General features: G+C 51.8%; 10 protein-coding genes and 1 long non-coding RNA gene across 22 annotated transcripts; 7 read left to right on the forward strand and 4 right to left on the reverse strand.

The window, feature by feature from the left end:
• Positions 1 to 646: 646 nt before the first annotated feature.
• On the reverse strand, positions 647 to 17590 carry LOC138224566 (uncharacterized). 5 transcript variants are annotated; one of them, XM_069182461.1, is made up of 23 exons: positions 17122 to 17590; positions 16449 to 16491; positions 16309 to 16367; positions 15685 to 15777; positions 15104 to 15231; positions 14539 to 14703; positions 13741 to 13779; positions 12918 to 13097; positions 12002 to 12101; positions 11230 to 11447; positions 10878 to 11016; positions 9810 to 10012; positions 9284 to 9404; positions 8219 to 8424; positions 8002 to 8119; positions 7494 to 7663; positions 7331 to 7416; positions 6535 to 6665; positions 5367 to 5559; positions 4536 to 4683; positions 4081 to 4177; positions 2980 to 3075; positions 647 to 771 (listed from the first exon to the last, which is right to left on the reverse strand). In XM_069182461.1, exons 2-23 carry the CDS (start codon positions 16466 to 16468, stop codon positions 653 to 655), a joined length of 2829 nt encoding a protein of 942 aa, XP_069038562.1. In that variant the 5' UTR covers positions 16469 to 16491; positions 17122 to 17590; the 3' UTR covers positions 647 to 652. The 5 variants fall into 5 exon arrangements, with proteins under 5 accessions (XP_069038562.1, XP_069038560.1, XP_069038561.1 ...); XM_069182459.1 differs by lacking the exon at positions 17122 to 17590 and adding an exon at positions 16686 to 16826; XM_069182460.1 differs by lacking the exon at positions 17122 to 17590 and adding an exon at positions 16627 to 16684.
• Positions 17591 to 18716: 1126 nt separating this feature from the next.
• Positions 18717 to 38922, forward strand: LOC102691974 (otoancorin-like). Its single transcript, XM_069183076.1, has 21 exons — positions 18717 to 18752; positions 19854 to 19905; positions 25723 to 25798; positions 26150 to 26175; positions 27515 to 27675; positions 28037 to 28149; positions 28683 to 28801; positions 29669 to 29805; positions 29914 to 30022; positions 30435 to 30647; positions 31924 to 32091; positions 32908 to 33048; positions 33344 to 33399; positions 34016 to 34121; positions 34624 to 34727; positions 34881 to 35022; positions 35243 to 35439; positions 35840 to 35933; positions 37136 to 37466; positions 38232 to 38416; positions 38905 to 38922. Exons 3-21 carry the CDS (start codon positions 25738 to 25740, stop codon positions 38920 to 38922), a joined length of 2481 nt encoding a protein of 826 aa, XP_069039177.1. The 5' UTR covers positions 18717 to 18752; positions 19854 to 19905; positions 25723 to 25737.
• On the forward strand, positions 37333 to 44317 carry LOC138224567 (otoancorin-like). The gene is made up of 7 exons (XM_069182465.1): positions 37333 to 38416; positions 38941 to 39087; positions 39381 to 39526; positions 40445 to 40581; positions 41697 to 41794; positions 42440 to 42578; positions 43193 to 44317. Exons 2-7 carry the CDS (start codon positions 39031 to 39033, stop codon positions 43273 to 43275), a joined length of 660 nt encoding a protein of 219 aa, XP_069038566.1. The 5' UTR covers positions 37333 to 38416; positions 38941 to 39030; the 3' UTR covers positions 43276 to 44317.
• Positions 44318 to 44818: 501 nt separating this feature from the next.
• On the reverse strand, positions 44819 to 62607 carry bco2a (beta-carotene oxygenase 2a). 2 transcript variants are annotated; one of them, XM_069182463.1, is made up of 12 exons: positions 62470 to 62607; positions 56889 to 57093; positions 56378 to 56589; positions 55533 to 55648; positions 54395 to 54497; positions 52344 to 52472; positions 51955 to 52115; positions 49253 to 49420; positions 48789 to 48926; positions 48111 to 48293; positions 47803 to 47913; positions 44819 to 46029 (listed from the first exon to the last, which is right to left on the reverse strand). In XM_069182463.1, exons 1-12 carry the CDS (start codon positions 62504 to 62506, stop codon positions 45892 to 45894), a joined length of 1701 nt encoding a protein of 566 aa, XP_069038564.1. In that variant the 5' UTR covers positions 62507 to 62607; the 3' UTR covers positions 44819 to 45891. The 2 variants fall into 2 exon arrangements, with proteins under 2 accessions (XP_069038564.1, XP_069038565.1); XM_069182464.1 differs by lacking the exon at positions 62470 to 62607 and adding an exon at positions 58278 to 58609.
• On the forward strand, positions 58542 to 60414 carry LOC138224569 (uncharacterized). Its single transcript, XR_011183054.1, has 2 exons — positions 58542 to 58629; positions 58946 to 60414. It is a non-coding gene; the product is annotated as an uncharacterized lncRNA (long non-coding RNA).
• Positions 62608 to 63894: 1287 nt separating the features above from the next.
• On the forward strand, positions 63895 to 72915 carry LOC138224568 (interleukin-18-like). Its single transcript, XM_069182466.1, has 7 exons — positions 63895 to 64005; positions 67515 to 67666; positions 69796 to 69896; positions 70911 to 70922; positions 71395 to 71526; positions 71869 to 72008; positions 72335 to 72915. Exons 2-7 carry the CDS (start codon positions 67656 to 67658, stop codon positions 72548 to 72550), a joined length of 612 nt encoding a protein of 203 aa, XP_069038567.1. The 5' UTR covers positions 63895 to 64005; positions 67515 to 67655; the 3' UTR covers positions 72551 to 72915.
• A 2145-nt stretch (positions 72916 to 75060) lies between these two features.
• Positions 75061 to 85460, forward strand: LOC107075709 (interleukin-18-like). Of its 5 annotated transcripts, none has more exons than XM_015337814.2 (6): positions 75061 to 75524; positions 78406 to 78487; positions 78914 to 78925; positions 80353 to 80490; positions 84217 to 84350; positions 84606 to 85460. In XM_015337814.2, the coding sequence occupies exons 2-6, from the start codon at positions 78415 to 78417 to the stop codon at positions 84831 to 84833; spliced, it is 585 nt and encodes a 194-aa protein (XP_015193300.2). In that variant the 5' UTR covers positions 75061 to 75524; positions 78406 to 78414; the 3' UTR covers positions 84834 to 85460. The 5 variants fall into 5 exon arrangements, with proteins under 5 accessions (XP_015193300.2, XP_069038571.1, XP_069038568.1 ...); XM_069182470.1 differs by lacking the exon at positions 75061 to 75524 and adding an exon at positions 75760 to 76666; XM_069182467.1 differs by lacking the exon at positions 75061 to 75524 and adding an exon at positions 76680 to 77248.
• Positions 85461 to 87791: 2331 nt separating this feature from the next.
• On the reverse strand, positions 87792 to 95180 carry sdhdb (succinate dehydrogenase complex, subunit D, integral membrane protein b). Of its 2 annotated transcripts, none has more exons than XM_015337815.2 (4): positions 95077 to 95180; positions 94267 to 94377; positions 93143 to 93287; positions 87792 to 89276 (listed from the first exon to the last, which is right to left on the reverse strand). In XM_015337815.2, exons 1-4 carry the CDS (start codon positions 95123 to 95125, stop codon positions 89111 to 89113), a joined length of 471 nt encoding a protein of 156 aa, XP_015193301.2. In that variant the 5' UTR covers positions 95126 to 95180; the 3' UTR covers positions 87792 to 89110. The 2 variants fall into 2 exon arrangements, with proteins under 2 accessions (XP_015193301.2, XP_006642385.2); XM_006642322.3 differs by having other exon boundaries at positions 93143 to 93290.
• Positions 95181 to 95681: 501 nt separating this feature from the next.
• Positions 95682 to 97897, forward strand: timm8b (translocase of inner mitochondrial membrane 8 homolog B (yeast)). The gene is made up of 2 exons (XM_006642278.3): positions 95682 to 95905; positions 96796 to 97897. Exons 1-2 carry the CDS (start codon positions 95786 to 95788, stop codon positions 96961 to 96963), a joined length of 288 nt encoding a protein of 95 aa, XP_006642341.1. The 5' UTR covers positions 95682 to 95785; the 3' UTR covers positions 96964 to 97897.
• A 92-nt stretch (positions 97898 to 97989) lies between these two features.
• Positions 97990 to 102873, forward strand: LOC102691376 (uncharacterized). Of its 2 annotated transcripts, none has more exons than XM_015337738.2 (2): positions 97990 to 98820; positions 101309 to 102873. In XM_015337738.2, the coding sequence occupies exon 2, from the start codon at positions 101316 to 101318 to the stop codon at positions 101961 to 101963; it is 648 nt and encodes a 215-aa protein (XP_015193224.2). In that variant the 5' UTR covers positions 97990 to 98820; positions 101309 to 101315; the 3' UTR covers positions 101964 to 102873. The 2 variants fall into 2 exon arrangements, with proteins under 2 accessions (XP_015193224.2, XP_069039195.1); XM_069183094.1 differs by lacking the exon at positions 97990 to 98820 and adding an exon at positions 98828 to 99042.
• A 1478-nt stretch (positions 102874 to 104351) lies between these two features.
• On the reverse strand, positions 104352 to 113551 carry il4i1 (interleukin 4 induced 1). Its single transcript, XM_069183090.1, has 7 exons — positions 113446 to 113551; positions 110624 to 110838; positions 109794 to 109903; positions 109036 to 109237; positions 108407 to 108481; positions 107295 to 107431; positions 104352 to 106274 (listed from the first exon to the last, which is right to left on the reverse strand). The coding sequence occupies exons 1-7, from the start codon at positions 113519 to 113521 to the stop codon at positions 105512 to 105514; spliced, it is 1578 nt and encodes a 525-aa protein (XP_069039191.1). The 5' UTR covers positions 113522 to 113551; the 3' UTR covers positions 104352 to 105511.
• Between the last annotated feature and the right edge of the window lie 1013 nt (positions 113552 to 114564).

Genomic DNA, 114564 nt, shown 5'->3' on the forward strand with positions numbered 1-114564 from the left:
CCGGATCTTCCAGCTCCCAACAGTCAGCAGTCTCCACCGGGCCCAGCATCGGCAGCATGAAGACCCACAGACAGGATCTTCCAGCTCCCAGCAGTCAGCAGTCTCCACCGGGCCCAGCATCGGCAGCATGAAGACCCGGAGACAGGATCTTCCAGCTCCCAGCAGTCAGCAGTCTCCACCGGGCCCAGCATCGGCAGCATGAAGACCCACAGACAGGATCTTCCAGCTCCCAGCGGTCTGCAGTCTCCACCGGGCCCACCATGAAGACCCGGAGACTGGATGCTCCTGCTCACAGCATTCCACAGCCTCCACCGGGCAGCACAAAGACCCAGAGACGGGATCTTCCAGCTCCCAGCAGTCCACAGTCTCCAACAGGTCCAGCATGGGTATCATGAAGACCAGGAGACTGGATTCTCCTGCCCCATCAGTCTGCAGTCTCCACAAGGCTCAACTTGGGAGTTCTCAGTGAGAGAGAATTTTACTCTCCCACAAACTGCTGCCTTGGTCTAAACCTATAGGCAGGAAATCAGCAAGTGAAGCAGACCACCTGACTACAGGCAGACCTTGCTGCTGGGCAATGCACCGAGGAGAAAGACTCCACATGGTAGTGTAGTGAATTTCAAAACAGGCTAGGCAGAACTGTGGGTGACAATTACGTAGCTTTATTTGCGTTTTTTAATTTTAGAGTCCAGCACATATAGACCAGGAAGGCCAGTGAGAACAGGGCAGCAGCCATGGGCATCACAAGCCACCAGGGGGAGCTCCAGGGATCTGCAGGGAGAACAGACAACTGTCAGGACAGGCTGATTAGTCCAAGCATGTAAGAAGATGGAAAAAAAATAACCAAGCCCTGTATTGTTACCTGGAAACCAACAATAACGCAATTAATCTCCAACACTGACTACATGTGAACCCGATTCAGAATCCTCAAAAGGTACTGCCCACATCAACCCTGCGGACTTCAGAATCAACAGAACCTCTGAACAGGAAACTACAGAGAAACGCATTTACGCACATCTTTAGGAAAAGGTTTGTAAAGGGGCCAAGCCAGCTATGTTGCTGAAGCCAATCCTCGGGTTTCTTTGAAGAAATGGCTGCAAGAGATCCTCGGATCAGTTAGCTACTAATGCATTGGAGGTTTTTAGATGACCAAAATGGCCTCCGGTCATCTGCAACTTGTGAATTGTTTGTTCTTGAGTCTTTGCCACACCTCCTCCCTCTCCCGTGTGCGGCCGCAGGGTTTACAGTTGAGAGCCAGGAAGTAAAAAAAAAAAACACAATTGCCAACTCGAATAAGAATCCTTTAAAAAAGAAACAAAAAATAAGACTCTTAAATGAAGGTATAATTTGGTTTCCCGCAGCAACCTTCATCTACTTTCAAAAAGTTAAGGAAGCAAATACGTGATGCACTTGCTTGACAGTGCATTCAGAATTACGTCATGCAAGAGGCACAATTTTTAGACCCCAATACAGACTAATCTAATGAAAGGTATTAAAACACAACAAATGCTATGCTACATCTAGAACTGTTCTCATTTGTTGTATTTTTAATTCCTCTTGATATAAAAGTATTCATTAGATGGAGGGTGCGTGCTAGATCTGAACTGAAGCCAGGCTGGGAGCCCTCGAGCTACAAGGCCTCCTTTCCTGTCTGCTGGCAGTGATCCTGAGGGGCTGATGTAGTGTCTTTACCAGTGGCCTGCAGCAGCAATTTCACACTCCCCTGAAGCACAGACGTCTCCATTATTAATTATAGTCACAATGATTACGATGCAGAATGTCTGAAGACGTGCACATTCTGGGAAGAATAAGTGAAGAAGAAATATTTAAGAACAAGGAGCTATTGAGGCCAAATCCAAAAGATTCTATATGTTCGAGAAAGAAAGGCTCTTGTATCCTCATTGATCTCCCTGCGCAAATGCAAGTGTCCCATTAAACAAGGCAAAGAAAATCCATTTACACAAACTTTTTTACTTCGCAACCAAGAAAGTCACTGTGCCAAAGATTAATAACACAAAGCAGGCCACATCCTTCACTGCGGTCTTAGGAAGTTACAGATTTTGCCCCCCATGGGGAACAGATTTCTTTTTTTTTTACAATTCTATTTCTAAAAAGCACTGAAGGAGGTGGAGATTAAAGTCGAACGCTAAACTTCTGAAATTAGCTTCTTTAATGGAATTGGAGATGTCGAGTGTTTCACTGCCCCAGGGAAGCAATTTGACTGTAGTGCAGCGTTTTATAAAGAAATGGCTTCATAAACAGGGAAACATTAGAAATCCCCAGAAGGGATATCAAGCCATCTATAAAACTCGAGAGGAGCTTTCCTGAAGAAGGCACATGATCTACAAGCTTGTGTTCCTTCTCCAGAACTCCCACAGAATTATTGGGTCGAATTATTTCCTTTAAACGGAGACATTAAACACTCCTATCCACGCCTGCAGAAATGCTAGAGCTTTTGGGATTTTGAATCAGCCATCAACTTTAGAAGACCTTAGAAAAACATGTCCCAGTGATAAATTTTGTGGATTAAGTCAACAGCCGCAGCAGGGAAGGCAAGCCAAAATCCGCCGCAGTCTTTCTGGGAGTGACACACTTCTGGTTTGGAACTACTGTACGCTTTCCTCTTCCTCCTTTCTGAGCAAAACAAGTCTTTAGATCACCAACTCTTGCATAACCCGATGAGCAGAAGTACCATTATATTCACTGGCTGCATCCACCGAAATCTCATTGCCAGGAAATGTGCTGGGGAGCCTTATTTAGAGTTGCGCCATACCCAGAAATGGCCATCCACCAGTTCACCCATGTCACCTCCTGTAACAGATAGACTGGAGTTGAACTGGGTTGAACTGGGTGACACTTTCCCCATGCAGCCTGGAGGGTCTGGCAATTAGGATGGAGTACAGTCGACAGACTTTTTATCAGGAAAATTAGGGATCTTGAGCAATCCCAAGCCCCCCCTAGCTGAGAATAGTGCTTTACCTAGAACGCTGCTGGCCAGGGTGACCTGGGGGAGCAGCAGAATGGATCCCGATGACACCAGCGTTTCTCGTGTAGCCCCTGACCCGGAACTCCTCCCTGGAACACACAGTATGCCCAATCACATATCTACCTCTCCATCAGCAAGGGTACTCTGCCTTCCCAGCGATTTTAAAAGGCCAAATTATTCTCGAAAAACAAAAGACTTCAAACACTGATGTCCCACTCGTTCTTTCATACGAACGCATTCCATCTTCCCTTGAAAGAAAAGGGAAGGGCACAGAATCCAGTGGAGAACAGAAAAAAAAACCATGAGAACGAAAAAGACTTGAGAAGAAGGGGCTCAAAACCTGGTGCCGGAGAGCCTCAGTTTGACAGGCGTTTCTTTAACCATTGCAAGAGCACAGCCCTGTCAGGACCGCTCCCCCCCCCCATCCCTGAACTGGCTTCATCACTCTGCTCTCCTCCCCACTGAGAGCTGATGTGTGGGGAGAGGACTGGCACACTATGGCTGCCGTTGCATCATCCAGGTGGGGCTGCACACTGGTGGGGGTGGAGGGGATCCCCATGACCTGTAAAGAGCTTTGAGTGGAGTGTCCAGAAAAGCGCTATATAAGTGTAAGCAATTATTAATTATTTCCCAGAAATCTCTGGGGGAAACGAGCCTCTGCTTCCAGCTTTTTTTAAGCTGACCAATAGTCTTTGCGCAGCTGTTCAGGTGATGGAGAGCTTTCTGGGGAATGCAGTCCTGTCAGGGCTGTGCTCTCAAATTCATTAAAATTATCCCCTTACCAAAGGCTTGGGAAAACCTACCTGTGATCACGTCAACAGGTTGTTTGTTCAAATAAAATCAGGTCATCAGGCACAGAACTCAGAAAGACCTTCGGATTTTAACGTCTAGGCTTCCCTTGAAGGAATTATTCCTTAATTGATCAACAACTAAGAAGTGATATAATCTTTAAAAAAAAAAACAGGGGACTAGGGTGACCTTTCAGACTAACCGGATTCGAAGCTTGTTTACCCAGAAATCTCAAGAGATGCCGTTATGGAAAGAAGCGATCGAGGATCCTGCCACACGGACACAGCCCCTGCCGGATCGCTCACCTTTCCTCTGTTTGTGCGGGATGCAGTCCCCCCGGCAGGCGTCATCAGTCCTCAGTGCCGTGGTGTCGCAGATGATCACGGAGCAATGGAAACTGATCTGAAATTGAGCAGGAGAGCGGACAAGGACACCGAGTCAGGCCTGCAATGGCATATTCGGCCGCAGGCTGGGGTCGGGGGAGAAAGCCTCCCAATTCTCATTGCAGAGCGCTCTAAACGAACAAGTGAAAAGATTTATTAGCAGCTGGAAAATGTTCCCACGGAACCCCTCCTCAAGAGAGGGCGAGAAAATGCACATACTGTAGGACCGGTACCAGGATGATCCGGCACTCGAAACCCGCAGCACGCAGGATACCCTCCCTGCTCAAATACGAGAGGCGCCCGGGGGGGGTGTGCAGCCCCAGGGCCTCGGCCCCCTGCCTGTCCGGGCCCGTCTGGGCCCGTCCCGCGCCGCTCACCTGCTGCTTCAGCAGCTGCCTGGAGCTGGGCCCCACGAAGGCGAAGGTCTTCACCTCGAGGCGCTTGTGGTGCCTGGGGAAGCGCACCCTGCCGCTGCGCCGCACCCTGTGGAACACGGTCTGATACTCGTCCCCCTTCAGCTCGCAGCTGGAACGACACCACGGGCCCGGGTCACCACTGAGCACTGACGGAGGAAACCACGGCCTCTAGTGAAGAGTGCAGGTTACAGGCTGCATGTTGCATCTAGAGGATACATGATGCTCTAATGCATGCAAAATGCATAATGCTGTAATGGTGTAGAGCATCAGGAAGATGCAAAGAGAGTACAGGAGTTTACTGCCATACTTACATGTACATTGGAGTTCTTATTCGCATTGATCTGTCACCACATACACAGTACAACAGCACACAATGTGGACAGTACATTACATACAGGAACTATAGAACTGCCAGAAGAGTGTATCGAGTCTCAGGCATTGCAGTGAGCGGTTGATGATATGTAGTGCAGTAGGGTAGACGCCGTTCTTAACCTTTGTGGCCTATGCTTTAATGATTTGACTTCCTGGAACGCGGGGGGGAGGACAGGTTGTGGCCGGGAGGGTTGGGATCCTGAATGATGGATGGGGCTTTATTGCGGCAGCAGATGGCGACAATCTCCCCGATTGATGGAAAATCACATCCTATAACGCCCTGCTGCTGCCACATCCCTTTGTAGTGCGAAGCTTCAGGCTCGGCAATAGGTAACGTAAGCAGCTGCAGAGGTGCTTATAGCAAACTAGGGCCAAGTCCGCACTTACAGGCATCACCCAGCTTCTGCGCTAACAGGTTACCTGTCCTTGACCACGGGCCAGGTGAGAGGGGGCTTGGGCTCGAGCTGGGGATCAGGGCTCCCCCAGCAGTCCCGGAGGAAGAGCTCCAGCTCGGGGTCCTCGCTCTCCATCTGCACCTCCAGGAACAGGGGTTCCCGGAGCCTCCGCACCACTGGGAACTCTTCCGGCAGGAACGCCGAGGAGAAGGTGGCATCTGCAGAGATGGGGGGGGAGACAATAAAAAGTAGCACACGAGACTTCTTTTCGTGGATAAAAGGGGGGCAAAACGTTTCGTTTTTGTAGTGAAACAGAGGTTTATATTTTACTGGTACTTCTATCTGGGACAGGGCTGAGCAGAAAAGCCCAGCGGGTCCCAGCCCTGGTCAGTCCAACAAACGGGCAGCACCACCAGGGAGGGTCTGGGGCTCGTCGGGGCTCCTAGCTCATGCCGACCTCCGCGAGGGACACACGTCCCTGCCCCTCCCATCGGAGGGACCGGCGATTCCAGACTGGGTCGGCGTGTTAAAAATAATGTATTGGCAGGTCTAAAAGTTTAAAAAAAAAGGTTTTTAATAATTCCTGCTCAAAGCAGTGAAAGGGGAAGGGAAAACCTCAAGATCCGTGAAAAGCATTTGTACAGGTGGGCTAAGTTCACCTCTCTGTATCCTACCACCATGGCATGTTTCAACAGCTCACACTGGCTTCATGATCCGGCGGCGGACTGCGGCAGAACATCTCCGCAGGCGCCGGAGGTGGGGCGGAGATGACAGAGTGTGAAGTCAGTCATCGACACCTGAAGAATGTGCAGCTTAGGACTCCTGCGGCCAAATCACCCGCGGTCTGACCAATTGGCCACGACGCTTCCCCACGGACCCCGGCTCATCGGGACTGGATTCACGACCGCGACTAGGGAACAACCCTTTCGATGCGTTACAAAGTGCTGCCATTTTGGAGTGATCGTCAAGACAGAGGCGTGGAGTTAAAATAACAAAACTGCCTTCCTGATACAGCCCTCAAGTTGAGACCCGAGTGTGGCGGATCCTGTGAAACTGAGCACAGGTCTCCTCTGCGCTCAGATCACACTGCCAGCGATCGGATTGAGTGCCACCCTGTAGAAGCGCTTCAGCCGGCAGCGCCGCGTTTTTACCACGCTGTGGCGCAGCGGGCTTCTCCACGAGCCCTCCCTCACCTCTCATGATGTCCATGCGCAGGGTGAGGTTGCCGTGGCCGCGGGCCGGCTGGGCGGGGCCGGGGGGCGGGGCTGCTGATGGACCCACAGGCAGGGTGTTCTCCTCGCTGTAGCGGCACACCAGCGTGGATCTGCACAGGAAGCACAGCAGACTGCAGCTCCAAATCAAGACAACGGGACAATCTTCAGACCAACTAGACACCACATACCGATACTGACGAGCCTCCTGAAACAAAATCCTCCTTCTCATACCGATCTGTTATCCCTAGGACCAGGTCCAGCTAAGGACCATCAATCTTACACAGAAGTTTGACTCATTCCAGGTTTTTATGAGACAACCCACTCGGGTGTGAACAGGACCGCTGTCACAGGAAGGCAACATTATTTCAACTCCACACCTGTGTCTTGACATTTACCCCAAAATGATACACAGACTAGAATGTTAGGTAGCTGAAAGTGCTTTGTACTAGAAAGAAATGTCTTGCAGTAAAACCTGAAAGGGATCAAGCTTCTGTGAAATAGTTTTTCATTCCAATTACTACTGATCACGCCGAGCTTGGAGCTCGTCCGGGCAGCAACAATCTGTAAGGCCTGCAGTCTCCAGCACTGTTCTCAGCAGCACCGTTTAGCCTCTTCCCTCAGTGAAGATGCAGATCAGTGGAGGTCCGATTTCAACTCGGGCTTCGTTGCAAGAATGCTGGCATGTGGGGGGGTTTATTTTCAGGATTAAAACAGGACAGACAAGCTCTCAGCTTCAGGCTCGGTGCCAAGGAGAAAACTGCCGCCGGGTACTCACTGAAACTTGAGGTATTCGGGCGCATCTTTCGGCAGAGCGTTTTCGTTGGAGATCCTGTTCTCGTACTCCACATGAGTCCCGTGGACCTGGGGCACAAAGAGCGCAATGCAAAACCAAGACCAAGCGGCGCGAAGAGACTCCGAGCGCGGCCCGTGCCGCCCACCTTCCGGAGGGTACCGCAGGCGTAGACCGGGAAGCTGAAAGACACCTTCCCATCGGAGATCTCGGAGGGGCTGCAGCTGGGGTCGCGCAGGGTCAGCCGGTCCAGGCTGGCCAGGGGGGACGCCGCCAGCCGCAGGCCCGTAGCCTTTAACAGCCCGTCCGCGGTGCACTCTGCAGGGAGTCCAGAGCCAGACAGCAGACGGGGAAAATGAGGACCAACAGCGGGGCAGGAGAGGAGGGTGGGTGGTAAAAACAGCAGAGGGAGATACAGGAGACTCAAGAGGGGACAGAGGGAGAGTGCAAGCCAGAAATGAACAGAAAACGCAGTCTTGCCACCTTGTTTGCTTTGCCCCAACAATGAGTTGTTCCCCCCCCAACACACACACACACACACAACACCTCGAGGTACAAGAAGCCACAGCTAGGTCAGGGACAGCAGGTTGCATGCTAAAATCGAAGAGCTGCCTGGAGGAGAAGCTTCCGACTGCACCGGAGCCCAGCTGCCCTACCCAGCTCCCCGGCAGGGCGGAATGGGCAGGCCTGCCGCGCCGTCGCCATCACGCCTCCCTTCGCCCGGTCCCGAAACGAGACGGCCAGCAGCAGCAGGCGGCGATCCTGGCTCACGCCCTGGAGGCACGAGAGAGCGCAGGTGAGGGCCGGCCGGCCAGCCCGCCGCGCCAACGGCTCCCTTCCCAGCAGCCCCCGGCCCGCCGCCGCCCTGGTTACCTGGTGCAGCAGGTCGGGAGAGCGGACGTCGACGCAGAAGGTCAGGTGCGCCCTGTAGCTGGCGTAGGACTGCCCGCGCTCGGCCGCCCGCTTCGCCTGGAAGGGGGTGTCCCAGATGTAAAAGCTCCAGAAGAGGTCGGCGTTCCCTCGGGTCACGTTGAAGCACACGCTGCTGTTCCTGCAGAAGCCCTCCAACACGGGAAGCACTGCGAAACCACAGCGGGCTCAGCAACCACTCCTCCTCAGCCCCAGACAGTCCAACATGCGCCCCACCACCCCTGTTTCTGCTCAGGCCCAGCAAGAGGCACAGGAGTATTCACCAGCTAGGCTCCCCGGCACCTCACGCTCACGGGCGTATAAGCAACAACCTCCTAGCTTTCATCCCAATGAACGTAACCCATCTCGACTTGCCTCAGTCAACGCTTCCTCCTCATTCTTCTAAAAATGATTATCTATAGTGAGCGGCTACATCACCCTGCAGCTCAGCAGTGTGAGCCTGGCCAGTACCTGGTTGGGAGACTCCTGGGAAAGCTAAGGCTGCTGCTGGAAGAGGTGTTAGTGGGGCCAGTAGGGGGCGCTCACCCTGCAGTTTGTGTGGGTCCTGATGCCACAGTATAGTGATGGGAACACTACACTAAAAAAAGCGCCATCCTTCGGATGGGATGTAAAACCGAGGTCTTAACTCTCAGTGGTCATTAAAAATCCCAGGGTGTTTCTCCAAAAAAGTAGGGGTGCTACCCCAGTGTCCTGGCCAAATATCCCCCTGGCCTTTACCCGTCATGGCCTCCTAATAATCCCCATCTCTGAACTGGCTTCATCACTCTGCTCTCCTCCCCACTGAGAGCTGGTGTGTGGGGAGAGGACTGGAGCATCATCCAGGTGGGGCAGCACACTGGTGGGGGTGGAGGGGATCCCCACAACCTGTAAAGAGCTTTGACTGGAGTGTCCAGAAAAGAGCTATGTAAGGAACTATTATTAACAGGGTTCTTCACATTGCCGTGCTGTTCCAGAGCTCAGGTGAAATAAGATTGGCGCTAGATGAGGGAATCTGGAAGCTGGGCTCACCGATGTCCTCACGAAGGTGAGTGTAGGTCTCCTTCTCCTCTGCGATCACCTCTCGGAGATCGGGGGACTTGAACAGGAGTGCTGGACTCGTAGAATACAGGGAAGTGAAGCCTCCGGCATACTGCAAGGGAGAAAAACACTCTGCTGGCTCATCCAGAGCAAACTTCTCCAAATACGGAAGCACACAGAGAACCTTCCAAAGTTGCTTATTCAACAGGTGGCCCTTCATCGAGCAGTGTTGCTCTGGACCTTCTGCATTTTCAAAACTGAACAGAACACGGCATTTTATGGAGACGTTGCACAGTACATGAAAATAATTGAGTCATTAAAGTGAACGAAGGAATGGCATTCATACGTTTTTGAGGCCGACGAGGAGACATTTAGGCGATTCTGAAAATATTTGACCGGGAAACCAAATGAAATAGCACAACCTACACTACAAGGTACCTGGGCATTCTGGAACGCAACTCATTTCTATCCGCGTTTCCTTTGGAAAATGTCCAAAAGGAGACCGAACCGCACTCACTTTACGAGGAAGCAAGCGGCTTCCGAAGCGAACGGTGACAAAGACGAAGAGCAGGCGGTCTCTTCTGACCAGCCGGACGCCCACACCCCTGGGTAGGTCCTGGACGGACTGGAACAGGACACCGTCGAGAGAGATGCTGGTCAGAACGTAGTCTCCGGGGACCGGGCCGTAGGTGATGTTGAAGCCCTCCGTCCTAATCGTCACTGCAGAAAGCCGTCAACACAGAGGAGGAAGAGGAGATGGTACTCCTGATAAACTTGTTTTGGGGAAAAAGGACCTATGCTGTTCAACCTTGGAAGACAACATGCGGTTAATATCTTTAGCTGTTATTTTCCTCTTTTATTTTATTTTTTTTCAAGGTTGAGGTTGGTCCCTTGCCAGACTAACCCCGTTACAGTCAAAGAAGCTCCTGAAGCCAAAAAACGGTGGTGAGGGAAATAAGTCGGCATCTCGCGATGCCCTGATCCCAAAACAATCCCTTCAACACAAACTATCAGAAAAAGAGCACGCATCTTTTTGAGGGTCAAGATGTGGACAGCAGGATATAATCTGCTTCAGTACCATTTCTATTCCCTGCGCCGATTAAGAAACTCGACTCCTACGATAATCCCAACATTTCCTTCCCTGTGCACACAAAACCAATTTCTGCAGCTCTCGGGAGGCGAGAGATGATTAAAGCAATTCTTCTTGTGCTCCACTTATCCTGTCTGAAGCTCTTACAAATAAAAGGCGGTCGAGACTCGGACAGGAAAGGCTGCACGTTGCAAGAACAAGCTGCTAACCCTGGGCATGTTTTCCCCAAAGCCTTGTACTAACAGTTACAGCTGTGAAAAGCAAGCATTTGCCCATTTTCAGCCTTAAAGCTCCGAAGCTAGCTGCTTCTAAAGCCAACAGATGACGCACTGTGCCCCAAAGAATAAAGGCAGTACTCTTCTTGCGTCCAGAAATGAACAAGGTAGATCTGTCCCGTCTGAAGGGGATTCACAAAAATGCTCGGAGCAGCAGATCCGAGGCGGGATGGAGCACACACTGAACGTGCTGGTCTACCCGTCCTGCCATCGTACCTACCCGAGAACGCCGGCTGGGCGGGGGGACTGGGACACGTGTGCCCGGGGACGTGGATGACCACTTTGTTGTTGCGCTGGTCAGCTCCATCTCTCCACATGTGGACCAGGGACAGCTGGTGTCTGTTCATCACGCTGGGGCCCTGAAACCGGCAACAGCAACAACAGCTTTTTTTTACCCCCCCGAACAAAAAGAGGTTCAGGATAAATGGATTTATTTTGCTGCCAAGATTTAGTAACCAGTCTGGGAAAACCAGGACTGCGGTTCCCCTTTAAAGCCCAGCATACGAGAGTGTGCCAGGCGGCCCACGGGCCTTCTGTCGAGCGGACGGCTGTCTCTTCCTCCTTGCACTCACCCCTGGCACGAGGGGGTTGTCCCGCACAGCGAAGGAGGCCCGGATCTCCGAGTCCCCCAGCTGGAGGGCGTACCCCCGAGACGCCGCGTCCTGTGGGGAGAGGGACACCCCGTCCAGCTGCAGCAGGAGGCCCAGGTCCTCAGTCGGCGCCCCTCGGGCGGGCAGCCGCAGGTTGGCGGCGGACACGGACACGTTGCTGCCCTCGCAGCGCACCTGGACTGCAAGAAGACACGGCGGACTTTCAGGCTGGGACTTCCCGTCCTCAATCCCAGTCCCAACCCGCACCGGACTCGCACCCCCACTCCCCGGCCCCTTCGCGGTCCGAATTCACCGATCTGGGGAACCGACTGTTAATCACCGACCCCAGCCGGCTCTCCTCTCCCCTTTCTGTGCAGGACTCTGCCTTGAACCTCCTTTCCTTGCTCATCAGAGCGATACGTGGCTGAACAGAACAGATCTGGACCAGACAATAATACAAAAAAATTGCCCATTCTGCTGTGCAAACAAATCCTCTTCAGAACTGCCTGTTGATTAATGTTTTAGCTTGACTGTCTCTTCTAAAACAGAAGAGAAGCTCTGAATTGAACTAACCATTATTAATCACAGGATTTCCTGACGAGACAAGTTTTGTCTTTTGGAGCTTTTACACGCTGTTTTGTAATGTTTTTTTTAATGCTTTGATGTAAAAAAACATTAACGCCTTACCGCAGTACTCCAGTATTCAATGACTCAGTGACCGATGATTACAAACGAGACGTCGTGCTCGACCTACCGACGGGACACACGGCGCTCAGGTCGTAGCGCAGCCCGATGAGCAGCTCCTCATGCTTGGCCACCACCTTGAACCCCAAGGATTGGTAGCCCTGGTGATCCTGCAACACAGACGCATTTGGGCTGACCCCACCGAACCTCGGACGATACAGCTCATGCCTGCTCTGGAGGGAGCCCCCCCCCGCGCCAGTCCCAATCCAAATGCACTGGAGCTACCGGGTCAAAGGCCTTTCTTAAACCCTTCTGAACAAGATCAATTAAAGTAACTAACAGATCCTGGCTAAAACCCAGAGGGCCTTGGAACTCCTAAGAGGAGACAGTCCGAGACCTCCACTTCAGAAGAAAGAGCTGCGTGAAAAATTAAAATATAAAAGAGCTGGCAGAGGTGCATTTTTAAAATGCACAGTCAAACCAGCGAAGCCGCTTTTAAGTACGGAATCTGTACAGTTTCTAATGCACTGAGTGATGGTGCTGAGAAGCATGAGAGAATGCACAATTAAGACAGCAAGGTGCAGGCTGGGTTTTATTAAGGCTGGGGAGGGGGGGGCGCTGTGTAGGTTTTCCAGGAGCCCATTGAAATCAGTTTGATTGCGTCCGCAGGAGCTGAAGTGAACACAATGGTGGAGAAGAGTCCACAACCAGGCTTTCAACGGTCAACACCGACTTCCAGGAGCACCCTGGACACACAGCTGCATTCCTGCATTAGCTGGGACTCCCCACGGCCTCCTTTCTAGTTTTACATACCAGGTAAGAGTACACCAGAAAAACAATCGTCACTTTACTTTTCGTTACGTGCATTGTAAAGAGTCTACATGGTGATCTTTCCCCGAGACCTGACAGTGTCCATTACAAGTACAAGGGGCACGTTTGTGGAGTTTGAGAGAAACGCACGCACGCACGCCCGCCCGCCCCCTCACCTCTCGGATGATCAGGGGGCTGCTCTGAGGGACGCGGAAGGCGATCCAGCCGTCGAAGTGCTCAACGTTCAGCCCGATGCCCTGATTCCAGATCCAGGCCTGGTCCCGGGTCACGATGCTGCCATCCGGGTACTGCACCGTGAAGTACCAGGGGCTCTCCTGGCTCCGGGCCTGCTTGTCCTACCCCCCCCAGACACAGACAACACAATGAGGACCCACTCCTGGTGGGCAGGCCGCCTTCATCTCAGGCTCTGAGCCACAGGGGTCCACCTGAGCGAAGGGTCCCACTGAACAAACTTCTCTACGAACTGCACCAAGAGCTGGCCTGGAGTCTTCACGGGGAACGGTGAATACAGAACGCCCAAGACAAACAGAGAATTTCAACACTGGATCAGGGCAATGCAGAGAACACACATTCTTCTTAGAATCTGCCAGTTCTGCCATCTGCAGATTCAGAGACATGGGTTACATCCTGAACCCGTGCTGAAAAGCGTCACTAATTGGTGCTGGCAGAACACCAGTCTTGAACAGGCCCTGCAGTGCAGCCACACTGCGCCACCTCGTTACAAACCTGCCATCACCAGCATGGACTCCCACCTACAGGAGGTTAAAGTAACAGGATGAGCCGCATCATAACATTAGACCACCTTTTTTACTGCTGTGGCTGGGTCCCTAGAGTCACCGAAGGGCCACAGAAACCTAGAAGCTAGCACTGCTGTTAATATCTCCCGCAAACTCTTTAAGACCATGTTTCTTCACCCTGTCTTGTGAAGAATACAATTTCAAAGGTGGGGGATTTGTGTAAAATGCTCCTGTGCCTTACCATTGAATGGTGAAAGGGAACATCGATGTTGAGGGACACCTGTCCAGTAAAAAAAATACACAGTATTAGTCACAACCAACCGAAAAAACATTTTACACCGCATGTTCATTCGCCTATACTGCCATCTTCTGGTACCCTTAACTCCTGTCAAGTCTCCAGTGGTTTATCGCTATGCTGGCAGCAAGGAAATAAGGTTTACATTTAATAAGTCATACTTTAAGTTGGAAACATTTTATTGAAAATCTACTAATTCAGTTATTACATTTTTCTTCTTTCTAGGATTCTTTTAGGACTGGAGGGCCGTGCAATTTTGTCCCTATATGCCATAACACGATTAATGTCATTTATTTCCTTTTGTATTAGCGGACGATGATTCGATTTTATTTTGAATGATGGGTGTGCTGTAAACCGACTACTTATTATGAGTTACTGTTAAAAGCATAATCACCAAAATTTTAACAAGTGAGAAATGTCTTTTCCAGTAGACCACACAAACGGGCATTAAGTAAACCTCTTTACACGGCACAGAAAAATACAATTTCAAAGCGCCTTTCAAGAAACTCAAACGTTAAATTAGTGAAACACAGAACGGTAACTGCTAGAGATGGCTACAGGCCGCGGACTCGTGGACACCCCGAAGCAGATTTAGACAATCAGCCGACACCCCAGGAAGGAGAACGCTGCAGGAGTCCAGAGCTGATGAAATAAGTATCTCATGGCGGCAGACTTATCACAGCGCGTACAGGCAGAGCCGCCCGAGAAGGAACAGGGGGCGCGAGAGAAAAGAGGGGGGGTTACCTCGATATAGTCCTCCTCGCACAGCACCCTCCTGCGGGCGCGGCCGGGCCTGCGGGGGCAGGAGAAGGAGAAGGACTCGGTGGCGCCGGGGCCGGAGCCGTCGCGGGGCGCGTAGCTCACCCCCACCGTGAACACCAGGCGGGCCTCCTGCTGCTGCCGCTGCTGCTGCAGGAGACACAGCACAGACACGGCCATGACCGCACCGGCCGGGCCCCCAGGAAGGTGCGGCACAAACTTCAGGTTTTGTGAATTGGTTTAATAATCATCCGTACGCTTACAGAGCTCTTTTCTGGACACTCCACTCAAAGCTCTTTACAGGGCCTGACTCTTAGGGCTTGAGGACCCACACAGACTGCAGGGTGAGCGCCCCCTACTGGTCCCACTAACACCTCTTCCTGCAGCAGCCTCAGCTTTCCCAGGAGTCTCCCCATCCAGGTACTGGCCAGGCTCACACCTGCTGAGCTCCAGTGGGGGCTGCCAGCTGGGAGCTGCAGGGCGATACAGCTGCTGTGCCACTTCCACTCCTGCCAGTTGCTGGAGCCCTTCTGAACCCCATCCGGCCTACCTTCAAATACACGTGACAGGCCATGAGCGACGCAGACACTTCCAGGCCTCCTCTGGAGTTCCTCCGCTGCTTGTAACCACATTTGGCGTCCAGAGAAGAGCCCAGCGAATGGGCAACACCGTTTTTGTCTGCAAGAAGAAGACACACACACACACTAGAACACACCATAAATTAAAAAAGAACACGTTTCTGAATAGACAAGAGCAACATTATATTCTTTACGCCCAAAACTAGACACTGTTTAACCAGCAAAGACACACGACAGGCATGGAAAGGGCTTGTCAGCCAAAACACACAATCCTTTTGAATTCTGGCCACGGTCGGCTTTATTATTATACTTGACAGAGCAGGAAAATAAAACGCAACCGTTTTAGCAATACGAAGCTGAGGGCACACAGACGAATCGTACTGCAGTGAAAGCTGGCTCTTCCCCTTGGGCAGATCCACTCAAAACAAGGTGACATGCGTGAGATACCCACCAGGTGGTGGTGTCTGACAAAATGAGCCCACAGCTTCATAGAAAAAGCTACCAGGAGCAGGGCCATTTCCCACACCGCGCAAGTCTTCCCTGGGATACCCACCTTTGGCTGACAGCGTGATGTTGTGAGCCTCAAGAAACTCGGGGGCAATTTTGATTTTAAGCGTGTCAGTCAAGCACTGCCCTTGGATACGGTCTACAAAAAGCAGCACAAACATTACAGCGTCATCACAGCAGTCAGCTAGTAGACAATACAGCCCTGGACAAAGTTTACATAGAAACTTTTGAACCTTTCTGGGGGGGGAGCAGGCATGTTAGGAGACTCTTAACCAAAGGTGAAGCTCGTTTATAATGAACAGGAAACAGGTATTGCTACTGAAATGGTTCACACGAAATGGAAAATTTGGAGGTTTCAAACAGGGCTGGAAACTAGACGTGTGTTTTAACCGCGGAAACAAAATGCTCTCCCTCGTCGAGAACTTCGGACTCCAAAAAGACACAGCAAAAGACTAGACAAACCATATCGTGGTCATGCTGAGGAAAACGCACTTCCGCTTAACCGTGAACAATTCCTGTTCACAATGGGGGCACAAATTATGGTGACTGTAAAAAACAAAACAACACCACACCACACCACAGGAAACGGATGTTGCTATGAATCAAACAAGATTACCTGAGATACTGTATTTTAACTGTGCCTAAAAGGTTTTTAAAGAGGATATCCCACCTGCAAGGCGAAGAGTCGTACCCGCATGGAGGGTCAAACAGCTCGCTAGGAAAGCAAACCTGCAAGAAAGTTAGGGCGTCGTTGAAGTTGCAAAGACATGCTGCACATCTCATCTCCTTGAACCAAACCGCGTTTGTTACCTGAGGAAAAGGTATTCCATGTCAAATGTTAGAACGCTGAACACTGCAAAACACAAGTTTGGGACAGAATTAGCCGTGGTCTCGCAGGTCAACTTAAAGCAATCTGCTCCAGCTCAGCTGACTCCGATCGACTGGGGTTGGCTGGGCAGAGCCGAGGAACTTTTGTTTTTTCACTGACCTAGATGACATCAACCCAACGACCATGCTAAGAAAAACGTCATAGCGCCGTAACGTTACCTGGTATATGTTAACTTAACCACGGGGGTCTTTTATTTGGGATATTCAAACGAGCTTTTACGTAAATTGGCACTTAGAAGCGTTCGCGCCTGATTATGCACCTTGGCCTCGTCAAGGAACTGCGCATGCTCCGGATCCTGCCCTTTTCACCGGTCTTACATCTTATTATTATTATTATTATTATTATTATTATTATTATTATTATTATTATTGTTGTTGTTGTTAATTCTGAAGAAAATAGGCAGAAACCCAATACAATTTAAAATAAAAAAGGTTTTTTTGAGTTTGACGCGGGTAGGCTCGAGGGCAGCTCGCGCGGTTTACCGAAGGGCCGGAGTAAGTGAGCGGTTTATTTTATATTGTCCCGGAAAAGCGTAAAATATGTTAAGAACCTCGTATTTCAATTAAGTTTAAAATTAATTCTTCATTTACTTACCTCGGGCTGTCGAGGCATTCAAAGTGCTCCTGTTACCTGTTACGATTTCTGCGGAGTTGATTCCGGTCTGAATCTTCCGAGGTAAAGGGATACCGGCCCGCCTCCAGAAAATTGACAATTTGTTCTCCCCCAAAACGCACCTCCCAAATTACTCAGAGCCACAAAATTAGCCGACACTCAGCAAATTGAAACTAGCATCTGGTTTAAACTGCTTCCCAGTTCACTTCAACCGGTAAACTAATGGTGTGAACTGGTGCGTCTGAGCCAGTGTGAACCGATTGAACTGTTCACCCTTTCACTTCCACTTCCAACTTTTTCGAGTTATTGTTGGATTCAAGGGAGGCCCAGTGGCCTTACTTCACTGCTGCAGGGCCCTGGGTTCGATCCAGACTGGACACCGTCTCTGTGGAGTTTGCGTGTTAGTTGCTCCACGTTCTCTGCAGGTGCTGCAGTTTCCTCCTCCCATAATCCCAAAACCAGTCGTGCGGGTTAGCTGGTGTCTCTTAGATGCCGCACTCCAGCTTCCATCACCCTACAAAAATAAAGCTTTTGATGGAAATTAGTAGATAAGTAGAGAATTAAAAAAAAACAGTGTTCAGACCCATGAAGCTCAAGTTTCACTGAAGTCAAAGTGAACCCTCTTTCAACAGCCTGTGCCTCTTCTCAGCTCACTATAGGTACCCCTGTTGGGGCGGAGAGGTGGCTCTGTGGCTCAGGATCTGCGCCTGTGACTGGAAGGTTGTCGATTCAAATCCTGCGGCGGGCAGAGGAATCCTACTCCATTGGGCCCCTGAGCAAGGCCCTGAACCCCAACTGCTCCAGGGGCGCCGTACAATGGCAGACCCTGCGCTCTGACCCCCAGCTTCTCTCCCTGTCTGTGTCTCCATGGAGAAAAGCTGGGGTAGGCGAAAAGACGAATTCCTAATGCAAGAAATTGTATAGGGCTAATAAAGAAACATTAACATTAAGGTAAATTCACAAGAGCTGCATTCTGCATCCTGTTTCAATAGTCATTCAATACCGATCTTTTAAACTTGTTCACCAGTGCCCCAGAATTGAACCCAGGGCCCCAGCACTGCAAGGCAGTAATGCTAATCACTGTACCACCCATGTTTCATTCAATGACAAAAAAAAAACACAATGTGATGCTGTTGGTTTTCTTCACTCATAGGTTATAGACAGTTAGCTATAGCAGGAAAGGAGATGGACAGCAAAGAGCCTAAGTTGAAGTCTGCGAAAGAGGTCAGTCAGCAAGCTAAAAGAAAGTGTTTGACTGTTATCAAATATGGCCTATGGATTATAAACATGGCAAATGTTTATTTGCCCTGGATTATAAACATGGCAAATGATTGCATACTCTTTTCCCACTGTGGAGTATCTCTTATCTTATATTCTGATAAAAATATAAGAAAGTCTTTAAGTGAGAAGTGGACATTCAGCCGCTGTCGGTGTTATCTGCGGACAGTGATCGCGGGCACGTGAAGTTTGCAATGCAAACAGCCTTTTTCTATTCAAATAGGTGGAACAAGTGGCAGCTGCCTGTGACAATACGCCTTCCAAAAAGAAAAAGGTGGCTTCAGACCGTTCATCAGCTGCAAACATGTCGCAGTCCTGTCAGGCTTTGCTTACAGGTAATTCTGGGTAACCATTTACAGGATAATGCAGGCATGATAAGACATGATGGAGTCTGCTGGCAGAATCTGTATGTTACTCTGTACCCATATAGTGGTAGGAGCTGTGAACTCTATGAATTGGCTTCATTACTCTGCTCTCCTGCCCACTGATAGCTGATGTGTGGGGAGCGTTCTGGCGCACTATGGCTGCCGTCGCATCATCCAGGTGGGGCTGCACATTGGTGGTGGTGGAGGGGAGTCCCCATTACCTGTAAAGTGCTTTGAGTGGAGTTTCCAGAAAAAGCGGTATACTGTATAAGTGTAAGCAATTATAATTATTATTATAACTCCTGCTGAATCCACATGCTAAACTCTAACCTTCACGCATGCTGTAGCACAGATGCTTCTCTCTCTCTGTGTACTAAACTTATATCTTCTGTACCAGACTCCCTGATAAGGAAGGAATGTTTTTATTGCTCTCTGAGTCCTTGAGTCCGAGGGGGGATATATCCCCTTTGAACTACAACAATAATCCTCATTGTATTGTTCCTTGTATGCATACAATAAAGCTTGGCTTGACAAACTGGACACCTCAGACTCGAATCTCTTGGTTTCTACAGACAGAATTCACCTATTACAAAAAAAAACATCCAGACTCATTGTTAACTCCATAATTAAGTTAGTAAAATGTAATCTCCTAAGACTCCTAAGGAAATCATTTATTAACACAACCCAATAATTTTGTATTGTTTTACAAACATCCAGTGGTTTTGGAACAAACTGTTCAATTAGTTGCGTCAAGAATGACATTTGTTTCCTTTTAAAAAAGGACCTTTTACACATTTTACAGGTAAATGTGTTGTGGTTTTAACAGCAATTGGGAGCTAGCTTTGAAGATCAGCGTATGATCTTTTCTGCGGTAACACATCAGGTCATAATCTATAGAAGCAGACAGTAAATGTTGTTGAAGCAAGTAAATAAAAAAACTACAGTCTATTTAAAAAAAACAAATTTTAACGTTGTAAAAGATTATTTCCAATTAAATACCTTACTTGATTAAACAATTATTAGAAGGTATTTTAATTTTAACTACTTAAAATCCAATGTTTTCTATTACAGGTGCAAATGAGGAAATCAACCTGTTATTTTCCATGTTCGCCCAGGTTATGAGGTAGGTGGGTGGCAAGCTGACGGCCGGCAGATACATTCAGAATATTCAAAAACAGGGCTTTGAGGGCTTTTTTCTTTTATTTCCATTGGATCACACATGGATTCAATGGAATAAATTTGAATTTTCTTAGTTAAACTTCTTGCAGCCCGATGAGTCCAAACAAGAATGCCAGCGCGCAGAAACATACAAAACTCTTTTGAAAACCCTCGCAAAGATTTTGCATACTCAAAGGTATTGAAGGGTATTACTCTAAAAGCACTTGAGATTGTGTGTATTAGCAGAAATATCTTTTTAAGACCTGCTGCAATTTGCCCTAGTATTCCCTTCTCCGGTTTGTGGCAGGCTGGGTTTGGTTTTGTGGGATTAGCATTAGTCACGCTGACTAACTGCTTTGGCAAACCCATCCGCTGAAGACACTCATTACTGAGATCAGTCTGGAGGGGGGGCTGGCCGGTTCCCTCAGCAATCACAGAAGTTCTTTCTCTGTACTAAATTGCTTGCTGAGGGTTTGTCCTTGTTGTCAGGATTGACAGGGTTTTCAAAAGCTGTTGTGTCATTATGCTGCACTAAATGAGCTCTAAGTGACTTAAGGAGAAACAATTCACCCAGAACAAACACAGAATTCTGTCTAACCACTCTGAATTGCCCTGGGATTTGTTCCCAGCGTGCTGCCATAAAGTCACACTTCCCTCGACTGTACCAATGGGTTGGACAGACCTGGTTCCTGGCAGCCACAGTCCAAGGGGTTTTCTTTGTCTCCCTCGACTTCACCAGTTTTTACAGTTGCGCTTTGACACGTGAAACCCACAGCTTTGATCAGTCTAGCAGCTCAGAGATCATCTGCAGTGAAGAGGAAAAACACCGTCCGGTGGACCACCACTGGGGCTTCCTGACTCACTGCAGCCGAGCCCCCGAACTAAACTAAAGAGCGACGAAAAGACAAAGTGCACACACGAGGGTGACCTTTAAGACCCCGTCTGGATGTATGGGCACTCCCCTGGTTGGGGGGGACAGTTTCGCCCCGGCCTCTGCTAGGCAACTCACGCCGACCCCACCTTTGTCGCCTCGCAGCAAGAAGGCGGCGGTGGACGAGACCCTGGTCGTGGAGCTGGAAGACATCCTGAAGGAAGCCGGAGCACTGGAGTCCCACCTGAGGCAGAGGAAGGAGCGCCTGAGACACTCCCTCGCGGCCATTTCAAACCAGCTGCAGGGCTAGGCCCTCCGGACACTGCTAGGGAAGCCCCCCAGATGTTCATGTGGAGCTTAGGCAGCATGGACCGCTTTCGTATTTGGTTCAACCTTGACGGCGGTATTTATGAGTTAATTACAAATATCAACCCGTCATTTCAGCTGTGTGGAGCTTTCTGTTAACGCATTTCAGAATGGTTTTTGCCTTTCTTTTGAATCTTGTTCAGTTTTGAATGGGTACTATTACCATTTGGACCCTTCAAAACCTTTAGGAAGTATGACATTAGAAAAAAGTCATTTGTTTAATGATAAAATAACTTTTCAAAGCAAAGAGACCTACCAACATTCTGGATTTAGACTTAATTTAATTACCTCTAAATAATACAGTTCATGATCCTTATGAAAGCTGACAGTGCATTTTGCATGGTGGTTTTAAGCATTTAAGTGGTTTTGTTGTGCTTTACTAAACTAGTCCATATGAACACCACAAAATGCCATAAGTGGTTCACTGTTCACATAATGTTCACTGTAATACTAAACAGTGGTGTACTGGAGCACCATGATAAATACCATACTACTTTTTTTCCCTTGTTCTTAAGGGAAGAGTAACCAAGTATTAGCTTTCATGAAAACAAATGCGATGTACCACATGCATATTTGCATATGAAAAAGACTTCACAGAGAACTGTGAAGGGCAACAAGATCTCTGCTGCTTTTAATGCCAGTGTGACATTTTCAAAAAAGATTCAATAACAGAATTGGAATGACAACCGAGGACTTGCTCTTATTAACAGCACTAACACTTCTATTAGGGAAACCTAATACGTCCATATAAGTCCTTAAGGATAAGGTAATCAGATTAGTTTAAAATTAAAAAAGTCACTGGTCAGGAAGGCAAACAGTTTCAAATCACACTTAAAAGCATCTGAGCCCCCATGTACTGTATATGCAGTGGAATGCTCTAGGAAGTTTCTTAAATAAACTGTGTTCCCTACAATGGATGTGAGCCATGCTCATCTGCTTTATCATTTAATTTTGAGTTTTTCTAAGCTTTTCTGACCTACAAACAAAGATATACTGTGTGTTATTGTGTTTTCTTACAGTCGGTTCACACAAAATCTTTTTGAATTGTGTACAAACACACCTGTAACAAGTTAAACGTAAAAAATTCAGTGGAAATCCGTGAGACAGGAGATTAACATTACAGCCTAAAGTGAAATATGTTTAGAATATTTTTGGTTTACGTCTTAACCTTCACTGTAGTTCAGTTACCCCAGGTGTTTCTGTATCGCAGAATATTTGGATAAGTGTCCCATCAGTCCCCTAACCCTGGCCTCTCTTGGCTGAAGGCACCTCTGTGCCCACACAGCAGATCTCCCTTCTGAGCTGACGGAGCATAATGTTTCTTTGTAGTAGCAGAAGCACTCAAAATTTGCTGCCCATACCAAGTGTCGACTGCCAGTCCAAAAAGCAAAAAGCAATCCAGACTAAATCCTGGTGAGGAGTATTTTTCATCTCACCGGTTTTCCAGATGTTCACTGAAAACACAAATTCACCTGGCCACAGTGGATACCTGAGTACTGGCTGTTGGATCCTGTGTCACTTGTACAGTATATCATCTGTCCCAACCTCCCAGTATTGCCTTCAGCCGCCAGCCTCCGCCTTGCTTATGAACAAGCTGGGTTTGATCAGTATTTCTTGAGCTTTATTAAAAATGAATATTGCAGAACTAAAACAGCTAAATCCATCTAGAGGGATGTGTTCTACGTTTCCAAAAAATGTCGAACCAGACAATTGCTCATCAGTGCACTGTGGCAAGAGAGCAAATATATCTGTTCTAAGCTTTTAAAGAATGATGTGCAGCAGTTTATATTTATATGCAAAAAATACCTTTTTCATGAGCTACGGAAACTGAGGATTCTGTGTGTAGTTGGTGAATTACTGCAGGCTGTTCCTGTCATCACAGATTATCTCGGTAGTAAATGACTCGTAATTATGCGGGTCAGCACCTGACAGGCTTAAGAATGGTTTCGGAACTGAGTGTATTGCAGGGTGATAAATGTGATTAATAAATGGCAGTAGCTGCTTACTGTATGTCAGTGGCAATCCAACATAGTGAGGATGGCTGGGCTTTGATTGTATGTGATATTGCAGCCCTTCTTGCTTATCGACATGAGCTACATTCTCATCTGTAACAGGAGCCCTAGTGTCTATAATGGGCATGTGGAGGAAGACGCTCCCACAGCACGCCTCCCCTAGCCTTCCTCCTCCCTCTTTTGGCTTTAAATTGAGAGGCAGTGCGCAGGTGATAAATTGAGACCTTTCTCTGCTGTTCCTAGAAAGCTCACAAAGACAGGTAAGAATCCACCCAGCTCCATGTCTTTAGGCAGTATTCTGTATTCTGTAAGTATTCTGGTAAGAATGTAATAATGTGTAATTATTCATAATGTGGTAGTAATACAGGAATAATGTGGGGCGGAGTAGTGTCACTGTGGCTAAGGATCTGTGCCTGTGGCTGGAAGTTGCCGGTTCAAATCCCATGGCCAGCAGAGGAATCCTACTCCGTTGGGCCCCTGAGTGAGGCCCTGAACCCCAGCTGCTCCAGGGGTGCCGTATGAATGGCTGACCCTGCGCTCTGCCCCCAGGCTTTTCTCCCTGTCAGTGTGTCTCATGGAGAGCAAGCTGGGGTCTGTGAAAAGACAAATTCCTAATGCAAGAAATTGTATAGGGCCAATAAAGTGATCTTAGTAATGTGCAAAGTCTGTGAAGTATTGTACTAAAGATTTAGATATAAATCATACAGCGTCTATATATAAACACAGTTGTTTACGTTTATGCTTGTGTTTTTATAAGTCATGCATTCAAGATAACAATCAGCTTCCCATACCCATATTTTTATCATCATCGCAAGGAGTGTTACTAAAGGGTTCAGAATAAGAAAAGGAAAACTGGCGGCCATTGAGTCCAACAATAGTGCTCGGCTTTGTGAAGCTCCTGTAGCAAAGAGCCTACGTGAGCGTTTTAGACCTGACAGCTGTTGGATTTGTGGTGCAATTCCAGCATGGCTTACCTTGTGTGTGGAGAGTGCATGTTCTCCCCCGTGTGTGCGTGGGGTTTCGTCTTGTGTTGCAACCACCTATTAAAAACTAAGTTTAGAGCTAAACTAATGCACTCTTAGTACTTTGGGACTGGAGTGCTGAGGAAAAGTGGGCATCCCACAATACCACAGATTATTCTGTTGCCTTTCCCTTGATTGACAGCAGCTCTAGCCAGGAACGTCGCGAAAGGCTCACCTCAGACTGGCCTTAGGCGGTCTTCTTTAGCAAAAAAAGTTTGGGAAACTTCTGCTTTTCCGTCCTCAAACACAGGAGTTCGGAACAAAGCACATTTCAAGAAATGACTGGATAAAATACGGCACGAAATCAGTTATTGGAAAAGATGGGCTGAATGGCCACCTGGCGTTTGTAGATTTGCTTATTCAATTGCTTGGTTTTCTTCCAGGTCTTCCTTAATTATCCACATCAGTGCTGGGGGGCTTCAAATCACATTCCTGCAGATTTTATAGGTGTCTTTTCATCAGTGATTAAGGCATGGAGGAGACGGGTGACTTTGTATTCATGCAAAGTTCACAAGTTCCATTATATAACCAAGATCTGACCCCAGGTGAAAACCAGAACAGCTTGTTGCAACAGCCACCTTTGGCTGCACCTGAACCAGACACAAGTCATGGCGGAAAGGCATAAGGTTCCTCATTGTCAAAGCCCATGCAAACTCATCAGAGTACTTTATGTAGCTGACTTTCCCTGTATGCAAAACCCGTTCCATTGAAGTGGCCATTTGAAATGGAAAGCACCAAGGCCAGCTTTTCATGAGCTTGCTTTTGGCAGCTTGCAAAGTAAACTCCGAGTGAACTTCGGTTCAACTTGTTTTCGGATCTGAGAGCTGCAGCGGGTCCCTGACATTAGTCGCTGAAGAAACCTCAGAAGAGCCCAACTAGGCTCAAGCTGTCTCTTTCCAAGACTCGTTCGATTTAGTCCGAGCTTCACCGTGCCCTGACTGAACTGGTGTAGTGAGACTCATGTTGGGGCAGTCCTGCCCTGTTCCTGAGATGGACAGAGCGAAGGTGTGTGGGGCTACTTTACCCTTCGGGGAAGTATACTTAACACTCTGCTATCTTGTCTCAACTCTCTCTTTCTAGCAGGTGACCAGACGGCCCCATAACCCCCAGCACCTCACACAAAGCACGGATTTAACATGGCCTCAAGCCTGAATGACACGAATGTGCAAACCGAGCCCTAAACATTTTCTAAACTAACATTAGCATTATCTCACATCTGATTTGTTCCATTTAAGACACTGGTGAATACATTGCAGCAAGTGATTCCTAGATTTTTTTCACTTTGGAATCCAGCTTCCGTTCATTTCCTTTTCCCTAATTTACACGGACTCTCCCCAAGCTGCTGCCGACTCTTCAAGAAACTCTTTGTCAGTCCACTGTGGGGTGATCTTACCGCAAAGACAAGGAAAGCAAGCAAGAAGCAGACTGATTCAGCAGAATGGACTTGAGGCAGATGAGAAGCACCTGGGTCACACCAGTGTTTTCAGTATCCTCTGTTCTAATTATTCCAGGCCTGAGCTCCAGTTATGAACCGGCTCTACTCATCTGGGATTCTCCTTGTCGTGTGTCTTCTAGGCTCAGTCTCAGGTAAGCACAAAGCAATCTAACTTAAACAGAGATTGACCATATAGACAATGTAATGACGTATGAATGTATGTAAAATCTGGAGTGCTGCCAGAAAAAGCTCATTCTTTAAGAGAGAAGGGGCGCACCTGTGTATGAATCTCTTCAGAACCGGCAATAAGTCTCGGGGCTCCTCTGATCGCAGGCCGACCCTGAATACTGTATACCGGTCAAACCGCAGGGTGAGAGCTGTTACCCTGACACTGCACTGCCCGGGGTCGAGTGCTCAGGAACACTGAAAGAGTTTATCCAGCTCCAGACACCCAGCTGTGCAATCCAGGGCCTTTACTAATTCTCGTTCTTTCGGATTTTCAGGAGCAGACGCAGAGAACCAGAAAGAGGTAAGAAAAAAACCTTTGTCCATCACCTTCAGGTCAATAATCTCCACAGAGTCAAGACGGCCTTTCTTTCATCCATGTCTGGTCATTGTGGACCAAATACTGGACCAGAAGCAGCGACACTTGTGTAGACAGCTCTTTTCCCAGATGACAACAAGCGGGTCTGGATCTCTCAACCACCAGACCTGACCAGCCCACATAACTGGGCCAGATGTTACACTCCAATGGCTATTGTTTGTAGTGATTCAGAGAGCAATTTTGTTGGAAATGTGTTAGAATTGGAATGTTATGTCATGCTGTTTGCATATGTTTTACATGCAAAAAATGTGAACCTCAGGTTTTCTATCAAGCACTGTGTGGTGCTTATGCCACAAGACGTACAGAAACATAGAAGCACAGATTTAAGCAGGCAGCAGGGCTCATTGTCACTCAAGCAGGGATAGGGACCACATTTAAATAAGTAACATATGGTAAATTGTACATGGGCAAAGGCAGTTATTTTACTGAAATGCAATCCATCTCTATGACATAGTAAGAGCAGAGCTTTGCTTTACAGATGCCCTTTTTGATCTTTAACGAACAGAGAAGGCTGTTAGAGGACTTTATACGAGTATCAGATCCTCATGACACGAACAAAGCTAACCCAGCAGACATCTTCACAACAAACAGTGAAACACAAATGACAGGTCTACATGGAACTACATTTGAAAGTGAGAACAGCTGACACCTCCTTACACAAAGGGTTGTGGGAGTATGGAGCAAGTAGTGGCTAACTGGTGTGAGGGCTGTTTTCTGAAAGGTCCCAAGGTATCTGCTTCAGTCACTCACCACTCTTTGTGTAAAGAATTCCTTCTATCCTACGTCCTAAATAACCTGAGTCTTTCTTACACTGCTGAGCATAAAACAGCCCTTTAGGTTCAATTTTCAGGACTGTGTTCATTCGGGTTTTCAGATCGTGCATCAAGGGCCTCTTGCAGTCTGGGCGTGACAGTCTCTGTACATTTTTCTTGTCAGCTTTGTTATTTGACCCCAGAAAGGAACAAACCGATTCTAGTGCTTGTTTTCCAAATTACTTCTCACAGGAAGGCCTAGTGAGAGTTAATGAAAGCAGATCTAAGACGGATACAAGGAATCACTCTTTTTCATAAAGAGATTCACAGCTGAGTGAAGCCAAGTGTATCAAGACCACCTCACTGCATGTCATACAATAGGATCTTATGTTATGCAAGTGGTTACGTTTCAATCACTGTGGCGCTTGGCCAGACATTTCTCTTCATGATCCTGAAGTAGGTCACCTGTTTCTTAAGGCACACTCAAGCACAGTTTTATCTTTTCTTCGCAGGGAAACTGCACAGGATGGGAGATCGAGCTCTACAACAAACTATCAAGTCAAGATGACGTTTTCTTATTCTTTAAAATAATTGAGAAAAACCTGACCATATTGAGTGACGTCTGCATCCAGACATTCAACAAGTCTGTCAACATCAGCCATGCCAGGATGCTGTGAGTACCTTTAGCTATTGCACACCGAGGCAACGCTATGTTGTGATCACAGCTACCACTCTCTTTTAACATCATGTCTGGAGGTTTCCCACGAGCACCTGGCTTTCTGATGTCACAGTCTGGAGGTTTCCCATGAGCACCTGGCTTTCTGATGTGACAGTGTCACGTGAAATCAAACCTTTGTGACACGCATCGGCTATATCAGCTATAGCCTCTGCCTACACAAAGATGGCCAGGAACTTTACGTGCTCCCCCCAAAAACTTACAACTGGTATCCGTTTGGCTGTAAGCAAGAGAAAAAAGAGGAGCACGCTGAATCGAGGCGAGTTTAACCAGATCTTAATGCTCCCTCTCCTTCCAGGGTGAAAATGCTGAACAACACATATGACAACCTCACCTCCACGGTCAAAAAGGCCGTGTATGAGTGGATAGTGAGACTTTACATCAACACGACAGCTGATCCCAAGGTCACCGGTAAGAAACAAAGTTTGTATGTCCGGTGTTAAAAAACCCACAAATGATCTCCAGCGGTTTCCGTCTGTTGGCGTTTGTCGACCGCCTGGGCATGGCGTGATGCCAGAGAGCTGTGTCCTGGTGATGTAACTGACCATTCCAAATTATTCATAACACAATAAAACTCTGCCTTTGCACAGTAAATCCAAGTCCGGCTGGAAGCTGAGTGCAACAGCCAAGTCTACTTTAGGGCACGATTCTCTCTTTCATAGGCAGTAAAAGCTTACCTGCAGCGAGAGGTTCGTGCAGACTTCCACTCGGCACCGGTACCCGTTGTTCGGAGCTGGACGAGACACTTTTACAGAACAGCAGAAACAGAAAAGGCAGAGCGAGCGAGCTTTTTTAAAAAACCTGCGAGCAGGCTGGTAGTACCCTGTGAAAGATGGGTCACTGCTGCCCACCGGAAGAGGGAGAGAGAGAGTTAGCAAGGGGGCCTGGAAGGATTAGCCGATCAGCTCAGCCACCGAAGAGTGTCCTCTCATTGTCGTCCGAAGGGCAGGCAAACACGTACCGCTTCTGGATCACCGCCGACGTCCTGAGGCTGATGGACCGTTTCCTGCTGCAGGCTCCGCTGTCCACGCTGAGCGGCATGGTCACCCAGAACCCCACGCCCGTGAGTCCCTCCCCTCCCCCGCCAGTCACCTTCAACCCAATGCACTTCAATTTATCTTTTGTATAGCGCCTCTCACAACAAGGTTGCCCTTAACAAGGCACTTAACAAAAGCTGTGTGACAGTACATGACGGTACAATCCAGAAAGAGGAAAATGCCAGGAGACCACGGAGGAGAGAAACCAAAAACCCCTCTGTAAGGAGAAAAGAAACCCCTAGGGGTCCAAGGTCAACTGGCTGCCCTAACATTATACAATTCTAAAAAGTACTAAAAAAGTACCTTAAATGGCCAGCTGAGGAGGAAGCTCACTCACAGGTGGCTCAGACAATACCTTCTGCTCAGTTCTAAAGTACAGGTGGCTTTGGGCAGTCGCTGAGTAGGCTGAGATAGGCACACTGAGTCTTGCTGAGGGAGGAGCTTATTTGTCCCACCGAGCCCATTGGCACTACAGCTGGGATGCAGGAGGCAGTGTGGAGGCACATGCAGCCCAGAGGCATGAGACCTGTATATAGGAAAGACAAGACAAGACAAGGGTTAAAAACCGGAACGGGATCCGTTGCAGGGATGGGGAATTAAAACGGGATGACGAGGCCAGGCGCTCCGAGCCCCGGATTCAGCTGGGTCAGGACGCCGATAGGAGGCCTGTGCCCTCAAGCCGCCGCCGTAGGGCGACTTGGTGGTAGGTGGGCCTCCGGGCGTCCGTCTTCCAATGCATAGCCTGGAATAGAGTGAGCGTCTGGCTTTTAAGGAGGGGCTGGATTGGAGGCAGGTGCACAAGATCAACTTAAGCGCCCTTAAGAGGAGGGATTACAAGCATGACAGACGCACCACCCAAATGGGTCTTGAACCGGCTCTGGGCTTTCCAACAGCTGTACGACGTCTTCAGCAGCGCCGACAACCACTTCAGCTTCTTCTACGATCTGAAGCAGGCTCAGGCGGACGTCCTGTACGCCGGGCTCAGGAACGCCTGCCGGTGTGACTTCACCTCACCGGGCAACATCAGCAGGTGAGCAGGCAGTCTGTGTGCACGGCCTGTTGATCGCGATTGGCTCCCTTAAAGGCTTCCTGCATTTTTTTTTGTCCAACTCAACTTTGTAATTGATTTATATTCCAGGCTGGGTCAGCTGGCCTGTTTCTACCCTGAGAACAGCAGCCCCCTGCAGGCCCCGGCCATGGACGCCCTGTTCAAGCTGCTGAATAACTGTAGGAGCAATGTCAGGCATGTAAGTGTCAAAGAGCTCCTGGCCCTGCAAGTGACAGAGGGCTCTTTTCCTATCCACAGTGCTCTAGCACGTCTGCCTGCTGCTGCAGCTGCACAGGATCAGTGTTATCTTCCCATTGGGCCCCATCATCCAGTTAAACACCCACCCTCTTACCAAAGGAGATTTCCCAGTGTCCTCCGGGCTGGCTTGACATCACAGCTAAGAGGCGCCACTGACAGGGTGGTATGCAAGGGTGTTGCGGTACACCAGGGTAACATCACAGTGAAATCGCGGTCATCTATGAAGGGAATTATGGTGAAAAACCATAAGTGGGGAAAACCATGGTAAAGAATGTCGCAGTCTGGGTAAAACCGGCTGCAAGGGCTGTCTCTGGCGGTTTCTGCGCTCTGAGAGCGAGAGTGTTCTCGTGCAGATCTACGAGGACGTGCTGAGCAAGGTGAACGTGGCCGGCTACAACGCCACGCAGCTCAGCAGGCTGTCGGCCGCGGTGGTGGGCCTGTCCGAGGCCCAGCTGACCTCCCTGAATGCCAGCGCCGTCAAAGGAGCCCTGGACACATTCGCACAGAACGCCGACTTGTCCGGGTCCCAGAAGGAAGCTCTCCTTTCCTCCGTCAGCGAGGGAATTGTGAGTACAAGGACGTATCTCACCTGGTGCCGTGTTCCCTCATCCACTCTGCAGGGTATAAAGCAGGGGTTCCCAATCCTGGATTGGCGACCCCCACACCTGCTGGCTTTCCTTCCAGCCCACCTTCATTAGAGAACTGGACCTGCAACGCTGTTTTTACATTTCGAGGTTAGAAACAATCAGCACTGATGAGGGCATTTTAAACCACAAGAAAAGTAAAATGTACACTGTTAAAAGTTGTAAAACCTCCAAATTACATCACAAGATAGAAGAAATTTCCAGGTATTCACAGCGCCATAATCAGAACGAGGTAACAAAACTTCTGGTGAGGTGAAGCAGTCCAGCGACACTGTTAACAAGCAGGCTAGTGAATCCATCTCTTTTAAATATTACTTTCGATTTGGAGACAGTCTCGCCGACCAATACCACTTACTCATTAACTCTGCATACAGATCATGTTGGAACATTCCTGCTGTGAAATGTCTGCGGCGCAACCTGTACTTATTCACTCTCGTCCATCCCAGTACATCAGTCAGTGTGGGAACTGGTGAGCAGGAAGGGCCGCTTCACGACACAGTTCTCACAAACTCTCGCTCTCGTGGTGAGACCAGGGGTTTGCGACAACACGGCGACTTCCAGTGCTTTCCCAAAGTTCACGACTTTGTCCTTAATTCGAAATTGGTCACAATTTTCGACACTGTTAATGTATCTAGTTTGCTACCGAGTTTTAGTAGCCGGTTTGAGAAATTGGGACGGCAGTTCCCCATCAATTGATCTGAGAAGCTGCTTCATTTGGATGTTCGTATTTTTCAAGTCACAAGTTTGGTATTTCACTTTACTTACTAAATAAAATTCCCAGAGAGCTGGGAACCAACAGTTCATATTCATATTATTATTATTATTATTATTATTATTATTATTATTATTATTAAGTTGGTGAAGGGTTTGATTGGGGCAACTGAGGGCTCAGGTATGTGGGTCACCACAACTGGGAACCACTGGTATAAAGGAACATCAGAAAGGTCACAAAGAGAGGCAGCTGTTTTGTCTTATGTGTTTGGTTAATAGTAGCTCATCCCATCCTTAAAGAGAGCCAGTAAAGCAACTTCCATTTCATGCCTGCGCAGCTTGGTCCCACAACTCCCACAACCCCTTGCAGGGAAACGCAGCTCCTCTGTCCCCCCACTTGGTCTGTCGGACGCCAACGCGCGGCGGCTGTCTGTTTTCTCACCGCGCCGTGTCTGGGTGCGTCTGGTGTGGTGTGTTTGCTCTGCAGATCCAAGAGGGAAACCTGGGATCACTGGGCCTCCTCGCCAGCCACCTCAGTTCGGACACCCTGATGGGGATCAACGCGTCTGAGTTTCGCAAGGCGTTTCAGAGCCCCTGCTTCGCGCGCTCCATCGAGGGCATGGAGCCGGTGCAGAAGAAGGCCATTCTCCTCTCCGTGAGTCGACAAACAAGCCAAGCTCTGCCCGGCTTCTAACTGGGGGCTGCTGATCTCTCTAACGCCATCTGTAGTGGTCCATCCAAAGACAAGAGCCAGCAGCTACTGTATACCACCCTGCAGCTCCCAGCTGGCAGCCCCCCTGGAGCTCAGCAGGTGTGAGCCTGGCCAGTACCTGGATGGGAGACTCCTGGGAAAGCTGAGGCTGCTGCTGGAAGAGGTGTTAGTGGGGCCAGTAGGGGGCGCTCACCCTGCAGTCTGTGTGGGTCCTGATGCCGCAGTATACTGACAGGGACACTACACTGTAAACAGGCGCCGTCCTGCAGATGAGACGTAAAACTGAGGTCCTGACTCTTTGTGGTCATTAAATATTCCAGGGTATTTCCTGAAAAGAGTAGGGGTGTTACCCCAGTGTTCTGCCCAAATTCCCCCCTGGTCTTTACCAATCATGGCTTCAAGTAAAGCGCTTCAAGTGGAGTGTGCAGAAAAGCGTGATATAATTATTAATTAATATTATTATTATCATTAAGGCTGAAGCCCTTACCCTCCAGGAACAGACAAAAAGCGTGTTTTTCAGATACACACTTCCCTGCTGTGCGAATGCATTTACCTTCACCGATGCCCCAGATTCTGCTCCTGCAGACCCATTCTGCTGCTGATGTCTGGCATCTTCCAGCAGCGCTTCAGACTTCACGTCAAGTCAAATGTCTGGTCTCCCCAAACCTTAATGCCCGGACCTGAGTGAAGTGTTGCAGCGCACTAGGCACAGGCAGCGGGCGGCGTGTGAGGGACGTGTGCTGGCTCTCTGTTTTGCAGATCTTGAAAAGCACCAACCTCAGTGAAGCTCTGTCCTTCATCCCGCCCTCGCTGATCTCCGTAGTGCCCTGCACGGACCTCAGGGCTCTGGGGAATTTCAGCTCCAACTGGACCAACGCATTTCCCTGGAACAAAGCACAGGTAGAAAGGAGAACATCACTGACGTCCCCAGGTCTCCCTGGCAGGGCAAAGTGTTAAGACATGAGGTAGTCTGCTCGCTACGGTTTCGGGTAGGAATCGGGTTCGACAGGGATAAACCCATCAGCTGCACTGCACTGCAGGTCAAATGAAATAAGGATCCAATTCACTGCCCATTTTCAGACTGTACCCACGTTAAATTCTGCTTTCTCAAAGGCAAACGTACTAAACTGAAGTGTGGAATAACAGGGAAAAAAATACAGCTTTGAGACATTTCGCTGGTTATTTTCACATACAGGCTATCGTGGTCATGGAGAAGGTTTTCTCTTCCCTGAAGACTACAAATGACTTCAGGTAAGTTCAAGAATATCTTTCTTTTGTCAATCAGATCTCACTTGTCAAGACTGAGCTTTCTTCTTCTGTAGTGATGATGATGATGATGATCACTACTAATAAGGAACAAGTAAAGGTTTATTCCATGCTGAAACCACTACACTGTGTTTCCTTTCTTCTCTTCTCAGCATGGAATAAACCTTACGCTTGTTCCTCTGCAGCCTGCGCATGCTGACGCAGCTCCCTACTTGAACTATCAAACTATTAAACTCCCAGCCTCTCCTCTCTGTATCAAAACTCAAACACACATTGAAATCTACCTCTACCTCACATGTCAAGAAGCTCACTCCCCATCATTTTCCATCCTTTATTTCATTCTGTTGACGTATGAATTTGCACAACTGTTGTTGTTTTGCACATTATCTGTTGTTATTTTGCACATTCCCAGTGCCTCCGTCTTTCTTTTCTTATACAATTGTATTGTTGTGTTTTGTACTACTTACCGTCTGAGAGCTAGCTAAATAGCATTTCATTATAGCATATACCTGCGTATGAGTATAATGACAATAAACTTGAACTATCGCCACTGATATATGCCTAAAGAAAGACACCGACCACAACTCATTCTGTCCCAAAGGGCACTGCTGCACGCTGTCAGAGGCCTCACCTGCACCCAGATCCAGAGCATGACCAAGTCGCAGCTGGAGGCTGTGTCCGCCAGCCCGTTCCTGTCCCGGGACCAGGTGTGCCAAAGTGGGCGACGAGGGAACGAGCATGCCACAGCATCACAGTACCCTAAACACCTCCCGTACCGTCACAGCTCCACACTTAGACTAACCCCATCTGCAAAGACGCATGGGACAAGCAAAGATTTATTCAGAATTTTGCTTTTGGACAGTGAAAGGGGGCTTTCTTAACTTCAGCCCAGCGGGTATTGTCTTTTCAAACCACACAGGGCTCACTGCTGAGAAAAAAACGTAACTCCTTTAAGACCTTTAAGAGACCCATTTAAGACTCACCTAACTCAGGTGGGCTTTTACCCTGTTGATAAAGAGGTAGGAGACCCATACAGTAGTTATCACCGTAGAAGTGAACCTTAATGTAAATTATTTTTTTCCATTTAGCAAAGCCTGTAGCTGCAAGTACGAGGAGATCCCAATTTTAGAACCGCTGTCCCAGTCTGCACAGGAGATTCTAGTGCCGTCAGCCTGGGCTGACTGTACTGTATGTGCGTCTCGCCCGCAGGTGCGCTGCGCCAGCGCCTCTTACTACAGGAAGCTCAAAACCCCGGACAACATGACAGAGGCGAAGCTGAAGAACACCCCCCCGAGCTTTCTGGTCTACGCGCAGTGAGTGCCACAGACGCGCTGCTCGGCGCGACAGTTTCCTAGTTCACCTCCGCAGTCCAATGTATACGAGCGACAAAGCCGCGGAAATCAAGACGGATTTCTGTTTGCAGGGAGGTGCCTCCGCTACAGCGCTTCGTTTCGTTTTTTTGGCAGATCTTTTGCGGCCACGGTGAACAACATCCCCAGACTGCTCTGCTCTTCCGTAGTTGACCTGCTGGCCAGAGCCAGCCCTGCCCTCCTCACCAGGAACTCCCCCAGACGGGCAGAGATCCTCAGCTACATCATGGCCTGCTACGTGAGTCCCAGACCGGGCGTCCTCTCCGACGGCCAGTTCAGAACTCAGTCTATCAGGAGAACACACAGAGCGAAACTCCTCTGTGTGCACAGACGCCATGGCTCCGGCAGACTCGGTTTTTTGAATCCGGGACTGGAGCGGAGGCCGGATCGTTTCCCCGATCCTTCAGGGAAGGCTGCGGCTGGTCTTGGTTGCTCCATGAGGGGTTTGTCTGTTTCAGAACTCCACGAACGCGAGCGGGCTGAGCCTGCAGCAGATCAACAGCCTGGGCGGGGCCGCGTGCTTCCTGGGCCAGGAGGACATCGGCGCCCTGAGCGCAGCCCAGTTCAGGGAGGCCGCGGACCAGCTGAGCGACTGTGGCGAGCCTGAGCCCAGCGTGAAAACCGCCCTGCTGGAGAAGATCACTGCCGTCTACGGGTACGAGCTCTTGGGGGGGCCCACCGCATTCAAAAGGCCATCCCCAGTCCCTTTTCTGAACAGATAAACCCAGCATGAGGGGAAATAAAAGGATGAGAGCTCTGTCGCTCCGGTCACTCCCAATGGGCACTGCTGAAGAACAGCATTCTGGGAAGCTCTTATATAGCCGCTCCATCTCCTGTGAAGCATAACCAGAAAGAAATCACATCATAAAAAAAACAAATCACAAAAAAGTGTTCATGTTTCCACTTTTTAAGAGCATGAGCTTAATTAAAAGCTTTTCTGCGGCAGGTCAGTCCAGTAGCGTTGCACGTCAGTCTGGGAATTCCCTGCTGCTGCCCCGGGTTTTGGCCTCTGCGTGGTCACACAGGAATGCCCTAACCCTCTGCCGTTTCTGCAGAGACGTTCCCCACTGGCGCGCGGCCACGCTGATGCAGCTGCGGTCCCTGGTCATGCTCTTTGACCTGAGGTTCCTGTACAAGCTCCCTGTGTCGGTGAGTTCTACCGCTCTCCAGCTCTGCGCGGGACGGGGTAAGTGTGAGCCAGCGCTGCCGCTGTGCAGCAGAGCAGGGCAGGAAAACCGCACCAGACGCCGCAGAAAACCGCTCCCCTTCAGAGCTCAGCCTGGTTTATTATGTTCGCCGTCTAACTGATGTGCTGACAAATGGTCAAATACGTTAAAGGGAAAAGTTCATTTTCCTTCATTATGACTCACATTGGGTCAGATTCTCTGAGCCCTACACAGCATTGGCCCAGGTGCGCTAACATGTGATCAGTGCCAGAGCACGGCAGAGGCATTCTGTATCAGTGAATCACACACACCCCACAACACAGCCGCAGGTCAGTAGGCAGTATAGGCAGTTCTCAACTCACACACTCGTCATTTGTGCTTTTTCTTTGGTTTGGTGTGCCTCAAGAATATACAGTACCTGTATATTAATTCCTTAGACTTACAGTACATGGTTTTCTACACACTCCTGCTCTTTACAGGTCATGGGGATCCCCTCCACCCCCACCAGGATGATGGTCCAGCACTCTCCCCACACACCAGCTCTCAGTGGGGAGGAGAGCAGAGTGATGAAGCCAGTTCAGAGATCTAAACTTTAAATGTAATGACATGTAGGGCATTCATGATGTGTGTTGAGGGGGAGGGGCCCCCTGAAAATGTATATCCCATGGGCCTGTGATAGTCTGCCTGTCACTATACTGGGGCATTAGGACCCACACAGACCGCAGGGTGAGCCCCCCCTGCTGGCCCCACTAACACCTCTTCCAGCAGCAGCCTCAGCTTTCCCAGGAGTCTCCCATCCAGGTACTGGCCAGGCTCACACCTGCTGAGCTCCATGGGGGCTGCCAGCTGGGAGCTGCAGGGTGACATGGCTGCTGGCTAACAATTTAGAACAAATTAGTTGTCACTTTAATACACGTTAGCACAATCGGAAACTGGCAACTTGACAGAGTGTTCAAGGCCGCATACACCCCGCAGACCCGTTCCTGCGCTGTGAAATGGCGTTTAAGACTCACCTCCGTGAGTCTTTTAAAGATCGCATGACTCACCGTCAACCCCTAACAATCCTTCCTTGTGCGTTCTGCGTGACAGGGAGACGCGTGAACAGTTAAAAAGTGACTTTTAGTCCACGTGTGTGAACATCCTCCGCCAGCTGCCCGCTGGGCTCTGCTCTGCCCGTCCCCACAGGTGGAGCTGAAGGAAGGCCTGGCCCTCCTGCTGCCCCAGAGACGGGCGCCGGGCGGCTTCGTGCCGGAGAAGCTCCACTTCGCGTACGACTCCAGCAGCGTGAGCCAGCTCTACGCCAAGATGGTCCTGCGTCTGGCGGCCGTGGACACCATGTTCAAGAGAGGTACCGTCCGGCGGGGCGGTCTCGGGGGGGGGGGAGAACTGGCGCTCAAGCAGGGGGGGCAGCACAGCCCGAAGGAGGAGGGTTTCTGCCCTGGCATCCCAGTGTACAGCCATTTCCTCCTCCCTGGGCGCAGTCCCAGCTTTGCCAGCCGTGCCCAGCTGGCCCAGGGCCCGGGCTCTGTTGTTCTTGGAAGAACCACCAGGCCGTTTTTTTAAATGAATTCTCCTGCCTCGTAGTCCCGCCACCCAGGGCCGGATTTTGGTGTCCATAGGCCCTAAACACTTTAATTCCGAAATGTGCAACAAGAGGGGTAAACGCCAATTGAATGACGTCAATTGACATGATGCACTTTAAATTCTTCCAATGCTAAACCCCGTGATTGCTGGAGCGAGTCGAGTGACCATCACTTTGATCCTTCTGGTGTCTAGAACAGCTGCTAGACAGCGTGTGATCAGTGACTTGGAGTCGATCGCAAGCCTGTTGTTTCAGCTCGTTTCTTCGTTAGTCACTAGTGTTTCCCTCCTTCGTAGGCCCTTAACATTTCGTAGGCCCTAGGCACTGTGGGCACAATGGGAAGACCGGCACTGCCGCCATGCTGTTTACAGCCAGCTCTTTTCAAAAGTCGGGGTATTTAACTCTCTGTCTGCCCGTCTCCCAGCTACAGACAGGCTGGATGTTAAGGAAAGAGCAAACTTCAGGAGACAACAGCAAGTGTAGGGGTTAATGCGCCATCTGAATGTGGTAAAACTGCGAAAACGCCTCACTAATCTACCCTGTAACTCTTCACGTGGGCGGTGGGCCCAGGAAGGCATCAGAAACAAAGACAAATCTCCCTGCAGCACAGTGTGGAACGAGAGCGGCAACAGTTACGCCCGTAAGGGAGGGAAAGCAGGTAAAATAGGGTGAGTTCTCACGCCAGCTTGTGTTGCACAGATATCTGCTCCAAGGTCCCTACCACGCTGCAGATCAAGGCGATAGGGAACGGAAACAGCATCTTAACTCCCGCCCAGCTGGAGTGCCTGGACACCAACACCTTCCAGGCCTCCCTGGAGGTGCTGGCGTCGGTGCCCGGCTTCAGCCCCCTGCAGCTGGCTGCCCTGAAGACCGTGGCTCTGAAGGTAAGACCCTGAGCCCTGGGCTCCGTTCTCTCCCGAACGCCTGGGACGTACGTGCTGCTTTCCAGCCATTCACAGGGCAGGTGGGCCAGGAGCGAGAGAGCAGTGGCTCTCTGTTTTGGCCGTTTCCTGCTAGGAGCCGCTGCACCCAAACTGTTTTTGATCAGACCGTGGAATGGGGGAGGGTGGTGAATGCTGCACATGGATTGACAGCGGGTGGGCCAGGTGGTACCTGATGGACGGTACCTGCTGAACCATTCAATCACCCGGGAGGTGCAGCAGGTACAGCCCGGCCCATTCCAATTGTATAACCTCACAGCCAATCAATGGTCTGATTACACACACACACACAAACACACACACACACATCAGCAGCAGGTGCTGCAGGAGGCCTGCGCATCTTCGCGGGGCGGTCAGGAAAGGTGTGAGTTAAAAGCTACGTCTCTAGAGCCCTGCGGGGCCGCGGGCGCGCTGTGTCCCCTTGCGGATAGCTGCCGCTGCCGCTGTAACCTCCTGCCTGTGTCCAGGCCTTCCCCGAGCCGGCTGACGAGGACATCGCCGCCCTGAAGAGAATCACCCTGGCCTTCACCTCGAACGACGTCAGCCAGTCCATCACGATGATCTCCATCGACACCCTGTCCTCCATCGGGCAGTACAGGGACTGGCTGAACAACGTGAGTCTTTTGGTCTGGCGCACAGATTTCTATACCTGTAATACAGTTCATGTAACTGTGTCACCTTATTGCACTAGATCCTGCTTTTATTTCCTATAGGGTACCCCACAGTGAAGCTTCATCTAATTAGCATGCTGCTGATTATGAATGATAATGGGTGATGGAACAAAACCTGGGACTCTGATCATCCCACAAAAATGAATCAAAGTGAAACACATGTGTGAGATCAGTTCCCTGAAGATGCAATTGTCTTTTATCCTTGGATTTACGGATTCATTTATTTCTCTTTGCAGCTAAGAGTGGCAAAAGAGATCTTGGCCATCTTTCTCAAAGACAACCCTGTCGACACCTTAACCAGCAGACAACTGATAGGTCTCAAATACTTCCTGTGCGCTTTCACTGCAGACCAGGTCAAACAGCTGTCCGCTGAGGAATACAGGTGAGTTCAGGTCAGACAGCTCTTCACTGAGCAGTACAAATCTCATCAGGTCACACAGTTGTCTACTAAGGAGACCAGGTGAGACCAGGTCAATCACCTGTTCACTGAGGACACCAGGTGAGACCAGGTCAATCACCTGTCCACAGGAGACCAGGTGAGACCAGGTCAATCACCTGTCCACAGCAGACCAGGTCAAACCTGTCCACTGAGGACACCAGGTGAGACCAGGTCAATCACCTGTCCACTGAGGACATCAGGTGCGACCAGGTCAACCACCTGTCCACAGGAGACCAGGTGAGACCAGGTCAATCACCTGTCCACTGAGGAGACCCGCTGAGACCAGGTCAATTACCTGTCCACTGAGTAGGACAGGTCAATCACTTGTCCAGCCAAAGACAACCTCTACAGTTTCACCACTCTAACATACAGAGAAGCTTGGCCCGAAATGGCAGCCCTGCTTAGTGTTGTATGAATGACAAAACCACCGTGACCATTCTGTAACTAAGCACAAAATGGATTCATGAGGGGATGGATTTCTGTTTATTTTACTGCAGTGGGTCGTAGCTGAGCAGCAGACAAACTGAAGAAGCTTAAGCTTAAAAACTTAAGACTACCAATTAATTAACAAAACAGCCTGGGGGTGTCACTGCAGGGATTCAGAAGAGGCCAACTGTCTTGCCTGGTTGTGCAGCCACAGAAAATAGGGCTCCACAGAGATGCGGTTCTTCAATCAATTATTAACGTAATGAAAGTCACCTGTAGCCCTACATGTGCTGCCCGGACGCTGCCTTCTTAATTAACACTGATCATGCGTTAAGTGGGTTGCTGCACACAGTTGGAGATCAGGCCAGGCACAAGCTGGAGGAGTGAGGCAGCGGCTGCAGGGACTGACCGCCCGTGTGTCTGCTGCTCTCGCAGTGCCGCGGCTCGTGAAATCGGCCAGCTCGAGTGCCCCGCGGAGGTGCTGCTGGCCCTGCAGGAAAAGGCTGTGGAGGCCTACGGAGACCCCAGCCTGTGGACTAAGGATGAGATGGACACTGTGGGCACTGTCACAGGTACGGATGCATGAGCACTGACCACACTCCACAGCCCCAGACACACACTGACCACTCTCAATAATCTCACGCGTGTGCTGACCACTCTCAATGACCTTGCATACACACTGACCACTCTCAATAACCTCTCACACACACTGACCACTCTCAATGACCTTGCATACACACTGACCACTCTCAATAACCTCTCATACACACTGACCACTCTCAATACCCTCACACACACTGATCACTCTCAATAACCTCTCATACACACTGACCACTCTCAATAACCTCTCATACACACTGACCACTCTCAATAACCTCTCATACACACTGACCACTCTCAATACCCTCACACACACTGACCACTCTCAATTACCTCTCATACACACTGACCACTCTCAATACCCTCACACACACTGACCACTCTCAATACCCTCACACACACTGACCACTCTCAATAACCTCTCATACACACTGACCACTCTCAATAACCTCTCATACACACTGACCACTCTCAATAACCTCACACACACTGAGCACTCTCAATACCCTCACACACACTGACCACTCTCAATACCCTCACACACACTGAGCACTCTCAATAACCTCTCACACACACTGACCACTCTCCATACCTTCACTCACATGCTGATCAGTCTCCATAACTCCACCCACACACTGACCACTCTCAACAAGCCCAGACGTGCACTGACCACTCTCAACTCCACTCACAAAGAATGCAGTCCCTCCAAAACTAACCAGCAGCTATGAAGATGCTGAAATACTTTAATACGTTACCTTTGATTTTACCTCGAATGGGTGCAGCACAGTTCTTAGGTCCCTGGGCCCTCCTGTGTGGAGTTTGCATGTTCTACCTGGGTTTGAATGGGTTTTCTCTGGGCTCCCTGTCCTAGCAATCCTTTGCAGGACTGTCTTTCCGATTATGGATGGATGTACCTTAAATTCACATGAACAGATTATCTTCTTTGACAGTGCACACCATATACATCTGAGATCAAATGCTTTCATTAAATTTGCAAGTAAATACTGCTGGTCTATGACCTATGGGGCGGTGGAATGAATTTCAGGAACCCTGTCATTTTTCTCCACTGTCGAATTTTGTCCTGCAGCTTCCCTGAACAGCACACAGATCAGCAGCATCAGCGCAGGCACCCTGAGTTACATCACCCCTGAGGCGATCTCACTCATCCCTTCCAGTGTGTTCAGGGTAAGAGCGGGCCCGGCCCTGCTGGGGGGGTCCGTGCAGTGTTGAAGACCAGCGGCAGGCAGGCCCTAGTCAAGGGTGAGCAGGACGTGCAGCAGGAAGGAAATGAGCTCGCAGCTTCCAGTGCATCGGGAGAAGGCTGTCTCCGAGGATTGACAGCTCCGGGATCCAGCCCAAAACCAAGAATCCAGGCAGCTTCTTGTCTTGATGCTGCACATGACAGCAAAAAAGGGGACAAATTAACATAACATCACTTTATTAACCCTATACAGTTTCTTGCATGAGGAATTTGTCTTTTTGCAGACCCCAGCTTGCTCTCCATGAGACACACAGACAGGGAGAGAAGCTGGGGGTCAGAGCGCAGGGTCAGCCATTGTACAGCGCCCCTGGAGCAGCTGGGGTTAAGGGCCTCGCTCAGGGGTCCAACAGAGTAAGACTCCTCTGCCGGCCACGGGATTTGAACCGGCAACCTTCCAGCCACAGGCACAGATCCTGAGCCACAGAGCCACCCCTCCTGCGATCCGCCGCTGTGTCCTGTTGGAGCGAGCGAGAGCTGCCAGTCTGGGTCAGGCCCGGATCAGAACCCCAGGAAGCAAAGGAGACTGGTGCCCCGGCGGTCACCTGAGGGCGCTGTTGTGTGCGTTGCAGGCGCTGTCTCCTGACCTTCTGAGCAGCCTGGGCACCGAGAACTACGCGGCAGTGAGCCAGATGCAGTGGGCAGTGCTGGACGATGCCCAGAGAAAAGCGCTCAACCTCAACTCTGGGGCGTCCATCTCCAGCACAGTGGGTAAGTACCAGCTACTGTGAGCTGTCTCCAGCACAGGTGGTAAATACCAGCTGCCCTAAGCTGTCTGTCTCCAGCACAGGGGATAAGTATCGGCTGCTGTGGGCTGATGTGGGGCTCCAGATCCCTGTCTCTCTGTAACAGGTTTTCACCCTTTAATAGTGGGGGACCCTATTAACCCCTTGCAACACAGACCCCCCTGGATTAGAAATACAACCAAAGCAAATTCTACTATAAGGATAAAAATGCTACCTTTAAATAATAAGACATATGAAAAACCTTGAAAAGTGTAACTTCCCCCTTCTGTCCTTTCACTACCTTTTTTTCCCCCTTCGCTTGTCTCTTTCACATCTCTGGTTTCCTTTTTTCTTTCTTCCTCTTTTTATGCGATGGTTGGATCTACACAGTCATCTTAGGTTCCAAGTCTGTCAAGCCGACTGTTCACATTTGTTCCTTATTGTATATGGAACCGTGTGATACTCTTTATTTTTCCATAAACAAACAAACTGAACATAAATAAAAAGAGCTTAAAAGCAGAAGTATGGGTTAAGAGATCACAGCTAGCACACTCAGAGCAGAACAAGCGCAGGCTAACGGTTTTCCGTCTGTATCCCCAGAGACCAGCTCGTCCGGCGGCCCCAGCTCCGCAGCGGCTCCTGTCCTGGTTCTGGCGCTGACCCTGGTGGGCCTGTCCTTCTAGACAACCTGACGGATGGGCTCAGGTACCCCCAGGAGTTGCGGCGTCGCGCCCCGACTCTGGCCTCCTCTCCTGGTCACTGCTACAGAGCTAGAGCACGTCCAGCCCTAATCCCCCCCCGCTCCACTGTCCAGGGCCGACCCCTTCCCCCCCCCCTAACCTGCGGCCTCTGAGGGAGCCTCTTCCTTCTGATCGAGATCCGTTCCTCTCTTCTGTCACCCACATCGTGTGTGGCTGCGCGCTGGCCTGCGCCGCTCTGCGCCGTTCTGCAAAAACACTCGGGACAGATTTAGAAGTTTATGTCAGATCCTGTGCCCGGTCAGGGCGTGCTGAATCGGCGACAAGATCACGAGATTTGCTTTTCAGATTTGCTGATGATGTGGTTGCACGGCCTCGGGCTCACCCCTCCTGCCGTATTTTAACTAAGGCGAGGAGGATTGGAAGATCGTAGTTGGACATGAAGGTGCAGCTCAGTACTGCAAGAACAGATGCATTGATCTTATATACATATATATAATAGATGTAAGGGCTTATATACACATCAGAGATGAAATGAAATGTGAGTCAGGACAACAGACACAGCAATGCAATTCTGGCAGACTTTGAACCCCTCCACCGGCAGCACTTTAAATGACTATCTGAACCAGCGTCACAGGTGTGGCCAGCAGTGCCTGCTTTCACTGTCAGAGCCAGGCCAGCCCCGAACCCTTCCTCGCGCGCACGAGATTAGCTGTTGGATTCTTCCAAAACAAGCAAGCAGCAGTCAAGATTAAAATGGCACTTTCACATTGTTATATTGGTGACAGGAGAGTGACGAGAGTCTGCATGAATTTTCAATTATACTTTTAAAAATTATTATATGAATCTCCTGTTTAAATGCAAGACTTTTAAATGAGCTAATATTTTATTATCATAAAGACCTTGTTTTAATAAACTTCGTATTGCTATTATCTTATATGTTAAGCACAGTGTGTTGAAGTCTTATCTCACTGCAAGTGCTGTTTGACAGTCTGTATGTTGACAGAAAATTAAAACCTGAAAAGGCAACGTATAAAAAAAACACATTTTCTGAACTCTCTTTGTTTTTACAGCACAGTCTGTCTTACAGTTTTGACAGTCAGGCAAACACCACTTTTCACTTAAAACACTGTCCTCCTCTTGCACCACAGTCTGCTTTATGACAGAAAACAGAGGTGTTTACGAGGATAGAGAGAGCATTCAGCCTTCACCAGTAAAGACACCGGTCAGTGTTTCTTATCTGTGTTTTCCTGGGCACATGTAGGTACAGACTGCACTGGCCACATGCCAGATCCACACACACACATCAGACCAACACAGTAGATACACACTGTAAGTGCACACTTAGACAGTACTGCTACATAGCACAAAACCCCAGAGGCAGTGAAAGCTGACCTAGAACAAATAGTGCTGACAATTATCTTAGGAGTTAACAGATCCAAGAGGACATCTTCCCAGATTTCTTCCTCACAAATCTAGGAATACACACACGCACACAAGACACACATTATACAAGCAACAACACAGCTGACCTTTAATGTCATGATTTATTAAAAGAAGTAACACAGTAAAAGTTAAAAGTCATTTTACAAGAAGTAAAACAGTATAATATTGCTAAAAACTATTTTTTTAAAGTACACAAGGTTACGTGAGGTTTTTTCAGAAACTGTTATGCTCATTCATATACAGGAGAAAAGTCACAGTGACAGTGAACAGGCACTTCTGTAACAGCCAAGCAGCAACAGAATAAGACCAGGGAAACATCAAACCAGCACCGGCCTCCTCCTGGACCGAGCCAGTACCAGCTGCACGGGCCTGACCACCACGGGGGAATTGAGCAAAACCACCCAGCCTGCATCTGACAGCAAAAACGGTCAACACCTCACCCCTCAGGCGCCTCAGGTCTTTCAATCACAGCCGAGCAAGGCAGGAATTTAAGGGCGATTTTCATTTTTATAAAGAGTTTCACTTTATGCTGCAAATGCAGAGGTTATTTGCCAGGTCACTAAAGAAAAAAGAGAGTTGGGCCCCACCAGCAAAAGAAACGGGGTTGGCGATTTCTACCTGAGCTCGCCAGGCACGTGTGGGCATTGGAGGATGGGCAGGACTCTCGCCCTGAAGGGGTTAAAGGCCTGAGGGCCTGCTTGCCTTACTAAACCACCAGCCTGAGTCAGGGCCAACAGCCAAGCATGAACCAGAGGGCACAAGGGGAAACGTGCAGATGTACATACCCAAAGAGATGTGGGGGTGTGGAACAAGCTGCCCAGCCATTTGTAACTGCCCTTCTGAGACCCTGAGCAGGTCTGCGGTTTCGAACTTACCGGGAGAGTAAGGCCAGCAGGCTTCACATACTGTATGGCCTTGACGAGTAATGGCTGTAAAACACACTGACGACTGTTCTGAAGGCTCAGGGGTGTGGTTTGTTATACTTTAGAGGAGAAAGAGGGTCCAGGTCAGAACTGCTCCACAGCCGGGCAGCGCTGTAGCCAGCTGGTGGGGGGGTATCGGGTCGATCTGAACCAGGCTGGTCTCTCTGCCCACCTGCTGGGTACCCGGGGTCCCACCGCAGGGGCTGGTGGGGGGTTCTCGAGGTCGGCGAGGTCAGTGTTGGTCGGTTGGCGTCGCCTCGCTGGCGTTGAAGACCCCGTGGAAGCCGTAGGGCATGTCCACAGGCACCTCCGCGCGGCCCAGCTCGGTGAAGGTCCTGGCATCCAGCACCAGCAGGAAGGTGCCCTTTTCCTGGAAGAGCAGAACCAGACCTAAGATAGACCCAAACCAGAATCGATCCAGACCCGAACTAGACCTGATCCAGACCCGAGCCAGACAAAAAACCAGACTCGAACTAGACCTGATCCAAGCCCAAGCCAGACTGGAGTCAGACCAGAGCCACACCAGAGCCACACCCAAGCCAGACCGGATCCAGACCCGAGCCAGACCACCCTGCAGCTCCCAGCTGGCAGCTCCACTGAAGCCCAGCAGGTGTGAGCCTGGCAAGTACCTGGATGGGAGACTCCTGGGAAAGCTGAGGCTGCTGCTGGAAGAGGTGTTAGTGGGGCCAGTAGGGGGCGCTCACCCTGCAGTCTGTGTGGGTCCTAATGTTCCAGTATAGTGACGGAAACACTGCACTGTAAAAAAGCGCCGTCCTTCGGATGAGACGTAAAACTGAGGTTCTGACTCTCTGTGGTCATTAAAAATCCCAGGGCGTTTCTCTAAAAGAGTTGGGGTGTAACGCCGGCGTCCTGGCAAATTTCCAATCATGGCCTCCTAAAAATCCCCATCTATGAATCGGCTTCATTACCCCGTTCTTCTCCCCAAAACAGCAATATGGCTGCCGCTAAAATACAGCTCTAGAAGTGTAAGCGATTATTACTACTACAACCAGACCCCAGTCAGACCAGTGCCAGAACTGAGCCAGACCTGAGCTGCTTCATTAAGTGGAGAATCAGAGCACAGGCTCCTCACCTGACAACGGGCAGAGCAGGGCAGTGAGCAGACACAGGCAGCCAAGAGGAGGGCTCCCCCCCTCGACTAGCTGTGCACCTCGACTCGTAGGTTTTCAACAAGCTGAGGAGCTCCCACTGAGAATCCTCTCTCTTTCCCTGGGCAGGAACACCACAGCTCACGGGCCACAACACAACCGCAGCGGATAAGCTTGGAAATCGCAGTTTCACACTTTAACAGGCTTTAAAACGTGGTTTTCTAGCTTCATGACCAGTGTAACCCACATAATACACAGCCTGGCTACTTCACAGCTGAACGGAGAACAGAGAAAGCTTTCATTCTGGACTAGGAGATGCTGCCAGGCCACTGGCCTGAACGGCTGCATTGTGCAGGACCCTGAGAAGCAGCGTCTCCCTTTCCAGCAACTAAAGGTCGCGCTGCTCCACTGAAACATAACTTCGCCCCAGCCCTCAGAGCTCAAACAGCAGGAACCATCCTCCTGTAGGCTCGCTACGCAAGCCATGAAAAGCGCGATCAAAAAATGAAATTATGGAAAGCCACAGTGCACAGGAAAGTGCACTGAGTACATAAATAATGACTGATCATTAATCTATATATATATAACACTTAAAAAACTGAATACTCACAAGCGAACGCTGAACACCTATCCGCTTGCTTTGTTCCTCTTTGGCCTTAAATTCCTACCCTGAGCACAGTGAATGTGTGAATGGTAACACGGGCCCGTCTCTGATCTTCCACAAACACATTCTGCTCATTCAGCACCTTCAGGATCTTCAGAGGTGGGAGTTAACGCAAAGTCCCGATCGGCCAAATGAGAGCTGAAGCACGAGCAGGCGGCTGGCTCGAACCCAGGGCCGAGCGCTGGATCCAAAGCCCCAGGAGCCGTGATCTGGAGTGGGGAGGGGGGGACCGTGCGTCGCCCTGGGACCCGAGCAGATGTCCCACCCCTGCGCCTGGAGCAGAGAGCTCCGGCCCCTCCGCCCAGCCACACCGCACCCGGACACGGCGAGCTACCCTGGGTGACGCGCTTCACAGGCCGCCCCTCCTCACCTGCCTGGGGGTGATCACCGCGGACAAAACCACTCCATCGTCCTCCTCAGTGCCATCCGGGGCCGGGACGAAGACGGGCTCGGAGGGGAAGAAGCCAGGCTCTCTCCACACCTGCGGACTCACAAGACAGGGGGTCACAGGCGGGGTGTGAGGGGCCCTGCAGGCCCTCGATCACGCCCTGCGGCTGCGCTCTCTCGCAGGGGACACTATCCACTGTCCAGGCGCACTGCAGTAAAGGGATGCCCCTGGGCAATCCAAATAAAGATTTCTAAGGGTGTATCGAAGCTGGTGGGGTTGCGCCAACTGACCTTCAGGTGTTTTGTCTGGATGTCCACCTTCAGCAGGGAGTCGCCCAGCAGGTGCCTGAAGCCGCAGCCGTAGAAGTAGCGGTACTTCCTGGTGTTGTAGCGGGCGTAGTTGATCTGCGGAAACTCCAGGCCTCCGTAGTCCAGCAGATCCGTGCCGTGGAGGTCCTCTGGGGTGCAGAAGATCTGGGGCGCACACAGGGCAGCCGGCAGCGCTCCATTAACCCCACCCCTTCCCCTCCGCGCCCACGCACCCCGACGAGTAGAATCAGCACCATGAAAACAGGGTCTGGCTGCCAAGCTCCACCCCCCACCCCTGAACCCGCCCCCGCCCTCGACAGCCACGCCCACCCAGCCCGAAGCCCCTCCCTCTTCCACATCCCCTGGAAGGGAGCGGATCCGACTGACCCTCAAACCCCCGATTATCATCTGTCTCCACCTGTGCCTCAGAAAGCCCCTCTGAGCCCCAGCAGGTAACCCTGAGGAGGAAGACACGCCCAGACACGCTCTTTGCTGGTAAGTAATGTTCTCGTCCAGCGTGGGAGACAGACAGGCTGTCCTGCCGGGACCGAGAGGACACGCTGTGGGCCGGATCAGGCGATTACGGAAGCCTTCTCCGTGGACTTGAAGAAATCAAGCCAGGTCTCCCTGTCCCCCCACCCCCAAGCCCTCTCGGGGTACCTTGCCATTGGAGAGCTTCATGGCCATGGCGCGGGAGTCCGGCAGGGTGTTGAGATCTTGGCCGGCGGGCGCGTCAGCGGCGACGGCCAGCGGCAGGACGAAACGGCGGGGGAGGGGTCGGCTCACCGCGTTGTACACCTGCCCCCCGCGGGAGAGAGGAGGAGGAACGCAGCTGGTCAGGGCAGCCCCGGAAGGGGACACGCCGTCGGAGCTCCAGGTGGCACAGACCGGCTCCCAGCCCATCTGGGGGTCTGGGTGGAATCGAAACGCCGACTCACCTGCCAGAAAAGATTCCCTACAAGCCCGGAACCCCACGGCACGTTCCCCCCGCTCAGGAGAAGTAAAGAGGACTCTGGCACACAAAGTCACACACAGAGTCCTGCGGTAAGCAGCGAGGTGCAATGCGGGCACCGCAGGGGGGACCCCCCTACACGCCTCCTCGTCTCGCCCAGCCCAGCCCTCACCTCATCCAGCGCCTCTCCGGACTTGCGCATGTGCTGGATCAGGAAGTCCCCGATGGTCCCGCCGTCGTCCGAGACGCACAGGTCCAGCACGATGAAGCCGTCCTGCTCGTAGGCGTTGATCTGGTGGAACATGGACAGGGCCTTGGCCTGGTACCGCACCGCGCTCAGCTGTGGGCAGAGGAGAGGAGAGTTAGCGCCGCGCTCCCTTTATACGACGCCGTGATCATCTCAGCGTCACGGGAATCAGCGCACTTTGTCATCTCTTTCTACAGTGACTCCAAGCGCCGATCGCAGTCCGCAATATCTCGGCACCTTGCATCTGTTAAAAGTTCGAGTAGGGGGGCTGCGTCAGCATGCGTGGGCTGCACAGGAACAAGGACAGGTTTATTCCTGCGCTGAAAAGAGAAGAAAAGAGACACAACGTTTCGGCTGTGGAGTCTTCTTCGGGCCTGCGGGCCACACCTGCAGAAGGCTCCTCGGCCAAAACACTGTTTCTTTTCCTCTCCTTTCAGCAGGGAATAAACCGGTACTCGATCCCCCTACAACGCTGCTTGCCTTTAAAACGCTTCTTTTGTTAACAACACGGCGCTGTGATTCTGACACAAATAACGCTGACATGGCAGGAAGCTACAAATCATTCGAAGAAACAAGTTGTTGATAAGAGTCAGGCAAGACTGGCAAGCTACACAGCTACAGGATGAGGGAGGGCAGCGTGGAAACAAGGAGACCTATTGAATTGTCCTTTCCGTTTTCTTCCGGAAAGAAAAAGAGAGGGAGTCGTTCTCTCTCCTCTCACACTGCTGTATAGTGCCTTGACTTCAGTGGAAACAAAGGGGGCGATCCTCGCTTCACCCCTGTGGCCCGGCCTCTTGATCGTTTCCCTGGTCTCCTGCAGAGGGGAGCCCTTGCCCGGTTCATTAAAACGAACTGTTTCCGCGCTGATGTATGGTCAACCTCTGGACGACCGCCGCCATATCCGTTGTACGCATTCCGGGCTCTGAAGGGTCGTACCCATCTTCTTCCCCGGACCAGAACCATGATCCACGATTCCGGGCCCGGCGCCCGCCTTCCCGCCGACAGTGCAAACGCAGAAGCAGGCCGGCCCAGCCCCCAGGCCTGCCAGATCCTCTCTCGTCACGGGCATGATTCCTTTATCCGGCTGGGGGCCGGCCGAGAGGGTCAGGCTGAGAGAGCGGCACGCTCCGGTGAACAGCGGAGCCCGCTGTAACCCCCCTCCGCAATAAAAGCCACCCACTGCCCTTCTCTACACCGGGCGCCGGTCACACTGGGAGAGCCGGCCGACGATGCATCACAGCGCTGGCCTGGTCACATGACTCTCCTGTCACCGTTAGCTCTGCTAACTCCGGGTTGATCCCCACTGGAGATTAGAGCTCTCCCACTGGTCTCCGTCCAGGGCAGAGCATGGAATATCCATCCACTACTCCGCGCGAACTGCAAGTCAGCAGCAATGCTTGTTGTGAAAGGCGCTATATAAAAATCAACTGAATTGAATTATGGGCATCGCATCACTTTCCCAAGTGTCTGTGATGTCATCAAAAACAAGCTAACAGACAGGAGATCTTTCACCCAAACAGCCCAGTCGAGCTGGTTTTGATCCACAGCAAGGCTCTGCTACTCGGCGTTCCCAAAACAGAGGCGTCACAGACCTCGATATCTCCGAACCCGGACAGCGTTTTCAACACCAGCTTGGAAAATTCACTTCCGAAATCTCGTTCTCCCATCCGAGGGTCGATGACGGCACAGCGCTTGGCCTTTTTTCCCCCATCCTCCCCCACACCTCTGGCTAGGCCTTTCATGCTATTTATAGCAGCTGTCTGAACTCTCCTTCCGCCTCACTGCAAGTGCTGTCAGTGACACGCTGTACACAAGAGGAACTACCGAGACGAGAAACTCAAGAGAGCAGTTCGGCATTCTCCAGGAGGTATTACTGCCCACTTCACTGGGCATGAGCTAGCACTCTGCCAGGCAGGACATCCAGTGTTGCGGTTGAGTGGGAGTCTCGGCTCTGCGCTGAATCTACTTTTCAGGGACAACAGGAACCCCGTTTAGCTCCTGTGCAAAACAAACCGGCTCCTGCTTCTTTATCAGCCACATCACCTGCAGCTCCCAGCTGGCAGCCCCCCTGGAGCTCAGCAGGTGTGAGCCTGGCCAGTACCTGGAGGGGAGACTCCTGGGAAAGCTGAGGCTGCTGCTGGAAGAGGTGTTAGTGGGGCCAGTAGGGGGCGCTCACCCTGCGGTCTGTGTGTGTCCTAATGTCCCAGTACATTGACGGGGACAGTACACTGTAAAAAGGCGCCGTCCTTCGGATGAAATGTAAAACTGAGGTCCTGACTCTGTGGTCATTAAAAATCCCAGGGCGTTTCTTGAAAAGAGCAGGGGTGTCACTCCGGTGTCCTGGTCAAATTTCCCCCTGGCCTTTCCCCAGTCATGGCCTCCTAATAATCCCCATCTCTGAACTGACTCTCCTCCCCACTGAGAGCTGGTGTGTGGGGAGAGGACTGGAGCATCATCCAGGTGGGGCTGCACACTGGTGGGGGTGGAGGGGATCCCCATGACCCATAAAGCGCTTTGAGTGGAGTGTCCAGAAAAGCGCTATATAAACAATTATTATTACTGTTCAGTGGCAGGACAGGAGCTGCACAGTCCTGCCCTGAGAACATCCCCGGCCCGGCCCCCCTCACCTCGCCAGTGCGTTTGTTGCACACGTGGAACACCGTGTCCCGGCCGGGCTCCCAGAGGATGCCCTTGCTCAGCGCCCTGCCTCGGACCCTGCTCGTCATGATCGCCAGCAGGTCCAGCCTGATGGGCTGCTCGATGAACACGACGTAGTTCTCCGACATGGCTGAAACAACAGGGGTCAGCCCGGTCAGTACCCCATCAGCACTGTGCCCCGCCCCCCTGCTCCCTACTCCCTGCTCAGCACCCCGCCCCCGCCCCCCACTCAGCTCCCCGTCCCACACTAGGCACCTCGCCCCCCCTGCTCCCCACTCAGAGCCCCGCCCTGCTCCCCGCCCCCCACTCAGCACCACGCCCCGCCCTGCCCAGCGCCCCACCCCTGCTCCCCGCTCACCGAAGCTGTGGTAGTAGGAGGGCCTCGCCTTGTCCGCGGCGGGAATGGAGCACAGCACCCGCGCCCCCTCCAGGGCCTCGTCCTGCCCGCCCTTCAGCGCGGGCACCTGGATGATGTTGTAGAAGGAACCTGCAACAACGCACGGGCAGCTGGAGGAGGTTTCTGACCGTGTGGTCCCTGAGCAAACATCTGGGGCCCTTTAGGTTTTATAATAAAAACCCAAGTCTCTAATTGCGTGAAATAATGGGTGTGGCACGAGGCGGGGGGTGGGGTGGGCGTGTCCAGTGTGGAGGCGGAGCCCTGGATGCGTTGCCGTAGCAACCACAGCTGCCCTGGCTGATAAGAAACAAGCCGCAGCTGTGAGGACCCTTTCAGACACACTGAGCACGAGCAGACCCCCGCAAGGGGAGATCCTTCCAGCGACAGTCCCGGAGGGGTGTGGAGAGGGCGTTAAGGCCGCGTTTTCAGGGAAGGGTTGAGCTCTCCTTTTGTTGTGGCCTTGAGCTCCCTGCTCTTCCAGAACGGACCCCGTTAAACAGGGATAGTTCGGTCCGGATCCCGCTGTGCCCAGCGGAGGCTTTCTCCTCCCAGGCTGGACCCCGTCAGGCAGCGTGCGTCCCGTCTGGACGCCGCCTTTGCACAGCGCCGCGTTTTTCGTTTTGCTTGTGCCCCCCGCCCCCAGTGCCTCTGCCCCCTCGGACGGGGCATCTGGACTTTTTCCCGCTGTCCACCGCAGCTCCTGTCCCTGCTGCGCTGCTGTTCCAATGGGATGATCCGATAACACCTCCACGAGCCCCAGGCGCTCCCAAGCTGTGTCTTGTATCACGCTTCACCCGTCCCGTCTTTGGCTTTGCGGTTTCCACACACCCTACTGCCCCTCATCTAGCTCATGCTAACGGCCGGAAGCTTTAAGAGGGACTGAGGACAGTGTGCGAGTCTTGGCAGAGTCACTACTTGCTCCCTCACTGGCAGAAAAGCCTCAGCAGTTCTGTGGGCCCCATAACTTCCCAGAGGCCGAGATCCGCCAACCAACGTCAACCTGCCCTGCTCACAAGGGCGCTCGGGGCTCAGTGGCGCGCCAGACAGCGCCATACCGCTGGTATCAGAAACAGATTATGTGTCCTGACCCACATGTTCTGCAACTAGCATTCCTCACTACGCCCTTCTGTCCTGACACCTTAATAAAAGAGTTGCATTGTTCTGGCAGAGGGCGCAGTGAGGATTAAATCGCAAATCTGCTACTTAACTCCGAAAAGAATGCAATGTTAGTGCCAGCTACGGTTTGGTCTCCTTGGTTGGTGTTCCTTGTGGGGCTAAATGGCCTCGCCGTTTACAGATGTCCAGCAATCCCATGTGTGAGCCCATCCCTGCGATCATCAGGTCAAGGACGCAAATCTTTCATATCTATCAGGGTGCGGCTTAACCATCTGTGGCACTGCGGAAAAGGGGGCCTTATTATCACAGCCAGCGCGGGCACCGGAGCGCACCGCTGTCGAGAAAGCAAACTATAAAACTGTGGAAATGATTACCTAGATAAAAATAAACCTAACCCCAAAACAAAATGAACTCCATCAATAAAATATTGGAAACATGATGTATTATCACTCTGTTTACTGTCCTGAACCGGCTGTTTACCATTAAGAGAATTGCGCAGGCTTCAATTCCAATCCACAGGAAAATGAATGTAAATTAAACGTTTCCTCCAAGGTGAATGTTTATTACTATTAGGAGGCTATTATGAAGCGTAACTGTGCACGTGTATGTGGTTTGTGCAGGACACTCCTACTAGGATTTTGACGGAGTGGGTGGACTGTGTTCTGCTAGAGTTCTGTTCAAAAGTCCAGCCCTTCAGTTCTTAAACCCTAGAGCAGAGAAGAGTCATGCATCCGTTTGGCCCCAGGAACTAGAGTGTTTCCAGAACAGAAATACCTCTTTTTTTTTAGCAGCGTGACCAAAACTGAACACTTGTTGCTCTCAACAAGGGCATGCTTTTATCATAGCGCCCCTCAGTTAAATTATCAAGACACAGTATGACGCCGGCTGAGACTCACCTTGCTTGCTGTAGGAGTTGCCCATGTTGTAGGCTGTGCCATCGGGGTCGTAGTGGGGGTGGGCTGTGGCCCCATTGACAGCGATGAACTGGCTCCAGTCCACCTGGACACACACACAAGCTGTCAGACTCCACCTTGTCCCCCGACAGGTGCAATAACGCGCCTGAGGTGTCACCGTTCCCAGTCGCGGTCTTACAGAGGGAAGGACTTGGGTTTCTGGCGGACGCGGCTCTCAATTAACTGACCTTCATCTTTCCTCAAGCGATCTGGATGTGAAAGTGCCCTGCAGATGATCAAGTCAAAGTTTTATAAATAATTAATTAATTAAAAGATACTCCTGATGTCCAAAGAGTTTCCATTGGACAGTATATTCCAGAGGGGTTGGGCAGCCAGTTGACCTTGGACCCCTAGAGGTTTCTTTTCTCCTTACAGAGGGGTTTTTGGTTCCTCTCCTCAGCGGTCTCCTGGCCTTTTCTCTTTCTGGATTGTAACGTCATGTTCTGCCACACAGCTTTGTTAAGCGCCTTGGGGCAACCTTGTTGTGAAAGGCGCTATATAAAAATAAATTGAACTGAACTGAATATATCCTGGCGGAAAGGAGCGATTACAAGTGGTGCAGTGTGGGACGCCATGATAAAAGCAGAGTGACGTGATGGAAAACACTGTTTGGATAACTAAGCCAGGCGCCCGCAACAGCAAAGCCAGCTGGTTGCTGGGCATGAGCAGGTCAGCCTGTGCCCACCTGCTGCACCTCGCTCTTCCTGAACGGCGGGGGGGGCGAGTCAGGTCAGTACCGTCCTTCAGATGAGACATAAAACCGAGGTCCTGACTCTCTGTGGTCATTAAAAATCCCAGGACGTTTCTCGAAAAGATTAGCGGTGTAACCCCGGTGTCCTGGCCACATTTCCCATTGGCCCTTACCAATCATGGCCTCCTAATAATCCCCATCTCTGAACTGGCTTCATCACTCTGCTCTCCTCCCCACTGAGAGCTGGTGTGTGGGGAGAGGACTGGAGCATCATCCAGGTGGGGCTGCACACTGGTGGGGGTGGAGGGGATCCCCATGACCTGTAAAGAGCTTTGAGTGGAGTGTCCAGAAAAGCGCTATATAAGTGTAAGCAATTATTATTATTATTACCTTCTCCTTCGTCTCCAGGCTCTCGGGATCCACCCTGCGCATGAAGTTGGTCTCGGTGGTGACGTAGTAATCGCCCTTGTACCGGACGAAGTTCACGCTGGCGTTGTCTGTGGGCACTGAGGGCGGACCAGAGAGAGGGTGGCAGGCAGGACAACGCCATCGTCACCCCCTTTTTACCCCCCATCTCCGCGGGGCAGGGCCAACAGGCAGAACCTGAATTTCTGCCTCCGCGGCCCCTTCTGGAACGACAGGCGCTCAGCACACGTGCTTTCCTGCGAGGCTGGCTGCGGGCCAGCACACCTGGGCTTCAGAAGAAGAGCTCCCAGGTTCTCAGGAGGAGCCACGCTGGCGTTTGACAGACCACGCTGCAGGCCTGCAAAGCACAGCTGAGCTCAGTGCGCAGGCGCAAGCCGAGACCCACTAGAAAACCAGGTCATATTCGGGGGCGGAGCAGTTTCTCTGTGGCCAAGGATCTGCGCCTGTGGCTGGAAGGTTGCCGGTTCGAATCCCGCGGCCGGCAGAGGAATCCTACTCCGTTGGGCCCCTGAGCAAGGCCCTTCACCCCAACTGCTCCAGGGGCGCCGTATGAATGGCTGACCCTGCACTCTGACCCCCAGCTTCTCTCCCTGTCTGTGTGTCTCATGGAGAGCAAGCTGGGGTCTGCGAAAAGACAAATTCCTCATGCAAGAAATGGTATAGGGCCAATAAAGTGATCTTATCTTATCAACAGCCTCTGTCTAACCTGCTGCCAGCGCCCAGAAGACTCACCAACCCCCGACTATGTTTAAGTCGGTGTGATGCCAGTGCCCAGCGTCACTGCCCGACCACGGAGGCCGGCTGCTCACCTGGCATTTCGAAACGGGACAGGAAGCGCTGGAAGAGGCTCTTGCAGGGGTCGGGCATGGCCAGGGTCCCGAACTCGGACACCACGATGCGGTTGTGCTCGCTGTTGGCGCAGTACGAGTCGCTGCGCAGGAACCTGCTCCTGTAGGTCACCGTGCCGCCCTCGATCTTAAACTGGTGCATCAGCGCCATCCCGTCAAACCAGTGGTTGTACCTGGGGAAGAACGAAGCACCTGTACAGAAGAACCAGCTCCCCGTCCTTTTGTCGCACCCCCCCCTCACAGGCTCTGTCTTCCCTGGATCTCCATTCCCAGCCGATAACGCTGGCAGCCATGTCACCCTGCAGCTCCCAGCTGGCAGCCCCACTGGAGCCCAGCAGTGTGAGCCTGGCCAGTACCCGGATGGGAGACTCCTGGGAAAGCTGAGGCACTCTCTGTCCCAGCAGCGAACGGCACTCCCCAGTCAGTAGTTTACGCCCTGCCCTGTCCCAGCCCGCTCGCCAGCCCCACTCACTCGTGGTTGCCGAACTCGAACTTGCCCGGCCCGTTGCGGAGGAAGCTGCCGCGGACCCAGGCCGGGATCTGGCCCTGCACTCGCGCGCCGACGGGCTCCGGCGTCTCCTCCACCGTACGCACCAGCGGCGCGATGTACTCCAGGCCGCGCACTGAGCTGGAGCACCGGGCCTCCTGCCGGGGGGCAGGCCAGAGCCTGCCAAGACCTGCGGAGAGAGGAGAGGGGCTCAGGTGAGTGAGGTGAGCGGGCACCAGGCCCTCAGAGACCCTGCCCTCAGCATGCTGGGAGTGAGGTGTGCGGGCACCAGGCCCTCAGAGACCCTGCCCTCAGCATGCTGGGAGTGAGGTGAGCGGGCACCAGGCCCTCAGAGACCCTGCCCTCAGCATGCTGGGAGTGAGGTGTGCTGACACCAGGCCATCAGAGACCCTGCCCTCAGCATGCTGGGAGTGAGGTGTGCTGACACCAGGCCATCAGAGACCCTGCCCTCAGCATGCTGGGAGTGAGGTGTGCTGGCACCAGGCCCTCAGAGACCCTGCCCTCAGCATGCTGGGAGTGAGGTGAGCGGGCACCAGGCCATCAGAGACCCTGCCCTCAGCATGCTGGGAGTGAGGTGTGCAGGCACCAGGCCATCAGAGACCTTGCTCTCAGCATGCTGGGAGTGCCAGGTTTGCGGGCACCACTCCCTTGTCCCAGACAAACACTCCAACACCCTGACACATTTCGAACAATCACAGGCAAACTGAACCTTTAAAAAAAGTAACCTAACCTGACGGGTGTGGGTCTAACTGAGATTATCTTTTCAGGCACTCATTGTTTTACAGCTCTTTCTTTTTACTGCTAAACCATGAAAAGCACAGCTTGTCATTAACCTTAACAGCACTTTGGACTGTTTCACAGTTATTGAACAATTCAGAACAGAGATATCCCTGCTTTCAGACCAGGAAGCTCAAGACAGTTCTTATGCACTTCACTTGACAACTATGCTTTATTCTGAGACACACAAGCAATGCACTTCATATAGAAAGTACACCTAGTGACGCAGGTTCAATGCATTTGACTTTAAAATGACAACTTATTCTCCAACACACTTTGGACAAAAGCTATGTCTGAGAACAGACTTCTGCACACTGATGAAAAATGCTGAGCCTTCTTAAATAACTAAGAAACGGAATCTTTAGTGCTAACGATGCTATCGAGTTTGTCACCCAGAGTCCCTCCGGGAACCGAGATCCACATGAGATCTGATTGTTCGCGCTTTATCGTTGAGGTCTGAAGCTGAGGCTTTTAAATACAGAACTTTCCATCTTTGACTGCATCCAAGAACGAAGTGACTTCAGCGATCTTCCTTTGTGCTGATCTCAAAATTTAAAAAAAACACCCCGCACTTACTTCTCGCTAGTTTGAACATGCTCTCAGGCGCGTCAAGTTCGGGACACTGGGGTTTCAGCCGGCTGTCCTGAAGCCACCGAGACGGGGACTGATTTTATAGAGCTTCTTCAGGGTGACCGAGGGGGGAAGGAACTCAGGCAAATCCCACCCTGGCTCACGTCTTGTTATCTTCTTGTTACTGTCCTCTAGGTGGAGGGCGGGTCCAGCCCCGCGCCTGTTGATCGGCTCCGGCGACCCCACGAATTTGGATGCGACATTTACACTGCGGTGACGAGATGGACGGACGGAGGTTCCGAATTCCAGATTGTGTCCGTTACCTCCACCACCATGTTGGCCGGTTTCTACGATGAAAGTACGGGTTCCCCTGGTTGCCCGGCCTCGAGCGAGGAGGGGAGGGGGGATTTGACGCGTGCGCAGTGGTCTGTGAGATTCCGCCGCGAGAATGATCGCCGGTGGGAGATTCACTTTCCCCGCTGCTCAACTGCGTGAGCTTATTCTAATATTAGGGTTTTCAACAAAAAAAAGGGATAAAAATAAAGCTTGTGGTTTCTGCTTTCATTCCCCGTTGTTTGACGCGTCTTTTAGGGTTTAGGCCGAGAGCTCCTCGATGGAGTATTTGTACAAAGGCACGGAATGGCTCACACCTGTTCATTCGTCCCCTTTTGTAGCCACGGGACCTCGGGGGAGCCGGAGTCTTTCCCAGCGAGAGCAGAGTTACCCTAGACAGGACCCCGTCCGCCTCAGGACGCACCCAGAATAAAGCGGGGCGTGGGGCCAAGTGGGGTTTCTCGACGGCGGAGGAGCGCAGGAAAGGAACGTGGCTCCTGTACGGGACGACCGCAGGTTCAGAGCCATTGCTGGCGAAGGAGACGTGGTCTACAGCCAAGTGGGAAAGCACGGAGGGAGGCCCGTATTGTGCAAACCCAGCGCCAACAGCATCTCGGAAAGTGAACTGATTGAGAAGGGACAATCACCTGTTTAAGAACTTCTAGAAATTACCAGAGATTTATGTTATGTCAGAGTTGTACTTGTTGTAAGATTGGTATACATTGTGGGGGGGAAAAAGTTTATTTTGTTTTCCGACTCCGGGAAGAAACTGGGGCACCTGGAGAAAACCCACGCAGACGCACGGGGAACATACAGACTCCGCACAGACAGTATTCCAGGGCCCTGAGTGCTGTAAAGTCTGCTTGAAACAGAGGAAAGCCCACAGAGGATTTGTTTCATCTGTCTGTGAAACAGAAACTGCAGGACACAAGTGAAAACCATATGGAAGTAAGTTTACAACCAAGAACCAGAGCCACTTCTTTACACAAAGAGTGGTGGGAGTGTTGACCAAAACTGACAGCCTGGTTTCTTTCAAGCAGCAGGTGGATGAGATTCTGGGATCAATTAGCGACATCCGCCGTCTCAGTGAAGCACCACCGCTTTATGTGTGCAGGAACTAGCGGTAAAAGATCAGCTTTTCTGAAAGTTTTCTGAATGATATGTACTCGTTTTCCAGACTGAGAGTTAACCAGCAGAAAACACGAGGCTGGTTGGTAAAATGTTGGCCACAGCAGATCGGGGGAGAACAGAGACTCTGCAGCCGTGGGATGAAGAGGGAATATTAGCCAGGGGGACCAGACGTCCTCTTTTTGAGACCTATATAAAATTCTAAAATTGCCACAAACAAAAATTGTGTCTTTGCTCGTTACTCAGACTGTGTAAACAAGCAGACATATTTCCGTTTGTTCCGTGCGTTACCGGTAGATGTTTTGAACTCACACGCAGCGTAGCTTGAGAAGGGTTTTTGTGCGTCTAGCTGTTTTCATGGCCATGAGAAATCACAATGTTTAACTTGTTTCATTATATTTCAAAATGTGTTGTTAAAATGTAGCATTTTCGCCACCAAAGTTACAATGTCTTCATTTTTTCCCTCAGACGTCAAGACTCTTGTTGTGTTAAAAGGAAAAAAAACAACAACTTGATGTTTAAAATAGGGCTAGATTTTTGTTGTTTTTTTTTCCTTGTTTGCCATTATGGAGGAGAAATAGCAGCCCTGCAACTGTTTAAAGGTTAACTAAGAAGTTTAATAAACATAGTTAATAAACTCATAGTTTTTTATGAGGAAACGTAATAAAGATGCATTACTTTGGAGGCGTGTGTCGAGTGTCGATTATCCCCCACCGGCTCCCCCATTTTTTTTTTAAGTTAAAATACCGTCCCCCTGTATTAGTACAGCGCCAGAGTGCCATTGAGCCACAACGGCCGAGGAAACACATGCAGGACAGGCCAAGCAGGAAATCTGGAGCTCGACAGACGTCACATGTCGAACACAGGTTCGACAGCCCTCCATTCTCCTTCTAATATGATGCTGCTGCCTCACAGATATCAGGCATTCAGAACACCAGGCTTTTGACTTCCAGAGGATGTGAGAAAATAAATCAGACACAACCCTAGGGGTGTCTGGAGCTTTTTTCAGAGCCCAGGCCATTGGGGTTCCCTGGAAGGAAATCGGGGGTATTTAACGTAAAGCTTGAACTACCCCAGCCAAGGCACTGAGAAAGTCACTCCTTTATTTTGCAGCTCTGGAATGATGGAATCCCCAAATACAGTCTACAAGTATGCTATCACGATATCTCAGCAATGTTCAATCTAGCAATGGGTCTTTGTATCTGTAATAGTAGTACCTGTAACAGTTAATAATAATATTAGCTCTTTTCTGGACACTCCACTCAAAGCTACAATCAGAGTGATGAAGCCAGTTCAGAGATGGGGATTATTAGGAGGCCATAACTGGGAAATGCCAGGAGGAAATTTGACCAGGACACCGGGGTAACACCCCTACTCTTTTCAAGAAACACCCTGGGATTTTTAATGACCACAGAGAGACAGGACCTCAGTTTTACGTCTCATGTTAAGGACGGCGCCTTTTTACAGTGTAGTGTCCCCGTCACTATACTGGGGCATTAGGACCCACACAGACCGCAGGGTGAGCGCCCCCTGCTGGCCCCACTAACACCTCTTCCAGCAGCAGCCTCAGCTTTCCCAGGAGTCTCCCCTCCAGGTACTGGCCAGGATCACACTGCTGGGCTCCAGTGGGGCTGCCAGCTGGGAGCTGCAGGGTGATGTGGCTGCTGGCTGCAGTGGGGGGAATTCGGGGGGCTTAACCCCAAAGTCAGGCACATGGAACAATCGTGGAAGATCTCACTTTCTTCTGCACCCGGGTTTCTCAGACATCCCATGAAGCTGGAGATGTGATCACTGTGGCGGGGATGGATAAAGGAACTGAATCTCTTTAGTGGGGAGGACACAATGCTGAATAACTCCCACACTCACTCCGATCTCAGTATGCGTGCAGCACGTTTGGCAAGGTCCCCGACAAAACATACAAAAGCACATAAAGGAATCATCTCAGGGAACAACCCGGCACAGCAATGGAGAAAACTGTGCAAGAGAACTGCATAGCTTCATCTGAACAACACAACAGTTTGTGTTAGCAATTGGCTTCACTTTATACTCAATGGATCCTAAGAACAGGTACAAAGTCACTGCTGTCCTTAGCATGTGGTTTGCCAACAAACATAAGAACTGTGGGGTGGCACGGTGGCTTAGTGTCTAGCATGGCTGCCTGGCAACGCTGGGGCCCGGGGTTCAGTTCCAGACCTGGGATGCTGTCTGTGTGGAGTTTGCATGTTCTCCTCGTGTTTGTGTGGGCTTCCTCCCACAGTCCCAAGACATATAGGTAGGTTAACTGGCTTCTGGGAAAAATCAGCCCTGGTGTGTGTGAGTGTGTGTGTTTGTGAGGCTGGTGACGGACTGGCGATCAGTCCAGAGAGACTCCGGCTCCCCTGCAACCCTGAATTGGGAGAAGCATTTAGTAATCGGATGGATGGATGGATGGATGGATAAGACCCAAGCTGTTTGTCAGATCTTGTGAAGCATCTGGCCATACTCTCCCCACGCTGGGGTGTCCAGCAGCAAGAGCTGTGCCCCCCAGACTGATCAGTGTCTCCCCGAAAGTGCCAAACGCGTCTCAGCCCTAGAGGTGTACCAGCTGGATATTAATAATGCCGAGAACAGTCAGCGGCTCGAGCTGCATCTCTGTAACGTCTGCCACCTGTCAGGAGGAAGGAGCTCACGTCTGCCTCTCAGGTACCACGCTGCCAGACGCACAACACACAGGCCCCCGCCATGGAGACCAGCTTACCTGGGACACTCTGCAGTGCTGCCGAGAAGAGAGACATGGCGTGGTCTGCGTGCGCGGAGCTCTGGAAGGGCGGCTGCAGGGAGCGAGGCTCGTCCGATGGATAAGGAGCGTTACAGCGCCGCAGCGGCTGGGACTCATACAGTATGAGCCTGATCCCAGCCTCACGTGCGGCTCACGGAATAGATGTCAAAATAAAAGTCTCCTCCCGGCGTGAGGGGGCATCAGCCGGTTGGCATTTAGAGAAAGAAAATCTGATCCTGCCCTGGAGGATCTTTGTGTCGGCTTCATTCCTGATCTCACAGATACACACCAGATACGCACAGATATACACACAGATACATACCAGATATACACACAGAGATACCACAGATACACAGATACACCCCTGATATACACAGGTACACACAAATACACACATATACCACTGATACCACATATATAGAGACACACACACTGATACACACATATACCACAGATACCACATATACACACCGGATACACTGTCCCCCAGCTCTCCCCACTGCAAATCTTCAGACTGAGCACTTTGCCCATCTGCGTCAGTCACAATGCAGCAGGACAGTTGTCTACAGTTTGGGAGCACCCAGATCTTACTCTGCAAAGTGTTCCTCAGGGTTACTGAATAAGGTCACAGGTGAAGGAAGGCTGCACACCGCCTGCCCCAGTTTCAGGGAGCCTCCACACAGGAGCCTCCAGGAGCCTCCAGGAGCCTCAAGAGGAACAGAGCACAAAAGGACGAGTTTCAGTACTGTTTTCACAAGCCACGGCTCAGATACACGATCCGCTGACAGAAACGGGGAGGTTTTGTGCCACTTTTGTTCACAATGGCCTAGTAATAGACTGCGCTCATTAAAACACTCATCACAGCCAGGCTGCTGGCTGACTTCAGAAACCCGAGCGCTGCCTGTCCTGATCGGCGCAGTAAGGGGAGGATTTCCGCTTCTTTCACAACGGCACCGGATCCTGCGATAATTGAGGAAACAACCTCCTGGCACAGACAGCCGTAGTGACAGGAACTTTCGCAAGAGAGCCTGAGAGACTCCAGCTAGGATCAACTTGTATGAGTGAAGAGGTCTATAAAAATGTTATACGATAATGTGAATAGCGTCCGGTCATAAATGTCTGTGCACTGCTATGATAGAAACAATAAAACATCATTAGAATTGTTTGGGTGAGAGACATTATCCAATCCGTACGTCTACGTGCTGTATGTGTTTTTGTTCCCGTTTCACCGGGAATATTAACAGACCATAAGGGCGTCTGGTGTTTAACAGGTGTTCACACAGTCGGAACTCGGTTTGGAGTTGAAACCGGCGGCGTCGCCTCGGCGAACACGCGAAAATGCCTCGCGCCCACCCTCCCAAAACGCCACGCCGGGGCTGACGTCACAGCGCCTGCCCCATAAAAGCGCCAACGCCGGCTCGCTGCGAGGAGAAGCCCGGCCGCGGGGTGGTGACAGCAGAGGACGGCGAGCGCTGGCTCCCCGGCTCGAGGGAACAGGCGTGTTTACACGGAGGGGTGAGTCCGGGCCGCGCCGCGAATAGATACTGTTGATAAGATCGATCCCGTGAGGGGACCCTGCAGTGCAACGGCAGCTTAGCACAGTGTAATGATACACGAACTGATACAATGATACAACAACACAATACAGTCAGTAGAGTCTGAGAATGCGGAGAGATCTTACTGGCAGCGCCGGGGGAGCAGGGGCTGGGTTTCTTGGAAGTGATGGGTTTAAACCGCAAGGCGAGTTCTGTGTAACTTTCCGCAGAGCAGGCTCGGCGCTCGATGTACACCGACCGCTTACTTAACAGGTTGCACAAGTCGAAATAAGACTAGCCCGTGATGTCAGAGAACCTGCAACCGGCTCTCGTGTCTCGTGTGCTTCATCTAGAAGCAGGCGTGCACGTCTCGCCCCTGCTGCTGTTGGCGACGATGACGAGGACAATAAGAACCTTGCTGGCGGACCCTTTTCTCCGAAGCGAGTTCCATTTGAACTACATCTGAGCAAGCCTGGGGGGGGGGCTGTGTGCCTGTTTCCACGCGTGGGCGCAAGGGGCGGCTGAGGATGTTGCAAGTCCCCGCGGCTGAAGAGCGACGTGCTCCCGTCCCGAGGAAGGTGTGACGTCGCCCACGTGACGTCATTCTCGCAGTTGACAGAAACGGGATGGAAGAAAATCAAAACAAAACAAAACGTACAACAGTATAAGTAACCGAGATAGAAATGTCAGTATTTCTGCCAATAGGCCAGATGTTTCACCTGACTTTTCTTCTGTAGAAAGGGTGTGAAAAGAATTACTAGGAACTGATTTTCAGACCATTGCGGATGACGCTTAGTAGCAGAAATGTCGGATAGAAAACACTGCGGGTTTTTACAAGCCGCCGGGAGCGGGATCGGTGTGTTGTGCTCCAGCTCTTGAGCCGTTGTGGCTTTCTCGGGGCAAAACCAGGGCCTGCAGGCGCTGGCTGGAGAGGCAATGGGAGTACTGTACTGTATTAAACGTTTCCTGCGCCTCCCTGTGGTTTCCGTGCAGTTTCTGCGCCCCACGGCGTGCGTGGACGAGGCGCTGTGATTTTCACAGCTCGGGGGCTGTGCTGGGCGGGCGCTGGCTCCTGCGCTAAAGGGCTTGTGACTGGAAAGGCGGTGCGGTTGGAGAAACTATTGGACAGACCCCGTCAACCTGAATGGAGAACTGCGCCCGAACTGTCCCGAGCCCGTCCCTGCCTCGCGCCTGCTCCTGGGAGCGCGGTGAATTCGTCCCGGACTGGAGACGTGCAGTTCTAGGAATGTCTCTGCTTCGACAGTCAGCATCAGCGTTTGTATGCATGAATGTTGTTGGTTTTTTTTTTTAAATCCTCCCTTTTTACTTGAGAGCTTGCATTGAGGAGAAATGGTTTGCTAAGAGCCTCTTTCGACTCACTTCGATGTCAAAGACCGCCGGTAGGAGTGACCGAGCAGGCGGGCCCGCGGGGGAGCTGGAATGCGCTTTGGTTTTGGCCTTTATCCAAACTAAATATCCGCGCGTTTGCAGCGTGAGAGAAAATCCGTTGGCGTCACTGCTCTTGCAGTATTGCGGCAGCCCCGTTCCTCTTTTCAGACCGGCTTAGAATGGGGTTTCGGAGCAGCGCGGGGGAAAGCCCCTCTCGTGCGGGGGGGACTCAGTCACAGACCCCAAACCCCCCCCCCGGCCTCTGCTCCCAGCGCGCGCTGCTCGGACCGTTCCGGGCGCCGACAGAGCCTCCTCGCTGTCGCTCAGCACGTGGCGAGACCACCTGCGTGAGCCGAGAGACGAACGGCTGACAGGAAGAGTAATAATATTAACAACAAGAACACGCGGCTCGGAAACCACTCACCTAGCTTCCTGCCCGACGTCCTGTGCAGAATTCAGGTCATCGGAGCCTCGCTGCCGGGAATCAAAGCGCCCCCTCGCCCGCCGGGGGTCGGCCGACTGATTCGTGTCGTGCGGGCGACACCTGTCCCTGCGTGGTCCAGGCAGACCCCTGGGGTTCGGTGCCCCAGAGCTCAGGGGCTTGGGGAAGCAGAAACAGGACACGGGCGGAAGGCCTTTATCCCATCAGGCATTGCGCCGAGGGAGAGCTGCGCTCTATTCTCGCGCTCCTGTGCTGTTTTACTCCGCTGTGCCTCAGTTTCACTGGGCACAAGGAGCCGTGTTCAGAAATGATCATTCCTCGGCCCCACTGGCCTGATCCCGCTGGATGGGGGCGGTACAAGAAGTCACACTGTGGACCCCAGACCCGGAGGAGGGATGATGTCATCGGGATGCAATTAATCTCCGACAGCACAGGATCCACGCTCCCGAAGAACGGTCATTTCCACTGGGTTAGGATCAGTGACGGGGGATCCTTTTAAAATGCTCGGTGTGCACGCACACACACACACAGTACTTCACTTTGTGGGGCGGCTTGGGAGCTGGAGGAACCTCGCAGGCCTTGCGTGTGGAGCCTGCATGTTCTCCCCGTGTCCGAGCCAGGCGGATTGGCTGCAGCGCCCCCCCGTGCGCTCGCTCGCTCCCTCGCTCGTGTCCCGAGACGGACTGCAGTCCTCTCCGGACAGTTTTCCCTCCCTGCGTCCTCTGCTTCCGGGAGAGGCTCTGGAATCGCCGGGACCCTCCGAGCGTGGGTGGATGGATGGATATTGGAAGAAAAACAAACCCAACAACAGTGTAGTGGATTGGGTTTGGCTTCTATGAGTTCGGGGTTGTTGAAGGGTCACCGACCCGACCAGCACCCCCAGCTGGTCCTGTGACCCAGAGTTCAACTGGCTGCGGACTCTTCCAAGCCCGACTCCCTTCCGCCCCACAGCCGAGCCGAGTAACAGACGGCGATCTGCAGTCCGCGACGCCCTCGGCCCAGAGCGCCAACGCCAGGCCTGCACTCTGGGCAGAGTGAGCTGGGCGCTCGCAGAGTCGCGGCTGAGGCAGGGTCTTGGAAAGCGCCAGCTGGGGGGATTTGAGGTGATCGTGGACGCTCTTCACCCGTGCAAGATGTAGCTCCGGATTGTTAAGACTTAAGTGCACGTGTGTGTGTGTGTGTGCATGTGCGCGTGCGCGTGTGAAAAAAGGTGTTTTCGTTCCAGACACGTTTTTGAAGATGTTTCCCCCCAATCCATAACAATAAAACCGCAGTGCCGGCCCTGCGCAGGAAGCAGACTCTCACACGTGGTTTCCCAGCCGCCCCACACAGAGCTCGCGGCCCCGCCCCCACCCCGAGTGACCTCAGGAATCGCGGCGGCGGCGGCGGGTTACGAGAAGTACGAATTACATCACCGTTTTCAGAGCCCAGCCCTGGGCAAGTGGGGGAAGCCCCTGCGCTGTCGGGGAGAGGAGTCGAACCTCTCTCGCCCGCGGAGGCGCTCGGGACCGCTGGCCTTTTCCTCGGGGGGGGGGGGGGGAGGGCTCTGCTCTGCTCCCTCCCTTCGATCCCTCGCTGCCGACGGAACCGGAACCAGAACCGGGCTCCTCACTGCCTCTCGTTCGTGACGTTTCGCGCCTCTGTGGCTCTCTCTGCAGTTCGGGCCTGGGTGGAAGTGCCGGGACGCTCCCGAAGGAACAGGGCCTGCCGGATCCCGAATCCGCTCTCTGGAGCATCGCCCTCCGGATTTGGGGGGGGGAGGGGGGAAACATCGGCCCCCCGTCTCTCGGTGCCTCAGGATGTTTCCCAGGTGAGTAGAGGCCGCAGGGCGAACCTGAGCCCCCCGCCCCACCCCCACTTTCCAAAGGGCCAGGGTGCAGCTGACCGAGCAGAGCCGAGTTCTGGTGGACCGGACCGGACCGGACAGGCTGCCTTCGGCTTTCTGTGCTCTGCAAGGTAGCTGCCCTCCTGCACTGTTTACTCACGGCGTTCCTGTGCTGTTTGTTAGCATTTTCCTCCACTGTGCCTCAGCTTCACTGGGCTTAGTGCACGTCTCTCCAGTATAAAGGCAGCTTCTCAGTGGCTGGGCTGCAGCCAGGCTGGGTCACAGCCAGCAGTGGGAGAGTTCTGGCGGAGAGAAAAGTTCAGTCGGTTCTCCGGTGAAAGTCCGGGACTGGAAGCGTGCCTCATTCCTGCTTCTGGTTTCTCAAACAGAAAAGGAAGTGCGATCGGTTTCAAATGTAAAAAGGGCACAGGGGTGACTTTCCTGTAAAGACCAACGGCCGATCGCTTCCTTTCCTTGGTCTGCGGCTAGTAGTGTTTAGCAGAGGGAACTAAACTAAATAAGGACAACATGGCCGTACTGCTCTCTGAACGTTCAAAGAGTACTTTGTACCATCGAAGTACATCGCCAGCAGCCATATCACCCTGCAACTCACCACTGGCAGCCCCCCTGGAGCTCAGCAGTGTGAGCCTGGCCAGTACCTGGATGGGAGACTCCTGGGAAAAACTAAGGCTGCTGCTGGAAGAGGTGTTAGTGGGGCCAGTAGGGGGCGCTCACCTTGCGGTCTGTGTGGGTCCTAATGCCCCAGTATAGTGACGGGCACACTACACTGTAAAAAGGTGCCGTCCTTTGGATGAGACGTAAAACCGAAGTCCTGACTCTCTGTGGTCATTAAAAATCCCAGGGCGTTTCTTCTGTGCGCATTGAGATGAAACGGCATCTTTCTGCCAGGAATCGCGGAAGATTCCCTTCAGCACAGTCCCCATGAAAGGGCACCCGCTTGGGGGCGCTCGTGAGCACCAACCCCTTGTGAAGCATAAAATTACACATGGGGACACCCCGAAACCTCGCAGGGGCCAGGCGGGCACCCTCGCACGAAGGGCATGAAATCGCAAGCGCGGTTATCGACACCCGGCACGCGGCCCGGTCTTCCAGGCGCTCGGTGTTTTAGGGAAGCAAGTTCCAGGGATCAGTCGGAAAACACGCAGCAGCAGAGCTCCGGAAAAGCAGTAATTCACCTTTGCCGGACAAAATGTCCGTTTGAAACGGATTGTCAGGCTCACAGTGTTCAAAGCAAAGTGGAAGGACACGTGAAGGTAACATCAGCGTGCCTGCTTCATCAGCGATTCCTCAAGACTGCAGTTACAGCTCCGCCGGGAGCCCTTCGGACTGGTTTCCTCGCACCACTGCAGCAGGGGGTGTCCTGCCCTGGTCCTTGGGGGGGACCCTCTGTCCTCTGGTGCCTCTTCATCGCAGGCCGCTGGATTCCAGTTTCCCGTTGCCGAGATTCGATCTCCCACTCTGGCTGTTTCACCTGGATGTCCGCGGCGGGGGGGACAGCGACTCACTTGGCGTCTGTGGCTGGGCTCAGGAGCCGACCCTCCGAAAAGCAGCCATCTGTGGGGTTAAGGATTGTGACTGAACACCACTACATCAGAATGCTGCCCCCCCCCACCTAAAAGTCACAGTACAGGCCTTGCCAGCTGGGTCTGTGCCCTCCCTCTCCGCACCCTCCTCCTCATCGCTTGGTCCACGCCTGCTCAGATGATCTCCGACCCCCTGGACGGGTCACTCCCCCCTCTTTGCTAGGGGGACCCCAACTGTGCTGTTCTGATCTCTCTCAGATCATCTGGGGCGAGGCCCATGGCATTGGGCTGAGCGGGGGCTCTGTGGCTCAGGATCTGCGCCCGTGGCTGGAAGGTTGCCGGTTCAAATCCCGCGGCCGGCAGAGGAATCCTACTCCGTTGGGCCCCTGAGCGAGGCCCTGAACCCCAACTGCTCCAGGGGCGCTGTAGAAATGGCTGACCCTGCGCTCTGACCCCAAGCTTCTCCCTCCCTGTCTGTGTGTCTCATGGAGAGCAAGCTGGGGTCTGCGAAAAGACAAATTCCAAATGCAAGAAACTGTATTTGGCCAATAAATATCCTTCTCTCCCCAGCAGCAGCCAGGTGACGGAGCCTCACCTCGAACCCGTGGGCATGTCTGAGTTTCAGTGCATGGAGTTCGCTGCCGTGTTGGAGAACGAGATCTTTTTCGCAGGTAGGCGGACGAAGGGCTAAATTACCCATCTGGCCTGTTTGATAGCTGGTAGTTCGTTGATCCCAGGTTCTCATTTCTTGAAACAAACCAGCCACGTGGCCCGGTAGCTTGTCGCACACTCCCACAACCCTTTGCGTAAAGTGATGCCGCATGTTCTCAGATCTAAGTGCACTTCCGTGTAACTTCCACTTAGTGGAGGAATGAATTGCAGAGGGGTGGGGACGGTACCCTCCTCGTAAATTTTAAGAACAATCATCGTGGGGGCATTTTCAGGCACTTTCGAATTGACACTCATCACTAGTCTGCCAGTAACTATAGCACCCTGCAGTCTGGGGGTGGAGGGGATCCCCATGACCTGTAAAGAGCTTTGAGTGGAGTGTCCAGAAAAGAGCTCTAGAAGTGTGAGGAGTTCTTATCATGGTCAGTCAAGCACTGAGGGAGAAGAGAATGCACACAGGAGAGCTGCAGCGAGCGGCTGAGGCACGGCTCCGATCTGCGCGCGCATGTCAGTGCTTCTGGTGTTGGTGTGGTGGCACTGTGGCTGAGGACCTGCGCCTGTGAGGTTCGTATCCCGCGGCCGGCAGAGGAATCCTACTCCGTTGGGCCCCTGAGCGAGGCCCTCAACCCCAGCTGCTCCAGGGGCACCGTATAAATGACTGACCCTGCGCTCTGACCCCCAGCTTCTCTCCCTGTCTGTGTTGAGGTTGAGGTATGCAGAAAGACAATTCCTAATACAAGAAAATGTATAGGGCCAATAAAGTGATCTTATCTTCAGCGGTACGTGTGTGTGTGTGGGACAGGAGGAAGAGGGGGTCATTAGCCTCGTAGTAACCAAGAATCTGCAGATGGACACGGACAAACCAGATTCCCGGGAGAGAGAGAGTGCGTTTTATGGGAAGCCCTCCCTGACTCGACAGCCTTTTCAGATCCTGCACAGGAAGCCCTACTCACTTTGTCTTTTTTTTCCCCCTCCTTCCTGCTGGTGCTTGCTGCTCTCGCTGCTGGCCTCGCAAGCTGAGGACCAAGGTAATGTATGAACTCTCCCCTCCCCAGCCACTCCATCCACAGCTCAGCCACACCAGCCCTGACCCCGTTCCATTAATTACTATTAATTAGATTCAACTCCAGCCTCCATTACTCAAAGAGAGCGGCCATTTCTTTCGAGAAGTGCAGGTTTGGTAGATCAGCAGTGATCAATGATCTGAGCGAGGGGGAGAGCCGCCTGCCTACACGTTCCCATGCGCGCACTGAGGGATCGTAGACCTTTCTGCAGTAGGTGACTGCAGGTCCCCCTTTTTTTTAGAAACAGGTTCCCACGGGCTCCTCGGAGCCTTTCCAGATTAAAAAAAGAAACGGAGATCTTCCTTTAGCACGCGCGGGACTCGAGGCCCGGGAGTATCAGTCAGCAGTCGGGAGCAGGGTGGCTAGCTATCCCACGCCACCCTGCGCTGCGGTCAGGCTCCGCCGGAACTAAGACCGTTTCTCCGCTCGCCCGCAGACATCGAGGAGGACTCCTTCAGGAGGATGAACAAGTGCCTGTCCCGCATGATCCGGAACAAGAACCACCAGTTCCTGGTGGCCGACCAGGGCCTGGTCTTCGAGAACGGGCCCGTGGACCAGGCACCTTTCGGTAACGTCCCGTCGCCCCATCCCTGTGTGTGCTCCGACTCCCGCGCCCCTCTGTCCTGCTGCTGCGGGATACAGAGACCAGAGCCCACGCAGCTCCGATCCCTGTGTGCTCCAATTCCCGCGCCCCTCTGTCCTGCTGCTGCGGGATACAGAGACCAGAGCCCACGCAGCTCCGATCCCTGTGTGCTCCAATTCCCGCGCCCCTCTGTCCTGCTGCTGCGGGATACAGAGACCAGAGCCCACGCAGCTCCGATCCCTGCAGCGTGCAGGGGACACGCTGAACAAATCTTCTCTGTTTCGGAGTCCCGCGTCTCCAGAGGCCTGTGTTGTCTCTCCCCCGCAGACCGGCGCTTCTCCATCGAGATGTACGGCACCACGGAGTGCGCCCGGGGCGTGGCCGTGGTCATCCGCTTCTTCAGCGAGGGCTGCTGGCACGTGGTGCGCTGCACGCAGGAGGGCAGCAGGAAGAAGGTGGAGGCCTCGGTGAGTGGCCCCCGGGGGCCCCGGGCACGGGGTGGGGGGAAACGACACCGAGAGGCGTGGCCAAGCCCGGCGGCCCCCCCTCCTCCCTCGCTCCGTGTGCGTGTGGCGATTTCTTTTCCTCTTTCCTTGAGATGGGGTGGGCACGCGCCTGGAGAACCTGCCTGGCGTGGGTGGGGTTTGGGGGGGCTGAGATGGGCAGGGGGGGGGAGAGATCCAGCAATCCAGCCCAGGTTTGTCCTGGGGGGGGGGAATCTTCCGGTCCTGCGATCCGAGTCTCCCTTCCATCCCACTGACCTGCGTCCCGCCTCTGCCCCCCCCCTCCGCAGTCCGAGCAGGTGCCCGACTACGTGCCCGACTCCTGCAACGACGCCGTGTTCTTCCTGCAGGCGGTGGAGGGGCAGAGCAACAAGTTCATGTTCGAGTCCTCCAGGTGGCGCTGCTGGTTCCTGGCCTTCTCCGCCGAGGGGGGCTTCTACAAGCTGGTCCTGCAGCCGCGGGCGGACGAGGTGGACGAGCGCCAGCTCTTCACCCTGGAGAAGTAGGGTGCGCCCCTCTCTCCCGCCGCCGCCGCCCCCTCGGGAGGCCCCGAGCACGCGCGCCCATCAGGCCCGGGTTGACCGGAGATCACACGGCCCTTTTCGGAGCGGGCCCAGCTCTGCGGTCAACCCCTCCTCCTCGGACTGCTCGATACTCCCACGGGTCCTGCCCAGGCCGCCAGAGACACATCTCTCCCGTCGGGCCCCGGCCCACATCCTGCGGGGGGCTCTATTTTGAGCTTGTGACTTTTAAATTATTGTTTGACCTTCTTGTTCTGAAGAGAGTTTGGATTGGTTTATTTTTACCGTTACTTTTCATTTACCACTCTGTACATCGAGCTTGTGGCGCCCATTAAATATGCTGAGAGCCAGCCCTGCCTGTGTGATTGGTGGTTCGCCCAGCCCCAGTGTTTAAAAATCCAGCCCGTTCTGCCCAGCCGGTGACGCTCCGGAGCTCTAGACACACACCGCTCATTCCCAGAGGAATCCTACAGCTACAGCTCATCCAGGGGGGCCCGGATCGGCTCCTGGAGATCTCTAGACTAGTCGATCCAGCTCGGCTCTCGTCCGAAATCCGGCTCCTTCCTGCCTCCATGTCACGAGCCTGATGTGGCTCGTGAGCTCCTGGTGCCCCTACTCGGACCTACGCAGGCCTGCAGCCCCAGTGCCCCTCCAGAACCGGGCCTGGGCACTCCTGCGTGGCTCCAGTGTCCACAGTGAGGCTCTGCTGGACCTCTGCCACCCCCCCGCGAGGTGGATGAGGGGCGCCAGGGCGGCTGGCCGAGCTTACAGACCAGGTTAGAAGCACCGGGCAAACGGAGGGCGCTGGCTCCGAGCTCAGCAGGCGGGAGAAGCCGGCATTCCCCAGACTGGGAAGCAGCTGGGAGCGGTGGTCCGGCAGGAGATAGCCCCCAGGCTGCCTGGGCCCCTCGGTCGCGCTTCCCGTGGAGGCGGGAGGCAGGGGGGGACATATCCAGAGCTCCGGCCTGGGAAACCAGCCAGAACGTGCGGCTCACTGCCTCAGCGCTGGGCAACCAGCTGGCAGGAAGGGAGCCCATCCTCTGCCCTGCCCGAGACCGGACACGGACGGCCGGCTCTGGGAGCAGACACAGACTCTGGGTTTTTCCCCCCCATAAAAGCAGGATAAAAGGCCCTCATGTCCCGGCCAAATTTCCCCCTGGTGTCAGGAATCCCCGATGGAGAGATACGAGGATCCTGTGCAGACGCAGGAGAGGGTAGGCAACGTTGGGGAGCTGCAAGACGGGAGGTAACTGGGGTGATCCGGGAGAGAATCTGGAAGGGGCCGATTCTTCTTCTTGGAAGGCAGGCGTAGAGGTAGGGTTACGAACTCTCCTCTCCGAAAACGGGGGGGCTGGTCTGCGGTGCCGGTTGGCGAATTTGGCCTGGCGCCGGGACGACCTGGCGAGAGCAGTCCTCGCCGTTCTCCGGGTCCTCTGCAGCTTGGAAAGATCTTGGCGCACCAAGGGGCGACGGGGAAGGAGTCCCAGGAGATGGGAGGATCATGCTTCCTGAGCCAGGGAAGACCCCGGATTACTGGGCAGGCAGGCGAGTCCAGGAGAAGGAGTGAAGAATACCTCCGCCGGGTAATCCGTCCAGGAGCGAGCGGTGATCCATCCAGAGCTCAAATGCAGACAAGGGGCGAGACCGGAGCCAGGGGGATATTCCACTTCTTAGCAAAAGTGGTGTCCACAAAGTTCCCCGCGTCAACAAAAACCAAAAGGGGGAAGGTGGAAGTCAGTCCAAGAAACTTCGGCCGGGAATAAAGACCCAGACAAGGTTTGAGGAAAAAAACAGCACTACTGACTCCAACAGTATTCGGCGGAAGGGTTCGAGAGGCAAGCAGAGAGATGATCAGGTGCAGCGCAATACAGACACAGTCCCTCCCGGCGGCGCCTCTCCTTTTCCTCCGAGGACAGGGGTGCATGAGGCAGAGTGGGCACCGTGGGGTGTAGTACCCTCGGGGACGCCCGGGACTGCTTCCTGGATGACTCTCTGCTCTCCGCAGCCGAAGTGTCCAGTTCCATCACCTGAGCGATCGCCGCCCAGAGAGACAGAGCGCCAGGTGGTCCTCTAGTTCTTCCGAGAGACCCTTAGAGGAAAAAAAAAGTCAAATCGGGGCTTCGGGGTTCCAGTCAGACTCCGTGGCGAGGGCTTGGAATTCGGGCACATCCTCACACAGTGACCCATCACCCTGATGAAGCGAGGACAGCCGGAGATGAGTCAGGCCCGGGTTGACCGGAGAAAAACCTGTGTCTGGAGCCGGTCTGCAAAAAGCTGGAAGATCGGCAAACTGAAAACTTCCCCTAGCAAGCAACACAGCTGCCCAGGCCAGAGCCAGGCCTGTGCGCAGGGAAAGGGCAAAACCGATCTGCTCCCGGCGAGAGAAAAAAAAAAGCGGTCGGGGTGCAGCTGGATAAATAAAACCCCTGCAGCCCGCGGCGTTGCCGTCTTCTCTTTCCGGGACAACAGACAGTGAAGTTACGGGAGGGGTGGGCGGGGCCACGGGGGTCGGTGCGGGAGCCGGAGAGACGCGGTTAGAGAGAAGCTGGAGCGAAGACTGAAGCTGGGGGAGAGCTTGGGAATGTGGGGTTTGAGAAGTGAGCGAAAGGCTTGAGGGTCCGCGGGATCCACCTCTGAGGCTCGGTGTCCTGTAGGGAATCCCCGCTGGAGAGAGACGAGGATCCTGTGCAGACGCAGGAGAGGGTAGTGAGCACGACGGGCGAGTCCAAAGAGCGATAGAAGCGAACAAGCCGAAGCAAGGGGCAAGGTCGTGGTCAAAAGGGACAATTTGAGTCGTAACCCGCAGAGAACACAGGAGGCAAACAGTCCGAGACGAGAGGCGGGGGTTCAAAGTCGAAAAGGCAGAAGGGGAGTCCAGAATCCAGGATAAACGAGGCACGGAAAAACCGCCAGGTAGAGCTCTCCAGGAGCAGACTCAATACCGAGCAGCGGGAAACAGGTAAGGAGGGTCTTAATAGCGCGGCGTGCTTGTTAATAATAACCCGCTGCTGGTGCCGATTAGATCGCTCAAGAGGTGGTCTCCGCTGGCCATCTCTGAACTGGCTTCATCACTCTGCTCTCCTCCCCACTGAGAGCTGGTGTGTGGGGAGAGGACTGGAGCATCATCCAGGTGGGGCTGCACACTAGTGGGGGTGGAGGGGATCCCCATGACCTGTAAAGAGCTCCAAAGAGCTTCAAGCAGGTGCGTGCTTTCTGTGTTTTACAAAAGCAGTTTAAAAGGCCGTCATCTGCAAAACGGGATGATGCTGGAGTCACCGAGTAGGGGTCCGAGCAGCGATTGCAGCCCCCCGTCTTCTGAAAATATGGGGAAATATTGTCGCTTTCCACGCAAAAGTCTTTTGCGAAGGAAGCCAGGGGCTAGGTTTAGAAAGCTAAGATCCGGCAGACCCCGTGTTACTGGGAAGCGCCCTGTCTGTGTGTCTCATGGAGAGCATGCTAGGGTCTGCGAAAAGACTCGTTCCTGTATATTGTATATGGCCAGACAGTGGTTTGACGAGTGGCATGCACCAGCCAGGAGAGGGTTAACTGTCTCTCTGGGCTTCAACAGTTTGGCTGGGGTCTCCTTCTCCCTTAAACTGGCGGACCCGACCCCTGTGCCTGGTGCCCCGTGCGTTGCGAGCTCATTCCTCAGAGCGGACGGGCAGCTCACCCGAAAGCAGGCACTCGGACAGGGGTGTGTGTGTGTGTGCGTGGAGAGATTCGCGGTAATACTCCCCCACCGCACGTGAAGTACACAAGGCCGTGCTCGGCTCACCTCAAGCCCGAAGAGAGTTATTCATCCAGGCAATACGAGGGCCTTTAGAATCGCCAATACTGACATGCAGGTAACAATAACATGCGCTAACGCACCCAACACACACACATTCTTCCGTCACACAGACTCTTGGTATCGGCGCCATCTGCGGGTAGGAAAAGGTCACTTCGATTGGCGTGATATTTTTTTCCCCGTTGAGTTCAGGTTGCAGAGGGTTCTTGGCATCAGTCGTCTCCCTCTTACAAATCAGATGGTTTTTGCGGTTTAGAAGATGTAGCCTCTGAGGGCTCAGCAGATGAATACAGCTGTGGCGTCCACATTACTCAGTAAGTATCTGAGAACTCAGGTGGAGTTAATAAGACTCTCGGACACAAAAGCTTTATCATCATCGGAACCAGGGACACGGAAGCGCTGGACTGGATCCCCGCGAAAGGTCGCCGGCGTGAATTATCCTAGGACTGGGGGAGGTGTAAGCTGGGGCCCCACCACTCGTTTATGCTTACGCTGTGGTTCTTGAACGTCTAACCAATTCTTCGCGGTGAGCAGTTGGGGAACCAAGGCGCACTGCTAGATCGCAAACATCTCAGCTCTCCGACTCCTCCTCCGCCCCGAAACTCCGTCCTAATTCAGACTCCCCCCCCCCTCGCTACACACGACCAGAACACACGGGACAGGAGGTGCCCCTACACCTCCTGCAGCGACACCTCCGTTCCCCCCCGACCCGCCGGCTCGTCGAGCGCAGTCTCCGCGTTAAACCGCCGCACCGCCCGGGCAGAGACAGCGCCCGGGTCCCTCCTGCGGCCGCGGCTCCGCTTCGCCTCCGACACACCAGGGCGTGACGGGCGCGCAACCGCCGCCTGACCTCGCCGGCGCTTCTCGGATAAATCTTCCTTCGAGGTCTTCAACGGGTAAGGCGAAGACGCACGGTTCGCCGACGCCTCCCACTTTGCTTAGTGGATATGCAAAACAGAAAACAGAAGTGAGAGGAGCCTGACGGAAGCGGGAGGCATTTTCCGCCCAGGTACGGGCGCCGATAGGATGCTGCCAAAGGGCAGCGGAGGGAAGAGGGGAAATTGTTCTTAATATCTGAAAAAACACTTTCCCGAAGACTGCGCAATCTTTTAATATCGACGCGAAGGGGTGAGTTAACATCACCATCTTCATAGTTGGGCACTCGACGTGGCTTCCCAACACGATTCATAGTGGGGAAGTGGGACTTTCTGATGTGGACCTCGGGTTTGCGGGACTGTGAAAATGCATTATCGCGTACCTGCAGCACGTTAGTCAGCGATAACCCTGACAAATATGAGCAGCTTTGAAGCAGGAGCGAGCTCAGCAAAGCTCAGAGAGGCGCTGCTCGTACCGAGAGCAAGTGGGGTTTTTTACAAAAAAGAGCACATCCGAATATTGACGAAGGAGCCCTCCCGTCTTTTTTTGTTATGTGAATACGGCGGCTTCTAACCATAGACATAAACTTGGACAAACATACTGTATATTAACTGGATCCAAAAGTAAAATGTTGGAGCTCGACCATATATGTTCAAGGTCGATGCTGGCGTTAGATAAATAACAATGGTGTTTCGTCAAACTTAGATACCTGCACCGAAACGAGTCTGCAGCTCCTTTTCAAGCCACGTGGTCTGTCATTGCGGTTGAATGTGGTAGTTGAAAAGCCAGCTCTAGCGCAGGTCCGTAATGGAGGGGACTGGTCTGTCTAAAATGTGCCTAAAGCACAAAACAGTCTAGTGTTTTTCAAACTGTGGTTCAGGGTTACAGTTTCCTCAGTATGAAAATACCAGCTAGAATAATAAAGACTTGCCAGATGGGTGCGATGCAGTTTTGGCACATTATGCTTTCTGTAGACCCTCTCCTGAAGTTTCATCCTGGGACAGAGACCGACAAGCAGTGTGTCCCATGACTGGAAAGCAACAGCAGACCAGGCTTACAAAAATCGGAGGCTTTGAGACTTGCAAGAATATCCTCCTCTCCAGTATCGTGATTTGCCGACACGTTTGCCCCGTGTTGTCAACGTGCCCTAATACTACGTCCATTCCTGTCGATTCAGGTTCCAAAGATGAGCTGTTTTCCAGTCACAGGCGAGAAAATCAAGTTTGCTCTCTGCAATGATCAAGGGGTTTTTTTTGAAGGTGAGGAGGTCTCAAAAGTGCACGGAGTCCGGGGTTGTTACAGTTAACAGCAACACGTGTTTTTCTTCTTTTAATCATTATTAATGGTTTGTTATTTTTAGATGCAGAATTCAGAGAAGAAAATAACCACAGACACGCACACACAGGACACATGCAAGCACCTGCACACCAGCACACCAGAACACACGCACACACCAGAAACACGCAAAGACAGTCACACCAGACACACATGCAGAGACACCAAACACACAGACACATGCAAACACACCAGACACAGACACTCAGTCACACAGACCTGCACGCAGACACACAGGACTGGTCGGCTCTACTGACGATGCGCTGACCTCTTCTAGCAGTCCTGACACACTGCACTAACTCTCTCTTTCTTTTTTGCCGGTATGCCGTGTTTCCTGCCTGCTACACAAGGGGAAGACAATGGTAAGGATAGAAAAAAAGGGGCCACAGTGACTGAAAAGATGAGGGCACAGTTAGTCTGTTTTACACAAAGGGTGGCCGGGGTGTGGAACAAGCCAGCTGGCCGTGACGCTGAAAGAGGCCCGAGTGTCAGGTTTAAGAAATGGCTGGGCGAGACGCTCGGCTCAGCCGGCTGTTAGCCTCTTCTTTTCGTCCGGAAAGCTTTGTATGATCGCTGCCTTGGTCTAACAGGAACTGAGAATCAAATACCCCACATCGACCACTTGCAATCAAGAGCCCTGCACTGCCAAACAATGCAAAATCCACAGCCACAAACAACAGTGGTAATAATACTCAGGATCGTATTGATTAATATTACTGGTTTAACAATAAAATACTGCCGACTGTTCAAAATACAGATGATGGACCTGGTGTCTTTCTTACTTGGCCTGCCAAGCAGCCGTATCAATTAGAGCACAGAGAAAAGCTCTACAATATGCTCACATTCTGTGCCTGGAAGAATAGCCTTTTGCTGTGGATCTGGGAGAACATGCTTACTGTAATAATAGTACTGTAGTATAGTAAGTTGGCAAAGGATCACACTGCAGTATGTCCCTTTGGGCCACTTGACTTGCTGATTACACTCTCTTCTCTCAGTGACCGACTTGTTTGCGTGTGATCTTCTCTATTCTCCTGCCAGGTTTGACTTCACAACCCTCTCCACTTCTCACTTCCTGAGTGGCCTCTCTGCCTCCTCCCCTCTCCCAGCTTCTGTTCTCCTGTGCTCTTTAATCTTTGCTGTCTGCCCAGTCTTTCTCACACCTGAAGAAGGCTTCACAGCCGAAACGTTGGGTTTTCTGTCTTCTCTTTTCAGCACGGAATAAACCTATTGCTTGCGCCTTTGCAGACTACGTGCCTGCTGACGCAGCTCCCCACCTGATTACACTCTTATACTTTTATAACGTTTGGGAACCTTTCTTGGCCACTCGGTTCAGGCTTAAATATTTACGTGATGAATTAAACTTGCCTGTGTTACTATGAAACCCATGTGTACCTGAGCAGAGCCCCCTTTACTTCTCTTTTTCTCAGTTTGTATTTTCTGTGTCCGTCGTTATGAAAAAAGAGAGGTTAACAGCTTCAAGAAATACAAATTGATCGGATGGATCATAGTACTACATTAGAGTTGTAGTCTTTTGAATGTAGTGCTGACATTTGCACCAACATGAATGTGACTACTGACAGTATGGCTGGACAGCTTGTTCCACACCCCCACAACCCCTTGGTGTAAAGACTTTCCTACAGATCAAGGCTGGCCTTGGAACTGTTTCCCCTATGGGACAAGGCAGCCCTCAGTGACAGGGCCTTCGTCAGGGGCTGAGACAGAGGTGTATTCGAAGGCTTGGACAGGGTGTACATAGTCTCACGAAGATGCCTCATGTTTCTGCTCTCAGGCGCTATGGAAAGTGACAGCTTCATGTCTTCAGACAAAGCGGACTACTGCTTCATCCGCAACTCCAAACACATGTTTCTGGTGGTCACGTCTGAGTGCCTGCACTTTGAAAAAAGAACTACAAAGCAGTGGAAATCTGGTAAGTCTGGATTCACTTATTTTAGTAACTTTTGATCTGCTTTTATTTAACTGCCAGGTAAAAGCTCAGTGCTTTGCAGTGATGTACTGACTGCCACCAGAAAGCAAACACAAAGTCAGAGAGAACTGAATCTTCATTTTTTCTGTAAACGTTATGAAAACGCTTTACACTGAAACAAATTTCTTCAATTCTGGCTCGCCAGTCACACCTTCTACAGAGCTATCACAGACACACCCACACAAAGCATACTGGTTTTCAATTGCTTCTATCCTTAGCTAGAATAATTCAGCTCAACCGCAGTTATTCTCAGGTGTGTGCCGCCTCAGGCTCAGAAAAGATTAAAGTGGAATGTCCCAACATTCACTTCGCACAAACCCCAGCTGGACCACTCCCAGGTACTGTGTAAGAACACACAAGGCGTAGAGTAACAAGACACTGGGCACAGAGTGACAGTGATCGAGACGCAGTGTAGCAATGCACAGGGCACAGAGTTACAATGAACAGGGCAAACTGTACCAATGCACAGGGCACAGAGTTACAATGAACAAGGCAAACTGTAGCAAAGCAGAGGGCACAGAGTAACAATGCACAAGACGCAGTGTAGCAATGCACAGGGCACAGAGTCACAATGAACAGGGCAAACTGTACCAATGCACAGGGCACAGAGTTACAATGAACAGGGCAAACCGTAGCAATGCACAGCCACATAGTCCCAATCAATAAGACGCTGTGTAGCAATGCAAAGGGCAAAGAGTCACAAAACACACAAAACACAATGCACAGAGCACAGAATCACAATGCACAAGATGCAGTGTAGCAATGCACAGGGCACAGAGTCACAATGAACAAGATGCAGTGTAGCAATCCACAGGGCACAGAGTAACAATGAACAAGATGCAGAGTAGCAATGCATAGGAGACAGAGTCACAAGATGCACAAGATGCAGTGAAGCAATGCATAGGGCACAGAGAAACAATGAACAGGGCCCTGTGCGGCAATGCACAGGGTACAGAGTCACAATGAACAAGATGCAGCATAGCAATGCACAGGGCACATAGTAACAGTGTACAGGATGCAGCATAGCAGTGCACAGGGCACAGAGTCACAATGAACAAGGTGCAGTGAAGCAATGCACAGGGCACGGTGTCACAATGAACAAGGCGCAGTATTGCAGTGTGTGATGAATTCCACAGTCCACAACATATGAGGGAGGCAGGATGCCTCCAGTTCAACAGTGCACGTTTCGGTGGTCTGTCATGGTTATTGGCTTTCGGAGCCCCTCCAGGCGTCTTTGAGGTGCCAGTGGCCCCGCTGTGGAGAAGCCAGCACAGTCCCAGGACCAGTCGGTCCCAGAGGAGGGACCTTCAAGGCTCTGCCCCTCACTGTCTGGCTTCCCTTCTCTGTGAGACACACGTCAAAGGTCTCCTCAGAGATCTCAAGTTCAAGTTTGTTGATTTTTCATTCCAGACAGGTATTCTGTGGAAAGAAATATCCTTCCTCCTGGTCCAAAGTGCAAATACAGACAGGACAGACAGACCACTGACAGACATTGGAGGCAGGATACACATAGTGCAAGGTGCAAAGTGCAGATAGTGCAAATTACAAAGCAATACATAATACAATATGCACAACACACTGATCTTCTGGTGCGAATGACCTGGCTTAACTCTCTTACATCCAGATTCAAACAAAACTACACGAATCAACTTGCCCTTAGAGACTTGGGAGCTTCCCAATGTCTAGAAATCGACCCTCGTGACGAATCAGATCCTTCAGTCAGTAAAAACGAATCCTGTGGAATGTGCGATCACCTGGGCCAAACAGATCAGTTCCTTTTCCTGCAGTGGCCTTCCAGTCCCACAGGATCCTGATCAGGCTATCAAGCTAGGCATGTCCAGTTTTCACTCCCAGAGGAGGCCTTGGTCAAAGCCTTGGCCTGCTCCATCAGCAACGCACACTGTAATGATGCACAGGGCACAGTGTAGCAATGCAACATGTAACAATGCACAGGGCACAGTGTAGCAATGCAACGTGTAACAATGCACAGGGCACAGTGTAGCAATGCAACATGTACAGTAACAATGCACAGGGCACAGTGTAGCAATCCAACATGTACAGTAACAATGCACAGGGCACAGTATAGCAATCCAACATGTAAAGTAACAATGTACAGGGCACAGTGTAGCAATGCACAGTGTGCCAATGCAAAGGGCACAGTGTAGCAATGCACAAGATGGGCGGATCAGTATCACATGCCTCTATAATCGCCTTCACCTATAACCTACCAGCCAAACACCGCCTAGCAACCCGGAAGTCCATTCACAAACAAGGTGTTCGAGACTGACTTCCTGACTCCGAGATGCAGACCTGGGGACTTGGTGGCCCGAGCCGTGCACGCTGTCGTAGGAAAGCACCAAGAATCACAGACGGTTCCTTTCAGGGCACATAGAGCTGCGCGGTAAAACCGGTAAACCGCGGTCCTTTAGTCACGCGGTACGTACCGTGGTACGTTTTACGCCGTACCGGTTCGCTCGGTAATTTCCGGCAATGTCCGTTAGCGGATTTCTTTTTTCGATTTTAACAAAGATTTTCCTCTGTTTACATTCATAAAATCCAATCTGATCCAAAGAACAAAATGACTGCGATTAAATGTCGTTAACTTTCAAAGGGTGAGAAAAAAAAGGCATACTAAAAGTATTTCCCCGCATATCATTGGCTAGTATAGTACGTTTAGAAATATGACGTAATTTCGGAAACCACGCAGAAATAATCGCAGCTGATTGGTTCAGAACGACCTTGACTTTCACCAATACGGACATTCCCAATGACCCATTGAACATGTGCTGTTTTTTCTAGTTTTTCTGATTCTACTGTAGCTCTAGTCGGGAAGGAAGTCTGGTCTTGATCATGTTATTAATTCCATTACTACCATTAGACAAGCTCAGAGTTTTTTTCTTTTTTTGCAAGCAAGATTGTCTTGAGCTGTTTGAGTCAATATAGAATGTCGTATCCCGACACTGTTTTAAACATAAAGTTGACGTTCACAACTTTATGAAACACGTTCAGCATGTTCGATTGCCCTCGGCTATTTCAGCAAAAACGTCAAAAAATCCTCAAGATTCTTTGACGTTTTTGCTGAAATAGCCGAGGGCAATCGAACATGCTGAACGTGTTTCATAAAGTTGTGAACGTCAACTTTCAAGCACCTGTCAAATCTGGAATTTTATGTTGTTATCTTGCTAAGCCAAATTAACCTCTTATACCTTGTGGGGAAAAAAAAATGTAATCTTTTAAGGCCTGACAAAAACGTGCATGCTGTTAAATTGTTCTGTTACACTGTTCAGTGTTATTTCTAGTTCTTTAGTTCCAATGAAACAACAACATAATTTCCATGATTTATCAATCTGCTTTACTAATCATGAAATCAAACTATGAGAGAGTCTCCATACATAAACATGCAAAATAGTCTGCAGTATACTGCAGTACATGCAGGAGTTCAGATTCTGTTAACAGCAGTGGCACCTCGAGAGCCGGGACCTAGGGGTAGGGGGGGGTCTCCTTTAGCTCACTCGGCTGGCTCCTGGGTTCTCGCCCCAGGCGATGAGCCGGGACGAACCGGCGGGGTGGAGCGGCGAGGGCAGTCCGATACCTGTGGACACACTTTGACCCCTCGTGGCCGGGACTGGGGATCCCTGTTGCAAAAGCCCACTGTGTTCTGTGTCGCAGACGACATGAGGTTCCTGCTGAAGGTATTCAACAACACGGAGGACCACAGGGACATGGCCGTGGCGCTGGAGTTGCACGGCGAGGGGAGAACACGAGCGCTCTACTGCAAGGAGGAGAGCACCGTCGCTTACAAGGTGAGCCTGGGTACCGTACCCATCCAGCGTAAGAGCTCGGCTGCAAGCCTCCTGCGGTTCACAGTGTGAGCCGATCCCAGGATCCCCCTCCTGACCGACTGTGCTGTTCGCTTCACCAGCACAGTCGGACAGCTCGTCCCGGAACCCCGCCCCTCCCTCACAGCCACTAGGTGAACAAAAACTTCCAAAAAGGAACAGAAGTTTTGGCCAATGCACGCACGTTTCCTCCACTAACCGCTGCCTTCGCTGTTGCAGGAGACGGCCTTGGCCGACACCATCCCCGGAGACTCTCACGAGAGTATCTTTTACCTCAGGAGGATCCAGGACAACACTTTCACGCTGGAGTCGTCAAAATACAAGGGCAGCTACCTGTTCTGCTACCAAGATGGCCCCTGCTACAAACTCATTTTGAAGAAGATGACGGATGAGGTAGATGAAGGCCAACACGTTACAATAGAATCGTGCTCGGATGAGGACCCATGAGTCAGAATTCCCTGTCCGTGCGGGAACAGTACCCCCTCTATTGCCCCCAAGTTATTACACTTGTCTGGTTTGAAATGAATTTTTAGTTGCTTTTGGATAAGGGCAACAATTAAATCAATTCACAGAGTGAAATTAAGGGATTAATTTATTGATTAAATGCCCTGCACAAGTTAAAATGAAAGTCTAGAAAGAAATGTAGATTTCAGCTACTCATGGGAGATTCCTCTAGGCAGGAGTATTTGGGAAATAAGTATATTCTCCAGTAACATGAGCCCAAAAGTAATAAGGAATAAAGAAGAAATAAATGGTGTTTTAGTAGTGTGGGTCTCACATTTGTGGCTCCTGATTGTAGCCTTTTTATGGAAATTATTCCATAGTTTGTGCTCAGAAAAAGAGATTACTCTTTTCTGTCAGAACAGGCTCGTGGTTTCCTCTTCAGAACGAAGTCTTTTTACAGGTCTAGCAGTCCGTTTAACTGCAACATACTGTATGCGAGGCATTATACGGTTTCAAAAATGTTTTTTAAAACATTCTTTCCACGATGTGTGATCCACGCCGTACAATGCACAGCATGCGACTGACGCAGGTTTTTTTTTGCCGTTCAGCTTGATTAAATATTTAACTCTGCCAGTGTCTTTGCTTTTTGTAACGCTGCCAAAAATAGCATTCCCCCCAATCAAAACTCACCCACTTGAAATCCGAGTCTCATTGGGAATGCCGATTTCCTAGCTGTGCTCCCACATGACTACTCAGAGAAGTAACAAAGCAGACAGAATGCAAGAATGTTGTAGCAGCAGAATCAGTCATGACATTAAGACATGAGCCTCTGCAAAATGAAAATGGGATGACTGCGGCTAGAAGGGAAAATGACTCTGCCTTCAGCATTCCAGATATTCCGGATTCATTTTTGCCTGAATCTATAAGGGAGGAACCTTAATTCGGAGTCAAGTCAAATCGAACCAAACAGGTGTTTTCGAAAGAGCTCAGGTGTCATACTGGGGGTGTGCCTGTCACCTCCAGCCCATGCTGCTCTCGGTTCTGGGGGGCTACAGTAGAAACAGACACAGAAACAGCAGGGCATGATGCCCTCGTTCAGGAACTCAGCAGGGCGGAGGCCGTGACATGTCTCAGGAAACAGAACGGGCCACCCAGCCAAGTCGGCTGAAGAGAAGCCTTTGGTTTTCTTTCACGATAGGAAACCTTAATTAATAATAATAATTGCTTACACTTATATAGCGCTTTTCTGGACACTCCAACCAAAGCTCTTAACAGGTCATGGGGATCCCTCCAGCCCCACCAGTGTGCAGCCCCACCTGGATGATGCTCCAGTCCTCTCCCCACACACCAGCTCTCAGTGGGGAGGAGAGCAGAGTGATGAAGCCAGTTCAGAGATGGGGATTATTAGGAGGCCGTGATGGGTAAAGGCCCAGGGGAAATTTGGCCAGGATGCTAGGTTTACACCCCTACTCTTTTCGAGAAACACCCTGGAATTTTTAATGACCACAGAGAGTCCGGATGAGACATAAAACCGAGGTCCTAAGGACTATACTGGGGCATTGGGACCCACATAGACCGCAGGGTGAGCGCTCCCTACTGGCCCCACTAACACCTCTTAACAGCTTACAGGCCCCTGCACTCCAAGTCCCTGTCCCATCCGCTCTGACTGGGACAGATGCCAGTTCCCCGTCACAGCTCAGAGTTAAGAGGAAGCTACTGAAGAGGGGTGAATGACTTTCACTTCCCTCTCCTGCCTTTAGAAGGGTGGATGGAGGCTTGGCATGGTACAAAACAAACAAGCAAGCCGAGGCTCAGAACTGACACATCAAAATAAACTCAGGTGCATTTAAAGGAGATAAAGATAAAGGTTTATTTCATACCGAAAGGAAAACTAAAGAGAAGTTATGTCTGTTTTCTTTTCCTTTCCTCATGGAATTAACCTTTACCTGTTCCTTTGCAGCCTACACAGCTCCCTGCCTGAACTAAGGTGTATTTAGCTTTCTGCTGAGTTCTACTGTGCATCTTAAGATAAGAGAGATAAGATCACTTTATCGACCCTATACAATTTCTTGCATTAGGAATTTGTCTTTTCGCAGACCCCAGCTTGCTCTCCATGAGACACACAGACAGGGAGAGAAGCTTGGGGTCAGAGCGCAGGGTCAGCCATTTATACGGCAACCCTGGAGCAGTTGGGGTGAAGGGCCTTGCTTAGGAGTAGGACTCCTCTGCCAGCCGTGGGATTTGAACCGGCAACCTTCCGGCATCAAGCGTGGATCCTCAGCCACAGTGCCACCGCTCTGTTAAACCAGCAGGTCCCCACAATGGAAATGACATATTTCTAGTCAGTGTACTGGTCATGTGCACAAGTGCCACGAAATGCATTAACGTCGGAGGTGGTGTCACAGCGCAGCACCGTTCCCTCCTCCCTCTGCTTCTGGTGGCGCTGTGGTTCAAGAACAGACAGGGCGACGCCAACACGCTCCTGCCGAAGGCGCTGGCATGGTCCGCTCCCCAACGGGTGTAAGCAAGCTTGAGTTATGCGCCGGTGTAAGACCAGGCCCCGGCGAAATCTGTTCTAACCTGGAGTGACATGAAAGATCGAGCCGCCTCGCTGGAGTCGCAACAGAGATTCACAGACCGGCAAGGCAGAGGACACAACTGGCGCTGCCCACTGCGGAGGAGCCACGATGGACGCGGGCGGGGCCCTGGCGTTTTTCCGCGAGGAGGCCCGGAGACGCACCGAGACGGGAGCGGAACCGACGCACTGGGGCCTGCTTCCCGGCCTCCAGACCGCTCCTCCGGGCTTCTCCCTGCTTCCTCTGGGACCAGGCCAATGGGGGGGGGACGGGGGACTGCCTTCCTGGAACTGAACAACCACGGAAACACGAACCAAACCCTTCCTGGCGTGACCAGACGGGTCCCATGTTCGCGGGACGAAAGCCACTGCACACAGACGAGCTCGACTTTCTGAAACGTTTTAATGAAAAAACGAAGACGCAGGTTCCTGCGAACAATCATAAGACACGAAAACCGACACTCCTACTGCTAGCTCTTTGCTGCTTTCCTCCTCTAGTGGGCACGCTGCAGCTTTTCAGCATATACTGTGGTGTCCAGCAAGCATGGCGGTGAGACATTAAGTGCCTTACAGTTCTAGGGTCCTGGGTCCGAATGGGTGGAGTCTGCGTGTTCCCCATGTCCACGTGGGCTCTCTCTCACACACACACACACCTCCAAGGACGAAGCTGCCACTGAAAACAGATGGATGGAGCTCAGTGGCCAGGAAGAGCTGGCAGATCCAGCGAAACCTCCGCGCTCGGGAAACGCCGTGATCCTGCCCAAGACCCGCTCCACAGGATGACAGAGCGAGCCCTCAGAACCCGAACGGTTCCTGAGCGAGGCGGGAGCCTGCTGAAGGGGCTCTGCTTTTGCAAAATGAGGTGTGTTGGAAAGAGCTGATGAATAACGTAGTGCAGTGCAAATGCAGTCTACGTCCCCAACTTTCCCTGGTACCGCTAATCAGCTTGCAGACTGATATCCTGAAAACACCTTAGGCGAACAATCAAGCTGCAGTCCAGCACTCGGCGAACCACAGGAGGAGGAGACTGCTGGCCAGCTGCTGAAAACATCAGCACGGCGATCAGGGACGGCAGCGAGCTGGATAGCCAGAGCTCACGCCCCGTGTGGCTGTCACTTGCTTAGAAACCGCGGCCACACGATACCCCCCCCCATGCTGTATCCGAATCAGAAATTAAGAAAAATAAACGTCAGAGGATGTCTGTCCTAAACTGAGCTCCATTAAACCCCCCCCCAAATGATTTGCAAAAAGCAAATAATGTTTAGATCTGCTGTATATGTTTTCATGAAGAGGTGCTGCATGTATATGACCATGCCCCACTGATTTCCCTTCGCAGGAGTGTGTTTTAACAAAGAACGACTCTGCATTTCCTGTCTGCTCAGCTATTTCCTGCCTCTCGCTGGTGCTGCTGCTGCCGCCGATTAAAGAATTTTTCAATTCTTAAATACCCCATCCCCCCTCCCCCCCACTTCTGATCAGCAGAAACGCAAGACGATTTCCAAACGGACCCCTGAGACGGACCTGATTGGCGAACTTCCTTCACGTTTAAACAAAGCAATCTCGGATAACATTAACAAAGAAAGACAAATCACGTCTGAAGCGCTGTGGAGGTTGTCCAAAGAGAACGTGATGAGGGCAAGGCCCAGGAGGAGCGTGCCGTCGGCTGGAGCCGGGTCACGCGCCCTGATCGCCCGGCCCCCTGCCGCTACAGGGTCCACAGCATGGCCACGGCCTTGCAGATGCCCACGTCGTGGTAGTTGAAGTAGCAGAGGCCGGCGAAGGTGACCGCCGAGAGGGCGAGGAGGCCGGCGTTGGCCACCTTTATGGAGCTGCTTCCGTGGACGTAGTCCGTCACCACCTGGCCCAAACCCCTGCGAACAAGACAAAACTGGTGATGGTGGTCAGGGGGGGGGAGGAGGGACCCAGAAAGCGCAGCGCATTTCATACGGCTATGGAGCAGAGAGGGCTTTCACAGGGCAGGCCAGGACAGGCCCCCTCATATTAGAGTCAGCTGCACTGTGCCCGGCTCAGCGCCAGCTTGGCGAGCATGTGCCCAGAGTGAGCCAAGCAATCTTAGAAGAGGAAACGCAAAACAACCGCCCTCCCTGGCGGTTGACTCTGAGCTCGTGCACCTCCAAGCGCCCTCCTCCCTGGGTGGATGGGGACCTCCGGCGGTGCTGCACAGGCTTGAACGCCCAGCACATGGGTGATGGGCGTCGGGGAGGTGCTCCATGCAAATCAGCACTTCTGCACGGACGTGTTTGAGGGAGGGAAGGAGGTGAGGAACGCACCAGCGCGTCATGGAAAGATCACAGGGCACTTGAGGATCGCGGCCGGCTGCTCCCGGCTGAACCAGTTCCGCACCCCAAGGGTAACCCAGACTCGTGCGTTTTGGGGGCGTTCCGGAGAGCCCCTCTCTTTGCCTGCCGGGCTGGGGCTGCCAGCATGGATCAGAATGTAACGGCGCTGGGGGCCTTCAGTCGGCGCTGTGAACCCAGGTGTCTGGTTGTGAGAAATCTGCAGATCCCGATGGATCCAGAGGCAAACCACAACGGCGCTTAGGGGCTCCGTAAGCTCACCGCCGTCGGCTCGGCAACGCAGCTCGGCTGCAAAGGCTGTCTGAGGGTGAGGGCAGTAAAGAAATTTGTGCTCTGAGAAGAGAACAACAGGCCCTGTTCTCACAATCATCCTGAGCCTTGGTGAGTAGCTGACTGATCGCTGCAATCGCTCACGCCTCCCTTTCATCAGGTAACAGACGTTCTGTTTTGAAAAAATGATCTCTTGGTACGCAAACAATTGAAACTAAGAAAATATCTTACTGATGTTTTTTCTGCTGGAATATCTGCAATTGTTGTGGCTTCCTCTTATACGACTGTGTGACTCTCACTGTGTAAAAAGGGAAACAGCAGGCAGCAGGTCCAGACATTTCTCCCAGCTCTCAATTCGGATTCTGCAGGAAGGGCAGTCCCAGTTTCCCAGCACGCTGCCGATCTCCAGGCATTCGACTCGGGCGCCGACCAGGAAGCATGGCCTGCGTGGCCCGTTCAGGTGGTCTAGCTCCTGCAACAAGTCCCCTTCTGCTCACTGCTGGACTTCACTGGCTTCCTGCCTGTTTTGCAAACTTACTGACTTTCCGATTTTTAGCTAGGAAACTAAAGAGTTTTTTTTAATATAAAATATTTACATATATTACAAAAATAACACACGGGGTTCAACACTGCATCTTACTTATTATTTTCCCCCCACAGACAGGTTGGCTTCTGCTGCTGTATTGAACCTCCCTGTCGATACCGATATTGATATTCTGATACTGATACGCGGTACTGATAGTCTTCACAGCGCGGTACCCCCGAGGCAGCAGGCCGAGCTTAACAGCCCTGGCAGGACTAAGACTCCCACCGCAAAGTGAGGTGATCCACTTCGGGCTTTACGATAGGTGCTCTACTGAAGGAAATGAAAGGCAGCAGAGTTTAACGCCACACAGCGGCCCCAGCATACTTGTCACAGATACCGGGCAGGAAACTGGCAGCTGGTATGACGTGAACCGGCTCAGATGGCTACACCTCGACGGTCTCGTCCACTTCCACGCACGGTCTTGGGCACGATCGGGTCAGCGCCAGCCTCGGCACTGGCCCATCCGGCCCCACAAAACCAGTCACGGGGCCCCGAGAGAAAACCCACACAGAACCAGAACCAAAACAAAACAGGACCAGCCCGCGATTCAGAGGTAAGAGGCATCCTACCGTAGCACCCTGCTGATTTCCTGCTCTAATGGAACAAAAAAATTCTAAAAAGAAAAAATAGCATTACTGAAAATACAGCTACTGGAATTTTTCTAAAATATAGACATGAAATTAAAGCCACACGTGTAACTACCTAAATTCTATCTAAGCCTTGCGTGCATGCTGTGTTACACACAGAACATGAATATATATATATACACAGCACACCACACGTACACAAGTGTATTAATAATATTGACCTGCAGCTGTACGGTATTTTCTGTAACTTCCCTATTCCTCATCTATTAACGGCAACCCAAGACTCTGCACGAGCAACTGGAAACCAGTCAGACTAACACTGGTGCACCTAGGAATGAGCTGCTGCAGGCTCTCCAAGCCTCTAGCGTGGAACTGGTGCTGAATTGTTCCACCCGGTTCGACCAAGAGAAAGAATCTGTAAAACAGGTATCGGTGTCATGATACAACTTGCTCCCCACCCTGTCACCTTCTCATGATCACCACTTATCTGCCACACAGACTCCCCCAGCCCAGAAAAAGAACAAACTCTGTTTCAAACTCGGCTTCAAAGCCAGGTTTTGGGAAGTAAGGAAAGGCAGCAGTTGCTCTCTCCCCCTTTCAGCAGGACCCAAGCATTCTGTAGCGAAGCCTGAGCATCGCTGATTCCCTTCCCTGCTGGTCTTCACCCGATCTTCCTCCTGCCTGCCATGAGCAACCCAGCTCTTTCTGCTGCCATGCTCCTACCCTGGCGCACCTGTCCACGGGGGTTAACTTTCAACCCGCCTGTTTAAGACAGGGCCAGGTAAAGCAACAAACAGCTGAACCCGGTGGACTACACTTCACACACAGCAGAGTTCAGGAGCCCCTGAAGCCCGGAGGCCCTCAGCCGTTAAGCTAAGAAGCGGACATTCATACTTTCAGCCCAGATTGGGAAACTTCCCTGAAAAAACGCACCTGACTGCTACCGTCTCCATCTATGGCTGGCTCCACGCTCCCACAGCCCTTTGTGTAAAGAAGTTCGATTCAATTTGTTTTTATATAGCACCTTTCCCAACACGTGCCTCCAGGTTTACTAAACACTTCCCAATAACGTCCATTTGGGTCCTGTGGTTGATGCTTCACTGTTGATCCGCAAGAAGTCCATTGGGTCCACTTTGCCAACGTCTCTGTGGATTCTGAAGACTGGGATCAGGTCCCCTTGTACCTCATCACTGATCAGGACTCCTGAGATTGAGCTCCTCAAGTTTGGGAGTGTGGGATATCCCTTTAATCCTGGGAGTGTGTCTGCTTGCCCTTCCTGTGCTGGATTGTGACTAATGACAAGGGCTCTCCAGGCAGAGCAGGTTGTCCACTGTCCTCCAGGCACCCGGGCACCACAGAGAGAGCAAACCCACCATCAACCCAAGCTCCAGAGCCACGTCACGATAAGGAGTCGGGCGGACCGCAGCCGACACCTAGGATTCCCAGCCCAGCAGGCGGAGGAAGAGGGGAACACAGGACGAGTGTGGCAGTGGTGTGGGGTGCGGGGATCACAGGGCACAGGATTAAGGGCGCAGGTTGCAGAGTGCTGATCAAAGGGCACGGGGCGCAAAGTGCGGGCTGCAGGGTGCAGGGTGCAGATCGCGGGGAGCGGAGTGCAGGATGTAGATCCTGGGGCACAGATCGCGGGGAGCGGGGTGCAGGATGCAGATCCTGGGGCACAGATCGCAGGGAGTGGGGTGCAGGATGCAGATCCTGGGGCACAGATCGCAGGGAGTGGGGTGCAGGATGCAGATCCTGGGGCACAGATCGCAGGGAGCGGGGTGCAGGATGCAGATCCTGGGGCACAGATCGCGGGGAGCGGGGTGCAGGATGCAGATCCTGGGGCACAGATCGCAGGGAGCGGGGTGCAGGATGCAGATCCTGGGGCACAGATCGCGGGGAGCGGGGCGCAGATCGCGGGGAGCGGGGCGCAGATCGCGGGGAGCTGGGATGCAGAGTGCAGATCGCGGTCTTACCAGTGCCCGTGGAGGGTGAGAGCCGCTGCCAGGGAGTAGTCCATGGCCGGACCCGGGTACAGATAGGCCGCGGGCAGCAGGCCCAGCAGGACCACACTCAGGGCTCGCTCGCCCGTCCAGTGCAGAGACGCCGCCTTCGAGCCGGCTGCTAGGGGCACAGGAAAGCAGTCTGGGCTCAGAGGGCTGGTACAGACACCCCTCCACCTCTGCCCAACAGCCCGCACACACACCAGACACAGATACATCAAACTGCTTGCTGGCATTCTAGCAACCTGAAGACATCAGGGGCTGACTCAGGCATCAATGACACCGTCACACATCATGGGTCTTACAATGGGAAAGACGCAAAACCGTTGCCCAATCAATTTGTGGGTTTACACTCTGGCTCATTAAGCACATACCTTGTGCTTAATGAAGTCACTGAGTCAAAGAGCTTCTGAACTGGAGGAAAAATTACAGCATCCATGATATTGTGAAACCAATCTCAGTGAGAAGACTGGTTTCTGCAGCAAACAAAGATAAACACTTCTGGGGACAAAAAGCCAGGTAGTAGGTTTTTTTGAATGTCACGAGTGTGCCCTCTAGTGGACACAAAAAAACATCACCACTACTCCAAAGAATCTGTTCTTTTTCGATGAGATTGCCTGAGGGCAATCCGACAGCTCTGGCAGTGTTGTGGGCATATATGTGAAGTCTGACTACAAAACTTTAACAGTAAAGCAGAATTTGGTATTAAAAATCCCCCCATGATGTATGCTGGCGATGTATGACGTATGATTATGATGTATGCGACTGGCGACGCATTGTAGACACCGCTATGGAGCTTGACGATGATGATGATGATGATGATGATGATGTACACGAACACACAGTTCTTGCCCACACAGTGACTCGCGAGTTAACGTACCACAACTGGTGTCAGACGAGCATATTTGACCACATGTGCCCATTTTTTCATAGCCTTTCTTGGGTTGATACAGTTCTCAAAGATGCATTTCACTCCTGTTTTCATTCACCATTAAACCCTAAAAGATTTTAACAAGATCTGCTGCTGGGATTTCGGGAACGAGTGGCACCCCAGTTCCGGCAGACTTTGACCCCTGACCCGCAGACTCTGGACTCACCATGGTGTGCCGGGGAGAGGTGTATCTGGGCGGCCAGCAGGGTGGGGGGGTCGCGGCTCTTCCTTGTGGAAACCAGCGGGCGGGCGAGGAGGGAATTCGAGAAAAGCAGAGCTGGAAAACAAAGCACTCGCGTTACTCCCCGGGTACTCTACTACTTTCACTGAAGAGCAATTACTGTAGTATAACAGCTGAGCCACCGGTTACTGACAGCTCGCTCCTCTGGTGTCGTTTTAAATTTGAGGTTTTAAGGTGGGGTTACTTTAGAACAGGCCAATCTTTACATCTTGTGTCTGGTCAAGATCTAAAACAACGAGAAGCGACGTATGGAGACTTTGCGAACCCCTGCTATAGACGGAGTCCACACTAGATTGCCGTCGCACACTTAAAACGACGGTGTCTGCTCTTTTGACGAAGAGCAAGGAAACTTGACCTGGGTTATTTAACTTTTACAAACTGTCAAAGCCAAAAACGAGGCCTTCCCCAGTTTGTGTTGATTCATGTGATTTACTTAAAAGCTGCATCTCATAAGAGGTGGCTAACATTTTAATGAGCTTTTATAGATTTTTTTTATAACATTCCCCTAAACACGGAAAATATATCGGAGACGAGAGAAGGGCATCGACGTAGCAACCAGTAAAAGAAATATTTAACGGGTCTGTCACTTTGAACTTGAAACACAAGACAGCTCAAGAAAATAAAACCAACAACGACACCTTCCTTTTTCTGCAACGAGGCAGGAAAAGCGTTTAAAGCCGACAAACACTAGCACAGTTTTTCTTCCGCAAGGAGATTATCTTTATTAAAACTTACATCTAGCGCCTCTGTTGCAAACAGAACTCAACCGCACGAGAGCCGCCATGATGGACACCTCATCAAGGTCACAGAGCTGACCCGGAAACACTCCCTCTACCCGATTAATAATTCAGCAGGGGAGGGCAAGGGGCCTGTCCTTCCACTTTTCATGAATAAAATCCATGAATGAAGCATGACGTGCCGCCCACGCCGCAAATGGCTTTATTCACTAAATTATAGTCTAGGAATGTCATTACAACGTGCGTTATTTTTAAACAAAAAGGCTACAGACGCTATAAAGAATAGGGAATACGAACATTTCCATTCTTTGATAGCAAATCATAATTTTATAAATATAAATATAATTTTATAAAAATAAATATAAATGATAAATGACACATATAATGTTAGCGAGTCGTCTTGAATGAGGATGTTCTCTTGCAAATCAATTCACAATAATGAATACAAAATAACCAGCCTGTCCTCGCTAGAGAAAGCAATAATGCACTTCTTTAAGTTCTCTGTTTCTGTGTTAACGAGCTCAGATGCACGCTGTACCGGCCCTGCCGGCTCCACCCCGCGCTCCGACAAGCTCATGAATATGAACTCGAGCTCTCGCCCCACTTCCTGTTGGGGAGACACGTGGTTCTCCGCTCCGCTGTGCAGCACCGGGGGAAGGTCGTCGCTCACCCTTGCGGTCTTGTCCTCCAAGGTTACGGGAATAGGAATGGACGATCTGAACTCGGGTGTGGATTTCGCTTCGGCCAGCGGCTTGGAGAAGGCGGAGGCCGCCGAGCTGCAGCGGATGCTGGCCGTGGAGCAGCAGAAGGCGCAGTTCCAGGCCCAGGTTAGTGTGCTGCCGGCGGGCCGGTGGGCGGGAGGCCGGGCGTCACCACGGAGCAGCGAGCACAGCCACTGGGGTGGCGATTGAGGAATTTCTGGAGCCGTGAGAATTTTCTAGACTTATACAGCGCCTTGCACCCCAGGGGACCGACACGTTTTATCATCTCCCACCAGCGGGATGAGCAGGAGCCCCACGGCGCTGCAGGACAGGGGGAGGAGTGAGAAACGAGGCAGTGCAGTAAAGGGTGACTTTAATAATTAATAATAATTCCTCAATTTATAGAGCTCTTTTCTGGACACCCCATTCAAAGCTCTTTACAGGTGCAGCCCCACCTGGATGATGCTCCAGTCCTCTCCCCCCACACCAGCTCTCAGTGGGGAGGAGAGCAGAGTGATGAAGCCTGTTCAGAGATGGGGATTATTAGGAGGCCATGATTGGTAAAAACTAGGGGGAAATTTGGCCAGGATGCCGGGGTAACACCCCTACTCTTTTTAAGCAATGCCCTGGGATTTTTGACCACAGAGATTTAGGACCTCAGTTTTACACCTCAGCTGAAGGATTGCAACTTTTTACAGTATAATGCCCCCATCACTATACTGGGGCATTAGGACCCACACAGACCGCAGGGTGAGCGCCCCCTACTGGCCCCACTAACACCTCTTCCAGCAGCAGCCTCAGCTTTCCCAGGAGTCTCCCATCCAGGTACTGGCCAGCCTCACACCTGCTGAGCTCCAGTGGGGCTGCCAGCTGGGAGCTGCAGGGTGACTTGGCTGCTGGTGTGTCTTGCTCTCAATCAGTGAATCAGTGACGCAGGGCCACCAGCGCTGTGCTAGTGAAGCAGTGTGCAAGCAGGTTTTCTATGATTGTGTTCTTCTTCCTTTCTCGAAACCAAGGTGCACAACTTCACGGACGTGTGCTGGGACAAGTGCGTGGACAGGCCGGGCTCCAAGCTGGACTCCAGGACGGAGACGTGCCTGGTGAACTGTGTGGAGCGCTTCATCGACACCACCCTCGCCATCACCAGCCGCTTCTCGCAGATGGTGCAGAAAGGGGCGCACTGAGGCGCCCCCCCCGACCCCATGCCCAGCGGGGTCCGGCGGGACGGGGGCAGCCGGCACACCCCTGACTCTATCCTGCACCACCTGTGACGCCCATACTGCCACCACACCTAGAGGTCTCGGATCTCCACTCTGGACACCCAGTTTGAACCGGGCCGGTCTCGGATCTCCACTCTGGACCCAGTTTGAACCAGGCCGGTCTCGGATCTCCACTCTGGACCCAGTTTGAACCGGGCCGGTCTCGGATCTCCACTCTGGACCCAGTTTGAACCGGGCCGGTCTCGGATCTCCACTCTGGACACCCTGTTTGAACTGGGCCGGTCTCGGATCTCCACTCTGGCCCCCAGCGTGTGACAGGAGTGTGGCCCCAGGGCCCGATGCGTGCTGCCGGCTGGTGGAGAGGTCTCGGACCTCTCTCTCGCCATGCGAGTGGCCACAGGATCCTCTCTCTTCCTGGGGGGGAAAAAAAATCATCTCCCGGATAAAGGGCCACATTCCTGAGGTGCTTCCGCCTGGCGAGATCCCGCTTCCTTTTGATGGCATCTTTGATCGCACGAGGGCAGATTCTGATCAGTCAGTCGGAGCCCGCCCAGCGTGCGTCGAGTCACTGTGGGAATTGAAACACGGCTGGTGTACCTTGTCAGTAAGCTGGAGGAGTTGATGTCAAGTCAGTTTCCGGACGATTAAAATGTCTTCATGCTTCAAAAGCCTTTAAGTGCTTTTTCCTCTTTATTTCACAAATACAGTCATTTCCCTTGGACAGGCTCTCCACCCCAGATTAGTTCTCAGATGAACATTAACTGCAGCAGGAACCTCTCCAGCAGACAGAAGGTGAGGGAACTGGTTTCCCTGTCTTTCACTGTCCTGCATAAATTAAAAAGGGTAAAAGGATTGTTTCCATTTTGACTCAAAATTCAATAAAGACCATCAAATGCAATACCTCTGACAGATTTCTATCGCTTTTCTACCTGAAATCTTAGTTTTTTTAGGTGCTTCAGTCTTGCAGAATAAAGCTGTAATCAGTAGTCATCCATCCATCCACTATCCGGTTTTTCCACTGTGGGGTTATCTGGGAGCCAGAGCCTCTCCCATCAAGCGGTGGGCACGAGGCAGGACACACACCCACACCCACACACACCCACCCACCAGGGCCAGTTTTCTCAGAAACCAATTCATCTTTCAGTAGGACTTTGCAAAACTCCATGCAGAACATGCAAACTCCATGCAGACAGCACCCCAACAATCTAACCCCGGGCCACAGTGTTGGGATGCAGCAAAGCTAATAAACATTAGTCATCTGCTAAGAAATTAACCGAAATGAAAAGGAACACGGGGGAGCAGCTGGTGCTCTTGGGTCCTTGTTTCGATCATGTTCCAGGATGCCGTCTGTGTGGATTTTAACAGCTTTCAGGAAAGGTTTTTCTCCGGGTGCTACTTTTACTTCCCTCAGTCCCCAAGCGTGCTGTCTATGTTAACTGGCATCTTTTATCTCCAGCCTCTATATAATGGCAACAGTATGACAGGGCAGCTTGTTCCACACTCCCACAACTCTTTGTGTAAAGACGCGCGTCTTGTTCACCCCCTTGCGGAAAACTTTAGGATTACAACCCATGGCGAAATTTCTGTATAGACATTCCAGACATTTAATTTAAACGTCTTGAGGCTCTGTGATGTTTTAATCATATTTGCGATTAAAAGCCATAACGCCGGTAGTGGCTGCCTGTAACCTCTGGAATGCCAGACTTGTGCCAGATGTGCACAGGCAAGCGTGGCTCATCCGAGAGGCGACGTCAAACCCGAGAACCCGAAACCGAAACTACGTCTCGTAATTGAAGCCAGACGGGCAGCGTTGAAGTTTGGGTGAGTGACTTTGCTGTCGTTAATGCGACTTTATCATTTTAAAACGCGCGACTTTTCTGCTAGATTTTTATTCCTCGTTGACCGAGTCATTCGATCTGTCCACACCGCCGTTTTCGCCGGTGTCCGACACGACCAGCGTCCGCTTTCCAGCGCCGGGAGCTGCCTCGCGTTCCTGCTCGGACCGACCGCAAACCACCCGGGCCGTCTGTCCACAACGAAAAGGTGAACATTTCAGACTGTGTGCGGCTGGAAAGACTGAACTGCGAACGGTCACCGCGTCTAGGCGGTGCCCTCCCGGAGGGGCGGCGGAGAAGACAGGGCAGGGTGGTCGGCGGGGATTCCTCCGGTGCGCGTACAAGGTTTCCTCTGATGGCGACGGGCTGTTTCCTCCCGCGTCGTGTTGAGCGCAGGGACTGAAACACTAGTGACCTACCGCCCGTGGCGGATTAAGGTGATCAGAGGCCCCTAGGCTGCACGTTGTGTAGCACCCCATTGTGTAGCATCCCATTACCAGAAAAAAGCGAGAGAAAATTCTGTATTAGTTCAGTGACGCATTCGGAGGCGGCACTCGCAGGGAACATACACAGGTAGCCCAGATACACACACACTACAACAGCCTGTAATGCAAGTACAGCAAGACAGCCAATAAATCCGATTCACAGCCAACCTGCGAGCTGACAACAGAAATCATGCGCTTACTTTGAAACCGACGCAACACATCGACAAGATCAGTACATCAGAGACCCATGACCACCCTGTTCGAGCGCATTATTTCAAGAACAGCAGGACACTCCGACTCGTGGAAGTCCATTGCAGTCAACAGACTCAAATCAGTCTTTTTCACTATTTTCAAACTCGCTGATAACTTCGGGGACACCCAGGAAGTTCCCGTTGTCGGGGCGCCCGAACTTTTCGCTGCGTCCCCTAAAAGGCAGCCCTCGCTCTGCTAGAAACGTCAACACTGCACCCACCGTTTTCAAGACGTTAGTCCAATACTCGTATTCATTGTCAAACTGTTTAGTTCTGAATCTATTAGACCATTATCCGCGCAGCGCATAACGTACTTCGTGTTCAGCCAAGCCTGCGGCGGCAGTTTCCCAGTCACTATAGCCTGCGGTCAGTCCGGAGTGACCATCGCCGTCCCCAGCTAATTCACACGCGAAACAAAACACTACCTTTCGAAGGGGGACACAGTAGCCGTTCTCTTGACGCACACTCGCCATTTCCGAGTTCTCTTTTGAAGAGGGTTTTAGAGAAATACCTCTTTTGGTGTTTATGTTGTCTTTCCGATGCTGCAACACCCGCCTCTTGGTTCTGACACGATTTCGGACCCAATTTAGCCCTGTATGGCCGCCTCTGTTCTAGACTGCGCCCAGGCCAGAGCCCGCTGCAGCTCACTTTTCAACCGCGGTTGCTGTAGCACTGGCCGCAACGTTGTCCATAAACCCAGGAGTGGTGTCTTTCAAGCAAACTTGAAATGACCAGTCAGCCTGGGGATCTTTTTAAGTCGATCCTGCTCACACTGCTCTTTCAACCGCCGTGCTTTTCGTTTTTGCGCCCCCCTCTCATATGTTCTAGCGCACAGTTCGAGGCTGGCTACCGTAATCGTGGACCCGAGATCACCCGGTGAATCCGCCAAAATAAATCTGAACTGCGAACCCATTGCATCTCAGCAATCATTGGTTCACAAATTATTCATCATTTTTATGGACCAATGGGGGCCCACAGGTCCGTTTTAAAAAAAATACCCCTGCCAATCAGGGGCCCCTGATCAATTCAGGGCCCCTAGGCTACAATCTAGAGAAACCCTCTTCTCTTCCTGCCTCTGCCCTGGACATTTCTCGCCCAGGAACCTCCGACGAAGAGAAGAGGCAGAGCAGACTTGTCTCTGCGCCCAGTGCCCTCAGACTGGAGAGGGCGAGAGCCCCTGGGGGAAGAGAAACGGTACCCCAATGCGGACTCGAAATCAGAGTGGCACCCAGCAGCACCCGCGGGAACCCCTCTGAGGCACGGCCATCCCCCGCGCCTGCCTCCTGTTCCAGCCCCCTTTTCGGTTCCCCCTTAAAAGCCAGACGCTGACGCCAATCCGGGCTCTGCATCGGTTCCCACATCACGCGAGCTCGGGTCCTGGATGCGCCTGGCTCCGTTATGGTTTTAGTTCCCGTTCCCCCTGCCGGTCCCGACCCGGTTCTGGATTTTAATCGTCTGTCTCGGATGGATCGCCTGGCCTTGGAGTTTTTGCGCAGTTTCGGATTTCCCATTTGACTCCTCCCTGGATCGTTCGCCTCGGCCACACCTCCCCCGACCACCGGCACTCCACGGACACACCCCCCCGTTCTCATCCCCGTCTCCTGCATTCCTGTTTTCCTCGTGTTTTCCACCCTGGATTGTGCCGTCTGCACAGGGTCCGGAAAGAGCTCTTCCTGCCAGTGTGGCGCTGTCTGTGTGGATCTCGTGAGCGGTGCGTGACTGCTGCTCTCTCCCGCAGGCCCGGCATGACGCTGTCCTTCTCAGGGTGGCAGGTCCTGGAGGACAGGAGACGCCTGCGGGCCGAGGAGGAGCCCCAGAGCGGCCGCGCCTACACCATGTACCACGGCACCCACCTGGCGCACGCCAAGGCCATCGTCCGGGCCGGCTTCCGGCGCTCCGGGGACGGCCTGCTGGGCGCCGGCGTCTACGTCAGCCGCAACATCGAGAAGGCCAAGTGCTACCCGCTGGGCGCGGGCCGGCAGGACAAGGTGGTGTTCAAGCTGAAGGTGCGCGTGGGCAGGGTGAAGAAGATCGACCGCGACGACCACCCGCTGCAGAAGACCTGGCACCAGCAGGGCTACGACTCCGCCTGGGTGCCGCCCCACAGCCGCATCAGCAGCATCAAGTCCGGCCGGGAGGAGGACTGCGTCTGGGACCCCCGGCGGATCGCCCTGGTGGACGTGGCCTGCTGCGCGGACGCCGCCGCCCGCCGCGAGCTCCGCCGGATGATCCAGGGGCACCGGGGGGGCTCCCCAGGGGGCGGTTGCCGGCTGTGCCACGGGGAGGCGGCCGGGCGCCATCCCGCCGAGAGCTGCTGGGCGTGCGGCCGGGTCGTCTGCCCCTTCCAGAGAAAGCACGCCTGCAAGAAGCGGCGCCCTCTGCAGGCAGAGTGAAGTACTGCGGTCTGCGGCGCCGCAGGGGAGATGCGCTGCACGCTCTCCTGGGGTAGAAATGACGAGCAGCGTGCGGAGCAAGTGCAGCGTTTGAGAGCGCTGATCTCGATCGGCCGGGGCCCGAGCCTCCGGGAAGGCGCTCTGTCGGCTGCCAGTCACTCCTCGCTCATCTGATCCTTTTACAAACCTTCCTGGAGTTTCTAACAGGCGTTCAGGAGGAAGGCCCCATCACATCATAACGTCACCTCCCACGTGTTTACAATACATCTCTCTCGCCACCCCTCCTGCTGCCCCATCTTCACTCCTGGAGCTGCTCCCTGGCTCATTCCTCATGAAAGTGGAGGGGGGGGGGGTCGGTCAGCCTCATCCTTACCGTCAGGCTGCTGTTCTCTCAGCTGGGCCAGTTCCACCAAACAGCCTCTCACCCATTTCGTCTCCATACCACATTCATCAGGATCTGCTGAGCTGCAGAACTGGACATTGTACAATCTGAGAGCTCCAGGGAAACGAATAGAGTCATTTTGCCTTGTGTTTTGGGTCACCTCGGGTACGGATATTTTGCCATTCTACAATCATATTAATAATAAAATAAGTAATTAAAATGCATGGACAGTTGCAGTCAGGAGTCTACAATGTCCCGTTTGGATTTTGGTTTTGAATTTTTCTTTTCTTGGTGTTGTGGTGTGGAATAAAGAGGGAATGTTCTTTACTTTAAATATATTACTTTTAGTTTATTTTTAAAAATCGCATGTGCTCTTCAACACAGGGCTGGAGATTATCCGGCGCTAAGACACGGTGAAATAAATATTGCCTCAGAGCAAAAACCCTTTCAAGACACCTTGTAAATTCTTGACTCGATGGACGAATTAATGAATTTTTAAATAAAACTGAATTTAACTTGTTTTTAAAACGTTTGCAGCCAGTCTCATTTCCTCCTACCTGTGAGAATAAGAGCACATACATATTGGCACTTGTATAGTTTTCTTTTTAACTGTAAGTAAGTAGAGGTTGTGCAGCAGACTTTTCACAGCAGAAATGTTCCCAACGTGATCTGCATGCAGAGTTAACAAGTTCGTTTCTTTTATCAGCAAAACCATCCTGAAATTCAGAGCAATGTTTCTATTGGATTAAAAGGGATGTATTCACAAGCTTGCTTGTTTACAATGTATTAATTAACGTCACTGGGATCTCAGAACAAGGAGCTGCACATAAATTCCATCTATTTTGGGCTGTAAATTGGTTTTACAAGTTACTGTGCTCATTTGACTTTTATTGTGGTTTGAAATGCACTCATCAATGCTGATTCTTTCTAACCCTGGAATTTAAAGATAGCGTTGCACTTCCCCTTTTATTAAGAGGTCAGATAATGTTCCGTCCTGTTGATCTCAGTCCCTGCGGCTCACAAAGCAACGTCGCCGGGCACTTTTTCAGCATACAGTGGGTGAGCGGGCGGGGGCAGTCAGAAGCTATTGGTCATTCGTGACATCGCCGACTCAAGTGCACGGTCCCAGTTTGCATGCAGGCGCAGGAAACAAGCTGCGATCAGGTGAAGGAAAAAAAAAAGGGGTTAAATTTGAAAGCGACTTACCCTCGTCTGTTCGTTTTCTGGAAACATGGAGAGCGCTGTTGCACTGTTCACTGGCAGGGCGTGAATTCACCCATCCATTTTCTAACCACTTCATTCAAGTCAGGAGCCTATCCCAGCAAGCAATGGGCACAAGGCAGGGCACACCCTGGATGGGACGCCAGTCCATCGCAGGGCCCACACAGACACAGATACTCACACCAGGGCTGGTTGTCCCAGAAGTGTTGCGCTTGTCCTGCAGCTCCACGGCAGGGTGTGGCTGTGCCCACCCTCGCTGTTCTCCTCGGGGGGGGGGCTTCGTTCAGCGGGCGGCAGCCACACCTTCGCTGTGCCCTGCTCGCCGTGGAGACAGTGATGCGGAGCACCTGGCTATAGTGAGCTCTTCCTCTGGAGCAGCTGCTCTGAGGGTATTCAAACCCTGTCTGGGCTCTCCTCGGTGATCTGGCATTGACGTTTGCATCCTCACTCCCAGGGCCAACGTGAACAAAGTCCATTAACCTCCCAGTACGCTGGACTCGAGGAACCCCAGGCGAACATGGGGAGAACATATAGCCCAAACTCCACGCAGAGAGCACCCCAGATTCAGAATCGAACCCAGGCTGGCAGCACTATCAGGCTGCAATGCTAAACACTGTGCCGCCAGCAATCACTAACTGATAGACGGGCTCTGCAATTGTTTAATAAAGACACTATACTGTACCCGTGAAACAGAAAACACCCTCAGAGCTTGTTTCTCTGTGTCCCTTTGCCCGTTGGACTGCTGGTATGCAGTATTGAATCACTCACAAGATGAACACAAACAGTTGTTTAGTTTGGATGTATTTTATTTACAAACAAGAATAAAACAAACATGAATACAGGGGCATTGAAACAAACATCCTGGTAGTGTTTTTTGCTATTGGATTATTTAATTTCCTGTCCACATTAGGTACCGTTTCTGTTCCTCCATCAAAGACCATGAAACCTGCATCCCATTTGGCTGCATTTCTGTGTGTTGTGTTTGATTGGATGTCAAAATTCATAATTATGTAAATCAAAACCCTGGAATTCCTTTCAGTTTAAAAAAAAACATTGAATACTAATATAGTGCATTGTCGTTGTTGTTTGAGGCAGTTCCGGCTCATTTTATGTTTTTAAAACTATAAATGCTGGTCTAAATTTGTCAAAATGCACGTGGTCACTGTGCTGTGTGAAAAAAACTCCCGCCCAGTCTCAGCTTCAAGGACAGCCCTGGTCCTCAGACACATGTGCTCCCAAACACCGATGGGACATTATGTCAATGTGAAAAATATACAGACGAGAAGAGAAACTCCTGACCTCTGCAGGTCAGATCTCAGATCAGCAGATTCTGCAGCAAAGGATGTTAATAATAATTCCTTATACTTCTTTAGCACCTTTCTGGACACTCCACTCAAAGCTCTCCACAGGTCATGGGGATCCCCTCCACCCCCACCAGTGTGCAGCCCCACCTGGATGATGCTCCAGTCATCTCCCCACACACCAGCTCTCAGTGGGGAGGAGAGCAGAGTGATGAAGCCAGTTCAGAGATGGGGATTATTAGGAGGCCATGACTGGTAAAGGCCAGGGGGAAATTTGGCCAGGGCGCTGTGGTAACACCCCTATTCTCTTTTAATGGATTTTTAATGACCACAGAGAGTCAGGACCTCAGATTTACGTCCCATCCGAGGGATGGAATGCCCCCCAGGAAGGCAGGATCGGAGGCCCTGCAGGCCGTGGCTGCAATCTTCAGCCCTTGGCCTTGTCTAACCATCATGGAGGATGCGGCCACCCTAGAGCCCTGGCGCACTGTCTCTGACCCAGAGGAGTACCGAGGAGCTAAGCCCTTGCGGCCAACAGCAACAGGGCCCGAGGGATTACCGAAGTTCTATCGTGAAGATTCGGCCAGCGGCAACGTTGACAAAGTCCGGGTTCAAGTGCAAAGACTCCAGGCTGGTGGCTCCAGTCACTGCTGGCTGTTGATGTTCCTGGCGGCTCTGAGGGCCGACTTCATGGCGGTCTCGATCCAGGCGTGCGGGGTGGCGGTGTGCTCTCCGGCAAAGTGCACCCTCCTCTCGCTCTGGAACAGCAGGGAGGCGAAGTCCGTCTGCTGGTAGGGGGTGAAGATGGCGAACGCCCCCAGGCTGTAGGGGTCCGAGGCCCACTTCTTCACCTTCCCGCCGGTGCAGAGGGGCCGGATGAAGTCGCCGTGGATTTCCGCCAAGTCGCCGAGGGCCATGGCCAGCAGGTCCTCCTCGCTCATCCCCTCAAAGCGCGCCGCCTCGTCCGAGCAGGTGTAGGACGCCAGGATCGCGCCGCCCGAGGTGCCGTTGAAGCCGTGGCTGGGGTAGTAGATGAACCGAGAGGGGAGGTCCGTGATGGTCTTCCCTCCCCGGATGTGGTCGTCCTCCCAGAACCTCTTGCTGAAGCCCAGGATGACCTTGGTGGAGCCGGAGTAGTGCACCTGCCGCAGGGCTGCCATCTTCGGGGCCGACAGCGGCGGCTGGAAGTCCACGAACAGGGTGGCCTTGGCCGTGGCGGTCATCAGGACGTAGTCGGCGGTGATGTTCGTCCGGACCGCGGGGTTCCTCCTGTCCTCGAAGAAGACCGTCACGCCGCGCCGGTTCTGCCTGACGCGCGTCACCTTGGACTGCAGGAGGATGGTGCAGTTGAGGACTCGGTAGAAGGCGTTCGGCAGGTGGTCAAAGCCGCCGGTGATCTCGGAATACCTAGAACACGAGGGAGAGGAGACCAGATCTCAGCCGCGGTCAAGGAGGACAGTGCGTCCAGCACGTCGCACCAGTCGCTCTGCCTGTGAGATCCCAGCAGGCCCGCGGGCGTCCAGCACGTCGCACCAGTCGCTCTGCCTGTGAGATCCCAGCAGGCCCGCGGGCGTCCAGCACGTCGCACCAGTCGCTCTGCCGGTGAGATCACAGCAGGCCCGCGGGCGTCCAGCACGTCGCACCAGTCGCTCTGCCAGTGAGATCCCAGCAGGCCCGCGGGCGTCCAGCACGTCGCACCAGTCGCTCTGCCTGTGAGATCCCAGCAGGCCCGCGGGCGTCCAGCACGTCGCACCAGTCGCTCTGCCTGTGAGATCCCAGCAGGCCCGCGGGCGTCCAGCACGTCGCACCAGTCGCTCTGCCAGTGAGATCCCAGCAGGCCCGCGGGCGTCCAGCACGTCGCACCAGTCGCTCTGCCTGTGAGATCCCAGCAGGCCCGCGGGCGTCCAGCACGTCGCACCAGTCGCTCTGCCTGTGAGATCCCAGCAGGCCCGCGGGCGTCCAGCACGTCGCACCAGTCGCTCTGCCAGTGAGATCCCAGCAGGCCCGCGGGCGTCCAGCACGTCGCACCAGTCGCTCTGCCAGTGAGATCCCAGCAGGCCCGCGGGCGTCCAGCACGTCGCACCAGTCGCTCTGCCAGTGAGATCCCAGCAGGCCCGCGGGCGTCCAGCACGTCGCACCAGTCGCTCTGCCAGTGAGATCCCAGCAGGCCCGCGGGCGTCCAGCACGTCGCACCAGTCGCTCTGCCAGTGAGATCCCAGCAGGCCCGCGGGCGTCCAGCACGTCGCACCAGTCGCTCTGCCTGTGAGATCCCAGCAGGCCCGCGGGCGTCCAGCACGTCGCACCAGTCGCTCTGCCTGTGAGATCCCAGCAGGCCTGCGGGCGTCCAGCACGTCGCACCAGTCGCTCTGCCTGTGAACCCTCCCCCATCCCTCAACCCTCCAGTGTTGTGATGGCAGGGGGACTCACGTGCTGTTGTCGTTAATGTCGGCCTGTATCATCAGCGTCTCGGTCAGCGCAGTGTAGAAGAAGCTCTCCACATTCAGAATGTCCCCAATCATCTGCAGTGCTCCCTGACTCAGGTTTCCCTCACGCTCCAGATATTCCTGCAGGAAACGAGGAGAGTTCAATCAGCCCTGTCTACTACCCTGGTTATCCATTGCAGAAAAACCCAGAGGAAGCAGCCTATCTCTGGTTCATAATCACAGAGCCTCATTTACTTCCTTCATGCATTCGTGGTCGCTGGAAGTAGCACAGAAAACAAAGCAGGAACCTGCACTAAAAACTGCGAGCAAGAAAATAAAGATAAGATTTCACATGAAGAGTGGTTTAAAATCTGCGAATTTCAATGGAGAGGTATGCATTCCCATTTATTAAGAGAGAGTTTTGCTGGAAAAATATTGTTAAATTCTTAATTACTCTGAAGCAGAAGGCACACCATATTGGGGAAAATTCTAAATGTTGTGAAACCCAAGAAGGTAATCTTTGGCGTATATTCTGGGAGTGCCCTAAAATAAGGCCTTTCTGGGTCGATTTACATGGGGCCTTGGAAAACATATATTGAAAGAAATTTACCCTTTATATTCGAAGTTCTATATTTTGGCCAGTTGGATTTTCACTTAAGTACATTAAGCCTTTGAGGTCTGAATTTGCAAAGATACAGAATACCTGAAACTAGAATTAAGAATGTATATCAACATAATTTTTCCCCTCTTCATAGTCATAAAAGATGTATATATCTTCCATATTGTGAATGTATATAGTCCTGTTTAGAAGTAAAATAATTGTAAAATATTAAGAGAAGAGATAAGAGTAGACTAAAGTTTCCTGTGTGATGTACAGTGGTAGATTTGTATTATAAAAGGATTGATGTGTAATGTCATCTGTATTTAAAATTGTGCTGTCTGTTTCTCTAAAATAAAAAAAATAGAACCGTGAGCAGCCCTGAATACCAACCCTTGCCCAGATCCTGGCAAGAGTTTGGAAAATATAAGAAAGCAAAACAGAATAGTTTAAATAGGAGTGAGAGTCTACGACTTTCGTACACGACACTGCTGCTGTTGAACTGAATCAGCTCTTACTTTCACGGAATAGGCGTCGTACTTCTTCATAATCTTCTTACAGTCATAGTGGCTCTTCTTCAAGTCATCCCTGATCTGCAACAACAACAAAAAAGAGTTTGCAGGTGAAGATAACAACCTGCGTCAAAGCAATAGAAAAGCAGTGAGGATGTGAGAAGTAAGTCTGATTTAGTTAAGTGTGCAAAGGAACAATTAATAGGTTTACTCCAGGCTGAAAATAGAAGAAAGAAAACACAATGTTTCGGCTGTGGAGCCTTCTTCCTGAGCTACTTAAGTTAAGTGTGTTGTGCACTCATCGTAATCAGCATTAATAAGTAATAAGATTGTACACTAATCGTAATCGGTATTAATAACTACTAAGATTGTGCACTATTCATAATCGGCATTAATAAGTAATAAGATTGTGCACTAATCGTAATCGGCATTAATAGGTAATGAGATTGTGCACTAATCGTAATCAGTATTAATTAATACTAAGATTCGTGCATTAAGTTAATGCTCTAATCGATGACGTAACAGATAAGCCAGTAGGTTCCTGCCTGGTCTCCTGCGAAGGCTGGATGAACCCCGTTTATTTGCCAGGGGAAGAACGGGGTTTCCCTCGGTGTCGACCCCCCCCCCCCCCTCACCTTCCAGAGGGCCATGTCGAACAGCTGGGCGGCGCTCCTGCCCCTCTCCCGCGCACTCACGGGGTACCTCAGCACATCGGGGTTGTTCTCCACTGTGTACGTCTTGCTCTTCACCCCGTTGACATAGTAGTAGGTGTTGATGTCGTCCTGGAAGAACTTGTTGACTGGCACTCCCAGTTTCTCAATTATCGCCAGGAGAATCCTGCCAGAAGACAGGGATCTCTGCAGCTTAGTTGCCATTCTCAATGTTTTGAAGAACAAAGTATTTTGAATTATTTGACGTTGAATCACCGTTGTGCTCATTTCTGACTTTAAAAAAAGCTAGCTCCTGCTGCTTTAAAGAACCACGCGATCAGAACTGACACCAGAATCCTACAAGCGCGGCAGAACCTGAGGATGAAATAAAGTTCTATTTTCACATCAACACGATCCATTTTCAGCTCCTGCACAGATTATTCTGCCGACACAGAAACATACATTTTAGTATTGTGGAGTCAAACACTCTTGGTCTTCTGCCCTGCCCAGCACAGTGGTCTCTGGGTCAGTATTCTGACCCCTAACCTTGTCAGAACAGTGGCCTCTGTCCCAGTCGGTATTCTGACCTCTAACCTGCTCAGGACAGTGGCCTCTGTCTTGGTCAGCATTCTGACCTCTAACCTGCTCAGGACAGTGGCCTCTGTCTCTGTCGGTATTCTGACCTCTAACCTGGTCAGGACAGTGGCCTCTGCCCTGGACAGTACAGTGATGTGGGGCCCTACCTGTGAAAGCTGGGTATCCTCATGGCCCCCAGTTCAGCATACCACCCACTCTTGTCCCTGTACGTCTCCACTCTGCCCCCGATGCGTTTGCTTGCTTCGATTATTGTCACCTGTTGGCGGCAGACAAAGGGTTAATGCCCAGGCAGCGGTGCGAGACGAGCTTTGAGAAAGAGCGATGGATCAGGAAGGACAGAGCCATGGCTCCATGTGTGCATGCTGAGGTCACTAGTACACACTACCCGCCTTGAACAAACTCCAGTATGTCCAAAATTCGGCAGCCAGAATCCTGCCCAGGTCTAGTGCAAGTGGTCACATTACTCCTGTCCTGGAGTCCCTGCACTGGCTTCCTATCAGGTTTTGTGTCGACTTCAAAATCCTCCCCTCCTCGCAGTTTTCGCTCTTCTGATTCTGGTCTCCTGTCTGTCCCCCAAGCCCGTCTACACTCTGTGGGTGATAGAGCCTTCTCCTGCTGCACCCCAAAGCTCTGGAACTCTCTCCCTAAGGATTTCAGAGTCACCTTCTCTAAACACCTTCAAATCCAGACTCAAAACCTCCTTCTTTAGAAGAGCCTTTACTTAACTGGTTCTGTTTATACCCCTCTGCTCCTGCTGTATTCGGTACCTCCATTTGCTGTCTTCTTTCACTGTGTATTTTCACTGCATGTGTTGTGCATTTTTTATTGTTATTGTTGTCGTTCTGCAAAGCGCTTTGAGAAGCCGCCTTTTAATAAATAAAATAAAGTTTTTTTATTATTACACACGACTCCTATATACATGGCCATCCGGTCGTCAGAGACTCACGCCCACGCCGAAGGGTGGCGGCCGCCTCACCTTGTGTCCCGCGTCTTCCAGAAGCTTGGCGGCGGTCAGTCCGGCCATGCCTGCGCCGACGATGGCGATGTGGCGCGGGGTGCGTGCCCGGGGCAGCCCCCTGTGGACAATGTCCAGCAGCTCCTCGTAGTCGCTGTCCTGCAGACACTTGGCGAGGGGGTCGCCAGCGTCGTGCTGGAGCGCGCCGGTCAGGGCCGCGCAGGCGGCTAGCAGCCCTGCGGACACGAGGACACACAGGGCAGGCGGTCACCGCACGTCCAGTCCAGGAACTGGACAACGAGATCATGTTCCTCCATCGGAAAGCAGGGGCCACAGGAAAGGGGTGAAGGCTCACTCTGGGGTGATGTGAGTAGTGGAGTACCCCAGAGATCTGTACTAGGACCACTATTCTTCCTAGTTTACATCAGTGATCTGGACTCCAGAACAGCCTGGAAACTAGTCCGTTCTGCAGATGACAGCAAGTTCAGATCAGTGAGCAGCACGGGAAATTCAGCAAGGCGTGGGTCACATTCCCTGCTGGGCAAACTGTAGACCCGGGTGAGCCATTGCACGCAGGTCATAAAAATGGACATTCTAAATCCAAAATGGGAAAGGCTAAGCTAGGAGAGGCTACTTATGAAAAAGACTTGACGTCGACCTGTCATTTCTTCTAGGAAATGTGGGGAATCAACTTAATAGAAATAAAATGCCAGGATATATACTGTAGTTAAAGGTGTGGCTTTTAAATCAAGGAAGGTTACGTCAAAATTGTATAGTAAGTCTAGTAAAGTCTCATCTGGAGTACAAATTTTATTGTATGATAGAAAATATCTCACTCTGTCCTGGTCGGTATGTTGACCTCTAACCTGCTCAGGACAGTGGCCTCTGTCCCGGTCAGTATTCTGACCTCTAATCTGCTCAGGACAGTGACCTCTGTCCTTCTCTATACAGCGCTGCTCTGGAATAAATCCAGGGTTTAAGGAATCCCAGACTCATTATGGGCTGAAAGAACTGACCCTCTTGAGTCTTGAACGGAGATTGAAGGGGTTTACAGAGGGCTCAAAACACTGCCAGTCAGCCCAGCGGACGTCTTCTGAATGAACAGCGAAACAGAAACCAGGGGACACGGGCGGAAGCGTTTAAAAGCGAGAACGGGAGGAACAAGCAAGCTACACCTAGCCGTAAGGCTGAAGGATTTCCTTCGGGAAAGGACTGGAGGAGACCCCGGGATCAACTAGTCTCTACCAGCCAGACGGGCTACACGGGCCGAGCCCCCTCCCCCCCACCCACACACACACACACTCTCTCCCTTAAAGAAAGGCACAAATGACACTCTCAAGGAAAACCAAGACAGAAGGGAAAAGACACAAGAGAGCGTCTTCTTCATCATCGGACGTTGTCGGTTCCCCTTCTCTCAAACAGGAAAAGGGCTCCGTTCGCCTCCGAACAGCAGGTTCAGGGTCCGCTGCTTTGTAAAAACTAGAATCACAAACCCGAATCTGTTCCACCGCGTGATTAATATTTTCCTTCTTTTAAACGGAACGGTTTCGGGTATTGGGTATATAAACGGCATCCACCTTAACTAGAAAACAATTTTTTTTTCAAACAGTCCCTGGAGGACACGGACCGTTTGAAGCTCTTTACCCACGCCGTGAAATGACGTAGGAAAGTGCTTTAAAAAGGCGAAATATATTATTCAAATAAAAAAAAAACCCAATGTGATTTGCAACGCGATCTGCCTCTGATTATTATAAATAGAATCTGATTACATACATTCCCTGTGCCACAAAGAGCCACTTCGGAGAAACCCTATCTTGTTAATTGAATTAAACGCACAAACCCGGTAACTAGTGATTTTCGTCTGAACAATTCTGAGGAGCCTCGGGGATTCCAGCACTTTCTCTTTTCTTAGACAGCTTGTCAAACCCGACAACGTCCAGTAGGTATTCTGGTTCACACGCACGGGCATCAATAAAAAAAATCCCCAGTCCTTTCCTGGAGTAACACAGACCTGTCTGAGACATCTTACGAGCCTGGTTCAAATTAAAGGATTGTCTCAGCCTTTCGAGTTACTAACACTGGCTACCGCTTTTAAAAAGCTGTTCTTCTATATATATATATTTTAAAAAGCTTTCGGTCGCCTGAGCGGGAAACAGCTCGACGGGCTCCTGGCGCACCTGAGCGCACCTGGCTCGGCGCGCTCCTCTGCCACCAACCCCACCACCACGAGCTGGGACCTGTTGGCCAGCAGGGGCTCGCTGTCCACCCCGCCCAGTCACGGCGGTTTTGGCCGTAAATAACCGCTGTGTGGCTCCCAGAGCAAAACAATTACCCGTCGTTTTGTTTTCCCACGTAAAAAACTCCCGAGAGTTCAGCCCTGATTGTATCGATTAATCAAGTATTAGCCCGAACACACCCGCCCAACGGCTGCTCAATGTCCGTAAAGGGTGCCGGGTTAGACGTCTTAGACTCGCGTCTTAGACTTAGTTGCGCTGCTTTAGAAACGGTGCATCTACAGCGAGGAAGACTGGAACGCAGCATGGAAAAAAGAACATTTATCAAAACGGCATTAAAGTTTATATTAAAGCGTTTTTTTAAAGTTTATAGTTCAATGCAATTGGCCGGTGCCGTCTGAGATCAGAGTGACTCAAACGGAAAGACGGATTTTTATCACAGATTCACGTGGATTCATTCCGGCATTCTTAACGTTAAGAATATTTTCAGACAAAAGTCTTCTACGATAACTCCCTTCCTACAAACCTCATTCAGCCCCACTTCACTTAGTCCAGTATCCGAAACAGGAAGAGAGGCGATATCTACGGATCAAGACATCTTTCACTCACAAATCGTTCTGTTCCCGAGCATCTCCTCCCGGCTCTTGAGGCGGTTGTGGTACTGCGCGTCTCCGAAGCTGATCATTTATAGTCTGGAGATGGTGGAAAGGAAACCGAAAGTTATCACAGCCATCTCGAAACCAAGGCTGGTATAGCAGACAAGTGGAATTTTATAAAAGGGATTGGTTTAGGGCTTATAGTAAAATCACGGTATTCCCCCAAACCTGCGTGGATAGTGTAATCGGATTGTCACGGGATTCATTACACGGAAGGGAGGCTCGTGTTCTTTGTGCTGGAGAAATATTCCCACTTGGGCTTTCCGAAAGAAATAGGATGTAGAAGAAAAACAAGTCAAAGAACAAAGAAAAGAAAGTTCCGGCTGTGGAGCCTTCTAGGATAGAAGAGAACCGTCGTACAGTACGTGCTTGCGTGTTTATCTATGCGTCTATAGTATACGCCTTGTTTGCAAGCCTAGCATTTATTACACGTTGTAAAGTGCTAACAATCATGTGCACTACTTTAACAGCCCCTGTAGATCACACAACACATTTTCAAGTACTCAATGGTGAATGGCTCAGTATTTTCTTCTTGTATAAACAATAATAATTTCTTGCACTTATATAGCTCTTTTCTGGACACTCCACTCAATGCTCTTGCCAGGTCATGGGGAATCCCACTGTCACCACCAGTGTGCAGCCCCACCCGGCCAAATCACTCATTTGTCTTTGGTTTCTCCATATTTAAGCTCCAAGAGGAAAGTGGCGTTTTAATCCGAAAGGCGCCTGAATGACAAGTTTGTAAGAGAAGAACAGCTGAGCTCGCTCCTACACTACACGTAGAGCACGTAACCACAGCTCAGAGCCCGAGTCCACAGCTGGAGAGGAGAGAACCTCCCTCCTGGTGTTCACGTGAAAGTGACTCACCGGCCAGAAAAAAAAAGGACGAGGAAAATCCCCAGATCCTCTTTTCGGCTTTTTGGAAGTCCCATCCAGGCTGCTGCCGGTCCTCACTGTACACGAGCTATGCAAGAACATGCAGCACCTTTCCCTCCCCGCAAAAAAACCCCAAACTGTCTGTAGGAAGAGATTGGGCGCCTTGTAACACCCCACCGAATTCCACTGTGGGCAA

This window comes from Lepisosteus oculatus, chromosome 23, assembly GCF_040954835.1.
Source record: "Lepisosteus oculatus isolate fLepOcu1 chromosome 23, fLepOcu1.hap2, whole genome shotgun sequence".
NCBI classification, from domain to species: Eukaryota; Metazoa; Chordata; class Actinopteri; order Semionotiformes; family Lepisosteidae; genus Lepisosteus; species Lepisosteus oculatus.

Coding starts and splice junctions, on each gene's coding strand:
- timm8b (XM_006642278.3), top strand. CDS start 95,786: ATGGACGATCTGAACTCGGGTGTGGATTTCGCTTCGGCCAGCGGCTTG. Junction 95,906..96,795: donor AGGCGCAGTTCCAGGCCCAG/GTTAGTGTGCTG, acceptor CTCGAAACCAAG/GTGCACAACTTCACGGACGT.
- LOC138224566 (XM_069182461.1), bottom strand. CDS start 16,468: ATGGAATACCTTTTCCTCAG. Junction 15,232..15,684: donor CATCACGCTGTCAGCCAAAG/GTGGGTATCCCA, acceptor TTCTTCTTGCAG/ACAAAAACGGTGTTGCCCAT. Junction 8,120..8,218: donor CTCCCGACCTGCTGCACCAG/GTAACCAGGGCG, acceptor TCGTGCCTCCAG/GGCGTGAGCCAGGATCGCCG.
- il4i1 (XM_069183090.1), bottom strand. CDS start 113,521: ATGATCAGCTTCGGAGACGCGCAGTACCACAACCGCCTCAAGAGCCGG. Junction 109,238..109,793: donor AGGATACCCAGCTTTCACAG/GTAGGGCCCCAC, acceptor GTCTTCTGGCAG/GATTCTCCTGGCGATAATTG. Junction 107,432..108,406: donor ACGACGCCTATTCCGTGAAA/GTAAGAGCTGAT, acceptor CGTTTCCTGCAG/GAATATCTGGAGCGTGAGGG.
- LOC107075709 (XM_015337814.2), top strand. CDS start 78,415: ATGAGCTGTTTTCCAGTCACAGGCGAGAAAATCAAGTTTGCTCTCTGC. Junction 80,491..84,216: donor TACAAAGCAGTGGAAATCTG/GTAAGTCTGGAT, acceptor TCTGTGTCGCAG/ACGACATGAGGTTCCTGCTG. Junction 84,351..84,605: donor AGAGCACCGTCGCTTACAAG/GTGAGCCTGGGT, acceptor TCGCTGTTGCAG/GAGACGGCCTTGGCCGACAC.
- sdhdb (XM_006642322.3), bottom strand. CDS start 95,125: ATGGCGGCTCTCGTGCGGTTGAGTTCTGTTTGCAACAGAGGCGCTAGA. Junction 93,291..94,266: donor CCTCTCCCCGGCACACCATG/GTGAGTCCAGAG, acceptor CTGTGCCCCTAG/CAGCCGGCTCGAAGGCGGCG. Junction 89,277..93,142: donor CTCACCCTCCACGGGCACTG/GTAAGACCGCGA, acceptor TCTTGTTCGCAG/GGGTTTGGGCCAGGTGGTGA.
- LOC102691974 (XM_069183076.1), top strand. CDS start 25,738: ATGAACCGGCTCTACTCATCTGGGATTCTCCTTGTCGTGTGTCTTCTA. Junction 29,806..29,913: donor TCACCGGGCAACATCAGCAG/GTGAGCAGGCAG, acceptor TTTATATTCCAG/GCTGGGTCAGCTGGCCTGTT. Junction 33,400..34,015: donor AAGACTACAAATGACTTCAG/GTAAGTTCAAGA, acceptor TCTGTCCCAAAG/GGCACTGCTGCACGCTGTCA.
- bco2a (XM_069182463.1), bottom strand. CDS start 62,506: ATGTCTCTCTTCTCGGCAGCACTGCAGAGTGTCCCAG. Junction 52,116..52,343: donor CTCCTACTACCACAGCTTCG/GTGAGCGGGGAG, acceptor CTGTTGTTTCAG/CCATGTCGGAGAACTACGTC. Junction 48,927..49,252: donor CCGGAGAGGCGCTGGATGAG/GTGAGGGCTGGG, acceptor CGCGGGGGGCAG/GTGTACAACGCGGTGAGCCG.
- LOC102691376 (XM_069183094.1), top strand. CDS start 98,843: ATGCGACTTTATCATTTTAAAACGCGCGACTTTTCTGCTAGATTTTTA. Junction 99,043..101,308: donor CGTCTGTCCACAACGAAAAG/GTGAACATTTCA, acceptor TCTCTCCCGCAG/GCCCGGCATGACGCTGTCCT.
- LOC138224568 (XM_069182466.1), top strand. Junction 71,527..71,868: donor CGTGGACCAGGCACCTTTCG/GTAACGTCCCGT, acceptor TCTCCCCCGCAG/ACCGGCGCTTCTCCATCGAG. Junction 72,009..72,334: donor GGAAGAAGGTGGAGGCCTCG/GTGAGTGGCCCC, acceptor CCCCCTCCGCAG/TCCGAGCAGGTGCCCGACTA.
- LOC138224567 (XM_069182465.1), top strand. CDS start 39,031: ATGATCTCCATCGACACCCTGTCCTCCATCGGGCAGTACAGGGACTGG. Junction 40,582..41,696: donor CACTGTGGGCACTGTCACAG/GTACGGATGCAT, acceptor TTTGTCCTGCAG/CTTCCCTGAACAGCACACAG. Junction 41,795..42,439: donor TCCCTTCCAGTGTGTTCAGG/GTAAGAGCGGGC, acceptor TGTGCGTTGCAG/GCGCTGTCTCCTGACCTTCT.